This window comes from Cetorhinus maximus, chromosome 12, assembly GCF_964194155.1.
Source record: "Cetorhinus maximus chromosome 12, sCetMax3.hap1.1, whole genome shotgun sequence".
Lineage (NCBI taxonomy): Eukaryota > Metazoa > Chordata > Chondrichthyes > Lamniformes > Cetorhinidae > Cetorhinus > Cetorhinus maximus.
This window is the reverse complement of record NC_135890.1, coordinates 16,675,221-16,819,399: the sequence shown is the minus strand read 5'-3', so window position 1 is coordinate 16,819,399 and position 144,179 is coordinate 16,675,221. Positions and strand designations below refer to the sequence as shown.

At 44.5% G+C, this 144,179-nt stretch overlaps 1 protein-coding gene and 1 long non-coding RNA gene across 2 annotated transcripts; both read right to left on the bottom strand.

Moving 5' to 3' along the window:
• Positions 1–32,306: 32,306 nt before the first annotated feature.
• LOC144688027 (uncharacterized) lies at positions 32,307–104,933 on the bottom strand. The gene is made up of 18 exons (XM_078554679.1): positions 104,866–104,933; positions 98,113–98,148; positions 89,309–89,368; positions 88,282–88,326; positions 82,460–82,495; positions 80,355–80,390; positions 80,071–80,127; positions 79,030–79,101; positions 78,124–78,195; positions 76,335–76,370; positions 66,348–66,428; positions 62,463–62,516; positions 59,221–59,274; positions 57,584–57,646; positions 55,869–55,931; positions 42,921–43,037; positions 38,862–38,939; positions 32,307–32,601 (listed from the first exon to the last, which is right to left on the bottom strand). The coding sequence occupies exons 1-18, from the start codon at positions 104,884–104,886 to the stop codon at positions 32,443–32,445; spliced, it is 1,140 nt and encodes a 379-aa protein (XP_078410805.1). The 5' UTR covers positions 104,887–104,933; the 3' UTR covers positions 32,307–32,442.
• A 23,412-nt stretch (positions 104,934–128,345) lies between these two features.
• LOC144688026 (uncharacterized) lies at positions 128,346–130,767 on the bottom strand. The gene is made up of 3 exons (XR_013578254.1): positions 130,697–130,767; positions 129,451–129,510; positions 128,346–128,469 (listed from the first exon to the last, which is right to left on the bottom strand). It is a non-coding gene; the product is annotated as an uncharacterized LOC144688026 (long non-coding RNA).
• Between the last annotated feature and the right edge of the window lie 13,412 nt (positions 130,768–144,179).

Genomic DNA, 144,179 nt, shown 5'->3' with positions numbered 1-144,179 from the left:
TGCTTCTATCATCACTCTAGAAGATATAAAAAACATTCCAGAAATAGCCATAAATCAGGAGGTGGAAGGGGCAGAGGAACTTGGTGAAATTACAATCACTAGGGAAGCAGTACTGAGCAAACTGATGGAGCTGCGGGCTGACAAGTCTCTGGGCTCAGATGGTCTTCATCCTAGAGTCTTAAAAGAGGTGACTAATGAGGTCGTAGGTGCGTTGGTGTTAATTTTCCAAAATTGCTAGACTCTGGAAAGGCTCCATCAGACTGAAAGTAGCAAAAATAACCCCTCTATTCAAGAAGGGAGGAGGGGAGGAAGGCAGAAAACAGGAAACTATAGGCCAGTTAGCTTGACGTCTATTGTGGGGAAGAGGTTAGAATTAATTATTAAGGAGGTAGTAGCTGGGCACTTAGAGAAACTCAAGGTAATCGGGAAGAGTCAGTATGGTTTTGTGATAGGGAAATCATGTTTAACCAATTTATTGGAGTTCTTTGAAGGAGTAACATGCCCTGTAGATAAAGGGGAGCCTGTAGACATACGGCACTTGGATTTCCAGAAGGCGTTTGATAAAGTGCCACATCAAAGTTATTGTGGAAAATTAAAGCTCATGGTATAGGGGTAACATATTAGCATGGATAGATGATCGGCTGGCTTGCAGAAAACAGAGAGTATGCAAAAATGGGTCTTTCTCTAAAAGGCAGGATGTGATGAGAGAAGCCCCCAGGGGCCTGTGCTGGGGCCTCAAGTTTTTACAATTTATTTCAATGATCTAGATGAGGAGCGAAGGCATGGTAGCTAAATTTGCAGATGACACAAAGATAGGTAGGAAAGTAGGTTGTGAAGAAGACATAAGGAGGTTGCAGGTGGATATAGATAGGTTGAATGAGCGAGCAAAAATCTGGCAGATGGCGTGTAATGTGAGAAAATGTGAATTTGCTCACTTTGGCAGGAAGAATAAAAAAGCAGAGTATTACTTAAACGGAGAAAGACTTCAGAATTCTGAGGTGCAGAAGGATCTAGGTGTTCTAGTATATGAGTCACAAAAAGTTAGTATTCAAGTATAGCAAGTAATTAAGAAGACTAATGGAATGCTTTCCTTCATTATGTGAGGTGTTGAACATAAAAATAAGGATGTTATGCTTCAGTTATGCAGGGCATTGGTGAAATTACATCTCGAATACTGTGTGCAGTTTTGGTCTCCTTGTATAAGGAAGAATGTAAATGCATTGCAGGAAGTTCAGAGGAGGTTTACTAGATTGATACCTGGAATGAGTGGGTTGTCTTATGAGGAAAGGTTGGACAGGCAGGGCTTGTTTCCACTGGAGTTTAGAAGAGTGAGTGGTGACTTGACTGAAGTATACAAGATCCTGAACGGTTTCCACAAGGTGGATGTGGAAAGGATGTTCACTCTTGTGGATGAGTCCAGAACTAGGGGGCACTGTTTTAAAATTAAGGATTACCCTTTTAGGACAGGGATGAGGAGACATTTTTTCTCGCAGAGGGTTGTGCAACTTTGGAACTCTCGGACCAGAATTTTCCATCCCCATTGGCGTCAGGCATCATGGTGGACATGGGTGAACAGTATGGCGAGAAAGCCAAAAGTCGGTTTTCACCATTGTGAAACCAGGTTGCGATCGTCCACTCTGCCCATCAATGGCGGGCTGTATTTCCTGCCGCCAGAACATCACTTTAATACACTTACATCTAATTATAAGCCCTGCTCGCCAGAATCATCCCTTCACTCTGGATCATCCAGGCACCCGCCGACGTGTTTCACAACTGTACATAAGCGGTGTGCACCTGGCGAGCTGCACTTCGCTTGGGACTTCGAGGTCGGTTTGCCTATCTTTCTTCGGGCAGCACCCGTGGTCATTAACACCAGGCTTCTCAGGCAAATCAGGGGTCGGCCGCCAGCGAGATGGTGTGTTTCCTGTGGCTGCATAATTAATGAGGCGGGAACGGGACAATATAGCGCAAAAAGCTGCCATTGCAGCCGGCAAATATCTTTTTTCCCACCCGCTACTGCACTTAGTGCAAATCTGGGAGGATTCCGGTCTCTGCCTCAGAAGGCAGTGGAGGCGGGACCATTGAATATTTTTAAGATGGAGGTAGGTAGATTCTTATATAATAAAGGCAAAATCTTGTTAGGCAAGGGAATCAATGGTTATCGGGGGTAGATGGGAATGTGGGATTTGAAACACAAACAGATCAGCCACGATCTTATTGAATGGCGAAGCAGAGTCGAGGGGCCAAATGGCCTACTTCTGCTCCTATTTCATATGTTCATAACTAGGAGTAAAAGTTTTGGCTGACCTTTACTCTCCCTTAGGACAAGAATTGTTTGTCCATCTGAGATCTGCTACCTTAGCACAGATTGAACATCAAACCTGGGGTCTTCCTGCTGAATGACTCAGCACCATGTCACTCAGTATGGGCACCATTGAATCACTAAAAAATCTCATAGATATGAAAGAAATGAGTATGAAGATAATTCAATATAAAATCAGAATACTCTCTCTCCCATGTCAAAGTGGGCTTGATTAGATGTGCTGTTGTTTCATTACATTGCAGAGCAGCCGTTAAAGGCAAGTGGGATTAACAGAGGGATGAATGGTATATGGCTCATTCCCCACTAGAACATTGGTTCTTAAGCCTAGTAATTCACTTCTCCACTTGACATGTGAAAGCTCTTTTTGAAATGAGTTTCATCAGCGCCAACCTAATTCCTTTTGGGCACATGAAGATGCCGGATACTTTCTTTTTGTGTGAAAAGTGGACCAGCGAGTAGGGACACGTGATTGGCACTGGTCAGGTCATGCTTATGTCCCTTGCAACTCTGCCAAATCAAAGGGCTGTGAGTCAACCACGCAATATGGATGAGAACCATAATGTAGGAGTGAATGTAGGAGGGTAAGTTCACGGGTAACACGAAAATTGGTGGGGCGGTAAATAGTAAGGAGGATAGCCGTAGATTATAGGAGGATATAGATGGGCTGGTCAGATGGGCTGATCAGTGGCAAATGGAATTTAATCTGGATACGTGTGAGGTGATGCACTTGGGCAGGACAAACAAGGCACGGTAATATACAAAGAATGGTAGGATCCTGGGAAGTACCGAGGATCAGAGGGACCTTGGTGTGCATGTCCACCGGTCCCTTAAGGTAGTGGGACAGGTAGATAAGGTGGTTAAGAAGGCATATGGGATACTTGCCTTTATTAGCTGAGGCATAGAATATAAGAGCAGGGAGGTTATGCTGGAACTGTATAAAATGCTGGTTAGGCCACAGCTCGAGTATTGCGTGCAGTTCTGGAATCCGCACTATAGGAAGGATGTGATTACACTAGAAAGAATGCAGAGGAGATTTACCAGGATGTTGCCTGGGCTGGAGAGTTTTAGTTATGAGGAGAGATTGGATAGACTGGAGTTATTTTCCCTGGAGCAGAGGAGATTGAGGGAGGACATGATTGAGGAGTATAAAATTATGAGGGGCATAGATAGGGTAGACAGGAAGGAACTTTTCCCCTTGGTGGAGGGATCAATAACCAGGGGGCATAGATTTAAGGTAAGGGGAAGGAGGTTTAGAGGGGATGTGATGAAGAATTTTTTCACCCAGAGGGTGGTGGGAATCTGGACCTCACTGCCTGAAAGGATGGTAGAGGCAGAAACCCTCATAACATTTAAGAAATATTTGGATGTGCACTTGTGATGCCATGGCATACAAGGCTATGGGCTTAGTGCTGGAAAATAGGATTAGAATAGTTAGGTACTTGTTTGATTGGTGCAGACTCGATGGGCCGAGGGGCCTTTTTCTGTGCTGCAGACCTCTATGGCCCTATGAATATGACTCTAATCAAACAGCCTATGCCTAACATATTCCCTTCCCTCAAGAACATTACCGCACCGATTGAATCAATTTTTATGGCCAGCCAGCAGTTTTCATGGTCATTTTTACTGGTGCAATCCCACAATTTATCAATTTTATTGAAATAAATTTCACAGCATTCTATGCTGAGATGTAAACTCACAACCTCTGAGCTGCTAGTCCAGTATAACCACTATGCTATTGTAGCTACTATGGCCACGTTGGTAGCATTGGGAAGGCCAGTTTTGTACCATTCAGTAAAAAGCAAGAGGAAATGCGAGGAGGCTGTCAGAAGTTCCTTATATGTTTACAATGGACAGAGAGAAAAAGGAGATTTTTTAATCTCAAAAACAAAATACTGTGACTGCTGGAAATATGAAATAAGAAGAGATAATGCTGGAAACACTCGTTAGGTCAGGCAGCATTAGTAGAGAAAGAAACAGAGGTAGGGTTTCAGGCTGATGATCAGAACTGGAAGAAGTTAAAAAAAATAACAATCAATAAGCAAGGTAAGAGCTGGGGAAAAAGGCCAGGGGTGGGGTGCAGAACTAAAGGAAATGTCTGTGACAGGGTTGAAGGCAGGAGTGATCAAATAACAAAAGAGACTTCTATTCTTACAGCCAGTCTTGGGTGTGGGCACTAGGGATAAAAGGCAGTGTTCTGACTCACTGTGCTCCTTATCGGTTATCTAAGGTTACTTACTGAAAGTCCAGGATCTCCTTTCTCACCCTTCAGACCAACTGGGCCAACTTCTCCCTGCGCAAAAGGAAACAAAATGTTTCAGTAGTGAACAGTTCCATGTTTAATGCATGGATGTATCTCACTCTTCCTTGTTTTGTCTCACAGCAGAAAGATGAAAACTGAAGAAAACTCATTGTACTGTAAACATTACATAGAATTTACAGAACACAAAACAGGCCATTCCCCAAACCGGTCCATGCTCCACATAAGCCTCCTCCCACCCTATTTCATCTGATCCTTTTAGCACATCCTACTAGGCTTTTCGCTTCAACTGCTCCTTGTGGTTGTGAGTCCCACATTCTAACCATTCTCTGGATAAATGCTACATTATTTTTCATGATATAACAGCATTACAAATGGACTTGAAATTAGATACGAAACTGGGTACTGAAGCTCCCCATGGTCAGCAGGTAAAAACATAGTTGAATTTTTGTCATCCAGAAAATTCTAGGTTGTTTCCCAGTGTGTCCTGAATTGGCTGATTGAAATAAGCAATGGTGGGTGTGCTTAAATTAGCATCAATAGGTCTGAGCTAAAGAGAATGAAATGACACAGGTTCCCAACAAAACTTTACTTTTACTTTGGGATTTTTGCTCTGCTAAAGGCACAAAGTGAATGACAGTTGGGATCAGGCTTGAACACAAAAAGGAGAGGCAGGAACAGGACTAGGGGAAGTGACGGTGAGGAGAGCTGCAGCAGGACAAAAAGTGTTTAGGAAGAGAGTTCAGGAGTGTAATTGCACTATACATTTACCCAGTGAGCCATGCTGAATCCCCTGCCACCGATGGCAAAGCAGAGAGAGGGGTAATTGCACAGTGGAACAGCAATGAAGGTGCAAGGTTGTGGGCAAGCCCTAAGGCTGGACAGGTTTCCAAAGTTAGGGCATGATAGGATTTGGGAGGATTTGAAAGGTTGGCAAGGATTGGTAATAGGTGAACAGGCCTTTGAGTAAGTGCCCAGGCAAATGGATGGAATTGAGGACTATGGCACAGAGTTTCTATTAGGGGATGAATAGAAAGGTTCTGGGCATGTTGATATTGAGCTGCACATAATTCTGTCTCATCTGCAACTTGGTGTTATATATTGAATCTTGCAACGTGGTAACAGTCATGGAATTAAAGTCGGTGGTCAAGATGTAAAACTATCACTGACATGCACATGAATGTTGACTCGGTAATGTTTCCAAAGGATCAGCTATAGATGAGGGGTAGGAGAGGATTAAATTTGGGGCAGACTGGAGGTGAGCGTATTAAGGAGTAACCATTGTGATTTATCTGCTAGCAAAGTTGGAACAGATGGGAATGGAGCTGTGTGGAGGTTGTGCTAAGGAGGTGAACCAAGGTGGAGAGACTGATGGTGAAGGATGAGATGGTTGACCATGCCAAAGGTCATACAGGGATTGAATAGAATGAGGAGGATCATATACTATGATTGCAGTCACTTCTCCCTGATTAGTGGCCTATATTGAAACTTACATGTGTGTGGATTCCTGGTTAATAAAGCACAGAGGGGTAGATTTTGACTTTGTATTGTTGTGTAAAATGGGCTTAGCAAATCAGTATGTTATTTTATATCCTTGTGGATTTTTATTTCAATTGATTTCAATGGAAATAAAAATGGGAAGAGGTGTAAAACAGGCAGCTGGTTCGCTACCACCATTTTACATTGTTGAACAATGTCAAAATCTAGTCCAAAACTCTTTTCCCTTGCTCAATTTAATCTAGTACTTTTCTCTTGGTACTCTTCTTCCATGCCCTACTTTTGTTTGCATTTCTTCCCTTGCCCGTTCATCCTGTTATCTTCCTTCCCACACTCTCAGTTAATGCTCAATTACCTTCTTATTCCATTATAGCTTCTACCTTCTTCCCTCCCCAAAACACAGCTCCTAACCTCTGTACCTGTCCCTCTCCCATCATTCCCATCTGTTTACCTCTGCTTTATTGCCATCCATTTACCACTCCTTCATTGCCAGTTTCCGTCTTTCTTCTCCATTTCATTGCCATCCTGTTCCACCTTGAATTGCTATCCATTCCTCTCTCAATTTCCATTCTATTCCCCTTTTACTGTCTTCCATTTACCTATTTCCTCGTCAGTGCCATTGCTATCTGAGCCTGGCTATTAGTGCATGGGTCTCTCTTTTTCTTCTCAGCACTATTTTCAGTACAAATGATAGGAATTGTGGCCTCTTGATATTGTAGATGGAACTTTGACCTCTGAAGAATTATTTCCTACAATATACAGAGGCTAAATCCCTGCCAATAGTACTGGAAGTAATGCTGAGAGGAGAACGGGATACTATCCAATGCAGTAGCAGTCGGATTAAGGTGGGATTATGGGGCTAGAGGAACTTCCCTTGCACTGATTTCTTTATTAGAAAAGATTGAGAAACTGACCTGGCCCCCAAAACATTGATATCAATGTGAAACACTGACAGTTGACATGTATGCCTACAAACTCCAACAGGATATATAATTCCAATCCTCCACAGTTTTATGGGTTTTAGAACCCAAGTGTTACAGTAGTCAAGTCAAGTCTGCCTCTCCTCTTTTATTATCTTCATGTAGGTTTTACCAATGAAAATGAAATCACTTAAGAATCCTTGCTTAAAAGGGCCACTGCTTGAATGGGTCATGGCTCAAAATGGCCACATTATAATTAGTTTTTAGTATAGTGCACTGATATCAACAACACCGGGTATATGATGATATAATGCGACCTTTGGTTTCCTATTTTTAGCAAATGTAAAAATTTTTAAAACCGCACGCGATGAGGGCGAGTGGGTGGCAGAAGGTATATACTTAATTGCTCATGGAGCAGAATTAGAATGGACAGGAATAACAAAACCAACCACTATTCTCTCCTTTATGAAAGTTGAGGAGGGAAGGTGGTGGTGGAGGGGGAGGCGGGGAGGTCATCATTGAACTTTCAATTAAATATTTCAGCATCACAATCAAATGCCACAGAAGTTGAATGTGACACTAATTGGTTGCGTTCTGCTGCTTTGTGCAGTGATTCATTCTTTACTGTAAAATACTGAGACTGCCAGTCTTTGTGGCTTGTTCACTTGGAAATAAAATAACAAGCACTCGCTAGGGGATGGGGAGCAGGGGAACTGAATAACTGGATGAGTAAAAATCTTTTGAGTCCACTTCATTAACTTGTGTGATCATGTCCATTGCAAGGATGAGCAATGGGCTCAGATCTGATGTAACTGCCATCTGTTGTTTTTGAATTAGCTTAATGCAATTAATTACATTTTAAAATACCATCTTCAACCTGCTAAATAGAAGGTGGGAGACAGCAGGGCTAAAGTAAGTGAAAGATTTTTATAGTAGGATGAAAGCACTAGAATGGATAGAATTAAGTTCAGAGAAAATTAAAGTTAAAGTAAAATATAGGACCAAAGGAGAACTATTTCAAGTATCAATCTCCTGCATCACCTATCAGAATTCCTGTGGGACAATGGGTGGATATTTCTGTGCCTGTTGGCGGCGGGTGTGTTTGATGAGCAGACAATATGGCAAGAAGGTCAAAAATTGGTTTCATGACATCGTGAAATCAGTTTGCAATCGTCCGCTCTGCCTTTCAATGGTGGGCCGCGTTTCCCGCCTTCGGATGTCAGGAATTTCATTGCAATACATCTGCATATCATTATAAGCTCAGCTCGCCGGAATTATCCCCCCAGCCACGTGCACCTGGCGAACTGCACTTCATTCGGGACTTCGAGGTTTGTTTACCTATCTTGCTTCGGTCAACATTCACAGTCATCAGCACCAGGCTTTGTGGACAGCACCACATCACTTTTAGGGGGGCTCACGGGCAGGTCTCTACCTACCAGACCAGCCATGAGGCAGGGGTGGCTTTTCAATGGCTGCAGGGCTAGGGCTCACTTGGAGAATGGGGAGAAGTGGCCTAAGGCAAGGGAAAAGGTTGCGATGTGAGGGCTGTACTGCGGAAGGGAAGTATCCTAGGGTGTGTGTGGGGGCACATGTTTATGTGTGCAAGTGGCCTCAAGATGGTGAGGGCTGAGGATGCAGTCTCCAGAGGAAATGAGGCCAGATGGAGATGTGAGGGTGTGTGTGAGAGAGTGAGTGGTGATGTCCCTTGAGCTGGCAGTGAGTGAGATGCCAGTGAATATGTGATGGCCTTGTGAGTCTCTGAGTTTAGAATGATGAGATAATCACCTTACCCTGGCGGCACGGATGAGATCATTCATCCTCTTTCTGCATTGGATGGTCAACCTCTTCTGTGCAGCAATGGCACTGATCACCACCGCCATTGCCCAAGTTGGAGTGGTGAGATTGCTGGATCTCCTGTGGCCAGGGTGGGGGTAGAGGACATCGCCTCTACAGGCCTCCACGGTATCCAAAAGGCACTCAAGGGACGTGTCATTAAACTGGAGGGCTGCAGCCTTCTTGCCTTTCGAGGCCATGTCTTCTATGCAGCAATCCTGGGCTAGGAGCACTGAGAGATGTGTACATGGCTGCACTTTAAATATGGCACCTGGCATGATGAAGTGGTGAGTTGATGGCATGGTGAGCGATTGAGAGCCCACCCGGCATCGAAACGGCATGTTTCCTGGGAAGGAGGTGGGATTGGGATGATACGGCATGAAAAGCCACCATTGTGGCTGGCAGGTAAAACATCCTTTTTCCCATCCGCTCCTGCACTTAGTGCAAATCTGGGACGATTCCGCCCAATGAAGCAACATAATATTTCATTTGGTATTAACCTTATCATATAAAAAAGTACCAATGAAGAATACCATTTAGCGTATCTGTTGAGAAAAGAAATACCTTGTTCCCTGTTTGGTTCCGGATTTGTTTTCAACCCAACCTCCTTTCCATGACCACGATCATGTATTTCCACCTGCAATATCACCCTAAGCTCTCCCGAATACTGCTGAAGCTCTCATCCATATTCGTCGCTTCTAGGCAACTTCTTCAATTCTCTCCTCACTGGTTGTATCCTACATAAACTCCAACTCATCCAAAAGTCTGCTGCTCTCATGTTTCCCACATTAAGTTCCACTTTCCTATAACTCATGCCCCTGTTAACCTCATTGGTCACTATTCCTCTAACTATTACTCAAAGCATTGAATTTAAAATCCTTGGCCCAGATGTCTGGATCATCGTGACCTAAGATGCACGTTGGTACTCCACAGAAGTCCTAACACTCTGACCTCCAAGGGAATTACCTGGGAAGTTTGAACTTCCAATGGGCAATTCCTCTGCTCCCAGGTAACCTTGCACAAAAGTCTCTGACTCTGAGTTTGAGTTGGAGACTTCAGATAATTCCAACATAATTACCTGGATTGTTACCCAGAAAATGTTAGACAGAAAAATCCTAGTCTAACGCCTAGGATAACTATAGAACTGACCCCCAACTACCTTCCTTTGCCCACGACTACCCTCCGACCCACTGACTACCCCACCCCCCGACCCCGGACTACTGTTGACCCGACCTGATTACCCCCCCCGAATACCCCTTACCTCTCGACCAATATCCCTACCTGACCCGACTAGCCATCCTCGCCACGCTAACCCTGACTACCCATCCCGACCCGATCTAACTACCCCCCAACCAGATTGACTACTCCCGACTACATGACTAACCCCCTGACCTGACCTGACTAGCCCCTGACCCACCGAGCCCCACTCACCCACCTACCACCTCACCCACCTACCCATCCTACTCACATCACCCCCTCACCCATCTGTCACCCTAGCCACCTAGCATTCTACCCTCCTACCACCCTACCACTTGCCAACTTACCTCACCCACCCTACCCACTGTACCACCCTACCCATTCACTCATTCATCCACTCACCCATTCACTCATTCATCCATTCACCCATTCACTAACATTCACACTGGATATTTAACTTACCTTATTGCAGCTAGTGAGATAAAACGGGGACATATCCAGTCTTCCCCCTGATGCTACTCCGCTGTGATAGAGTACTCCGATGGATTGTATGCCACGCATTTCTGGAGAGGACGGGCTCAGGGGTCCCGGCCAGAAATGCTGAGCTGTGTCTGGGTGCAGAAAAGTACAGTCGGAGAGGCAATCAGATGGTGATTGCTGCTTTGTAGAAGATCTGGGCCCTTGTATTTATTTATGAACTGCACCATGGGCTCACCCCCCTTAGCCTCTGCAACATACTCCAACCCTATGCGTGGCATGTACCTTCTACTCTTCTAAATCTAACTACCTCTGCGACCTCTCCCCCTCCCTCTGCATCATAGGAAACATTGAGGTGGGGGTGGAACAAAATTCAATAGCTTCTGAAACAGGCACAGGGATTGTGATATGTCAATAACTGGTCCATATGCTTTCTGATGCAAACAGCACACAAACTTCATGCTACCTGCTAATTTAAATGATAGTAGCGTGCAGCCCAGTGCTAAACGCACTGTTGAGTGACTGCACCTCCCAGCCAGAGGTCCAAGTTTGTGCAAGGCTAGCACCATGTAAAGTTAGCCTGTTCTACGTAAAGCCAACCTACACCTCTTATAGGGGAAGAGCATTCTGGCTGCAGCAGATGCTGCAAGTGACTGGACAAGAGAATCTGACCTGCAAGATGGTTGATTAATGGTGCAACAGGGCAGAGAGCATGCTCCAACGTTCTCAGGTACAGCACTGGAGCTCTTAATGCAAGAGGTGCAGGGGACAGGGCTCACCATCACTGGAGTGGCCATGACTGAGGCTGTGTCCAGCTGTGGGGCTGAAACCATCAAAAATGACGTTATGCTCATACCTAATCCTCCTTCTCACATCCCACATCCTTCAATCTTTTCTGATTGCTTTCTCCAATCCTGTCACCATAATCTTACCCATGTGCTTTTCCCCAAAGGTGGGACAGCAAGAGATTGATGATCAGAGAGACGGTGACGAAGGGTGGAATTTAATGGCCCCGTCATGGCAGGGGAGAGGCCATAAACTACGGCAAGCCGTTCAAAAGCGCATTGACTTCTACGGGAACATAAAATCCCACTGGCGTAAAATTCACAGAATCACAGAATTGTTATGGTGTAGAAGGAGGCCATTTGGCCCATCATGTCTGCACCGGCTCTCTGAGTATTTTAACTTAGTGCCAATCTCCTGCCTTTTCCCCGTAACCCTGCACATTGTTTCTATTTAAATAATCATCTAGTCCCCTGCTGAATGCCTCAATTGAACCTGCCTCCACTACACTTCCAGGCAGTGCATTCCAAACCCTAACTACTCACTGTGAAAAAGTTTTTTCTCACCTCGCATTTGCTTCTTTTGCAAAACACTTTAAAACTGTGCCTTCTGGTTCTCAATCCATTTACGAGCGGGAACAGTTTCTCCCTATCTATTCTGTCCAGACCTCTCATGATTTTGAAAACTTCTATCAAGTCTCCTCTTTGCCTTTTTCTCTCCATGGAAAACAGTCCCAACTTCTCCAATCTTTCCTCATAACTGAAGTGTCTCATCCCTGGAACCATTCTCATAAACCTCTTTTGCACTTTCTCTAATGTGTTCACATCCTTCCTATAGTGTGGCGCCCAGAATTGTACACATTACTCCAGCTGAGGTCTAACCAGCGTCTTAAATAAGTTCATCATAACTTCCTTGCTCTTGTACTCTATGGCTATTTTAATGAAGCCTATAATATTGTATACTAGCTGTCTACCTGTCCTGCCACCTTTAATGACTTATGTACTCTCTGCTCCTGCACACCCTTTAGAATAGCACCCTTTATTTTATACTGTCTCTCCATGTTCTCTGTTCCAAAGTGTATCACCTTACACTTCTCCGCATTGAACTTCATCTGCCACCTATCTGCCCATTCCACCAATGTGTCAATGTCCTTTTGAAATGCTACACTGTCCTCCTCACAGTTTACAACTCTCTCAAGTTTTGTGTTGTCTGCAAACTCTGAAATTTTCCCCTGTACACCAAGGTCTAGATCATTTATATATATTAGGAAAAGCAAGGAACCCAATACCAACCCATGGGGCACTCCTCTACAAACCTTCTTCCAGCCCTGAAAATACCCATTAACCATTACTCTGTTTCCTATCCCTCAGCTAATTTTGTATCCACGTTGCTACTGTCTGTTTTATGCAATGACCTATAACTTTCCTCACAAGTCTGTTGTGTGGCACTGTATCGAACACCTTTCGAAAGTCCATATGCAGCACATCAATGACCTTTCCCTCATCAACCATTTCTGTTACCTCTTCAAAAAACTCCAGCAAGTTAGACACAATTTCCCTTTAACAAATCCATGCTGACTCTTCCGAACCAATCCACATTTTTCCATGTGACTATTAATTCTATCCCGAATGATTGTTTCTAGAAGTTTCCCCATCACTGAAGTTAAACTGACTGGTCTGTAATTGCACGGCAAATCTTTACAACCTTTATGAAAACAAGAGCATAATGTTTGCAATTCTCCAGTTCTCCGGCACCTCCCCGTAATCCAGGCAACATTGAAAGATTATTGTCAGTGCCTCTGCAATTTCCACTCTCACTTTGTTTCAATATGCATCTCATCTGGTCTCAGATCAACTTTAACTTAAGTATCGACACCTTATCCAATACCTCCCCCTTATCAATTTTAAACCCTTCTAATGACTGAGTTTCCTCCTTTGTCATCATGGCCTGGACAGCATCTGCCTCATAGGCCAAAAGAAACACTTGCTGTCACATTCAGTTACCAACTCAGATACTGACACAGCAAGTACTTTAGAGTATATAGAGGGATCTGCAAGTGATGAGATACCTGGCATGTGTGGTCTGCAGCCAGGGTAGGGGACAAGAGTAACACAAGTGCCAGCTTGTCAAAGGGCAAGATCCACACAAGTTCTGATGGAGAGGACAGATAAACACTTTGATGGGGCGGTGTACACTGAAATGCTTGGTGTATTGGTAAGCCTGCCCATAAGCATGTAGTTAACGTCAAAGTGCATGGAGGAGTGTGGCACCAATTCCACACAGGGTTTTGGACAGAGCTTGGAGCCCATTCTCCTCAGCGCGAAAGTGGTGGCCAACTCCGTGAAAATACTATGGACCCATCCATGATATAGCATCTGATGGTCAATGTCTCAGCTTGCACTGCAGCACAACTAGAAACCTTCTTACAATTGGGTAGTCAGATGGAGGCTCAGGCTTAAATCATGCAAGCTCAGCTCTTTGCCAGGGTGGCTCAGAGAGCTGCCATCAAAGCTGCGGATGGATACCAGTGTTCAAAGGGGTACAGTATCAGAGTATCATAGCTGTCAAGCAATTTGTTCTCCAATGCATTGCGAGGATTGCTGAGGCGTATCTCCAGGGGAGTGACAGTGGCATTTTGGAACACAAACCTGCTGTCCTTTCTCAGGATGACACCATTTGTCCCTCCATCACTGCCAGTCTGCCAGGGCCCTTGACTGTCTGTCAGCCAGTACAGACTGCGGCTGTCCAAGCCAAGTTGGTGCAATCCAAAGCCAGGCATTCTCAGGCCAAAACTGGTCACGGTCATCTTATAAAGCTCCCCCCCACCCCACTGAACATTAGCAACCTCCCTCCAGCCATGCTGTAGCCGCTGGGGTGGCACAGGGTAGGAGCAACTGAGATAGGCAATGGCACATAGAACCATAGAATCATAGAGCCATAGAAGAGTTACGGTGCAGAAAGAGGCCATGCAGCCCATAGTGTCTGTGCCGGCCAAAAAGAGAAAAAAGAAACTAGCCGCTCACTTTAATCCCACTTTCCAGCACCTGGTCTGTAGCCTTGTCATTAGACAGTCACTAAGGGAATGCACAAGGGTGATTAGATGACATTTATGTGGAATATTGCATGGTTTGATTTATAAATTTGGTTTGGAATGTTTGTTTTGTGACGGTTTTCATTTTGCCATTGTAGACAACTGTAATGATCAGTAACAGAGGGATGGTAAGGTGTGGGACTGTTGGTGAATGGGGAATTTGGGACTTGTTTGATAGCAGTGCAATTGTATGAACTAATCATGGACAGCCCAGCCAGAAAGGGAATGTATTGCATGTCAAGGCTGACAGCCCAGCGCAGTACCGAGGGAATTTTGTACTGTTGGAGATGACCTCTTTCGGATGTGATATTAAGCTGTCTTCCATCTCAGGTAGATGGAAATTATCCCATGGTGTTATTTGGAAGAAGAGCAGAGGCATTGTCCCTGGTGTCTTGGCCAATATTTATCTCTCAATCAGCATAACTAAAACAGATTATCTGGTCATTAACATGTTGCTGTTTGTGTAAACTTGCTGTGTACAAATTAGCTGCTGCAATCCTTACAACAATGACTATACTTTAAAAGTATGTTGTTGGCTATAAAGCACTTTGGGGCTTCCTGTGGTTGTGAAAGGTGCTAAATAAAGATAAATCTTTCTTTTTTCCTCCCTTTCTCTTCTTCTTCCTCCTCCTTCTCAGTTGTGCATTGTATACCTGATAGCAAGGCTTGTGCCCTCACGATGCTGAGATTGTTTAGCATGTAGCTAATCTTCAAATCTTCACATCCACGCTAATGAAGTACTGAAAGGCTCTCTCAGAGTGGCACAGATAGGGGAAGCATTGCTTCAGTATGTCATTATTCTGTTCAACATATTTAGTGTGGCAGAATGGCTTTCATTATATAGATTCTGCCCAGGTGTGTGTGAGCTGTGCACCAGAGCCATGAAGAAGGTAGTCAGCAGATAAACCCTTGTCACCGGTAGCCATCCTCTGGTTTGTCTGGTGGCTCGTTTACAGATGGTATAGTGGATTGCTGTAGAATGAAGGCATTGTGAGTGCTGTTAGGATATCAAGCATTGATCTTCATGATGTGCAAGGTATAGTCACACTCTAGCTGGACAGGAGGAAGTGATATCATTTCAGATTGTGGTGCATCCCAAAATTGAGGTACAGTGCCTGTAAAGTGATGTATGTGCAGTCAATGGCATCCTGGGGAACCCAGAAATTCTCGCAAAGCCTAGTGCTTGCTCCTCTTGCTTCTCTCGGGAAAAACAGAATGAAATATGTTATGAAACTCAAGCCTACCTTGATGTTGAGCTCAGAGATCAGGAACTTCGACTGTTGACGGGCTTTGGAACATTTGCTCATGCGCAGACCGGGAGCAGGCAGCACACGTGCAGATTGGCCCTTTTTACGTGCTTTGGGGCCCAGTGCACTTCTGCATAGAGAAAAAGGGCACAAAATCCCAGGGAAGGTGACTAGGAGAGGAGCACCATAGCAAGTAAGTGTCCCAGGCAGAAGACAGGAAGAGGGGACAGGGAAAGATCCCAAAAAGGGGAGAGGGGTTAGGGAGAGGTCCCAAAAGGACGTCCCAGGTAAAGGACATTGGCAGGGGACAGAAACGGGTCCAGGTTAAGTTACAGAATAAGAGAGGAGCAGGGAAATAGGCTCCAAACGGAAAAAAGGGCTGCGGAGAGCAGACTCTGAGTGAGAATGCAGCCAATGGTTGGGGACTCTGTGCTGTGGGCTGTTGGTCAAAGGTACCTCTTTGGAGCAGTAGCGTTCTGCTCAATGTGGCTGAAGACCTGGGGCAGAATTTTACATCCCGTGCGTGGGCAGCGCTCAGCCCAATCGGGCATAAAATAGCGAAGACGTCGGGTGAGCGTCCAACGTCATCGCGCGCTTGCATGACATTTCGGTCGGCGGGCGCGAGCGGGTGCCGCAGCTGCGCCCACCATTAATTAAGAGGCCACTTAAGGCCATTAAAAAGCCAATATCTGGCGATTTTTCGTTGCCCGTGCGATTTCGTGCTCGTCACATGGGTAAAACAGGCAGGCAGCCAGCCGACAATTTCAAAAACCTCATCCACGGGTGGGATAAAAGGTGTGGGCAGCATTGCCAGTGTCAGTAGTGGGGAGTTTGGTACATAAAAGCAAAAAGCTGCGGATGCTGGAAATCCAAAACAAAAATAAAAATACCTGGAAAAACTCAGCAGGTCTGGCAGCATCTGCGGAGAGGAATACAGTTAACGTTTCGAGTCTGTTGTCAGTTCTGTTGAAGAGTCATTCAGACTTGAAACGTTAACTGTGTTCCTCTCCGCAGATGCTGCCAGACCTGCTGAGTTTTTCCAGGCATTTTTATTTTTATTTGAGTTTGGTACATAGTTTGCTGCTGGTGACTTATTTGTACTTGGCAGCTTCATCTCTGTTCGGGGCTTCATTGTTAGCATTTCCAGGCTTCATTTCAGGTCATCTTGGTGTCTCTAAGGCCCCCGGAGGATCCAGGCCATGTGGACCCTTCCAGGTATCAGACAACCTTTTGTTACCCTGGTAATGGGAATTGTGCTCCCCACTGGTGGCACTACCTCTGAGGGGGAAGAGAGGGGTCGGGGGAAAGGAGGCCAGGTGTCCCAATGCAGCTTCCAGGGGAGGGACCTGTTGGAGGAGAGGCACAGGCACAAGGGGTGCAGGGCCAGCAGGAAGTCCAAGGTGGAAGGGGCCGTATAAGAGGCCACTATCCTGCTGCCAGGATTTACAGGTGGCGATGCAGCTACCTCAATATGTCTGAGGTGCAATGCCGAAGGAGGCTCCGTCGCTCAAGGGAGACAGTGATCTCCATTTGTCAGATGATTGGATTTGAGATCAGCCCTGACGATGGGTGGACACCCCATGCTGGTGGCTCTGAAGGTCACCGCAGCCCTCAACTTCTATGCACCCCCCCGGCTCTTTCCAGGGGTCAGTGGGAGATCTGTGTGGAGTCTCTCAATCAGCTGACCATAGTTGCGTCAAGCTGGTGACAGAAGCTCCGTTCAGGCGGGTACTGGCCTTTATTCTTTATTGTACGGGCGAGGCCAACCAGGCTGAGCGAGCCAGAAGCTTCGTGGCCATTGCTGGCTTCCCCCATATCCAGGGTGCAATCAACTATACACATGCGGCCATCAAGGCACCAGCGGGTGAGCCCGGTGCCTTCATCAACAGGAAGGGCTTCCACTCATGAACGTGCAGATAGCGAGTGATCACAGGATGCAGATTCTACAAATCTGTGCAAGGTACCCAGACAGCTCCCATGACGCTGATATCCTGAGACAGTTCCAGGTGCCGAGGCTCTTCAGTGCTCCAGCCTGACTGGATGGATGGCTGCTGGGTGACAAGGGCTATCGTTATAAAGGTGGCTCATAACACCTCTCCGCCGCCCATGAACACAGGCAGAGCAGCGTTACAATACGAGTCATGTCTATACAAGGGTGGTGATAGAGAGGACCATAGGTCTTCTGAAGATGCGCTTCCGATGCCTGGACCATTCAGGGGGCGCACTACAATACCCCCAGAGCGGTTGTTACTGATAGTGGTACTTGCTGTGCTCTCCACAATCTGGCACTGGTGAGGGGAGGACCCACTGAAGGGAGAGGACCTTGATGCATCTGCACAGGCCACAGATGATGAATCCAATAGTGAGTCAGAAGAAGAGCACAATGAGGAGAATGCTGAGGGCATGGAGCCAGACCTCAGTAACCTCCAGGGAGGGAGGGGCAGCAGGGACGCCTTGATCGAAAGCTCCTTCAGCTAGGCTACCAAGGATCAGCTTTAACTTCACACCAGGGCTGCTTCCTCCATCCCGGATGTCTGAAATGACCCTTTCATTTGCACCCAAAGTCTACTCAATGCCTGTGCAATAAAGTATCCAGCCACTCATGTCTAGCATTACATACTGGTATACCCTGCACCAGAAAGAAAAAATGTGAAGCATACTCAGGCCATCAGAACCAAAGCAAGTTTAATGTTATTGTCACATTGAAATCATTATAACATTACATTTACTGGTGTTGATGTCCACACCAGCAGACATATAAACCAAACATAAATGAACAGAAAATCACCCGTGAAATGTCCCTCTCATGCTCATGGTGCCTTAAACTTAAGTTTGCAAGTGGCACCGGCATTGGAGGCAGCCTGCTGACTCTGGTGTCTTGTTGGCCTTGATGACTTGGCGGTCGTCCTCTGGCCAGTGAAGCCTGTACTGGTCCTGCCTGGGAGGGAGCGACTAGTGCCATGGCTGGCATCTCCCTAGTTATTGCAGCCTCATCAGATGCAACGGTCACTGGCAGAGGGACGGAGGAGCTGCTGCCATAATCCAGAGCACCCTGAGAGGAGCCCGCAGAGACGTCAAGTGGCTCATGCGCCAACGTGAGGTCACTCTGGACCTCCCTGCTCACTATGGATGGACGGGCGCCTAGCTGAGATGCTGGGTGCCTCATCCATCTCCCACACTGGCACTGACCACCTGAGGTCATTGCCTGTGTGAGGGCGTGCAGGTCCAAGTGCAACTCCAGGGACCCCTGATTCTGTCCCTGGAGCTGCTTCTCTTTGAGAGTCACCACTCTCTCAATGGAGGAGGCAGTACGCTTGGCCACGAGGGTCAATGCAGTGCTCAAGCCCTGCATGGACTCCTCCACAATGGAGAGCATGGCATGCAGACCTTCATGGATCTCCGCCAGATCCTCCCGCACATCCCGCTGGACATCCAGCATCTACCGCCTAATGGATGACTCCAGAGGCTCATCACCTGCCTTCGATTGAGCATTGACCTGGGCCCCAGCAGTCCTCCAATTGCTGGCGCCCTGGGCACTGCCTCCGCCTGTACCTCAAGCGTGTGTGAAGTGCCCTCATCAATGTGCACCGACATTCTAGCCGCTGATCCAATGCCCACCGAGGTGCAGGTATCTGCACTGGTGTCTGCTTCAGAGAATGGGTGTGATGCAGGTGCAAGTGAAGCCCAGTGGTCCTCCTGCATCAGGGGTGGCCCTTTGGGTCCAGAGAACGTGTGCGTGCTGGCGAACCTAAAAGGGAGAAGAAGGACATTAGTTAAAGTCATCACACTGTCACTGTGCATGCCAGGCACCCTGGTGAGACAATGGAAATCTGCATCATGGTGCCATCGTCTTTCAATGATCAATGTGGACTCCAGGTTCGAGGCCCCCGTCGATGAAGAGACTGCACTAGTATGGTTGCACAATCTGAAACTCTCACCTCTGTGCTCTATGCTCTTACCTTCGTCTGGCACCCCCGCCTCCCCACGCCCGGTTTCATGGGGACCGTGCCGGCTCTCAAATTCTAGGGCATCCTGCTCGATCCTGCTGAGCAGCAGCAGTTTGGGCAGGCCTTCGCCTGTACGTGGCCTCTCTGCTTGGTTATGGCTCATCTTCTCCTGAAAGGATGGAGGAGCATTGATTAATCCACTCTCTACCTGCGGCGCCATTGCAGCCTGGCCAACTCCAGCTGAGGAGCACCTCACAGGGCACATCCGAGTCGTGGCCCTCGAGCTGCAAGGCACTCAGTCCAAGCAGTCAGGGCTTCCCCCCTTGGCCAGCTCCGACGTCATTGACAGTGGCACTCAGACTCTAGCACTCCTGACGTCCACACCTTAACACTTCTGCACACTGACCCATGCCAACACGGTACTTGCCCTTCCTGTGTGCCGCAGGTCATTGAACCGCTTCCGGCACTGCACCCAGGTGCGCCGCACCACGTCATGGCTGCTCACCAGTGCTGCCACCTCCTCCCATGCCCTCTTTGTGATGGTGCGGTGGCCTCCGCCTCCCATCTCTGGGGACAAGGGTGTCCCTCCTGGCAGCCACCTCCTCCAGGAGGACTGTGAAGCACTCGTCCAAAAGGCAGGGGTGACGAGTGCCCATTCGACCTGCCCTCCTGCCTGGCGTCTCCAGCCACACTAGACTCCATCAAGATAATGCAGAACAGACATCCTTCCATGGCAACCTTTCTGGAGCTGCCTGGACCATTTTTAAACCGGCCACCAGGTCGCCATTGGACCCGGCGGCTGACTGGTCTCCCTCCCTGCTCGGCCCTTCCTAACCAGTGATGAGATGCATTTCACGCTGGGTGGGCCTCAATTTTCCTGCCAGCGTGAAATCGCGGTTGGGGGCTGATTGCACCGTGGAGGGTTGTTTCCTGACCACTCCCAGTCCCGCTGACTGTGCCCACCCGCTGACCTCAAAACTCTGCCCCTGAAGTTGTGCTTTTTTTGAACTCTTTCACGGGATGTGGGCTTTGCTGGCTGGGCCATCATTTATTGCCCATCGCTAGATGCCCTTGAGAAGGTGGTGGTGAGCTGCCTTCTTGAACTGCTGCAGTCCATGTGGTGTAGGTACACCCACAATGCCGTTAGGAAGGGAGTTCCAGGATTTGACCCAGCGACAGTGAAGGAATGGTGATATATTTCCAAATTGGGATGGTAAGTGACTTGGAGGGGAACTTCCAGGTGGTGGTATTCCCATCTATCTGCTGCCCTTGTCCTTCTAGATGGTAGTAGGTGAGGGTTTGGAAGGTGCTGTCTAAGGAGCCTTGGTGAATTCCTGCAGTGCATCTTGTAGATGGTACACACTGCTGCTACTGTGCATTGGTAGTGGAGGGAGTGAATATTTGTGGATGTGGTGCCGTTCAAGTGGGCTGCTTTGTCCTAGACGGTGTCAAGCTTCTTGAGTGTTGTGAGACCTGCACTCATCCAGGCAGGTGGGGAGTATTCCAACACACACCTGACTTGTGCCTTGTAGATGTCGATAGGCTTTGGGGAGTACGCAGGTGAGTTACTCGCAGTAGGATTCTGAGCCACTGACCTGCTCTTGTAGCCACAGTATTTATATGGCTAGCCCAGTTCCATTCCAGTTTTGCTCCACTTGATTAAATGTTGCCTTGATGTCAAGGGAAATCACTCTCACCTCACCTCGAGGGTTCAGCTCTTTTGTCCATGTTTGAACCAAGGCTGTAATGGGGTCAGGAGCTGAGTGGCCCTGGCAGAACCCAAACTGGGCATCAGTGAGCAGGTTATTACCAAGCAAGTGCCGCTTGATAGCACTCTTGATGACCCCTTCTTTTATATTACTTTACTGATGATCGAGAATAGACTGATGGGGTGAAAATTAGCCAGATATGGTTTGTCCTGCTCTTTGAGTACAGGAGATAATCGGGCAATTTTCCACATTGGTGGTGTTGTAGCTGTACTGGAACGGCTTGGCTAGGGGCACAGCAAGTTCTGGAGCACAAGTCTTCAGTACTATTGCCAGAATATTGTCAGGGTCCATTGCCCTTGCAGTATCCAGTGCCTTCAGCCATTTCTTGTTATCATGTGGAATGAATCAAATTGGCTGAAGACTGGCATCTGTGATGCTGGGGACCTCTGGAGGAGGCCGAGATGGATCATCCACTCAGCACTTCTGGCTGAAGATTGTCGCAAATGCTTCAGCCTTATCTTTTTCACTGATGTGCTGGGCTCCCCCATCATTGAGGATGGGGATATTTGTGGAGCCTCCTCCTCCAGTGAGTTGTTTAATTGTCCACCACCATTCATGACTGGATATGGCAGGACTGCAGAGCTTAGATCTGATCCGTTGGTTGTAAATTGGTGTTTGAGTGAGTGAGACCTGTAATTTGGTCTTTGAGTGAGTACTCGGGAATTCAAGAGAACAGAATCTTGGGAGACAAGGTTGAAATCCTGTGAGGTGAGTTGTTGTTGATGCCGTCCAAGTCTGGTAATTGAAGAGAGCTCCAGAGAAGTCCTGAAGAACCAAGAAGGCGGCTGATGTTGGGGCAAAGGTACTGCTTTGGAGCAGTGGTGTTTTGCTCGGCACGTCCGAAAACCTGAAATTGTGCTTGTGAGTTGATGCTCAAGTGTAGAAATCCAAGGGAATGGAATCTTGGGAGGCGAGGCTGAAGCCTTGTGAGGTGGGCTGTTGTTGAAGCTATCCAAGTTGAATTAACCTTTGGAGAGAATGTCAAGGCGAGATCTTCGAAGGTGAAAATTGGGATCCCTCTTGAGAGAGACAGAGTTTCAGTGAGATTGGTTGACATGTGAGCGGGCTGTTGAGAAATCTGCAAAATCTGTTTTGGTCGCATCTGTCATTTATTGTGCTGTGTGGTGTGTTCAGCCACAGTCTGCCTGTTAATTTGTATGTACCTCATGTTAACCCTAAACATTAGAGTATAAGATAGATATTGTAAATTGTTTTACCTTTCTGACCTTGTACAGTAAAGTTTATTTTTGTTTGTTCCATACCAATGGAATCTTGTGACTTTCTTTGCTGAGCTAGTGTCTTGAATCTCAAACTTTGTCTACTTTAAACAAAATGTTATCAGCCCTTAACTAGACTTTACTAATGACTTGGGGGTCTGGCTAAGGATCATAACAAATGCCATTAGCCCTCTTTGTATTCAGAGCCTCAGTGACCTTCCTTATGGAACAGTGGGGGATGTTGCAACCACCATCTGCTCCAGCCTAAGATCATGATACATAAACGTTCATAGCCATGGTCACCCTCAGAGCCACTGGCCATGAAGTCCTTGATTTGCTTCAAGGCTGCAACCTACGGTAGATATCAGGCACCTCCTTAGTGAAGCATGGACATCTGACACACTGTTCCTCACTGAGGTGCAGGTACAAGAATTGTTCCCCTCCTCCTTCTCCCTCTTCCAGTAGCAGTTTGTCCTCCTCTGATTGTATTCCAGCTGGACAGGGAGGAAGTGATATCCCTTCAGATTGTGGTACATCTCAAATTGGCATACAGTGCCCATAAATTGATGTATGTGCAGTCATGGGAACCCAGCAATCCTCGTGAAGCCTCCTGCTTTTCCCGCTTGCCTCTGGCCTCTGTTGCCTGTCTGTCTGTTGCCTCTGCTCATTCTCCCTCTCATGTTGCAGGCCAAGGAGGATGCAAACTACTACACCCATGTCTGAGAACAAATATTTTGTTCAGAACCCTTGAAGTCAGTACAAAGACCTTCAACACCTGTCGCACTACCCACTGTAAACTTCAGTGACTTTAAGTAACAGTGCAAACCACCATTCTACAAACCCAGCAATAGCCTGTAGAAATCGATCAGCCACTAATCTATAAGTAGTTGATGATCCCTTTAAGTAGCGCTGGCGGTGAGCCCTTCCTGCTACTAAACACATGATCAGCTATACAGGTTAAGAGAAGACATTAGCTGGAGCATTGGGTGCCAAAAGGGCACTGGTGGCATCAAATCAGCGTTAACTGCTGATTGACGTCAGAATCTGCCTATGCTGCATACTTCCAGTGCACATTCTCTGCACCCATGCTAACGCCCTACCCAGCATGGTGTCTGGTGTAGTACACCAGAAGGGTGCGCACATGGCAGGGATGCCATTTTGGATTCCTTGTGTTGACAATCCTGAAAAAAAGGTTGAATTAAAAGGAAATGGGGATTAGAAATTGGAAGTTTGTTGGTGATGTAGTGAGAGATTATTTGCCTAATGCATTCAGGATTATTGGGAGCGATTTCCTGCTCCATTTATTACCCACTGCTAAAGCTCTGAAAATAGCGCATTTTAATAATTTGTCATATAGCTCATCTACTTTTAACTACATGGTTCATTGCCATTGTAAATATAAATCTATTGTGCAACAGTCAGTTTGGAGGGAAGTAGAACAAAGTACTTGTCCCTTTTGCCAGTATTTAGTGCTCAAACGCTTTGCAATGCTGATAATATTTGTAACTAAGTATTAGTTATGTGTCTATTAATAGTCACAATGCAAAAAGAGCAGTAAAAACATTTAGCCGTGTGAAAATGAACTTGGGACCACTGATAACTCTATCAGTAAGTACAGTGTAGCAGACTCAAGACACTGGGACAATGGGCAGAATTTTACACCAGTGGGGTTTTACAGTCTCATCAAAGTCAATGGACTCTTGAATGGCTCACCCCACCCCTGCTGCGAAGGGGCCATAAAATTCCACCCAAGGTTCCTGTTATAATCTTTAACCTGTGCTGAGTTAGCTGATCTTGACTTGGATAATGGCAGGGCGGGGGTTACATTTGGCATCAGTGCCTTGCGCTGAGGTAAAAATTCAGTCATGGTTCCTGCTTCTGATTGCAATCAAGTGACCCCTGCATGCATGCACTAGCCCATCATCCCTGTTTTTGCCAAACTCCACTGGCTTTTTATGCCCTCACATCATATCCTTCCACAACTCGCTCCCCCTGCCTCTGTGCTCTCCTCCAACCCTATGTTCCCACTGGCACCTTCCAGTCCTGCAGTACTGGTCTGCTTTTTGTCCCTTCTCCAACTACTCCATTGCCCCTTGTCCTCTGATACTTTGTCCTTCAGCACTTCTGCCTTGTCATATCATTCCTACCTTCAGTAATCTACATAACACCCTCTTCATGCTTTTGCCTTCTTCTGACACTCTTCCATTTCCCACTGCCTCCTGATTTCTCTATCTATCTGAGATGTGTCTTCTTTTTATGAATTAAGCACCATAAAATGTATGTTGCTGTATGGGCATCTTGTGTGAATACAGGATCGAGCTTAGCTGTGATGGTACCCAGGATAAAAAAGTTGAAAACTCATTGAGAGACTGGAAAGAACTCACAGGAGAAGAGGAGAGAAAAGTGAAGAGGGGCAAAGAGAATAACTAAGCCTGTACTGTTTAGTTTTGACCTTTACTGGGTGAAAATGATGCCTTGATGTGTTTGTAACACATCTGAGATAAACTTGGTTACATCTATGATGTGCCATGATAATAGCTGACTGTGGGTGTGGACTCCAGTATTAGATACTATACGGTACTCTGTACTATATATGGGGCCACCTGACTTGGGGGTTGAAGGTCAGATAGCACACATTGGAGCCTGTCTTGATAGAATTCAGCCACTGCTGAACTCTATCAAGACAGACAAGCAGTGAGGGGAAACTTCAGCCTGAGTGAGACAGACTGAGTGAGCATATTTGGGAATTTGGTTCAAAGTGGGAATTCAGTACATAGGGGGAAAGAGGAGCTTTAGGTAAGGTTTACTGCAAGAAGTGTGACTTAGAATAGAGTGCTGGGAGTTGGGTAATTAAGGGGCTTAGGGAAGGAAGGGAAAGTAGGGAAAATGTTAGAAGCTATTGTTGAAGAAGCTATAGCAGGGCACTTGGATAAGCTCAAGGTCATCAGGCAGAGTCAACACGGTTTTCTGAAAGGGAAATCGTGTTTAATGAACTTATTGGAGTTCTTTGAGGAAGGAACATGTGCTGTGGATAAAGGGGAACCAGTGGATGTGATGTAGTTAGATTTCCAGAAGGCATTTGATAAATTGCCACATCAAAGGTTACTGCAGAAAATAAAAGCTCATGGTATTATGGGGTAACATATTGGCATGGATAGAAGATTGGCTGGCTAACAGGAAGCAGAGAGTAGGCATAAATTGGCAAGTGGTGTGCCACAGGGATCAGTGCTGGGACCTCAACTATTTACAGTTTATATAAATGACTTGGATGAAGAGATTGAAAGGATGGTTGCCAAATTGGCTGATGATATAAAGATAGGTAGGAAAGTAAGTTGTGAGAAGGACATAGGGAGGCTACAAAAAGATATTGATTAAGCGAGTGGGCAAAGATCTGGCAAATGGAATATAATGTGGGAAAATGTGTAGTTCTCCATTTTGGCAGGCAGAATAAAAGAGTAACGTATTATCTAAATATGAGAGATTGCAGAGCTCTAAGGTGCGGAGGGATCTGCATGTCCCAGTGCATGAATCACAAAAGGCTAGTATGTAAGTACAGTAAGTAATTAGGAAAGCTAATAGAATGTTATCATTTATTGTGAGGGGAATTGAATACAAAAGTAGGGAGGCCATGCTTCAGTTGTACAGGGCACTAGTGAGACTACATTTGGAGTACTGTGTACAGTACTGGTCACCTTATTTAAGTAAGGATGTAAATGCATTGGAAGCAGTTCAGAGAAGGTTTACCAGTCACATAACTGGAATGGGTGGGTTGTCTTATGAGGAAAAGAGGCTTGTATCCGCTGGAGTTTAGAAGTGTAAGAGGTGACTTGATTGAAACATATCAGATTCTGAGAGGACTTGACAGGGTGGATGTGGAGAGGATCTAGATCTAGGGGTCACTGTTTAAAATTAAGGGGTCACCCATTTAAAACAGAGATGAGGTGAAATCTTTTCACTTGGAGGGTCATGAGTCTTTGGAACTCTCTTCCTGAAAATGTGATGGGAGCAGAGTCTTTGAATATTTTTAAGGCAGAGGTGGATAGATTCTTGGTGAACAACGGGGTGATAGGTTATCGAGAGTAGGTTTTTTAAAAATTCATTCATGGGACGTGGGCTTCGCTGGCTGAGCCAGCATTTATTGCCCATTCCTAGTTGCCCTTGAGGAGGTGGTCGTGAGCTGCCTTCTTGAACCTCTGCAGTCCATGTAGTGTAAGTACACCCATGGTGCTGTTAGGAAAGGAGCTCCAGGATTTTGATCCAGCGACATTGAATGAACGGCGATATAATTCCAAGTCAGGATGGTGAGTAACTTGGAGGAGAACTTCCAGGTGGTGGTGTTCCCATCTATCTGCTGCCCTTGTCCTTCTAGATGGTAGTGTTCGTGGGTTTGGAAGGTGCTGTCTAAGGAGCCTTGGTGAATTCCTGTAGTGCATCTTCTAGATGGTACACGCTGCTGCTACTGTGCGTTGGTGGAGGAGGGAGTGAATGTTTGTGGATGTGGTGCCAATCAAGCAGGCTGCTTTATCCTGGACGGTGTCAAGCTTCTTGAGTGTTTTGGGAACTGCACTCATCCAGGCAAGTGGGGAGTATTCCATCTCACTCCTGGCTTGTGGACAGGCTTTGGGGATTCAGGAGGTGAGTTACTCGTTGCAGGATTCCTGTGGGATGCAGATTCAGGTGACCATCAGATCAGCCATGATCTTATTAAATGGCAGAGCAGGCTCGAAGGCTGAATAGCCTACTCCTGCTACTTGTTTGTATGTTCATATGTATGTTGGTATGCAGATATGTGTTCATGTTAGGAAAATGTGTTATCAATAAAGTTAACTCAGCTATAATGTCGATGGCTTGTGTGCATCATTAAAAAAAGAAACAAGAAACAAGACATGGGGTCAGAAGTAAACTAAGTGCAACAATAGAGGTTCTGAAACCACTGACAGAGCTCAGTTATGGAGCGTAATCTCGCTGAAAACTGGAAGAGGTTCCGGTAATGATTTGAGCTGCACCTCACAGCGATGGGCAGTGATAAAAAAGACCCTCAGGTACAGTTTCCCATCTTTCTTCACGTAGCAGCGGAAGAATCCCTAGAAGTCTATAACATATTCACGTTTAAAGGTGATGAGAAACAAAATGATTTGAAAGAAATATTGGAAAAATTCAAAGCCTACTGCAGAAAAACATCATCTATGAAAGGTACTGATTTTTTTATATGCACGCAAGGCAGTGACAACATTAGTCAGTACGTAACTGTGCTGAGAAAACAAGCTAAATCGTGTGAATTTGGAGAGCTTGAAGAACCACTCATCCGAGATAGAATAATTTACGGGGTCGCAAATGACCCTCTGAGAGAACGGCTTTTGAGAGAAGTTGATCTCATGCTGGAGAAAGTAATGAATATCTGCAGAGTGACAGAGTCAAAGAAATGCCAGATTAAACAGATGACAGAAGATGATAAGCCACGCACGGTCAAGCAGCTAGATGCAATTAAACAAAACCAGCTCCGGAAAGACCAAATAGAAAGCCTGAAGGTAAAAAGAACAAAGCTGATACTAAAACATTTAAATGCAGCCAACATGGAACAGAACATTTACCACGTGGTTGTCCAGCCTATAGAAAGCAGTGTAAGAACTGTGATAAACTAAATCACTTCACTAAGATGTATAAATCGAAGAAAGTGTACACAATTGCAGATGATGGCACAGACACTGAAACTGAACTTTTTATTGGTGCAGTAACAACAAATGCCAAAGAAGACAAATGGAAGGTTGATTTAAAAATTGCCAACATGATGGTAAATTTCAAGCTTGACACAGGTGTACAAACAAATGTCATTCCCATAAGCCCGAATTGTAAGATAAGCAAAGAAAAACAGCTAACTAAAACAAAAGTGAAGCTGTCTCCTTATACAGGTGAAAAGTGCTGTAGAGGGCACATGCACACTTAAAGTGAACTACAAAAACAGCCTCAAGCACTTCCATTCATAGTGGTGAAAACTGATGCAAAACCTGTTCTTGGAATCAAAACTTATGAAAATCTGAAGCTAATCAAGAGAATAATGACTGTTACCACTGATGACATCCTGAGCGAGTATAAAGGTGTGTTCTGGGGATTGGCTGCCTGAAAGCAGAACTGATGAAACTGTGACACCTAAAATACATTCAGGAAAATACCAGTATAGCTGAGAGACCAACTGTAAGCAGAGTTGGACATAATGGAGAAACCTCACATATTCAAGAAAATTGAAGAACCAATAAAGTGGGTTAATCCAAATGTAATTGTCGAAAAATCAGTTGGGAATCTGCGAGTCTGTCTGGAACCCAGAGACCTAAAGCAGGCAGTACAAAGAGAGCATTATCAGCTACCTGCAGTAGAAGTAAAAGCTAGCTGATGCTAAATACTATTCAGCCTTGGATGCGAGTTCAGGCTTCTAGCATGTCAAGCTGGATGAATGCAGCTCCTACCTCTGTACCTTCAACATACCATACGGGTGATATAGGTTTTTACACTTATCTTTTGGTATTAGTTCAGATCCGGAGGTGCTCCACAGAACAGTGAAGCAGCTGTTTTGATGGGTTAGAGGCCGTAGAAACCTATATCGATGATGTACTGGTCTGGGGAGCCTCACGAGAAGAACATGACCTCAAACTGAGGCAAGTGCTGGCCAGAGCTAGAGAAAGGAACCTCAAGTTGAAGAACGAAAAGTGCAAAATAGGTCTTCATGAAATCAAGTACTTGGGACATGCGCTAACAAGTGAGGGAATGAAGCCAGACCAGAGTAAAATCGAAGCAGTTGTGAACATGCCACCCCCAGAATGTAAGAAAGACTTGGAGAGGTTTTTGGGAATAGTAACCTACTTGGGAAATTCATTCTGAACATGTCAGACCTGACAGCACCTCTCAGAGAACTTCTACAAAATGATGTGGAATGGCACTGAGAACAAAGTCACCAGAAAGTTTTGTTCAGTCTGAAGAGAACACTGACCCAGGCACCAGTGTTAAAGTATTATGATGTTAGTCAGCCGGTCAAGATCTCAGTGGACGCTTCAAAGACTGGCCTGGGAGCTGTCCTATTGAAAAAAGAGGTACCAGTGGCATACACTTCAAAGGCAATGATTAAAACACAGCAGCGGTATGCCTAAATAGAGAAAGAAATGCTAGCAATTGTGTTTGGCCTAGAACGTTTCCACCAGTTTGTCTATGGCAAAGGCGTGGAGGTAGAGTCTGATCATAAGCCTTTGGTAGCTACACTTAAAAAGTCCCTGAACTGTGTACCACCAAGAATCCAAAGATTACTAATGCCTCTGCAGAAGTACCAGGTCGGAGTTAAATACAAACCGGACAAGGAAATGTACATCGCAGAAGCCACCCTGAGAAAACTGCAGCAGATTGTGCAAATTGGCTGGCCCACACATCGGAGCAGAGCCCCTTCTGCTGTACAAGAGTACTGGAACTTCCGTGAGGAACTTCATGTGGCAGAAGGAATACTTTTTAAGGAAGAAAAAAATCATAATTCCTGCAACACTGAGGAAAGAAATGCTGCAGCGCACACATAAAAGTCACCTCGGCATAGAAACATGCAGGAGAAGTGCTCGAGATGTTATGTATTGGCCTGGAGTGGGAGCATAAATCGAGGAAATGGTGAGTGTGTGTGCAGTGTGCCAAAAGTACAGTAAATTGCAACAAAAACAACCACTTCAACCACACAGTGTTCCAGAGAGGCCCTGGCAGAAAATTTGAGTGGACGTTCACATTTGACAACAGTGAGTACCTACTAGCGGTAGTTTATTACTCAAAATTCTTTGAGTCTGTGCTGCTGAGAAATGATAGTAAGAGCATCACTGTAACAAATCATTTAAAATCAATTTTTGCTTTCCATGAAGTGCTCATCTCAGATAACGGTCCACAATTCTTAGGCACTGAGTTTCACAAATTTGCACAGGACTGGGAGTTTTGCTACACTACGTCAAGTCCTGAATATCCACAATCCAACGAATGGTGAATGTACCGTGTTGACCTTAAAACACTTTTGAAAAAGGCAAAGGTGGATGGAAGAGACCCCTACTTGGCTCTGCTGAATTTCAGGAATACTCCATTAGAGGGCATTTGATCATCTCCAGCACAATTTCTGATGGGGAGAAGACTAAGAACTAAACTTCCAACTGTGCCCCAGCTGTTACTTCCACAGCTACAGCTACAGCGTGCAGGACCTGCTCAAACTGAGACAGCAGAGGCAGAAACAGTATTTTGATTGAGGCACCTGACCTCTGCCTGACCTGACCATGGGAAGGACAGTGAGGATTCAGCATGAAAGGATCCAGAATCCTGCTGTTGTAATAGGAGGATCAAGGTCTTACATAGTGCCCAACTCCAAATGGACAACAGTACAGGAGAAACTGGCAATTCTTGCAAATGAAATGCAACCCGGCTCTGAACCAGAAAGTGTAACTGAAGGTCAAAAACCAGAATGCACCAGTGAAGCAATAGATAACCAGACAAAGCCTGAGAGTCCTGAAAACTATCCAAAGGGTGATAGAGACACAGAACTGGAGAAGGCTCCTTGTCCTTCAAAATCACCCCTGTCGCCATACAGAACATCCAGTGGAAGAATTGTGAAATAAACCACAAGAGATACAGAGATGAGTAAAAGACAAAACAGACTGATCAAATCAGAGTGAGAAAGAATAGGTAAGAGACTTTGCATACTTGAGTTGCATACAAGTTTTTTTTAAAAAAGGAAATGTCATGATAATAGCTGATTGTGGTTGTGGACTCCAGTATTAGATACAGTATTCTGTACTTTATATGGGTTCACCTGACCTGGGGATTGAAGGTCAGAAAGCACATGTTGGAGCTTGTCTTGATAGAGTTCAGACACTGCAGGTATGTGTTCATGTTAGGAAAATAAGCTATCAATAAAGTTAGCTCAGCTACAATGTCAACAGCCTGTGTGCATCATTAAAAAAAGAAACAAGACATGGGCCAGAATTTTATGTCCCACAGGCGGGTGCGCGCCTGATCTGAACAGATGTGAAAGAGCACGAGATGACGTCAAGCGAGTGTCCCGCCTTTATCGTACACTCGTGCGATATTGCGCTTGGCGGGCACGCTTCTGACTGCCACGTGCGCCCGCTGACAATTAAGTGGGCAATTAAGCTGATTAGCGATGCAGCGATTTTACGTGGCCCGTCCATATTTACGGTTGCCGGACAGTCCATTCTCCCAGGCGGCATTCACATTTTTGCTCAAACCTTGATCCAGGGTGGGATGAAATCTCTTTGGGGAAATAAAATAAAAAGAGATATCTGGGGACTGTTTTTTTATGAGGTATGCTTTCAGGTGCTTGATTGTGCTGCATGGATATATTTTTGTCATTTCCTTTATTCTGTGGAGGTCTGCAGCTCCCTGGGTAGCTGTCTGCCTTCAGGGAGCTCACTAAGAGTGCTCACCTGCACCCTCAGTTAGGTTGGCGCCCGCCCTCTTCCCACTCCCACCCTGCCAGCGCTGAGCATTTCAGTAGTAATTTCAGTTAATTGGCCAGCCAGCATGAAATCGCGGTTGGGGGCTGATTGCAACGGGAGGCCCATTTCCCATCCGCTTTCGGCCCGCCAATCGCACGCGCCCGATGACTGAAAAATTCAGTCCATGGTGTACTCGAGACAATTTTCAGACTTTGGTCTTTTTAATTTATTTTTCAGGATGGACAACATGAGCAAAGGTGTATTTACTCCACATGCCTAGTAGTCCTGAGAAGGTGACAGTTGGCCTTTGCCTCGAACTGCTGCAGTCTTTGTGGTGATGGTGCTCCAACAATGGGGTTAGGTTGGGAAATCCAGTATTCTGATCCAATAATAGGAACATAGGAACAAGAGTAGGCCATTAAGTCCCTAAAGGATTTTCAGCTGTTCAGCTAGATCATGGCCGATCAGTAATGATAGAATAATGGCGATATTTGTCCAAGGCAGAATGGTGTATATCTTGGAGGATGACTTGAAAGTAATAATGTCCCCGCTACTTTGTTGCTCCTGTCCTTCTTGTTCTGGAAGCTGCAAAGGAAGCAAGTGCTATCATAGTTATGGCGGGGCACCAATGACGTTAATTCCTTTAGCTGTCCTGGATTATGCAGTTTTTTTTGAAGTGTTGCTATAGCTGCACTCAGCCAGATGTCTGGTGAATATTCTATTATTTGAGCCTTTATGATGGTGGAAAGGCGGGGAGAGGGAAGGTGTGGTCTTAAGGTGAGCCATCATTGCAGAGTACCTAGTCCCTTCCATGTTTGTAGTGATCATTCTGATATGGAAGGTTCAGGTCAGCTTCTGATCAATAGCAATACTCAAGTTGTTACTGCTGGGGGATTCGGCAATGGTGGTGTCATTGAAGATCAAATAGAGATGGTCAGGTCTTCTCTTGTTCAATGTGGTTATTATTTGACACATATGTGACGTGGATGTTGCCTTTCACTTGTCGGTTAAGACAGGATATTGCTCAGATCCTATAGTATGTTGGCATGGGCTGCTTAATTTTCAGTAGCGTTGTAAATGGAGCTAAGCACTGTAGAGTTGTAAATGAACAGCCAGTTAGGAAATAGAGATAGTTTAAGTAAGTTATATTGATAATTGTGAGTTTTAAGAATGAGTTTTAGCTTTAATGTTTAAGTTTGATTTGTATTTCTGTATCTGTGTGTTAAGAAAGGCTAAATTGAGTTTTAGTTTCACTTTATAAAGGTGCCTGCATTTTTGATGAGGTTTTTTACGACTGTTGCAGCTAGGTTAAGCAAACAAGAATAGAAGAACTGGGTTGTTGCCTAGCAACAGTGCGCGAGAGAGGCATGTCCCTCCCACAGGCACACAGAAAAGCTAGAAACAGCAGTTTGTTTTGGAAGCTGTTCGAGTTCAGCTGGTTTGGAAAACAGCTGCCAAACAAGCCACCTAGAAGGGGCAGATAGCCAGCTCCAAGCTAAAGTTGGTTGAAAGTAGCTGCCAGAGAGAGAGACTAGAGCAAGAGGGACAGATAGCCAGTCCCAAGCTAAGGAAAAACCCCAAAACTCCATGGGAGTGTAAGAGGGGAAAGTCCAAAGCAGACCTTCTAGTCAAAGGAAGAACAGGAACCTGGAAAAGGTCCTGTTAAGTGAATACAAGAGTGAGGGCAGAGAAAGGCTCCAAGCTTCAAGTTTAAAGCTTCAAGCTTAAAGAGAACAGCTTGGAAGAGGCGAGAAAGTCCACAGAGATGGCTGAAGGTCTGGAACCCTATGCTATGGGCATGTGAAACAGCGGTGTACTGCTGACGACTGAGTTAGTGAGAAGACAGCTTGAATGCATGTGGCGACCCAGGGAAGAGGAACATCAGGAGGAGAGTTTGAAACCCTTGCAGAAGGCGTCTGTGAGAAAGTGCCAGTTTGGGAGAAGATTCCAAAGTGAGTTCTTAAAGAGTGGAGATTGGAAACCCTCGTGTGAAAGATGGAGTTCAGTGAGACTGGTTGCTTCATGGTGTGACAAGTATCTGGGAAGAGTTGAGGAGAGATCCATAGCATCTGGTTGAGGTGGCATCTGTCACTTGGTTTCAGAGTGTGATGTGTCTGACCATAGGGTGCCATTTGGTACATGGACTGTGCACTTACTGTGGACATTAGAGTATAAGATAGCTTTTGTAACTCATGTTATCCTTACAAATCTGTATACAGTTATATAGGTATAGTTGTGGGTAAAGGAGTATTGTAATATAGTTCATCTTTTCTTGTTGAATAAATGCTTGTTCTTTTGTTAAAAGTTCATTAGCTGACTCCTGTGACTCTGTTCAGTAGCTACTCTCCACGTGTCTAAACAAACAAATAAAAGTTAGGATCTATCAAGCTGGGTTCCTCTCTGGGATCAGGCTTGTCCAGGGGTAACTTCAGCTGGGATCATAAAACGGCCCCATTCCTGATCTTATTAGAAGTCAATTGCAGCAACAGTGATTCCCTGGGAAAATCCTACAATGATGTTCTGGGTTTTACTGATTGATCTCTGACAGCCATATATCTCTTCCTTTGTGTCGTATATGAATCCAGCCACTGGAGGCCTTTTCCATTGAGTCCAATTGAATCACATTAAGATATTAGGGCAAATGAGCAAAAACTTGGTCAAAGATGTAGGTTTTAACAAGTGTCTTAAAGGAGGAAAGTGAGGTAGAGGCGTAAAGATGGAATTCAGAGCTCAGGGCCTAGGCAACTGAAAGCATAGCTACCAATGGTGAAGTGATTAAATTAGGGATGCTCAACAGGCTGAATTTAGATCAGCACGGATATCTTAGAGGGTTGTAGAGTTGGAGGAGATTACAGGCAAAGGAGGAATTTGAAAACAAGGTTTGGAATTTTAAAATTGTGGCATTGTTTAACTGGGAGCCAACGTAGGTCAGCAGGTACAGGAATGATAGGTGAAGGACATTTAGTGATAGTTGGACACGGGCACCAGAGATTTGGATCACATCAAGTTTAAGGAGGGTAAAATGTGAGAAGATGCCATTGGAATAGTCAGGCCTAGAGGTAACTAAGGCATGGATGAGGGCTTCAGCAGCAGAAGAGCTGAGGCAGGAGTGGAGATGGGCAATGTTACAGAGTTGGAAATTAACTGTCTTAGTGATGGCATGGATGTATGCTTCAAAGCTCATCTTGGGGTCAGATATGATACTGATATTTATATTCATATTTATAATTTTTTCTGATGTTTCTGTTGAAGTAACATTGTATAAGTGGTAGAACTTACTAGGAAATTAATTCTCTAGATGTTACTTATGGCACTATTGATGATTCTGTCCCTCATTTAATGGATGGGAGGAAGCTAATTGGAAAGTAACTTACTGAGTTAGATTTATTTGCTTCTGGGTAGGACATACTGGGGCATTTGCCACATTATGTCAGAGAGATGTTAGAGTTGTACTGGAACAGTTTGGCTCGGGGAACAACTCAGTCTGGTGTTCAGGTCTTCAATACTGCAGTAAGGATGCTGTCATGGCCCATAGCTTTTGCTTGTCCTGTGCATTCAGCTATTTCTAATGTCAAGTGGAGTCAGCCAAATGTATGCTGTTTGTATCATGTCCTTCAACACTCTGTATTGAATTAAGACTGGTTTCGGCTTGGTGATGGTTAAGGAGTGAGGGCTATGCTGAGACATGAGGTTACAAATTATGTCGATATTCAGTTCTGCTGCTGCTGTTGACCCACTCAGTTTCAATGATGCCCACTTTTGGGATGTTAAATCTGCCTTTGTCCTTCTAACTTAGCATAGTGGCCATTCCACACTATACAATGGAGAACTTTGCAGGGTGAATAGATTTTTTCTTCGCAAGGACTATGCAATGGCTACTTCTGCCAATGCTATCATGGACTGACATGGCTGCAACAGGTTGGTGAGACAAAAGTCAGTTTTGTAGGTCAGTTCCTTGGGTTGATTCCCTCATCAGCCTCACTGGGTGGTATCACAGAGTCACTTGTTGGTGGATATTGTAGTCAAACCACCATCCCCTGGCCCACTCTGTGCCCTTTCTTCCCTCGGAACTTCCTCCAAGTGCTTCCACAATATGGAGGTGTATCGATTCATCAGCTGGAGGGAAAGTGTTGATCAGCAGATAGTTTCTTTGACATTGTTTAACATAAAACCATGAGACATCATGGGGTTTGGAGTTAATGTGGAGGACTCTCATTGGACGGTTTTGCAGAGATAAAATCTATTTCTATCCTGAGATCCTACTAACATTGCACCTTCATTCAGATTCTAATTATTTGGATTATTCAAAATTATTCTCCAACGCATTTCCTTGCTCTACCAGGCTGCCAGCCTTTGTGCTCTCAGGTTGGAAGAACAAGGCATGTTTGGGTTGGTTTTTGCAATACGTTCTTGAAGTGACAATGGAGTTGCCACCGATGGTAAATAACTGGTGAACTGGAGACATAGGGCTGGATTTTTATCCTAGGGGCGGGCAGCAGGAGTCAGGAAATTTCCTGGCTTGGCTCGCCCACCTAAGGAGAAGGTGCAAGGGGAGGTGATGGCATAGTGGTATTGTCACTGGATTGGTAATCCAAGGACCCCAGAGAATCTGGGCACACGGGTTCGAATCCCACCATGGGAGATGGTAGAATTTGAATTTAATAAAAATCTGGAATTAAAAGTCTGATGATGACCATGTAGCCATTGCCGATGGTTGTAAAAACTCATCTGGTTCACTAATGTCCTTTAGGGAAGGAAATCTGCTGTCCTTACCTGGTCTGGCCTACATGTGACTCCAGACCCACAGCAATGTGGTTGACTCTTAAAATGCTCTCTAAACAAAAGCAATTAGGGATGGGCAATAAATACTGGCCCAGCCAGCACCAGTGACACCCACATCCCATGAACAAATTAAAAAAAATACAGGATTTTCAATCCGGGATGGGGCGGGGGACGTGGATGGTAACATGGGCCCACCACCCCCAGAAACAGCTTGGAGGGTCTGCTGAGTGCTGAGGTGGACTGTTTAAAAGGTCCACCTTGGTGCTCTGAGACTTTGTCCCAGTTTTAATAATTACAGCAAAACAAAGATCAGCCCTCTATCCCTCACCATCCATACACTCCCCAGGCCCCACACATCCTCCTGTGACCACTCATACCCTCTGTGCCAAGCTATGGCACTTCCATGCCCATCAGACTATATCAGCAGTCTAATGGATGTATGGATTCTCAGCCAAGAATGTATAATGAGGCTTGGCTGAGAGTCCAGACATCCATTAGAGTGTTGAAACAGCTGTGCCCCATGGAAAACATTGCTTGATTGACAGCTCTTGCTCTTTGATCTATTCTGTCAATTGCACAATGTTTATTTACACAAGATAGAGGTTTCAAGTGCTTGCAGTTTCAGCTATTGATAGGTTAAAGGATAATTGACACTTTTATAAGGTTGCAGCAAAAGGAGGTTTTTTTTTAAGAAAGTAGAAATTTATGAATGATTGACTGTTTTTGAAAGCTTTTTCAACACCCTGTTGTTACTATAGGATTAATTTGCCCTGTACAGAGGAAGTGCTATGGGTTGGCAAGGTGGGTATGAGGGACATGGAGGGTGGGTGGAGGGGCGTGGTTGGCATGAATGGAATGAAAGGACATGGGGCTGTGTAGAGGGGCATAGCTTGGCATGGAGGGTATGGGGGACATGGGGGATGGGTGGGTAGAGCTTGGCATGTGGCTCATGGTAAGACCTTTTTAACTTACCTTTCAAAAGATTCCTTGATCCAGACTATGGTTCATGACACTTCTGAGGGACTGTAATCATAAGTCCTTTAAAAGATGGCCCGACGCCATGAAAATTGTGGGCAACTAGAAGATGTTTGTCCTTGCAATGGAGCTAGCCAGGTTGGGAGTGCAGGGTGTGGACTTGTGACCCGCACCAGGCCGCACCCTTAAGCAATACTGGTGAAAATTGGGGGTGCTTGGAATGGGATCAGGAATCCTGGGGCAGGATCTTTAAGTTGGTGAGCAGGGGGTGGGGCCCACTCGTTGATGTATAAAATGACGCGGGATGACATTGGGCGGAACTCCCGACGTCCCCCGCGTCATCTCCATTTTCAGGTCGGCGGGGGGGCAGCCGAATCAGCTGTGTGCCCGCCGACCTGTCAATGGCCTATTAAGGCCATTTAAAAAGTCATTAACCTAATTAATGGACCTGCCCGTCCAACATTAGGGTTGGCGGGCAGGCCTTGAGCCCTGGCAGGCTTCAGAAAAAGCATCAAACCTCATCCATGAGTGGGATGAGGTTTCATGAGGGTTTTAAAAAATTTAGTAAATGTTTGAGTTAAAGTGATGGACACGTCCCAACTGATGTGACATTGTCGCATGAGGGGACATGTCAGGGAAATTTTGTTTTTGTACCTTTAACATTTTTAAATTTGGAGCCGATCTCCCTGAGGCAGCACTTAGCCTCAGGGAGGTCAGTGCGCTCTTTTGCGCACATGCACGAAAGAGCACACTCTCAGCTGAGGGAATCCTCCCCCTGCCCGCACAGGGAGTGCATACTGCTTCCTGGTGAACGTATTGGCCCGCCCACGTAAAATGGCGGCATGCCCCCGATTGGGGGCGCCGATTGGAGGCGTGCCTACTCGCACCCGCTCCTGCACATCCCCCACCAACGGGGGAAAAATTCTTCCCTTGGAATCATGTCCCAGTGGCCATTTTCTTTACCTTCATGGAGTCTCTCCAACTCCATGAAAATCCAGCCCATACTCTTTATTGATTGTCTCTAACTGCCCATTGCATGCTGTGACAGCTACTGTCATTGGTAACTCATCTATAAAGTGTTTACTAACCTGATCTCCTTTTGCTCCAGAAATCCCTGGAGATCCTCTCTGACCCCGGCGAGTTCTCCCCCTCTTCCCTGCTTCACCCTATAAAGGAAAGGAAGACTTCAATCATTCATGATTAAAGATTTTGATAAGTTGTATCTGTTTCAGTCTTCTGAAGAGGCTGATATTTTCTAGGGTATGGTCCCATGAATGCCACCAGTTCTCAGATATTTCACTATAGTGGATATTCTTTAGCTGTAACCATAGATAGAGAGTATGAGCATGCTATTCAATTATGGACAGCACTAGAATTGAGAATGATCCTGAGCTCAACGAACATCCGCACATTAGCATTTTTCAATTGTCCAGTAGGAGGGGAGCTCATTGGATCGCAGGAGAGAATACCCAAAGTCATTTTTTTTCTTTCTCAGTCAAAGATGCTAATTCTATTGAGCAATGTTGTTGTCCAACTGAGGTCAGGTATCTTCCATGTATTAGACAAAGGAATAATCACAATCCCCTAGGAACCAGCAGAAAAATGGTTAACTGAGTTAGGAAATCTTGCTCAACATGTTTAAAAATCTTAAACATATTCAGAGCCTTATATTGTCCCAGAGTCCTTCCACGTCTCAGCTCAAATTACATACACTCAGTTATTTCAATTGGTATATTTGTGTTTAAAAATGAAATCTATTTGAATTGTAAAAACTGTAAGCTATGGAAACCTTCTTATACATCAATCACTCCTTACTGTCCTCCCACACAACTTTCTGTATTTTGATAGTGGCAACCTAACATTCCATCTTCCATTCCTTCTGAAATACTTGAAGATCAATGGGAGGCGTGGGAGGACCTTTCATCTATTTAAATAAGTGTGACTATTAGGCATTAATCGTCATTCACAAAAACACATTGGGGAGGGGTCCATCACATACCTTCAAACCTTTCCGTACTTTTGTAAATATTTTATTTTACTAAAGTTCTATTTATTTAGGAAATTTTATGTTTTCAAAATCATAGGATGGCTCTGCATTGGGAAAACTGCTGATCAGAATTCAGTATTTCAGCTTCGTTAAACTTGGCGTCCAGCACTCAAGCTACATTTTCCAATTTGGGTCAACTTTCTATTAGCTTGGGTTTATAAATTAAGGAATGTCAGACAACATTAGATAATTTGATTTTCTAAAAATTACTATCAATTGATTAAAGATTCTGAAACTAAGGCCAAAATATTTTCCTCGTCGGGCGGGCTCGGCAGGAGCGGGCGGGGATGGTCAGGAAGCCAACTGCTGCCTGCAATCGGCTCCACACCGCGATTTCACATGGGCGGGCCAATTAAGGCTCGCCATGCGTGGATCGCGAGTGGTAGCAATCAGCGCTACCTGTGTGGGCGGGTGGGGGGGGGGGGGGGTGGGGGGAAGAGAGAGCAGGCCTGGTGCGCAATTGGATGAGGTTTCCTAAAAATTGTAAAGGCCGCTTGGCTTTTTTGCCTGCCCGCCAACCGTAAGGTTGGACGGGCAGCATAAATTTGATTTTAATTAGCTTGTTAATGACCTTACTAGGCCTTTCAATTATTGGCTGGCGAAGGTCCACTGAACGAAATATCGCGCGAGTGCATGATGACGTCGGGATTGCATGTCATTTTACGTTCGGGCATGTCGGGTGCATGCTTGCATGCCAAGCGTGAAATTCTGCCCCTAGTAGTAGATTTTAAATAACACCCATGTCCAACTTCCAGTACTCCCATAGTGGACTCAATAGGGCAGAAATTGTGATGCTGACCTGCTGACACAAAGCCCCAGTAGACATGAGAACAGGATACAAGATTTGATACTAGTTCTGTCGAAGAGTCATACGGACTTGAAACGTTAACTGTGTTCCTCTCCGCAGATGCTGCCAGACCTGCTGAGTTTTTCCAGGTATTTTTATTTTTATTTTTATTTGATCTATAATGTTGCTTCAATCTTCTAGCCTTATGCTCACCCAGAAAAGCTAATGAATCAAAGAAAAAACAAAGTCCATGAATTGATGTCCTCCCACCCCAGAATGAGAGAGAGAGAGAGAGAGAGAGACTGGGGGCAAAAACAAAAATATGACAAATGAGGGAAGACTAAGTCAAAGGCCCTGTGGAAACTGATGAATGAGAGGTTATATAGGAAGGAGGGTGGGAAGAGGCAAAGTCACGTAGCTATAGGAGTGTGTGGGTGCACAATAGAAACCTGTGAAAAGTCCATCAGCAGAGAAATATAAAAGGCTTGGAAAATAATTAATTCAGCAACTTTTTTTCACCTTTGAGTCCTTGGTTCAGCTCATTCCTGGATTGATAGGTGAAAGCCTTAACTCTTTGTTGGATATAAGTACTCCTAGGTGAAATGGGTTTGGAAAGCCCTAGTGGATGCCCTTGCACAGAAGTACATCTACTGTAGCACTAATTGACACTGCATTGCAATTTCAAACTGTTTTGTAATTTGCATTTAAAATCCAAAGTAGGAAGGTGGCATCGCTTGACAATATCACATTCTTTCCTACAAGCAGCAAAGGTCTTTCACATGGACTTATGAATAAATACGCCCCAAAGCACTAATTAATTTGCATGGCGTGGCTTCAGTTTGTGAATTGATAGCTCTAGGTTTATATGCTGATGTATTCCGTCATAAATAAAACATTATCTTAACTATAAGATTGCAGAACGACAGTGGCTGTATCATTCTTGCCCACAATTTATTTTTAAAATAAAGTTCATCACGTTAGTTACAGAAAACCTTTGTGTAACAAATGTTCAGGTAACACACATCCCTAATGAAATGCATTCTAATGTATAAACTGCTTGCAAGTGTGATCCATTGGCAAACTCATTCAAGGTTAAAAACAAAAAGCTAAAAGCTACTGCGGATGCTGGAAATCCAAAACAAAAACAGAATTACCTGGAAAAACTCAGCAAGTCTGGCAGCATCGGCGGAGAAGAAATCAGTTAACGTTTCGAGCCCTCATGGCCCTTCGGCAGAACTGCAGCATAGTTTCAACAAGGGAGAAATATAAATTGGTTTAAGGTGGGTGGCGGGGGGGGAAGAGACACATTGAGGGTGTGGTGTGAGCAGATAATCAAAAGATGTCACAGACAAAAGGGTCAAAGAGGTGTTGAAGGTGGTGGTCTTTGTCTGAGAAAAGTGCTAATTAAGAATGGAAAACAGGATATTCAAAGTACAGCTCTAGTGGGGGTGGGGTGGAAAGACTAAAGGTTTTAGTTTTAGATTTAAAAATAATGGAAATAGGTGGGGAAAGAAGAATCTATATAAATTATTGAAAAAAAAAGCGGGTGGGGGGGGAAAAAAAACGGGGTGGGGATGGGGGGAGGGGGAGTTTAAGATCTAAAGTTGTTGAATTCAATATTCAGCCCAGAGGGCTGTAAAGTGCCTAGTCGGAAGATGAGGTGCAGTTCCTCCAGTTTGCGTTGGGCTTCACTGGAACAATGCAGCAAGCCAAGGACAGACATGTTGGCAAGAGAACAGGGTGGAGTGTTAAAATGGCAAGCGACAGGGAGGTTTGGGTCTTTCTTGCGGACAGACCGCAGGTGTTCCGCAAAACGGTCGCCCAGTTTGCGTTTGGTCTTTCCAATGTAGAGGAGACCGCATTGGGAGCAACGAATGCAGTAGACTAAGTTAGGGGAAATGCAAGTGAAATGCTGCTTCACTTGAAAGGAGTGTTTGGGCCCTTGGACGGTGAGGAGAGAGGAAGTGAAGGGGCAGGTGTTGCATCTTCTGCGTGGGCATGGGGAGGTGCCATTCAAGGTTGCTTCACTTTATTCAGTCTATGGAGATATCAGCTTGGAAATTCCTGGGACCATACGCCTTTAAAACTGACTACATGGATAGGATACAAGAGATTGGCTTGTGCCTGTGCAAAGCTATCAGTCATCAACCATTGCCTTCAGGAGAATAAGGACATGAAAAGTTAAAAAAAAAGTAACAGAGAAATACAATACAAAAGCAAAATACTGCAGATGCTGGAAATTTAAAGTATAAACAGTAACTCTTGGGAACAATCAGCAATGCAATAAGTTATTTTATCCATTACCCATTTTACCTTTGCTGCAGGTTCACCTTTGGGCCCTTGAGACCCTGGTGGTCCAGGGGAGCCGAGCTTTCCAGGTAAACCAGTAACCCCTTTGAAGCCAGTGAGTCCAGGTACACCCTTAGAACCCTGCACAATAAAATCAGAAAGAAAAAGGTGACTAATATGATGCAAGACAGTATAGTGGGCTGTTTATCCAAAACAAAAACAGAATTACCTGGAAAAACTCAGCAGGTCTGGCAGCATCGGTGGAGAAGAAAAGAGTCGACGTTTCGGGTCCACACAACCCTTCAACAGAACTTAATGGGCTGTTTATGTTTGTCTGCTTGGTCATTTAAAGATTAGCACTATTTCCAGAGCCAACAACATGGGGAAAATCCTGGGACTGAGAATATTCTTTACTGTGCGCTATGTATAGGGCATCGCATCACACCAAAAACATAAGTGTGGTTAAAATTAGCAAGCTCCATCTATTACATGCACCACAGGGCTGTTTGTAGCTGCGTTTCATGTCTGTTGCTGCTGATCCCGCCGTTCCAAAAAGAACCAAACCTTCATCTTTCAAAAAATGCCTTTCTGTGTTTGTCTTTCTCTATTCCCTCCTTTTTTCTGTACTTCTGCCTCTTCATGGCTCATCTGGCTGTGGGAGCAATGCTTCCCCAACTCCACAGAACTCACACTCACACTTACCTCCTCGCACAATTGCTGCCGCACAACAAAAAGTCCCTTCTCGGACTTACCTTTGGGCCAGTTCAGGAAGGTAGTTGGCCTGGCATTCACCTTCAGCAAAGGGACAATCTAACTGTGGAGGCTCAAAAGCAGACAAAACATAATGATAATAGTGAAGGCCATTTTTGGACCACCTTGGGACTCATAGTGGGGACCCACAGTGTAGCCACAACACAACTCAGCCAATGCAGCAACTTGTCAAGGCTGCTTGCTTGTGACCTCTACCACCTAGAAGGACAAGAAAAATCACCATCTGCAAGTTCCCCTCCAAACCACACACCATCCTGACTTGGAACTATATTGCCATTCCTTCACCGTCGCTGGGCCAAAATCCTGGATCTCTCTCCCTGCGTGTACCTACATAACATGGACTACAACAGTTCAAGAAGATGGCTCCCCAAACATTTCAAAGGCAATTTGGGATGTGCAACAAATGTTGGCTTTGGCAACACGCTCACATTCCACAAACAAAAAAACAAACAAAAATAGACCGTAATCAATTTCGAACCCTGTAATTCTGGGGCAACAGCAAAACCTTGTGAGGTAAAAAAACGGACACAAAGGACAGGCACAAACCCAAAAGTTTTAATTAAACCTGGTACTAAGGTGCAGTTTACCTGCCGAAATGGCATACCTCAATGAGTCAAGTTGTTTCCATAAACAACTTTTAGGTGTCATCAGATGACTTTTTGGTCTTAATTTAAGTTCCAGGAAAGGAGGAGGAAATGGCATGAACATTAGACCTGGTTTTCATCAAGACACATCGTGCGTGGCCCTTCTAGTTTCTGACGCGTGCTGTCAAATTGATTTGCACCTTGGAAAGGATGTATTTTTTTTTATTCTTTTATGGAATGTAAGCGTTGCTGGCAAGGCCAGCATTTGATGCCCATCCCTAATAGCCCTTGAGAAGGTGGTGGTGAGCTGCCTTCTTAAACTGCTGCTGTAGGCACATGCACACAGAGAGGGAGCTCCAGGTTTTTGACACAGCGACAGTAAAGAAATGGTGATATAGTTCTAGGTGGTAGAGGTTGCAGGTTTGGAAAGTGTTGTCAACAGAGGATTGATGAGTTGCTGCAGTGCATCTTGTGTATCATCTAGTTGGTACGTATAGCTGCCATTGTGAGCTGGTGGTGGAGGATGTGAGGTGGTGGGTGGGGTGCCAATCAAGCTAGCTGCTTTGTTTTGGATCATGTTGAGCTTCTTGTGTGTTGTTGGAGCTGCATTCATCCGGGAGAGTGGAGCGTATTCCATCATGCTCCTGACTTGTGCCTTGCAGGTGGTGACAGGTTTTGGGGAGACAGGGGATGAGTTACTTGCTACAGAATTCCCAGCCTCTGACCAACTCTTGTAGCCACAGTATTTATATGACTGGTATAGTTAAGTTTCTAGTCAATGGTAACCCCTAGGACGATGATACGTGTTGGAAGTTGATGTTTTTGACCTAATGAAGATTGTACTCCTGGTAGTGACTTTCCTTCGGTCTGAATCTTCTGGTCGGTGTGCGGGGGCAGGCCCCGCTTGCCGACACGTAAAATGACGCGTGCTGACATTGGGTGTGCATCCCGACGTCACTGCGCGTCATTCCGATCGTCAGTTCGGCGGACGCGCACCAGAGTCGGTTGCGTGCCCACTGAACTGTCAAAGGCTTGTTAAGGCCATTTAAAAACCAATTGTCACAATTAACAGGGCTGCCCTTCCAACCTTAAGGTTGGTGGGCAGACAAAGAGCCCAGGCAACCTTCGCATTTTTCATGGAACCTCACCCACGGGTGGCATGAGGTTTCATGAAGGGTGTATAAGTTGAATAAAACTTCTTATTACAATTCATTGACATGTCCCAGCTCATGTGACAGTGCCACATGAAGGGACATGTCTGAATAATTTTTTTTCTTTATTTCAATTTTTCAACATCAAAGTAATCTCCTTGAGGCAGCTCCATGCCTCAGGGAGATTTCTGCGCTCTTTTGCGCGCATGCACGAAAGAGCGCAGGCCCCAACTCTCCCTCCTCCCCCCGCCCGCACAGGGAGCACTCAGCACTTCTCAGTGCGCGTCATGCTGGGTGGGCCTTAATTGGCCTGCCCACATAAAATGGTGGCCGCCCGCGCCCACTCCCGCACAGCACGTCCGACGGGGAGATAATTCTCCCCCAAAGGTATAAATTCTATCTCTACGGCAGAAAGATGGAGAGAACAAGAAACAGTAGAATGGGAGGGGGGCGGAAATAGAAAGATTGTTAGGAACAGAGAAGAGATTTCTGAAATAATAGAACATTATATAGAAGCTGTAAAGAATTCTTGCTGCAAAAGAACTGCAGCGAGGCCAATTAGGAATGGACAATAAATGGTGGCCTTGCCACTGATACACATATCCCATGAATAGGGAATAAAAAAATGTGAAGAAGAAGAGAAACCAGTAAGAATGACAATTGTTAGAATTAAGAAGTGTCAACTTGATGAAAATACACTTGCAAACTGCACTCTGACAGTATTTAATAGCTCAAGACTTTGAGTGCAGCATTAGATGTAATTTGACAATTTAACAACAGAAAGAACATGCATGTTGTGATCGGTTAAACCAGGACAAGAAGATGACTGGAGAAAGATGAAATACAACTTACTGTGTTTTGCATAGGTTATGATGATCATGTATGAGGCAGGCAAAATCCAGTGGAATAGCAGAACAAGGTCACATGCTTGTCCTCAGGCACCAAAGATGATAGGGTGTACATTGAAAACTGCTAAGTTGACAGTGATACGATGAATATAAATATATGCCTGGGCATATTGGAACACCTAGCTACAGCGAATAGAGATAGGAAGGATGAGACATTTGTAATAGAACCTGACTGACTTTATATCTGTTTAAATTAGTGGTGGGAAAATCAGGTGGAAACCCTGATGGCCATGCAATCCTACACACCTAGATGGAGGAAGGGGAAAATCTTCCCCAGTAATATAAACTTTCTCAGTGTTTTGATAATCTTTTTACATCCATAATCGTGTGAATTCAGCTACTTCTGAGATTCTACAATACACAATTTATGCCTATAATGATGGCATGGACTTGATGGGCTGAATGGCCTTCTTTGCTGTAATGGCTGTATGGGCAGAATTTTCCCGTTGGTGTGCGGGGGCGGGCCCCGCATGCACACGCGTAAAATGATGCGCAGTGACGTCGGGCGAGCGTCCTGACGTCACCGCGTGCCATCGCGATATTTCATTGGGCGGGCACACGATGATTTCCAATGTGTGCCCGCCATTAATTAACGGGCCACTTAAGGCCCTTGAGGCGCCAATTGACCATGATTTTTCGGCGCCCGTGCAATCTTTGGGTCGGCGCACGGGCGCAACCGGCAGGTGGGCAGGACACATTTGCATAAACCTCATCCACAGCCGGGTTAAGAGGGCTCAGTGGGGTCACGATTGTGCTCTGTCAAATATTGATGTTTCAAAGTTACAGATACTTGCCTGTGAGATATGCAAACTTCAAAGTGCATACCAGCTGCTTGGTCTGGACTCACAACCTTCAGGTCAGCACTCTGCAGCGAGGAATCTTTTTTGGGCCTGCAGGTTTCAGGAAACCTTCCCTTATCCTGGGAATGGGAGTTGAACTCTCCAATGGAGGCACCTCCTCTGAGGAGGAAGGGAGGGCTAGAAGGGGGAGGAAGCCAGGAGTGCACATTCAGCCTCCAGGGGAGCCGCCCTTAGGAGGTCAGGGTTAGGCAGAAGGGGTGCAGGGCCAAGAGGTAGTCCAAGGCGGAAGGGGCCGCAGAAGACACCACTGTCCTACTGCCAGGGTATACAGGCGGCGAAGCAGCTATCTCAATATGTCTGAGGTGCAGTGCCGAAGGAGGGAGACTCTCACAGAATCACAGTGCAGAAGAAGCCCTTCGGCCCATTGAGTCTGCACCGACACGTGAGAAACACCTGACCTATCTAATCCCATTTACCAGCACTTGGCCCATAGCCTTCAAGGGAGACAGTCAACTATACCTGTCAGATGATTGGGCCTGAGATCTCCATGAACTGTGTGGGTGGACACCCCATGCCAGTGGCTCTAAAGGTCACAGCTACCCTCAACTTCTATGCCTCTGGCTCCTTCCAGGGATTCGTGGGTGATCTTTGTGGTGTCTCCCAATCAACTGTCCACACTTGTGTCAAGCAGGTTACAGACGCTCTGTTCAGGTGTGCATTGACCTTCATCCTTTACCACTGGGACCAGGCAAGCCAAAGTGAGCCAGAGGCTTCGTGGCCATTGCTTGCTTCCCCCGTGTCCAGGGTGCTATAGACTGCACACATGTGGCCATCAAGGCGCCAGCAGGTGAGCCCGGTGCCTTCGTCAACAGGAAGGGCTTCCACTCCATGAACGTGCAGATAGTGTGTGATCACAGGATGCAGATTCTGCAAGTCTGTGCAAGGTACCCAGACAGCTCCCATGACACCCACATCCTCAGACACTCCCAGGTGCCGAGGCTCTTCAGTGCTCCAACCCAGCTGGATGAATGGCTGCTGGGTCACAAGGGCTATCCCCTCAGAAGGTGGCTCATGATGCCTCTCCGCCATCCAAGAACAGAAGCTGAGCAGCGGTACAATAGGAGCCACGGCTCCACAAGGGCTGTGGTGGAGAGAACAAGATGTGCTTCCGATGCCTGGGCCGCTCAGGAGGGACACTCCAATACCCCCCAGATCGTGTGTCGGTGATAGTGGTTGCATGCTGCGCTCTCCACAATCTTGCGCTGGAAAGGGGGGGACGCTGTGGATGATGAAGACGTAGACGCATTGGCTGCAGCTGCACACGATGAGTCCAGCAGTGAGTCCGAGGATGAGCATGCACAGGGAAATGCTGAGGGGGTAGACGCTGACCTGGGCATACTCCAGGGAGGCAGGGACACCTGAGAGGCTGTAATCCAATGAACTTTCAGCTAGCACACCACAGATGGACCTCCAGGACAAGCCTGGGCTGTAGCTCCATATTCGAGACCTAAGTGCAAAATCTGCCTGGTTAGCAACATTAACTAAGGTCCTTGTTAATAAAGCTGAATGTCCCACAAAACACTCATTACATTATTGGAAACCATCCACCTGCAGAAGAAAAGAGGCACCCTCAGCCATGGTGACATGTCTGAATTTAATATTGCAACCAAAGAAACTTAATGAAACAAAATGAAAAAGGCGTTAAAAATCACACCAACTCATAAAAACCTCATTGCGGGCCAACACAAAAACACCAGTGATAAACCCATGGTGTGCCTAAGGTGCCTTATGTTTACGTTTTCTGGTGCTACATCTTAGTGCTGCCCCCTCGCTGGGAGTGGCATCTGAGCCAGCCTGCTGACTCTGCTGTCCTGTTGGCCTTGATGACCTTGGGCGGTCATCCTCTGGCTCATGGAGCCTGTGCTGGCCCCGCCAGGGAGGGAGCTGCCAGTTCCACAGTTGGCATCTCCCCAGTCGTTGCAGCCTCACTGGATGCAACGGTCACTGTCAGAGGGGCGGAGGAGCTGCTGCCCTCATCTGGAGCGCCCTGAGAGGAGCCCGCAGAGATGACAGGCAGCTGCTGCGCTGATGTGAGGTTGCTTCGGACCTCCCTGCTCACCGTGGATGGATGGGCACTGAGCTGGGAGACTTGGTGCCCAGGCCATCTCCCACACTGGCACTGACCAGCTGAGGTCAATGCTGATGTGAGGGCTTGCTGCTCCGAGCACATCCCCAGGAAGCCCTGGTGGGTCTCCTGGAGGAGCCTCTGCACAAGAGTTGCCACTCTCTCCGTGGAGGACGCATGGTGCTCGGACATGAGGCTCATTGCTTCAGCGATAGTCTGCATAGACTCCTCCACCACAGACACCAAGCCAAGCATAGCCTCACGTATCTCCCCCAGATGCTCCCGCACACCCGGCCGCACTTCCAGCACTTGCTGCGTTGCGAATGACTCCAGAGGCACATTATCAGGCACCAAATGTGGCTGGTCCCCTGCAGTCCTCCGACTGCTGGCACCATGGGCACTCTCTGTCTCTGCCAGCTCCTCCAACGACTGTGAAGTGCCCTCACTGCTGTGCCCCGGGACACTAGCCGATGCTCTAATTCCCACCAAGGTGCTAGTATCTGCGCTGGTTCCTGTCTGGCAGAAATGGTGTGACGCTGGTGAGTTCAGGGCCCTCAGGTGTGAGAGGGGGCCTCTGCTGCTCCTCCTGCTGGCCCTGCTCCGCTGATGCTGAAAGGAAGAACAACGACATTGGATCAGTTAACGTGGAGACAATGTCAATATGCATCCCTGTCCCCTGGATCATTATGCGCTCATCCTTCCATAAGCAATGGTCAAGCCATGTTGCAAACTTCAATCACTGAACATTCAGCACTGCCATGGCTGTTGGGAGAACAATGGTGACCTCACTGCTGGGCAAACATACCTACCCGTGGCACCCCAGCCTCACCAACACTGGTGGACCTGGGCGCGTGGTGCCTCTCCAAATCTAGGGCCTCCTGTTCGAAGTGGCTGAGACTCACTATCCGTGCTGGCCCGCCACCAGTCCTCACCCACTCGGCTGCATTATGTGCGTTCTTCTCCTGAGAAGGAGAGAAGAGCATTGATTAATGTTACTTATACCTGGTCTCTCTTCATGGACGGCCCACCCCAACCAGAGTGGGATATTGCAGGGCTCCAGTGTCTTCTCACCCTGCTGCTACCGAACACTCACACAAAGATGCTAGGCCTGTTCCCCCCACCCCCACCCCCATGGCCAAATGCTGCCTACATCACATGAAGCACCACACGGTCTAACCTTCCATAGCAAGAAGGAGCAAGCACGTGGAGGACAGCAGATCGATCGGTGTCACGCCACCTTGAAGCTCCCCTCCCAGCATCTCATCACCCTGACTTTGACATGTCCTGGAGTTCCAGCACTGCGCCTGGGTGCAGCTCCTCCAGGTTGCCCCCAAAACAGTAATGTGGGACTCAGTGTACCACATGCTGTGGGGGCAGAACCCATCTCTTCACCACCCTCTCAGGGTGACCTCGGCATGGGCAATATCTGCTGGCCCTCCCAGCGGTGGACACATGTCATCAATGATTCAATGCAGTCACTAAACTCAGACTTTGGGGGGGGGGGGGGGGGGGGGGGGGGGGAGGAGGAGGAGGAGGTGGGGGGGGGCAGGGGACAAAGCCCACCTGCTGGGTTAAGTGACCAATGCCCCAATGCCAACATGTTACTCACCCTTACTGAGTGCAACAGGTCATTGAAGTGCTTGCGACACTGGACCCAGGTGCGCCGCACCACGTCGCGGGAGCTCACCACCTCCGCCAACTCCTCCCTGGCACATTTGGTCATGTGGTGGAGGCATCCTCCTCCCGTCCTGGGGTACCAGGACCTCCCACCATGCTGCCAACTCCTCAAGGAGGGCAGCAAGACAATCATCGGGAAAACGAGGGGCACAATGTTCCCCTGCCCTACCCTCCTGCTTGGCCTGCTCACCAGCAGCAGCTCTGGGGAGCCCTTCCACTGGCCGTGATTCACAGCCTTTGAAAGGCTGCAACAGCTTTTTAAAACAGGCCGCCAGGTCGCCATTGGACCCGGCAGTCATTGCAGTCCTGCCGCCCACCCACTCCCGCTGTCCTCGGGAGCCATGATTCACGCTGGGCGGGCATTAATTGGTCCGCCTGTGTAAAAGGGCGGCACAGACCAGATTGTGGCCGGCGATCGGGTCTGCGCCCGCTCCTGCTCCCGCTCCGCACCCCCCGCCAGCCAGAAAATACTTCCCCAAGACTATGACGCTATGATTTAATAAACACTCAAGTGCCGATTGTAATTCTAAACACCTAACTTAGTGACGACATTGTGGCCTTAACTGATGTAGTATTAGTTAATGCATCTCGATATTTGACTTTATCTTCAATGACCTTTGCAAGAAGTTAATTTTTTTCCACTCAGGGTTATATTGTTATTCTGTGATGACTGATTCAATATACAACTATTAGAAAAAGCAAAATATTGTGGATGCTGGAAATCTGAAATAAAAGCGATTAAGTTGCTTTGGATTTGGTATCCAAGACTGTTGAAAGGCAAACTAAATTAGTTTTCTTACTATAATATTGACATGTATGGTAGAAATCCACTCCAGTTCAAAAGTATACCAGTTAGGAAATAGGACAAAGATGGGTCTGATCCACTGTCATGTACATTGACAAATATTAGTAATTTGGATAATATATTCCTTATGTGCTGGATGGAATTTAGCATCTACTATAATCTCACATCAATCTGAGGCTAGTGTGGACATCAGAAAATAGAAAATATAATACTGCAGATGTTCTAATGAACACAGGGTATGACAAGTTATTGGGATAGAGGCAAAGAAAATTTTACTTCATTTACCTAGTGCCATACCTGACTTAGAGATCGATACTTGATGTTAATGCAGGGTGCATGGGCTGGGTAAGAATTCCATTTTCTCATCTTGATGAGCAAAATAAATCAAGGTTGGAAAAGAATATTTTACCTATGATTGATGCTTTGAGAATAGCAGCAGAGGATAAGCAGTTGACTCAGAGGAACACGTCAATCAGAGTTCCAACAGCTGTCTTGTAAAACAATAATTACTGGAGCAATCAGAGATTTGGAAAATGGCTATGATATAGTGTGCATATTGCATAACTGCTTCCAAGCTGATCTCAACCGCAACAGCAAGTGTGAGGTGGGGGTATCCATTTCACATACACAGATGCCCTCCTGAGTCAAACAATCTGCAACTGTGTTCTTCAAGGTTGCACAGAGTACAACGTGAGCACAAGCATAATAGGTTTTGACATGATTCTCAAGGTGATAGCTTCTAAGATGAAACTAAAATGGGGCAAAATGAATCTTGTATGTTTAAGACTAGTTTTATGTAAATACGGTAATGTGGAGGTGAAATTCAGCTTTGGCGGTGTGCAAAATGAGTGGCATTAGATTGGATGCCCAGTATACACATGTCCCATTTATCCTTTCAAAAAAATCAATGGGTAGGAAAATGAAGCAGCCAATATGGGCCTGAATTTTTTGAATGGCGGGGTCTCACTTCCTGCTATCCAAAGAGATTCCCACCGATTCCAAGTGCCCCACAGCCATTTCACGCTCAAATGAGCATTAAGAGGCTGCAAGCGGGACTTCCGCCCCTCACTCAGGAGGAAGTCCCGCCTTACAGAATTGCCGGCCAATCTGAATGGCCGGCAGCTCTCCAGCTCCTTCAGTGACAGTGCTGCAGTGGACAGAAGAGGAACTTTAGGAGGACGGCAGAGCCTAAGTCCGGGGAGCAGAGGTCCAGGTAAGTTCAAAGGGTCCCAGGGTGGGGACGGTAGGGTAGGCTTGGGTGGCTGTAACCAGTGTCTTGGGGGAGAGGCCAGGCTGGGAGGAAAGCCCAGAGGCCACTAGACCTTAAGGGGGCTTCTGATGGAGGCGCCAATCCCCCACCCCTTCCCACCCGGGATCGAACTCTGTTTAATTTCGACTTTTCCCCACACCAGCTCAATCCTCCCGACAGCCACTTAAGGGCTTCAATTGGGGCAAGGGTGGGCTTCCCATCTGAGGCCTTGCCCAGCCCAGCATAAAATTGCTGCGTGGTCGTGATGGGCGGGAACCCGGAGGGAACCCCATCCTTCGATTTCACGTTCCCTCTGCCTGAAAATCTGTTGGTGAGGGAGTGTAAAATTCTGGTCATGCTATCACCCATTTTGCACCCCACCGAAGTTGACTTTCCCTTCCTATGTATTCATTCATAAACGGCATTTCTTGGCAACAAGCATGAATATGCTGCAGTTCCTTGTTCAAACTACATAGATCATTCCTTTCCTTACTCAACTTCAAGTCCAGATGAGCCTATTTATGTGAAACAGCTTTGTTCTGAAATAGGCTTGCCAGGTAAAATGCCTTGAAAGACACATTGTGGGTGGATATCCTTGAGGCTTCTGCTGCCTTAACTTTGGCAGAAAACCCCTTCACGTACAGGAATGAGTTGCTCACCATCGATACATTGAATACATTGGAGGAGCAGGAGAATCCCCAGCATGCCTAATTCCTGAAAATAATCAGGTCTGATGAAGGGTCCTGCCAAAATGAGAATGTCTTTCACTTTTGGATCCTGATTAGTCTGTTGCAATTTGTGCTATAGAGTTACTTTGATGTCTCTCCATGGTTGTTAACTTGTACTGTGCAGTTAAATAGATCAGTCTCTCTATCTCTCTCTTTCTCTGTCTCTGTAGTTGGTGTTTGTGTACTTACTTGGATCAGTCTCTCTCTGTGTCTCTATTGTGCTGTTTTAGTTCTGATGTTCGTCCACATTTCTTCTATTTCTATTGTTGCCAGTAGCTTAGCGGAGTTGAGCTTTAATTGTATTTCTTGTGATCCTGCCAGGGATCTCTGTTTTATGTGTTTCTGATGATACCACTGTTGTAGATTGCTATATTTAAAAGGCATTAGCCAATGACAGAAACATGTTTTCATAGAAATTACAGTGTGGATGTACAGGAACTGGCATTGAGCCACACACTACCCAGTTTGAATAAATGCCAGCTTCTATCCACAGCCCATATGTACCACCCCCCACCCCATCTCCTCCCTGTCTCTCTTTGTAAAAATATCTGCTGGCTATTTTTTGCTATCTGATGCCATCATTGATGAAATCACATGCTAATTACTCATAAGATGGCCTCTTCCAATGGCGAGGAAAAGCTTGGCTGAGATGGAAAAGGAATAGTTTTGTACTTGAAATCCCAAAGGGCATTTATTCTATGCTCAGGGCTGCAGAGCACCAGAAGTGCTCTTTGGGGACCGAGTTAACTGGATGTCCCCTTAAGATGTCACCTTTTCATCTAATTTTCATAACTGTACTTCCACTAATTTACATCTTTGCTGGGGGTGCAAAGCTACAGAAGCACATGAACTACTTTGTTGGTCCTATCCTCAGTCGCAGGGCTGGAATTTCTACCTATTGACAATGGGCTGGATTTCATACAGCCCAGCACAGTGGGAAACATGGCAGCCGGGCCACTTAATTACAAGTGAAGCTGCATCTCAGTCTCTTGGGGGCGGGAAAACCTACTGCGATTAAATTGGAGACTGAAAGGGACCAATGGGGGCAATTTGCCCACTTGCGGCAGGATGTCAATTAGACTTATTATTGAGCCAATTAACAAATTAACACCAATTATCCCTGACCAAAGTTTAGTAGTGACTCAGGGATTAAATGCGAGTGGCACGGCTTTCCCATACCTACTGAAGGCTGCCAGGCAGGTTTGCCTGCGACTTTTTAAGGGGGCCCTCTTACAAAGGCACTCTGTGCCTGATCAAGGGACTTGGCATTGGAAAAGGTCAGGAAGGGTGGGTTCGTGGTGGGGGGTTACACTGAAAGTTACCCACCTGCCCTTGCCTTCGATCCCTCCATGTCCTCTCTCCCACGACCAACTCCCCACCACCACCATCCCACCCTCAATCACCTGAGTCCGGGAATCCCACAATAGAACCATAGAAAAGTTACAGCACAGAAGGAGGCCATTCGGCCTATCTTGTCCATGCCAGCCTGAGGACACCCAGGTGCCCTTTGTAATCCCACCTTCCTACACCTGGCCCATAGCCCTGCAGCTTAGAGCACTTAAGGTGCAGATCTAGGTACTTTTTAAAAGAGTTTAGAGTTTCTGTCTCTACTACCAACTTGGGCAGCGAATTCCAGACACCCACTACCCTCTGCGTAAAAAAGTTCTTCCTCATGTCCCCCCTACACCTTCTGCCACTTATCTTGAATCTATGTCCCCTGGTTCTAGAATTCTCCACCAAGGGAAACAATTTTATCCTGTCCACTCTATCTATTCCCCTCAATTTTGTACACCTCAATCAAGTCATCTCTCAGCCTTCTTTGTTGTAAGGAAAATAATCCCAACCTATCCAATCTCTCCTCGTAGCTACAATTTTCTAACCCTGGCAACATTCTTGTAATGATCCCTGATGAAGCCCTTGGAGCACTACCAGCAGCAGCCACCCCTGCCAGTAATGAAGAGCTGATTAGCTGACAGCTCCTAAATCCCAGGGAAGACCCAACTCGGGCTATTTAAGCGCCTGATCTTCCCATCAGAAGCGACACAGGTTCTCCAACTAGTTGTCTGGACCCGTATTAGTTACCTTAAAATCCGCCCAATGAATCTAACTCGATGTGTGCCTTGACACTCATTTAATATTACCGCATGAAATAACAGCATGTTAGAAAGACTAACCTTTTGCCCTTTAACTCCTGGAACTCCTTTGGACCCTGGAAGGCCTGGAAATCCACGAGCCCCCTAGTTCACACAGAAACATTTAGTGGAATATACACCTTTTTACCTGCAATATTTTATTAAACAGAAGCGTGCTCTTCAGTCTGCTTAGCGTAAGCCTTTTTGAAGTCTGTGGAAGGCTTTTTCTTTTTTTTCATTCAGTCATGGGATGTGGGCTTCGCTGGTTGGGCCAGCATTTTTGCCCATCCCTAGTTGCCCTTGAGAAGGTGGTGGTGAGCTGCCTTCTTGAACCGCTGCAGTCCATGTGGTGTAGGTACATCCACAGTGCTGTTAGGAAGGGAGTTCCAGGATTTTGACCCAGCGACAGTGAGGGAACAGTGATATATTTCCAAGTCAGGATGGTGAGTGACTTGAAGGGGAACTTACAGGTGGTGGTGTTCCCATCTATCTGCAGCCCTTGTCCTTCTAGATGGTAGTGGTCGTGGGTTTGGAAGGTGCTGTCTAAGGAGCAACCTGGGGAAGTCCTGCTTTTCGGGTCTTAATCCTTCACCAAAGTTTCTCAAACAGAATCCTGCCAGTTATTTTTTGCTCAGATTAAATCTGTATATTTTTATGGCCAGGATTTTTACCTTGTCGGGTGGGTGTAGTGAATGGGCCCGGGAGTGATCATGAAGCCGACCACTGCCCACGATCAGGCCCCGACATTGATCCCACGCTGACTGGCCAATTAACGGCCAGCCGGCATGAAATTCACGCTGTAGCGCTCAGCGCTGCCGGGGTGGGGGCGGAAGGAGGGCAAGCATAGAAGTTCGCGCATGCGCGCACAATGAAAACTCCCTGAGGCACATGGAGCCGAAGATTTATAACATTAAAAATAAAAAAGTTAGCAATTTTAAAAACATGTCCCCTCATTTGACTCTGTCACAAGGACATGTTATGAATTAATTTAAAAAATTTTAATTTAATTTTTAATTTCTGTTGGAAACCTCATCCCGCCCGTGGATGAGATTTCCTAAAAAATCCAAAGGCCGCTTGGCCTTTTCGCCTGTCTGCCAACCGTAAGGTTGGATGGGCAGCAAAAAATGTCATTCAATTAGAACTTTAATGGCCTTAATAGGCCTGTTAATTGTTGGTGGGCACACTGCTGCCGACTGAAATATCGCGCAAGTGCGTGATGGCGTCAGGAGGCTCGCCCGACGTCATCGCGCGTCATTTTACGCTCCAGCGGGTTGGGCACGCATCTGCTCGCTCAGCAAAAATTTCTGCCCTATGATAATTTATTTGTACCTTATTCAAAAATTAATCCACCAAGCATTGCATAAAATTTTCAATATAGAAGCAGGCTGGGTCTGATCTACGCCAAGGTTTATGTTCCACACAAGCCTTCTTCCACCTTATTTCATTGTACCCTATCCTTCTATTGCTTTCCCTTTCATTTACTTATTTAGCTTCTCCTTAAATGCATCTATGTTATTCATCCCACCATTAGATGTTGTAGCGAGTTTCACATTCTTGCCACACACTTTTACAGTGAGACGCTCAGGGTTATCTTTCAGCGTAAATAATTATTTGGGCTTCTTCAGCATTTAGAATTATCATGAAACCATTGAATTTTACTGAAGTTTTAGTACTATTTGTACATGTATTGGTTTCCCACTACCAAGAACCTCACATATTAGGAACAAGCATTGTGAAATAGTAAGGCAGATACTAACCTTTAGTCCCAGAAGGCCGTCTAAACCCAGCTTTCCTGGTAACCCAGGTTCACCCTTTTCACCCTTTAGAAGACAGAACATGTTTAATGGCCAGACTGACAGGTACCTGATCCAAGTCTCAGCTGTTGTCCTTGCCTCAATGTACCCTCCTCTATTCAATTCCATATTTCTAGATTTTCCTCACCTTGTAATTTCTTTCCAATTTAAAAAAGACAGGATTGTATTAGGCCTTTATTAACGTAAGTTTACTAACTAGACAAAAGTTTGGTAAAGCCAGTAAGATGCAATTAGGTGGATTGGTAACCTCTTCTCTAAGCAATGCATTTGGTCACAAATTACAATTGTTCTTTTATAATGTGTGTTATACCTTACAAGTCACCCAGAACACTTCTACTGCCTACTGACTTTCAGTATTGAGAACAAACCTTCAAACTACACCACCTACATCACAACAACTACATTTCAAAAGTAGCTAATTGGTTGTAAAGTACTCTAGGACATCCTGAGGTCATGTAAGATGCTATGTAAATCCAAGTTCTTTCTATAACTGTCCTGGTCAAAGTCACCAGTGAAACCTTCTGTGTCAGCAAACACAGTGCACTATCTCTTCCTGCTGTCCATGATAATCTTGATCGTTGCCTCACTTTTATGTTTCAGCTCCAAGGCACTGACCTCACGTGGTTCCACTTGCACCAATGAAGTGAGCACATCTCCAACAAAGCATCTCCATCAACATCTGCATAGCCACTGGTGGAATTCTCCATCAATCCATCCTTAGCCCTCCCACCTCTTCCTTATCATCAGTGATATCACTTGTAGGCACAGGGTCAGCTGAAATTACACAGTTCTACATTTTGCCAATTCCTTCAGCCCCACCACTGCCTCTCTGTCATTAAATCACGTTTGACCAAAATTTCCTTCAACTAAACATTGAATAGGTTGAAGCCCAGCTGAAAACTTCAATCCTTTGCCGCTGGCTTAATTTTTGCTCCTCTGGTGGTTCACTCACACAGAACCAGACCACACAGCTTCAGTATCTTGTTTAATCCTGAGCAGAGCCTCATACCTCAACTGTTCATCTACTTGTCATCTACAGGATCATCTACTTCCAACTTTGCAATTCTGTCACTACTGTCATCAAAACCCTTGTCCAAAATCCTTTGTCACCTCCAGACTTGATTTCTCCAAAACACCTCATGACAAAGCATCAGTGTCCCGATACTGCACTGAAGTGCCAGCCTAGATTATGTATAAAACCAGAAACACTTAACAGCGAAGTAAGATGTGAACTATAACTGCCCTATTAGAAGGCATCACCAGGATGGTGGGAGAAGTGCTTCCCAAATGTACCACACACCTTGGCAAAAAACATTTTTTTTTCATTCTCTCAAGAAGAGGATAAATCTTGTTTTTATTCACCTCTACAAAGGCTCCTAACTCTGCTCGTAAGTGGTGGGTTTGCCAGTGAAGAGCAAGTGAGACACTAAAGAGCTGCATCATTCTTTATCTAAAGCCATATAAAAACTGAGTCTTGACTAGTTGACTAGTATGAATTACATAGCTAAGAGACTGTATCAGGGAAAAAATGAACTGAAATCCTTATCAATAGAGAATTTTAAAAAATTGACACCAATTACCCTTTCAGCCCCAATTCCTGGTTGTCCTCTTTGTCCTGGAAGACCCCTTGATCCCTGAATGGAAAGAAAATACTTGTTAATGCTAACCTGAGTTCACTTTCTTCACACTGCACACATACGAGGGGGCATGAGAATGACATTGCACTGTGATATTGGTAACTGACAGATTCCATGAAAGTGTAGAAAGACAAAATGAGTTTTGTTTATCTGAATTCATAATGTTCTGCATGAATTTAAAGCAAAGGATCAAGATGGCCACTGGCTCCAATAGATCTAAATTCCAGAAGGCAACTTTGGTTTGGCTTTTAAATAGCATTTATGTATTAATTAAGCCAGGAAAGCCTCATTGTTTAACCTGGAAATGGGGCTGGCAGAGGAAACAAGGAGCCTTTAGCATGCATTTCAGGTGGTTTAAAAGGCTAATATAGATCACTTTCACCCGTGATATGTGGACCAGAGAGAGAGATGGACTGAGCCACCAAAGCATAGAAACTACAGTGGAATGGATCGGAAAGAGGATGCTGGAACTATAGAGTTGTCCAAAGTGAATTGGGAGCAATTGAAACTGTTGGTAAAGGGACATTCATAATATTAATTGCTAGCAAAGTGATTTCAAAGGACACATTGGGTGGAATCTTACAGCCTTTGAAAATATTCCTCCAATAGGAGCAAATGCAGGTCCTGATCACGATGGTCTGGAGTTCCGCTAACTGTATGACCTTGCTGAAAGTGATCAATTATGAGGTGGCCTAAAGGAGACCCCTCCAAGGTGGTAGGTGGGTTCCTGAGACTTCAGGCCTACTCAGAAAATCTCCAGGTTTGGAAGGTCGCATCCTCAATGGGTGGGGTGGGCGCTGCTCAGGTAGCAAGGAGAGCGCAAAGGTGCTTCAAAATGAAGGCGACCTCAGAGCTGTGTATCAAATTTAATATTGATGAGGGCAGAAGCCAGTAGGTCCTTTGAAACGGACGGCATCCCTCTGGTGGAGTCATTTGGGCTGCGGGTGCAGCCTTTCCTATCTGTAGCCCCATCATTGGGTCATGGAGCCTCTAGTTTCAATGGGCACCAAGACTGCATCTGGGAGGCTGTTTCCACTGAGCTGTTGGGCTCAGCTGTCAGCGAAAGGTCACTCTGGCACCAGGAAGACACTGGTGGAGTCATCCCTTCCCCCAATTGACCACCTAGTTGCTACTTATTGGCTTCTTGCTCACCGGGTAGTCTTTGTTGGTATGACCCCACCTCATGCAAGATTGCCCGGAGGCAGGCACATGCCAAAGCGTAGATCAGGTATGGACCTTTCTGATTTCCTTCCCAATTCCGTCTCTAATCCCATCTCCACAGTTCTCATAAGATTCTGTCCGCTAATTTATTCATTACTAATTACACACAATTGTTCAGCTCCATGTAAATTCGGTTCACATGCTGGTTTTTACTAGCTCTCTAGGAGTGGGCTGAGAGGTGGGGAGGGGTGTTGTGCAATTGTAAGGGAAAGTGGACGGTTGGAGTGCCTGAAGGGTTCCTGACAGCACAGAATTCTATCAGTAGTGGGGAAGGTGGAGGACAGCCTTTTTAAAAATTCTTTCACAGGGTGTGGGCACTATCCCTAACTGCCCTTGAGAAGGTGGTGGTGAGCTGCCTTCTTGAACTGCTGCCTTCCTGCTCAGAGGCCAATTGAGGCCCAGCAGTGACCAATTAACGGTTACTTAAGGACCTCTTCCTGCTGCTGCTGGCATTTTACTATTTTGAAACTGCCCAGCAAAACCTCCCTATTGGCTTTTGTTTGGGGGGGGTGGGGGGGTTCAGGGCCTGGGGTGGGGTCAGGGCCCAGGGGGGCCCCTGATGATGAAGGCTGCCCCAGCTGAAACTTGATTGGCCCCGGCAACTCCCAACCCCACTTATGGAGAAGGCAGCATCCATTTTTGACAGCATCAGGCAGTCCATTAACAACAAAACAAAAACAGAATTACCTGGAAAAACTCAGCAGATCTGGCAGCATCGGCGGAGAAGAAAAGAGCTGATTCTGTTTTTGTTTTGGATTTCCAGCATCCGCAGTAGTTTTTTGTTTTTATCCAGGCAGTTCATTGCCTGGGCACTGAAAAATGCAGCCTGGGGTCCCCCAAATGGCCAAGCCAGGGTTGCGCTCACTTTTCCAACCCAGCATTGGGACCCCTGCGGCACAAAATTCAACCACATGTGCATTGCCCACACTCCTGCTACTCACTCCAAAGCATCCGAATGTTTTTCACTGAAATATCCTTGCTTCATGCTTTTATAGGAAAATGCCTATGACTTATTTGTAACAGCAACAACTCACCAGTAAGCTGCAGTTCACAACAGTGGCAATAGAATCTTATTCTCTATAACTACCTTTCCAGGGGTTTTCAATATTTGGATCTCAGGTAACTGTCTGCAATGCCAAGGTAAACCCCGAGGGATTTGCAAATTCTAGCTACCAGTAGGTTTGGCAAAAAGTGGGTAAGCTCATTTCAACAACAGCACCTTGCATTTATATAGTGTCCTTAACACAAACGCATTATCAAAAAAAAATTGACATTGATCCACATAATCGAGATTAGAACAGGTGACTAAAAGCTTGCCCAAAGAGGTAGGTTTGAAAGAACATCTTAAAGGAAAAGAGAGGGAAAGGTTTAACAAGGAAATTCCAGAGCTTACAGTCAAGGCATCCAAAAACATGCCCGCTAATGGTGGAGTGATTGAAATAGAGGATGCACAGGATGGCAGAATTGGAGGAGTGCACAGATCTCAAAGGGCTGTAGGGTTGGAAGAGGTTACGAAAGTAGGGAATGGTGAGACCATGGAGGGATTTGAAAACAAGGATAAGAATTTTAATATCAAGGTATTTCCAGACTAGGTGCTAATGTAGGTCAGTGAGCATTGGCTAGTCTATGGTGTTGACAGACAACCTTTCCATTGTCACATTCAGTAATGCCATTTGCTCGCCACATGGAAGCAATTTAGAAATACCTGCTGAAGACTTTCTATCTAACCTTAGCTTGGAGCTTTGCTTTAAGGAGGTACTAAGTCTTCTCTTGCCTCTCACTTACAGGAGTAGGCTGAGACCACAAATAGGGTAGATGAACCTTTATCCCTCCACTCCATGACTGTTTGGAGGTGCCTCAATCTGCTTTACCATGGTACAGGATTGCAATTCATCTGAGAAATTTTCTTCTGCAAACCTGTTCCAACAAACAGTCAACGTGCAACAGTATTAATGTCTCCTTACCTTCTCACCTCTGGGAGCACTGTTTCCTTTTAAGCCTTGGTCACCCTTATCCCCCTGAAGCAGAAAGGAAGACTTGTACATATGTAGCTTCTTACTATATCTCAATAATATCTCAAGGCACTCTATGCACAATTAATTAGTGACTTATCTAAACGCAGCCACTTATCACACAGCAATATGCCACAAACAGCAATGAGATAAATGTTCAGTTCATTTGTTTTTTGGTGGTGTTTGTTCAGGAAGACTGTTGACCAGGATAGCTACATAATTCCCTGCTCTTTTTTAAAATAACAGCATGGCCACCTTCAATGACCACCCCAGCCAGTAGAACAGGCAAACTCAATCTTATCCAAAAGATGATAATGCAACGCTGCCTCAGTAGTACATCCTAGATTATGTGCCCATATCCTTGTACAGCACAGGATCCATGTTATTTCTTCAAAGACTTAATTCAAAAAGGCTGATGTTCACACTACCTGTGGAAAGCTGTGGCCAATAGACTTGTATATCAGGACTTAAATCATGTGTTACCCACAATCTTCGTTTTGTGCATTTTAACAAGCGTTAGATTGTGAACAGCACATCTGATCACCCATTCAGAACATTTCCACTAATTCTCATTTGTGCACATTTGTGATAATATTCAGCTGGAGAATTGTTCCATAACTCTCTTAGTGCACAGTGAGGGAAAATCTGGAATTTGAAAGGAGAAATTGGATAATAGGGAAAGATCTCCCCCATGCACTAGGTGTTAAGAAATCTTCAAAACATATAGTTTAAGGTTTCACTACATCCCGCATAGAGCAACTTTTTGTCCATCTCTCCACTACATTTTGGGGAGAATTTTCTTCCTGTTGGGGGAGTTGTGCAGGGGCAGGCGAGGGTGGGCGCGCAGCCTAATGACGCCCCCGGTCAGCTGGGCACTGCCATTTTATGTGGGCGGGCCAATTAAGGCTCGCCCAGCGTGACGTGTGCCTGGAAGTGCTGTGCACTCCCTGTGTGGGCAGCGGGGAGGTTGCCTGAGTCGGGAGTCCGATCTTTCACGCATGTGCGCGAAAGAGCACAGAAACCTCCATGAGGCACAGAGGTGCCTCAGGGAGATTAGTTTTAAGTGTAAACAGTTTAATAAAGTGTTGAAAATTTTTTTATGACATGTCCCTTCATGTGAAACTGTCACATCAGCTGGGACATGTGCATTAATTTTAATAGAAATTTTTCTGAAAATTTTAAATCATTCATGAGAACCTCGTCCCGCCCGTGGATGAGGTTCCATGAAAAATGCGAAAGACACCTTAAGGTTGTACGGGCAGCTCAGCTGATTGCCTTAATTGCTTTTTAACAGGTCTTAACAGGCTTTTTAACAGGCTGCCCGCCGAATTGAAAATCTAAATGATGCGCAGTGACGTTGGGACACACACCCGACGTCACCCCACGTCATTTTACGCCTTGGTAAGCGGGCCCCGCCCCTGCTCGCCGAGCTGAAGATTCTGCCCCTTGAATAGAACAGCCTCTCTTGCATGATGAATTGGAAAATACAGCACAAGAAGGTACCTGGGCCGCCGACTTACATGATTTGTGATGAGGAAAGTCGAGATTTTATACGTCCAGTTCAAAACAACAAAAAAACATTTCAAAGTTTTTCAGGTGACATCCACTGATGTGTTGCATCATTTTGTGCTACAGCTAAGCCGTCACGTGTTAACTGAACCGCTGTCTGTGTGAGCTTGTGTGGGTGTGCATCTGTGAAGCAAGTACCTCATTAAACAATTTGACGAAGAAGTTCTCAGAGGCCTATATTCGGACTGCTGGTAATTTTCACGCCCACTTGCTGCCATGCGGGAAATGGCAGTCCAGGCGTCAATGATTTTCTCCAGCATTGCTGTCGGGTGCAATATGTGCAACAAACTCTTTGCATAAAATTAAACTGCTGCTTCATTCTCAATGGACATACTGCAAATGGATGAGAACTGTCATCTCAGCTTGTTTACATGCCCTTTCAAATAAACAGGTACACTCTCTCAAAATTGGCTGTCTAAAAACTGGACGTTACCGAAAACTGGACATTTTTAGAATGTGCCATGCATAATTTTTTCATTTTACCCAATTAAAATTAACTTACCTGGTCAATTTGGCGAGGTACTGCATGCAGCCGGACTTGTTATCCCCTTCGCTGCTTGCACGCCGGTCTATTCCCATGCTCCAACTGACCCTGGACCCCACCCTTCCACTGCCCAAAGCACCCGACCCGAAATCTGTTAGAACCCAAAATCCAGCACAGCCGAGGTCCTGAGGCTGCCAGTTTTGAGAGAACATACATGTGTTGCTTTTAGGATCAGAGGAATGCAAATGCAAACTTTAAAATGGAAATATGAAAATAAGGACAGATTCTATGAGTTATGTATTAAAATGATCAACATAAGCAGAGATTAGAACAGATGACTTAAAGCTTGACCAAAGAGGTAGGTTTGAAGGAACATTTTAAAGGAAGAGAGAGATATGGAGAGGTTTAATGAGGGAATTCCAAAGCTTACAGTCAAGACATTCTAAAGGCATGGCTGCCCTTGGTGGAGCTAATGGTGAGTGCTAAGTTACATCAGCTCTCTTCGATTATCCCCCAGCCTTTAACCGTGCTTGAAGGTTATAATTGGCCTTGACTGCCTATGCAAATAGCATTAAAAATTTATATCTGCATGCACTTCCTGTCAACTTTTGTGATTATAAACTTAGCCGTGTTAGACTTTGAGCTCATTTCTAAAGTTATATCAATGTAAATCGAGGAATTTTTAATGTAATTTAATGGAATTTTAAATTTGCCTAAACCATTTGGGCAGATTTTTTGGGCCCTGTCATGGTGGGGGCGAGGCCGGAAAATGTGGCAAACCTTTCAAACGTCCGTTCACTTTGGCAGGACTGGAAGATTCTGCCGGTGGGAGGGGCCAGAAAATTCCTGCCTTTATGTTAGTGTTTACTGTGATCTTTTACCCTGTTTCAAGGTTCAGGGAGCCTGGATCAAGCCCATTCGCAAGCTGGCCATTCCTCCAGGTCGACATTGAGTCCACCAACTTTACTGGTTTGTGAAGGATCTTCAAGTTGCACTCATTTTCACAGGCACATTTTAAAAGCTTTCTCATATCAACCAATATTTTTGCCAACTGTGCCCAAGATGGAAACTCTACCTGCCCATGCCTATGTTTATAATGGAAACTGCTTACATAAGCTTGTCACACCGTTGTGACCCTGTCATGGTGGGCTAGGGGCAACTCCCCAACTCCGCAAAAGAGCCTGGAAAGTCCAGTGTAAGTTTTTGGAACGTGTGGCTGAAGCGCCCATCCCCTGGTGCCTACCCCACGGTTCCCTTACAAAAGGACCATCTAAGTATTTATAAAACATTGCAAGGTGGTTTTTGGGGTGCAGGCCATAATCCTGGACTTCATATTCATTACGGTTTTGACCAGTGTGCTCATTTTTACCAGGCATGCCAGTGCCAAAAATGTACAGGGTTCCTTTAAAGACCGAGGGCAAGAGAATTCCTGATGTAGGAGGTCCTTGTGCTCCCTTACATTGATAGCCTTGTTTGGGCCAGACAAGGCACTCCAGAAACTGGAGCAAAAGGTCAAACCCCAGTGTTTCCAGGTCCTAGACTAGTTCCCAGCCATTCCGGTGGATTCCAACCACTGGTCTAGTGGGACTGCACTGGAACAGACATGAATTCTTGGGGCCCTTAATAGTTTCCAATGAAATCATTGGTTAGAAATTTCAAGATGTAAATCCTTACGGTGGAGATTGGTTAGGGATCAAGAGGCTGGTCTGATGATGCATTACTTTAGCTAAATAAATACATGAAATGAATTGAGGCATGAGCTTAACTGCATTGTTTTGCCTTACCAGTTCACCTTTCCGTCCTTGCAAGCCTCTGTCTCCTTTAATTCCTTTAGCTCCACTTTTACCGTCAAGTCCAGCTCTACCCTAAAGTAGACCATCAGGAGAAGATACATGGAAATTAGTTACTTTTTAATACTGCAGAACATATAGAGCATTGAACATTGAAAATAATTTTGATCATTTGTGACTTTTTTAAAGTGGGTGTTGTCTGTTCATGCCCATCATGATAGAGGTGGTGAATGGGCCATTTTTTCACAGTATATCGGTTGTAGAGTACACTAAGCCACCAAGCACTCTTTATACCAAGGTTAGAACCACATGTGCTGCCAAATAGAATTGCCTTTGTGTTACTTAATACTAATTTGTTTGTTATCAAGCTGGGTCCCACCAAAAAATTCTCATGCCTTTGGAACTAGGAGCTTCCACCTGAACTAGTTGTTGTCCAGAGTGAGGAATACTTACCTCTGTTTGCATGTGTGGGTGAGTTGGTACCAACTGGTGGGCACATCACATCTCTTGTGCAGCTTTTCCTGCTTAGTACCCCACAACTGGCCCTCCTCTTTACCAAACACATTAAATAATGTGAGCCCCCATGAGTGACAGTAATGGTGCTGAGGATATAAGGTGAAACACCGTCACCAGGATGGTTCATGAAAACTAAACAACCAGTAGGGAAATAAAACACTAAAAAGAAAATAAGAAAAATAGTCAAGAACTGGCTGAAATACACATTTTAATCTTACTATGTTCACCACATGATCTTCAAGACACCCACTGTTGTCTTGAAACCCTGAATGGCCCTGCCGTATGGGTATCATTAATGTTTGGCATCCTGCACAACAGAACATTGGAATTTGTGATGTACTAGGCTGTTTGAATTAGATGCTTCCATTGGTACTGGTCCTAGTCCCACCCCTGGAGCTACATTGGCTGCAAAGTTGGCTGAGCTTCAGTGGGCCAGAGTTTTCACCATTTTTCCTGGCTACAGGATTACCATCTCAAATTGGATAGGTTGTGGAAAATTTAGACTGAAGTGTCCAAGTAATCACAAGCACCTGAATTGACAAACTCATTTGTCTGCTAATTTAATACCAGAGAAGTTTCTGAGTCTGAAGGCCGGAATTTCCTCAGAACTACTCTTACTTTGCCAATGTAGCTTTGTCAGAAGTGTGATGAAAAGCTGTTGCATGTAAATGGGGTTCTGAATCAAAGTTGATGCGGTTACAGCAGTATTGGGAGCAGCTCCGAGGAAATTCTCATCCAAGCATTTGAATTCTGCAAACTTTGTATCAAAGGGCCTGAAACTGAAAATAATCATTCAATTGAAACTGAAAATTCCAGTGATAACTCTGTGACACATAATGATCATGACACCAGATTAAAGTGAATATTTCATTGCAATCCTGCTATTAGTTTTTGCATCTTTCTTTGTCCCACCTGGACAGACCGAGCACCCCGCTTATCTGCTCTGCTTGTCCAAATTGCTTTCAATCTCTTATATTGCCTTAGTGTAGGAGGGCACACAATCAAGTTTCAATTCATGACTGACACTCAACAAATCTGTATCATTAAACCATTGTAACGCCATCTATCAACACAATCACTTACTAATACACAAGGATGGGTTGTACGAAGGGCACATAACTGTCATCGGTAATAAATTCTGCAAAGTGTAGCAGCACTGGGCAGCTTTCTTATGCCAGGTCATGCTTCTGTTACTGATCTGTGCATGCGTTTCCTATTTAAGCCTGTGTGAGCATCATATTTTCTACAGATGAAATGTTCAAAGAAAAATGTTGCCACTGATATATTTTAAGTGCAAAGGGAAAAAAGATTCTTGATTAATTTATCTATCTGGATAAATTCTGCCAGCCTTTTTATCATAAGGGAGAAAAGGTGCTTGTCTGATTAATTGCAAGCTTCAAATAAGCAGACCTTTCAAAAAGTGATAAAAGGAACTATACAAGTACCTAACATTCTGAAGGAAATAGCTCCCAAAACCATAATCCCACAGATATAATGAAGGATTTATAGATAGGCTGAGAAATGTAAACATTACAGTTTTTCAATATAAACAGGAATCTATGAATAAGAATGAACATAGTTTTGAAGCAGATCAACCTAATCACAATTAACTGGTCAACAGGGACCAGTTTGCAGATAATTAAATGTGTATTAACCCAAGCTGAGAGATTTCATTTTGATGGCCAATTAACAGTAAAACTATCATCAAAAAACATTAGATGCTTGGAAATAATTGCTCATCACATTGTCTTTGAAAAATGACTTTGAAAGTTGAAGTACAATTGTATAACATAAAAGTATTATGTGGTAATTTAGCCAAAGGTATTGCACCGGAACAAAATGCAAATGACCTTTTGCCTTACTTTAACCAATGTTCTCCTCAGTGCTCTTTTGGCCGTTGACCCGCGGAAAGGTTTCATGACATTCGTGGCCATCTAGTAGCTCTTACTGTGATCTTTCAAATGCCTAAGCAGTGAGCCATAGGTGGGCTATTTACCTACAGGAGTGTTAAAAAGTCAAATACTTTCTGGTCTTCACATCTTGCACATTAACATTTTCCAGCAGAGATTACTGGATAATGATCAGAAGTGCAAATCCTGACTATTTCCCCCTTCCTGTCCCAGGTGTGCTAAAACCAATAGCAGCATGACTCCTTTTACCAAGATCACCTAATATCATACAGCAAGATTTTCTGGCCTGTTTGGGTCAGAACCATACTAGAGAGTGCATTTATCCACCGATGCAATAGGGGCATTCTTTGAAATTAACTGATATGGAAAGAAAATTGTTTAAAATTAACTCATTTGGTTCTAAATAGGGGAATTGGGGGTTCTTTAGCTTCTAAAGATGCATTCTTGGCCTTTCCCATTTGTTAAAGTCATTGCTCTGATTTTAGTGGCTGTGGCAATGACCCCATTCACTGGCCAGAAAGCTGATGGCAACTCTGCCACGGCCATTTGCAGGAACCATGATGGGACTAAACGCCAATCAGGCATTTAACTGTCTGCTAACAGGGTTTCCAGGCCTTTGAAGGTGAAGATCCCGCCTCCAGTGACACCATGTGGAATGGTGGCCGTTGCTGGGACTAAAGGAGGGCATTAGCAGGATCCAGCGATTGAGGCCCACAAAGAAGGTGAGTGGCGTGGGCTCGCCAGGGCCAATTAGGCAGGCCCTGGTGAAGGGAGGGGTGGAGTCATTGTGGAGGGCAGGGGTGCTCTTCCAACATGGGCTTCCCTTGCTGCAGGGTGTCCTTCTGTGGGGCACAGGGAGCTCGATCAGGAAGCTCCCACTCCAGAGCCCACAGAGAGGCTGCCAGGGTATACCTGGGAGTCGTACCTAGCACAAAGGAAGATGGTTGTGGTTGTTGGAGGTCAAACATCTCAGTTCCAGGACATCACTGCAGGAGTTCCTCAGGGTAGTGTCCTAAGCCCAACCATCTTGAGCTGCTTCATCAATGACCTTCCTTCCATCATAAGGTCAGAGAAGGGGATGTTCGCTGATGATTGCACAATGTTCAGCACTATTCGCGACTCCTCAGGTACTGAAGCAGTTCATGTCCAAATGCAGCAAGACCTGGACAATATCCAGGCTTGGGCTGACAAGTGGCAAGTAACATTCTCGCCACACAAGTGTCAGGCAATGACCATCTCCAACAAGAGAGAATCTATACCATCACCCCTTGACATTTAATCGCATTACCATCTCTGAATTCCCCACTATCAATATCCTGGGGTTACCATTGATCAGAAGCTGAACTGGACTAGCCATATAAATTCTGTGGCCACAAGAGCAGGTCAGAGGCTGAGAATCCTGCGGCGAGTAACTCACCTTCTTACTCCCCAAAGCCTGTCCACTATCTACAAGGCACAAGTCAGGATGTGATTCAGAAATCCTGCCCCCAGCTCTGTCTCCGGTTATTTTCAGCACTGTTGGAAAGGGGCTGGGTTGGGAACTGATGTCTCAGCAAACGGAGGCAGGCCTATTAACCTGGCTTTGGTATCAGCCCATCACAGGCCTGCTGCCCCATCCGATTCCAGGCCATCCCAGTGTCTGCTGGATGAAAATCCCACTGGCTGGCACTGCCAGGATGAAGGTTGGATCGCAACGCCGTGAAAATTCTCAATTCCTGCCTCCATGATGAAAGTCTGGTCTATCTTCTCTATGTCTACCCTATCAAGCCCCTTCATAATTTTAAAGTACCCTATTAGGTCACTCTTTTTATGGAGAAATGAATCCCAGCCTTATTGAATAATGAAAGGTTCTTGCTATAGCGCTGTTTCCTGAATACAGTTATTATTTTGAAGGGACAAAGGTGGAAGCAAAAAAATTCCATACTACTATTCGAAGAAGAGCAGGAAAGTCCTGGCCAACATTTATCCCTCAAACGGATTATCGTACAAATATGTCACTGCTGTTTGTGGAACCTTGCTCTGAAAATTACCTGCATTTCCTACATTACAATAGCGGCTACACTTCAAAAGTACTTCATTAGCTGTAAAGCACTTTGGGACACACCAAGGTTGTGTAAGGTTCCATATAAATGCAAGTTTTTGTTTTAAAAAAGAAGTAATGTCATTGATACTGCCTCTTAAGAGAGTCACGTCTTCGGGCTCCTTTTAATGAGGGAATCTTGTCATCCAAGCTATCTGTTAAAGAAAGATTATTGCCTGCTCCCTTGTAAACAATGAGTCACCTCTCAACCTGATCATGTCATCAACAATCATTTAAAAAATTGCAAAGTAGACATTTTTTTAAAAAAGCTTTTTTAAAGGCAAAGTTGGAACCTTTTGATTTTTTTAAAAGCCAGCCCTGGCGGTGTGAGAAGAGAGTCTTTAAGTAAGAACAGAAAATGCTGTAAGCACTCAATAATTCAGACAACATCTGTGGGGAGAACAGACAAGTTAATATTTTACAAGTTAATATTTTAGTTGTGGACACTTCTTAAGAAGTGATGGAGGTCTATAGCTGAAATAGTAACGTAATCATTGTCTCGCCAGATGCTGCCTGACCTGCTGCATGCTTCTAGCATTTACAGTTTTTGCTTCAGATTTCCATTTTCTGCAGTTATTTTGATTTTTAGCCTTTAAAGTAAGCTTTCCTTTCAAAACATTGGACAGGCCTGAAGAGCTTAGCAGAGATATTCTGTATAATTGCTCATTATTAAATATTCTAACATTGCAATAATGCTTTGTGACATTTCCTTCTGCAAACCGGAATTTCACCTATTAATCTATAGCCAAAGAATGTCAGCATAAGTGTATATATTTATGTACTTTATATACGGAAACAACTTCGCCCAAGGCCCAGTTATGACATGAGTCACTGTGCAGAAAAGTAGATTTGTTTTTTCGACATAATCAAATTTAATTAGAGAAAACAAGGTGCAGCAGAGGATGTTGGGAAGTCTGAGAAATGTTAATGCATTTTTGGTCGCTTGCTGCTGTGGGAAGATGTAATAAAATGGCTCCCTCTGGAGGAGGAAATTGCAATTTATACAGCAATGAAATTTGATTCAAAAACAGAATTACCTGGAAAAACTCAGCAGGTCTGGCAGCATCGGCGGAGAAGAAATCAGTTAACGTTTCGTTCTAAACGTTAACTGATTTCTTCTCCGCCGATGCTGCCAGACCTGCTGAGTTTTTCCAGGTAATTCTGTTTTTGTTTTGGATTTCCAGCATCCGCAGTAGCTTTTAGCTTTTTGTTTTTATCTTTATGAAATTTGATTCTCAGTTCCATTAGGAACCATTGAAACTTAGAATCTCACAACACAGAGGGAAGCCATTCAGCCTGTTGTACCTGTGTTGGTTCTTTGAGAAAGCTACCCAATTAACCTTACTCCATCCTCCCTATAGACCTTCACAATTTTGAAGCATTTATCCAATCCCTTTTGAATGTTACTATTGAAGATGCATCCACCTCCTTTTATATAGGCAGGTTCTCCCTGGAGCATAATGGTAAGAGAAAATGTCTAAAATAAAAGCTCACGGTATGTTAATGTTTTAAAGATACTGTGTGCACATGGTCAATTGGTGACTGCCTACAGCCCTTTCGGTGCTGAGGCAGCAGCCGAAACCTGATTGGGGAGATTCAAGCAGGGGTAAGAGAGGTTGAAGATTGGGCAGAGGACAGCGTGGTTGAGGGTTTGTTTTTAGAGAACGAGGGTATGGTGGTAGCACTTTTGAAATGGAGGAAGAAAGAGTACCAGAAGAGAGTGAACCATTTATAAAAATCCTCCCATGTGAGGATCAGGAAGAGAAGTTGTGTGTTCAGCAATTTAATGAAAATGGGTATGAGGGGAGTAGCAGGTAGGTCTTGTGAGCAAGATGAGCTTGGAGAACGCATGAAAGAATTAGAGATGACATGAGGAAAAACATTTTTACGTAACAAGTGCTTAGGATTTTGAATGCACTATTTGATAGGGTAGTGGATACAGATTCAATAGTAGCTTTCAAAATTGGATAAGTACTTGAAGAACCACCTAGAAGGACAAAGGCAACAGGTGCATGGGAACACCACCTGGGAGCTCTGCTCCAAGCTACACACAGTCTTCACTTGGAACTATTTTGCTGTTCCTTCACTGTCATCAAGTCAAAATCCTGGCAGCACCATGGGGAGAATTTTCTCCCCGTCGTGCGGGTTGGACAGGAGCAGGCGTGGGCGCAGCTGACTGCCGCTCGCGATCGGCTGCGTGCTGCCATTTTACGTGGGCGGGCCAATTAAGGCCCACCCAGCGTGACGCGCGCCTGGAAGCACTGAGCACTGCCTCTGCGGGTGGGGGGAGGAGGGAGAGTCGGGGCCTGCGCTCTTTCGCGCATGCGTGCAAAAGAGCGCGGAAATCTCCCTGAGGCACAGAGCTCAGGGACTTTAAGTTCATTGTGAAAACCTGAAAAAAAAGATTTGAAAAAATTAATCGGACATGTCCCCTCATGTGACAGTGTCTCATGAGCTGGGACATGTCTATGAATTTTATTAAAAACGTTTATTCAAGTTATAAAACTTTCATGAAACCTCATCCCGCCCATGGATGAGGTTCCATGAAAAATGCGAAGGCCGTCTGGGCTCTTCGCCTGCCCCCCCGCCAACCTTAAGGTTGGATGGGCAGCCCTGAGAATCAGTTTAATTAGTTAATTAATGGCCTTAATAGGCCTTTGACAGTTTGGCGGGCGCGCAGTGGACCCTGCTGCTTGCCCGCTGAACTGAGGATTGGAATGATGCGTGGTGGCATCGGGACGCATGCCCAACGTGACCGCGCATCATTTTATGCGTCGGCAAGCGGCGCCCGCCCCCGCATACCAACCAGAAGATTCAGGCCCATGGATGTGCCTACACAAGGATTGCAACAGCTATAGAATGTGGCTCGCCAACATTTTCTCAAGGGCGATTAGGGATAGCAATAAATGCAGGCCTTGCCAGTGATGTTCCATGAATGAATAAAAAAATGTTTCCTTCTGTACCTTACTATTCTATGATTCTATGAGGAAAGATAATATAACTACTAGAGAAAGGTGTATTTTCAGGGCTAGGGTTAGAAGCACCTGGGAAAGCCTAGGCTTGGTGGCAAGTGGCTGAAGTGACAAGATCAGCAGAATGGTGGTCTCGATCATGTGGAGGGTATACAACAACATGGACGGGTGGGCTGCATGGCCTCCCTCTGATTTTTAGCTTCTCTGTATGATATTAGTGACAAAAAAATCTTTTGAACTCATTGCAATTTGATGTTGAAGGTGAGGATGGTAGGGGCAGAAGGGTATAAGGTAACAGTGAATAGTGAGAAAAGATGAGGGGAGCACAGCAGAGTTGAGACCTGATAACGTTTGATGTGGTGCAGCCAGATCTGGTGATGGAAGATTAAACCAATTGGGTGCCAGATAAATTCTAATGTGCACCCCTGGGCTTGGGGGCAGCAACCAGGATGGGAACAAGTAACAATAAAAGTTAGAGCTGGGAATTCTAAGTACTGTCCTGCAGTGTGTCAACTTTGCTCTGTCAATAGTAGTCTAGCTTTGAGGTACATAACATAGGCTGTCACAGCAGTGCGGTACAGAGAGAGTGCTGCACTGTCAGAGGTATCATTCTTTGGATGAGATATTCATCCTGCCTCCTGTCGCCCAACCAGATGGAAGGTAAAGCTGTAAAGGGCTGGTGGAGGGATGACATGCAACAGCCACAGGACCCTTAATCATCTGTTACAGTTCAAAGGGTTTTTTAGTCACTAATATCATACAGAGAAGTTACAGGGGAGTCTGGACTTCTTAGCACTGACCCAGACAGGGAAGATAGGAGAGAACAACAGGTAAAGGAATAGAGTATTATCATGCTGAAAACTCATAACTGAAGCAGGAAATGGGTCAAATAGCCTGTAGGCAATTTCTCTTGAAAAAAGAAAAGAAAGTGAATAGGTTTTAAAGAAATATAAAGATGATTTTGAGCAGGCTGTGAAAAGGCATTGGAAAGCCAATAGCTGAGTAAAACAGCTCCAAAATAAAAAGGATTGAACATAGGATGAGATCTTTAATGTTTTGCTATGGTAAAGGTGCTCTATACATGCAAGTTGTTATTGTGTGACTCTGGACAGCAATCCCATGTCATACTTTACCTATTATGCTGTAGGTGGAGCCAAATAAGGTGCTTTAACATGAGCTGCTCCAACAGTCTTGGTCAACAAATCAGTACTTAATTAATGCTTTTAATCATGGCTTACGCTGTTTTTAAAGACAGGTTTTTTGTAATTAAACCATTTCTACTTCCAACTCCACTGACATTTATGCATCATAAAACAAGAGGAAGAAGAAACCTCTATAAAAGCATTATACAGCCTGTAGCATGTTTGTTTTGCTGCTGCTTAGTTACAGTGCAAATAGATTTATCCTTGAGGACTGCAGCAGTGTGCAAAGCAGCACAAATAGAAAAATGTCACTTTACTTCCATGGAAAACAAGTCATGTGAGGCACTGACATAAATATGAACACAGAAACAATGATGATTTGCAAATGATTATTTTTTTTTAAATTCAGAAAGCAGGGTGAAGGAACAAGAGTCATAATGCAGGACACCAGCAAGAGAGAGGTAGAAAAAGACCTTTGCATTTATTTAGCTGTTTATCATGTTCCCAGTACATCCCACAACACTTTACAATAAAGGAGTTTACTTTTTGAAATGCAGTTACTGTTCTTGTGTAGACAAAATCTGCAAGCAACTTGCTGACCATCAGCGAATTTAAAAAAAAATATTCTCAGGATGTTGGTGTCACTGGCAAGGCCAGCATTTTGCAGCATTTGTGGAGAAACAGAGTTTGGTTCTAAAGAAGAGTCATATTGGGCTTGAAACGTGAACTCTGTTTTTCTCTCCACAGCTACTGACCTGCTGAGGTTTTCCAGCACTTTCTGTTTTTATTTCAGATTTCCAGCATCCACAGCATTCTGCTTTTATTAAGACCAACATTTATTGTCCATCCTTATTTGACCTGAGAAAATTGTGGTGGGCCTTCTTCTGCAGTCAGTGTGGTGAAGGTGAACTGTGTGAGATGAGGAAGATGCGCCTCAGAACAAGGGAGTCGAAGGCTACAGAAGAGATCGGAGATCCACAGATTTATATCCAGAAGTACAAAAAAACCTTCCTAGATAGGACTGGTGGATACTACCGAATTAGAATTTACTCTGTTGGTTGCTAGAACATGGAGAGATGTGGAAAAATTGTACGGACTACAAATTGCTGTCAGTAATGTTATTGTACAAACATTTAATACATTGTAAACTCAATCCTTTTGTCTTTTGAACCCATTTGAACTGCCTGCTTCAGAACCTTCTTGAGTAACTTATTGTAAAATTCTATGATGCAGGAAAAAATTCTGCAAGTTTTCTATCCTCATACTTAGCTTCCTATTGTTTTAACTTGTGTTGGCTGATCATTGCGTAATAGTTTAATACAAAATAGGTTATTTTAGCCAAAACCTTCATCTAAACTTACTGCGATTCCATTGCCGCCATGTTCGCCAGCTTCACCCTGAAATAAAAACAATCATAACCTCAGCCTCGATCAGTAAGTAACACATTGGGATATTACAATGTTTTTACAGCACAGAAACAGGCTCTGTGGCCGAACAGTTTCATGCTGGTGTTTATGCTCCACACGAGCCTCCTATAATCCTGCGTGGTTTGATTCCTTAGTGGTCTATAGATATGGTTAGATTTCATTATAATATTCAGAGTTCCTCATGACTGACCAGTCTCCCCTTGTTAGGGTGTTGGAACTCGTTGTTGGATGGACTCTTTCCCTGCACTTTTACGTTAACTTTTGAAGGCATTTTCAATGATTTGATAAATTTCCACCTGGCCCTTCCCTTGTTCAAAGGCACAGTATCTGATCAAGGGATCTGGCATCGGGAAGGGCTGCCCTTTCTACCGACATACCACCTCCCCCCACTAGCCAGTGACTCCCTCCCCACTATCCCCACCCTGCAAACACTCACCTGTGGCCCATGTCTCTCATCGATCCTGTGCCACTGATTGATTGGCAACTCTTGGGGAGTGGAATTTCTGCCCCCGGGGGTCCTTGATCTTGGGGAAGGCCTGCTGTAGCTAGCTAAGTGAAAAGCACTTAATATGGCAGGCCTTCCCAACACAGGCAACACTGGGCTCTTGCTGGCTCTCCAACCAGCAGGCAAGCAGCCCATTGTCTGGATTAGATTCTACCCGTAGGAACAGGGGTAGAGCATTCAGTGTCAAGCCTGGTCTACTGCTATTCAATCTCATCCTGACTGATCTGTACCTAAATTCCATTTCCCCACCTTTATTCCATATCCTTCAATACCTTTCTCAACTAAAAATTATCTAACTCAGGACAGGATTTTATGGTCCCGGTATGCTCATTGACTTTCGGTGGGACAGGATGATACAACGACGAGCAGCACTGGAAAATCCTGCCCTCAGTCTTGAAAACTCTAATTTTCCTCTAGTATCCACAACCAATCCTTGAACATCAGTAATGAACTCCAAATTCCAACTCAAATTCACTGTACTATTGCCCTCCAAGGCTTTCAGGGTTAACATTATTTCCTTCCAATGACTTATAGCACCTTCCAAATCAGGGTTGGTACTGAAAGTCATTATTGCAGAAACAAGTAATTCCATTGAATGGGTTCAGGTCACATTATAAACCACAAGGAGATTATAGTTGGAGTCCCCACTGTTCAGGGGTTATGTCAGGAAGCACTTCCTCATGCAAGGCTTAATGAAAACCTGGAACTCTCTCCCCAGAAAAACTGTTCAGAGTCCGGGAGTCAATTGAAAATTTAAAAACTGAGATTGTTAGATTTTATTCAGGCAATAGTATTAGGGGCTACAGAGCCAAGGCGGGTAAATAGGGTTAAATTACAGATCAGCCCTGAAAAATTTGGATGGCTGAAAAGGCTTGAGAGGCTGAATGGCCTACTCCTGTTCCTATGTTCCCTGTGGCACATCAACTTTTATTGACTGCGAACAAATGTCACGGGGGATATCAAATGGCTCTTGTTCTTCACAGTAACATCTACTGTGGGGTATCAACCATCATGACCTATTTACTGTAAGTGATAACTGGATCACTTTACTGAAAAATCAACCATATATTCAGATACAACTGGAAGGGAGTTAGCAACTCCAATCTAAGGGCCTTAGATGGCACTTAACACAACTCAAGCTTCACTATCGCAGATTATATCATCATTTCAAACAAGCCAGTGTTCTCTACAGACCCGAGACTACACATAAGTACAAACCTTCTGTCCTGCAGGACCTCTGGCCCCAAATAACCCCATTGATCCTTTTGATCCTGGCTCTCCTTTGTGACCCTTGACAGGAAACACAAAAATAACCATAGATCATTAAACAACCACGTACCAATCCTGAAGCAGATCCTATCAAATAAGAGAGCGTGGGAGGAAAACAAGCCTTTCAGCCAATCAAGCCCAGACCTTCTACAAATCATGAACAATCAACCAACTCATCGACTCTATCTTAACCACCCACCACCCCATCTGGAAATGATCTGTATAAATACGGACAAATAAATAGGCCGATCTTCAAAAAAAATTAAGCAAAATTTCAGATTATTTATCCATATTCCCAGTCTGGAGGTACTGGAACATTGCAATAAGTTCTCTGATCCCACTTTCGCAGCAGAGAATTACACTTGAAGGGAGTGTAGGCCAGATCCTTTTCAGCGATATTACAGTCCTTTCTCTAATCCATGCTCCATGTAACTGAGTCTGCTTGGAGTGGAGGATTAGTGAATTTACCTGAATATATCCCATGCAACATTTGATCATCTCAGTCTATACCTGTCCCCAATAACATTAAATTCTGCATTGACTGCTCTTGTTGAGAATTTGTTCCATTTATATTCGCTCTTCTGAAGGAAACATCTTTCATCTAACATCTAACATCATCTGAGGTTTTGTGCCTTTGTATTTTTTTTAAAATTGCTGAACTTTTACAGGCTGGTTGAGTGACTCCTGATTGCTGTAGAATAACATTGTCTATTGTGTCAAAAATGATAAGCAGCTTACTATTTATAGGAAACAGCAGGTATTAGAAGCAGGAAGAGGCAATTTGGTTTGACAAACCCACCCTTTATTGACTGATTTCAACCCGGTAACAGTGAAGACAAGGAATGAAATCTTCACCTTAAGTCCTGGAGGTCCATCTTCACCTTTCTCTCCTTTATCACCATCGAACCCTGGTGGACCTCTATCACCCTACAAGAAAGGAAGCTGCATGGTTAAAAAAAAAGACATCCATAGATTCCATTAAGCTTGCTCATTCAACAGGGCATGCACAATGTGCTCTATCATGAACTCCATTAAATAAATTTGATCTCTTGAGATAAAGCTCTGTGAAGCTACTTAAGCAAAACATCAAACTCCTATCTAGCCTTCTATCCTACATTATAGATCCTTGACCAGTTTCCTTTCATGGCATGAGATTCCCCAGTCCCAGCTGCTAAGGAGCCAACATGTTTGTGCAGCTTTTTGTTATCTCTATGGGTACTGTATTAAAGTGTCAATGTAGGTTTTGTGGTCAAGTCTTTGACGTGAGGCTTGAAACCACAATCTTTTGGCTCAGTGATACCATTGAGTCAATGCTGACATCTGTTAACCTTAGAGGAAAAGATTGTTTCAATTTCAATTGTCATCTTTGGCTTATTAATTGTACATTTGTTATGAAAGATAGATAGATTTCTATCTGCTGAATATCTATGCTGAATTTCTCAGAATTGAATGTACCAAAACAGGCACTATGGAGAAGGAAATCTTAGAATCACAGAATGATACAGCACAGAAGTTGGCCATTTGGCCCATCATGCCCATGCTGGCTCTTTAAAAGAGCTATTGAATTATCTCCATTCCCCTGTCCTTTTCCCATGATGCTGTAAGTTGTTCCCCTTCAAGCCTTGTTTCACTTGAGAAATGTTTAACGTAACTGGAGCAGTAACTGGAAAGGTCTAGTAATCAGGATCATAGAGGGACATAGATAAGACAATATTACACAAATAGAACACGCTGCTCTGAAGAAGGATCATGCGGACTCAAAACGTTAACTTTCTTTCACTCTCCACAGATGCTGTCAGACCTGCTGAGTTTTTCCAGCATTTTCTGTTTTTGTTTCAGATTTCCAGCATCTGCAATATTTTGCTTTTATCTCAGAACAAGCCAATGTTTCCTTACTTGCTCTCCCTTGTCTCCTTTGTATCCCTGAGGTCCAGAAAAGCCTTGTGGGTCTCCCTAAAGGAAAGAAATATAAATCATTATTGTTATAACAGATTCCTTAAATCCTTTTCAAAGGCAATTAGATAGTTGTTTGAAGAAAGGGGAATATTAAAGCTTAACAGGATCAAGATTGGATTAGGAGTAAAACAGTGGCAAAGACTTGTTAGGCCAACTGGCCTGTTACTACACTGTAAATGTATTCTAAAAGATAGTTTAGAAACAATTCTACCACAAGTAGTTACCTTATCACCTTTGATTCCTGGTATCCCATTAGCTCCCTGAAATGCAAGCAAAAACACATCGGCACGAAGCATTTCTTGACTTATTCTGAACTGGAGAAGATGGAAATTATTTATATCACAGTTCATATGGAAAGAGAGTGATTAAAAAGGGTCATAAAAAGAGGAGAGGGAGGTTGAGAGATGGAGGGATTGTGCGAAGGAGCTCCAGTATGTGGGGTCTGAAGGCATGACCACCAATAGCGGGATCAAAGGAGGTAAGGATGGGCAAAAGTTACAGTAATAGGGAGGTTCAAGGCCATTAAGGGAATAAAAAAAATGAGGATGTGAATTTTAACTGGAAGCTAATGTAAGTCAATGACGACAGGGGTGATGGACAAGCAGGACTTTGTGCAGGACGAAATACAATTGGCAGAGGTTTGATGACCTGAAGTCAATGGAGGATGGGAGGTCCTTCAGGAGAACATTTGAATCGTTGAGTCTAGATGTGACAAAGACTTGAATGAAGGTTTCAGCAGTAGATGGGCTGGGGAAATTTAGAAGCCTTAAGAAAGAGTTATAGTTGGACATGGTGTAATGATGCTTGATGTCAATCCAGTAATGATTCAGAGGTGAGGAGGTGCATATAGCATGGCTGATTTAAAAGTTACAGGGAACAAGAGCAGGCAGTTCAGAGGAGCAATGACCATAGTAGAAGTGATAAAGAAATAGTGCAGTGCAAACAGGAGGAAAACGCAGCTAAATTACAAGAAATCCACTCAAAAACAGACAAGACAGTAGGGATCTTAACCCCAAGGTACAAAGTTGGGGAAGGATCCAAACTTCTCCTATGTCCCAGAAGTCTTCGGGAAGACTTATTAACATCCTGGGCCCCCCACACAGGTGGGATCCCTGAAGGGAGCCTTCTTAAATAAGGTTGTTACTCTGACTCCCGATACCAAGCAGGGTCAGACACAGTTTATGGGAGCAGACAGTAATTGCGTTACATTGAAGATGAGCCAGGATTTTCACCAAGTTGAAAATTCCTGCATTCAAGCATATTGCGAATGAGCACCAGGCTGATTAGCCAAAAGTTAACCTGTAGCAGTGAAACCAGTCATTAATAGGAATGGAGGAGGGGGAACTGGATGAAATTAAATTAAGTCACACCCCTCCCCCACATGTCCCCTCTATAAACTGAAACAGGTACATTGTTTCTAAGTAGAAGCACCCTAAGTTGGATCGTGTCTTCAGTGAAATACCACTCAGAACATGAACAAGAGTAAACGAGACTGCTTGCAATGAACTTAGCACAAACTGGTTACAATCTTCAAATGCTTAAACATTAACCTCGCCAGAACTCAAAGATGTTTTTGGTGTCAGTGAAGGATAAATTATTCAACTTTGCAGCAATATTTGATGCACTCTGCTAATTGGAGGCTAGAAAGGAAATTTAAATTGCAACAGGAATGCTCAAAGGATTTTCTTTCTGACTTTATGGACCAGAGTGGTTGTTGGGGTTAGGGACGGGGTCGGGGTAATGTTCCAGGGGTGTGTCAGTTCTGGGAATGACACTCTTTCCTTAGCATGAGAGCAACAGCGAAAATAGCAGAATCCAGCAGTGGAAGTCTCAATTAAACATTCACACTGCATGCAGGAAAATGTTCACAATTACCATCACTCTTTGAACCAATATACCAAAGGCATATAGAACCTGGCACCAATCTGTCTCCATCTAGCTGCACACACAGCCACTGGAGATTCACCTGGTTACCAGATCATCTCTAATCACCAGTGCTGCATTGCTTCTGTGTTTAGTAAAGTAATGATTAAACCATTATAAATTCCGCCTTTCTGAGGAGTCAATCAATTCAAACTGTTTCCACTGGTTAAGAGGGTCAGTAGCCAGAGAATAAGGATTGGTAACCAGAGGATACCGGTTGGCAGCCAGAGAACAAGAGAAACATTTTCAGGACAAATAGGAAAGGGCATGGGACTGGAACTAATTTGATTGCTCTTTCAAAGAACTGACACAGACACATTGGCCCGAATGGCCTCCTACAGTGCTATGTGATTCTATGAATTAATCACTAGGACCTTTACTTCACACATTCTGCTGAAGTTTGTACCTTTTCTCCTTTCTGACCAGGCAATCCTTTCAGACCCTGTCAAGAGGACATAAGAAGCATTTTTTTTTAATTAACTGGCCTCTGTTACTGATGAAAAGCAAATATGACAGAACAGTACGTCTGATTAGTGGAATCTGACTAATAAGCAAATAAGTAAAACTCAGAAAGGTACACTCAGAATCTATGCACAGAGCTCCTATGACACATAAGTTATATGTCTGTGCTCTTGCAAGTTATATTCCACACTTACAAAAGCACAGACCTTCCAAAGATTTAACATAATAGCATTAGTGGGTTTTTAGACTGTCTTGAAACTTTTCCCCACCTTAACTTTCTTCCTCCTCCCCTGAAGATATTGACTCATGCTGGGTAAACCTCACAGGCCAAGAGACAACTGGAAAGGGTGGCAAAAACAGAAAATGCTGGAAAAACTCAGCAGATCTAACAGCATCTGTGGAGAGAAAAACAGAGTTAACGTTTTGAGTCTGTACAACTTTTCTTCAGAGCTAAAGAGAAGTAAAAATGTGATGAAATTTATTCTGTTTAACTGAGGGGGTAGTGGAGCAGGTGAAGCTGGATAGAAGGCCAGCGACAGGTGGGGGCAAAGGAGAGATCGCCAAATATGTCATGAACAAAAGGAAAAAGGGGTGTTAATGGTAGTGGCACTGGCTAAAGGAGGTGCTGATGGTGGCATTAAGGTCAGAAAGCAGAATGTGATAATAGCATTCACCTGCTCCACAACCACCCCCCCCATAAACATTATAAATTTCATCGCATTTTTATTTCTCTTTAGCTCTGAAGAAGAGTCATACGGACTCGAAATGTTAACTCTGTTTTTCTATCCACAAATGCTGTCAGACCTGTTGAGTTTTTCCAGCATTTTCTGCTTCTGTTTCAGATTTCCAGCATCCGCAATATTTTGCTTTTATGGACAGGGTGGCAGCAGTAGATACAGTGTGTATTGGCAAAACATTCTTTCTAACACTAATGGCAAAGAAGTTTGACACCATCCAGGACAAAGCAGCCAGCTTGATTGGCATCCCATCCACAAACGTTCACTCCCACCACCACCGACACACAGTAGCAGCAGTGTGTACCATCTACAAGATGCACTGCAGGAATTCACCAAGGCTCCTTAGAGAGCACCTTCCAAGCCCAGGACCGCTACCATCCTGAAGGACAAAGGCAGCAATTAGATGGGAACACCACCACCTGGAAGTTGCCCTCCAAGCCACTCACCATCCTGACTTAGAAATATATCGTCCCTTCACTGTCGCTGGGTCAAAATCCTAGAACTCCCTTCCTAACAGCACTGTGGGTATACCTACACCACATGGACTGCAGCGGTTCAAGGCAGCAGCTCACCACCACCTTCTCAAGGGCAACTTGGAATGGGCAATAAATGCTGGCCTAGCCAGCGACACCCACATCCCATGAATGAATTAAAAAATGGAATATAGAGGCTTGGGACCACAAGTAAAGTTTAATTTCGTGTCTGCATTCATTTTTAAAGATCTCAAATTGCTTTTACTAGTAAGCAAGAAATATACATGGAACGAGGACTTAGTTACCTAGTCTTGTAACATCATATTGGTAGGACTCAGTGGCTGCATGTAGCCCGCAGGCCACAGGACCTCCCTGCCTTAAGGAACTCAAGCAGAATAGCAAATGAAGACGTACAAGGGTGCTTAACATGCTGAAATTACTATTTTGGAGGTTTTTTACTAGGAAGGACACTAACAATATAACATTCAACTTCAAGCATGTGTCATTTATGCTGTGGGGCTTTGAGGCTGGCGAAGCTCAGGTTTCAAGAAACTAAAGAAACAGAAATTCATTAAGCCCCCTCCACCCCCTGCCCTTAATATGGTTGAACTACACTTAAGACAATTCAGCAAACGAGGGAGCAGATGCTAGAATTATTCAGAGTTATTTTGACAGAGTCAATGAATGAGGAGGTTCCGAGAGACTTAAAATGGGCATATGTAGCTCCCATATTCAACAAGGGAGATAAAGTCATATCTTCCAGCTGCAGGTACATTAATCTGATCATTAATCAGAAAATTAATGGAATCCACAATGAGAAACAAAATGGAAGAACATGTGTATGGAAAAGTCCTGATAATGTTTTTCTATTCATTCTTGGGATGTGAGCGTTGCTGGCTGGGCCAGCATTTATTGCCCATCCCTGATTACCCTTGAGAAGGTGGTGGTGAGCTGTCTTCTTGAACCGCTGCAGTTCATGTGGTGTAGGTACACCCACAGTGCTGTTAGAGAGGGAGTTCCAGGATTTTGACCCAATGGCAGTAAAGGAACAGTGATATATTTCCAAGTCAGGATGGTGAGTGTCTTGGATGGGAACTTCCAGGTGGTGGTGTTCCCATGTATCTGCTGCCCTTGTTCTTCTAGGTGGTAGCAATCATAGGTTTGGAAGGTGCTGTCTAAGAGTCTTTGGTGAGTTCCTGTAGTGCACCTTGATGATGGTACACACTGCTGCTACTGTGCGTCGGTGGTGGAGGGAGTGAATGTTTGTGGATGGGGTGCCAATCAAGCAGGCTGCTTTGTCCTTGACAGTGTCAAGCTTCTTGAGTGTTGTGGGAACTGAACCCATCCAGGCAAGTGGAGAGTATTCCATCACAATCCTGACTTGTGCCTTGTTGGTGGTGGACAGGCTTTGGAGAGTCGGGAGGTGAGTTACTCGCTGCAGGATTCCGAGCCACTGATCTGCTCTTGTAGCCACAGTATTTAGATGGCTAGTCCAGCCCCATTTCTGGTCAATGGTAACCCCCCCAAGGATGCTGATAGTGGGGGATTCAGCAATGGTATTGCCATTGAACATCAAGGGGCGATAGTTAGATTCTCTCTTGTTGGAGATGGTCATTTCCTGGCACTTGTGTGGCACGAATGTTACTTGCCACTTGTCAGCCCAAGCCTGGATATTGTTCTGGTCTTGTTGCATTTGGATAGGGATTGCTTCAGTATCTGAGGAGTGGCGACTGGTGCTGAACATTGTGCAATTATCAACGAACACCCCCATTTCTAACCTTATGATGGAAGGAAGGTCATTGATGAAGCAGCTGAAGATAGTTGGGCCTAGGACACCACCCTGAGGAACTCCTGCAGTGATGTCCTGGAACTGAGATGATTGACCCCCAACAATCACAACCATCTTCCTTTATGCTAGGTATGACTCCAACCAGCAGAGAGTTTTCCCTTGATTTCCATTGACTCCAGTTTTGCTAGGGCTCCTTGATGCCACACTTGGTCAAATGCTGCCTTGATATCAAGGGCGGTCACTCTCACCTTACCTCTGGAGTTCAGCTCTTTTGTCTGTGTTTGAACCAAGGCTGTAATGAGGTCATGAACTGAGTGACCCTGGTGGAACTCAAACTGAGCATCAGTGAGCAGGTTATTGCTAAGCAAGTGCCGCTTGATAGCACTGTTGATGATCCCTTGCATCATTTTACTGAGCATCAAGGGATGAGGGAGTGGTAAATGGGCAGGTTGGATTTGTCCTGCCTTTTGTATACAGGTCATACCTGGGCAATTTTCCACATTGCTGGGTAGATGCCAATGTTGTAGCTATACTGGAACAGCTTGGCTAGGGGCATGGCAAGTTCTGGAGGACAGGTCTTCAGTACGATTGGTGGAATATTGTCAGGGCCCACAGCCTTTACAGTATCCAGTGCCTTCAGCCATTTCCTGATATCATGTGGAGTGATTCGAATTGGCTGAAGACTGGCATCTCTGCTGCTAGGGACCTCAGGAGGAGGCCGAGATGGATCATCCACTTGGCACTTCTGGCTGAAGATTGTTGCAAATGCTTTATCTTTTGACCTGATGTGCTGGGTTTCCCCAGCATTGAGGATGAGGATATTTATGGAGCCTCCTCTTTCACAATTGTTTAATTGTCTACCATCATTCACGACTGCATGTGGCTTAGATCTGATCCGTTGGTTGTGAAACCACTTGGCTCTGTTTATCGCTTGCTGCTTTTGCTGTTTGGCACGCAAGTAGTCCTGTATTGTAGCTTTACCAGGTTGACACCTCATTTTTAGGTATGCCTGGTGCTGCTCCTGGCATGCCCTCCTGCACTCTTCGTTGAACCAGGGTTGATCCCCTGGCTTGGTGGTAATGGTGGAGTGGGGATATGCCGGGCTATGAGGTTACAGATTGTGATTGAGTACAATTCTGCTGTTGCTGATGGCCCACAGCATCTCATGGTTACCCAGTCTTGAGTTGCTAAATCTGTTCGAAATCTATCCCATTTAGCACAGTGGTGGTAGTGCCACACAACATGATGGAGGGTATCCTCAATGTGAAGATGGGACTACGTCTCCACAAGGTCTGTGCAATGGTCACTCCGATACTGTTATGGATAGATGCACCCACGGCAGGTAGGTTGGTGAGGATGAGGTCAAGTATGTTTTTCTCTCTTGCTGGTTCCCTCACCACCTACTGCAGACCCAGTCTAGCAGCTATGTCCTTTACAACTCGGCCAGCTCGGTCTGTTGTGGTGCTATCGCGCCACTGTTGGTGATGGACATTACAGCCCCCCATCCAGAGTACACCCTGTGTCCTTGCCCCACTCAGTGCTTCCTCCAAGTGGTATTCAACATGGAGGAGTACTCATTCATCAGCTGGTGGTGGGGGGTTTGGGGTGGGGTGGGGGGGGGTGGGGGGGGGTTGTGGGGAGGGTGTTGGTAGGGGCAGTATGTGGTAATCAGTAGGAGGTTTCCTTGCCCCTGTTTAACCTGATGCTATGAGATGTCGTGAGATCCGAAGTCGATGTTGAGAACTCGCAGGGAATCGCCATCCCGACTATATACAACTGTGCCGCCACCTGTGCTGTCCGGTGGGAGAGGACATACCCAGGGATGGTGATGGTGGAGTTTAGGACATTACCTGTAAGGTATGATTATGTCAGGCTGTTGCTTGACTGGTCTGTAAGACAGCTCTCCCAATTTTGGCACAAGCCCCCAGATGTTAGGAGAATTTAAGGGCTGAGCTTGCTGTTGTCACTTGTTAGTGACTTGCTCGGCCATTTCAGAGGACACTTAAGAGTAAACCACATTGCTGTGGATCTGTGGTCACATGTAGGCCAGACCAAATAAACTTGGCAAATTTCCTTCCCTAAAGGGCATTAGTACCAGGTGAGAATCAACAATGGTTTCATGGTCATCATTAGACTGTTAACTCCAGATTTTTACTGAATCTGCCATCTTTCATGGTGGAATTCGAACTTGGATCCCCAGAGCATTACCCTGGGTTGCTAGATTACTTGTCCAGTGTCAATTCCACTACGCCACTGCCACCACCACCTCTCCCACAAAATGACTGTCAAAACAATTTTAGAATGGATGAATCTTGCCTAATCAACATGATAAACTTTATTAACAAGGTATAACCTGAAGGAAGTTAGTGAGAAAAGCAGACGCTCCGACGCACAATCTTTCAAACATCCTTGAATATGAAGGATATGCCAGGTGATTGGAAGGTGGACATCCTTACAGTCCTGTTAATCATCACTGGGTCAATATCCTTATGAAATTCCCTACCTAGTGCCACATTACATGTTAGAGTGGAAGCCTTCATAATATCTGCCATCTGATTACAGGGTAACCCCAACAGAGACAGAGACTGAGAGCACTGTATCCTTGTGACTGCAGAGTGCCGCTATTTCTGCAGGGCAAGGAAAGTAAAGAAAGGAGAAATTATTTTAAAAATATATATATATAATTTAGGATCCTGACTTCTGAAAAAACACTGCTTTGAAACATTTCTGCTCATATTGATTGGCCACTCACATCCCAGCAACTTACCATGAGTCCTGGGACACCAGTAGATCCAGGAGCACCATTAACTCCCTAGAAATTTATTTTAAAAGAACATAAGTTAGTAATGGACCTGTAATGCAATCTATAGTATGTGTGTTTAATATTCCTTTCTATGTTCATTCAGCATATTGAGTATGTAACATTCATTGACAGTGGGTTTCTGACATGACCAGTATGAGACATTCTGATTCAGACAGAGCACTGAAGAAGGAATTTTATGAGCTAGCTTGACTGCTGATATTGAAAACATTTTATCCTTTAATGAAATCATTCTTTTTCATTCAACCTAAGACTAGAAATATTGTAATACTTAAACAGGTTTAAAACAAGAAATTTACTTCTACAAGGGAATACTATTTCTATCAGTAGCAGGATTTCTACCATGCTCTTCAATGCAGCTGAAAATATTACATAATTTGGGCTGTAACCTAGCTTTGATGTATTATCCCTTGTTTACGATTACTTTGTACAGTTAAAATACACTATAGTTAGTGATACCCTCCCATATCTCAGAGAGAGGAAGGAAAATAGAGAGAGAGAGATGGATAGAGAAAGAGATTGATCGAGAGAGAGAGGCAGAGAAAAGCTGAAAGAAGGAGTGAAAGATAGTTAGGGAGAGAGATGGATAGAGAGGGGCCAAGGGATAGAAATGGATAGAGAGGGAGCGAGAAGAGAAAGAGAAATAGATAAAGAGAGAGGTGGATAGGGAGAGAAGAAGAGAAAAAGAGAGTGGTGGACAGAGAGAAATATATACAGGGAGAGGGAGAGGGACAGTTCTATAGACAGAAAGAAATGTATAGGGGAGAGAAAGAGAGAGAGAGATGGATAGAGGAGAAGAATGAGAGATCGCTAGAGAGAAGTTGAGGGATGGAGAGAGAGGGGGTGAAAGAGGGAGGGAAGAAGTGATGGATAGAAAGAGAAAGGGATGAAGGGAGAGAAGGAGAAAGATAGAAAGAGTGGTAGAGGTAAAGAAGAGAGGGCGAGAAAAAGGTTTTAAATGGAAGAATCTCACCTTACGACCAGGAATGCCTCGGGCTCCTCTTGGTCCTTGGGCCCCCACTCCGATGTCACCCTGTGATAAACAATAATAATTTATTTATTTATTATGATTAAACAATAATAATAAATTGAAAAGTACACCAGCAGATAAGGCCAGATTTTGCAAAAATAGTAAAAAGACAGAACTAAAGTCTCTGTATGCGAATGTTCATTGCATTCGTAACAAATCAGATGAATTGCCAGCACAAATAGAAATAAATATGTATGACCTGATAGCATTACAGAGATATAGCTGCAAGGTGAACAAGGCTGTGACCTGAATATTCGAGGGCACTTTACATTTCAGAAGAATAAAAAGCTAGGAAAAGGGATAGCCCTGTTAATTAAGGATGACATTAGTATAATAGTGAGAGATTATCTTAGTTTTAAAATTCAAGATGTAGAATCAGTTTGGGTAGAGATAAAAACTAGCAAAGGAACAATGTCACTGGTGGGATAGTTTATAGCCGCCCTAACAATAACTACACTATAGGACGGGGTATACAGGAAGAAATAATGGGATCTTGTAAAAAAGGTATCACAATAATTCTGGGTGATTTGAATCTACATGTAGATTGGATGAATGAGATTGGCAAATATAACCTGGAAGATGAGTTCATAGATTGTATTTTGGACAATTTCTTAGAGCAGCACATTCTACAGCCAACCAGAGAGCAGGCGATTCTAGACCTGGTAATGTGCAATGAGACAGAATTAATTAATGACCTCATAGTGAATGAACCTCTAGGTAGCAATGACCATAACATGATTGAATTTGAGGATGAGAAGTGTAGGTCTAATACTAGTGTTTTAGACTTATACAGACAATTACAAGAGTATGAAGACAGAGCAGGCTAAAGTGAACTGGGAAATTAGGTTAAAGGGTAGGACAGTAAAAATGCAGCGGCAGACATTTAAGGAGATATTTCATAACTCTCAGCAAAGAGACATTCCAATGAAAAAGAAAGATTATGAGAAGGATGCACCATCTATGGCTAACTAAGGAAGTTAAGGATAATATCAAATTGAACGAAAAAGTGTACAATTGTGTGAAGATTAGTGGTAAGTCAGAAGATTGGGCAGAATTTAAAAAACAGCAAAGAATGACTGAAAGGAATAAGGAAAGATAAATTAGAGTATGAGAGAAAGCTGGCTAGAAATATAAAAACCGATAGCCAAGAGTTTCTACAAGTATTTTAAAAGGGAAAGAGTAACTAAAGTGAGTGTTGGTATGCTAGAGAGTTAGACAGGGGAATTAAGAATGGGAAATAAGGAAATCGTGCAAGTGATGAACAGATATTTGTGACTGGCTTCACTGTAGAAGATACAAATACATCCTAGAAATACTTTTAAATAAAGAGGCGAAAGGGATGGGGGAGATTAAAACAAGGAAAGGGTACTGAGAAAATTATTAGAACTAAAGGCTGACAAGTCCCCAGGACCTGATGGCCTGCATCCTAGGATCTTAAAAGAAGTAGGTGCTGAGATAGTAGACACAGTGGTTGTAATTTTCCAAAATTCCCTTGATTCTGAACAAGTGCCACGAGGTTGGAAAATGAATGTAACTCCTCTATTTAAGAAAGGAGGGAGACAGAAAGCAGGAAACTATAGGCTAGTTAGCTTAACATCTGTCATAGGAAAAATGCTAGAATCTATTATTAAGGAGGTTATAGCAGGGCACGTGGAAAATCTTAATATGATCAGGCAGAATAAACATGGTTTTGTGAAAGAGAAATCACATTTGACTAATTTGTTAGAGTTCTTTGAGGAAGTAACAATGTTATGTTCCACTACAGGATCGCTTTGCTCGTGAACTGGTTGCACGCTTATTTGTCAGCAGGTGAGTCGATTACAAAGTACTGCAGATGCAGGGACCAATATGAAATGAAGCACATGCTATTTATTTACACAGACAACAAATCACTAACATGATGGGCAACATTTCCCCCCCATCGGGTGGATTGTGCGGGAGTGGGCGGATTCCCGATTGGTGTCCCCGGCTGGGGGCGTGCCACCATTTTACGTGGGCGGGCCAATTAAGGCCCGCCCAGTGTGACATGCGCCCGGAAGCGCAGTGCGCTCCCTGTGTGGGCGGGGGGGATTCCCTGAACCGAGACACTGTCACATGAGCTGCGACATGTCCATAACTTTTATTTGAAGAGTATGTTAAGATTTTAAAACCCTCATGAAACCTCATCCCGCCCGTGGATGAGGTTTCATGTTTTTTTCTGAAGGCCACCTGGGCTCTTCACCTGCCCACCAACCTTAAGATTGGACGGGCAGGTCCATTAAGTGTTTTAAGTACCTCACTAATGGCCTTAAGTGGCCGTTGACAGGTTGGCGGCTGTGCGCCTGCTGACCTGATAATCTAAATGACGCAGGTTGACGTCGGGACGCACGCCCGATGTCACCCCACCTCGTTTCACACGTCGGCGAGCGGGCCCCACCCCCACTTGCCGACCGGAAAATGCTGCCCAATGTGTACTTCCCCAACCAGACCCTACCCTAGACTAACATTGACATGGTAGCCTGCTCTACACAGCTATTGGGTCTTAGTCATATGGTCAACTGCTCACATTCTCTTAAAAGTGTATTACACCTCAAATTACCACATCCCTCCTCCTTTACTTGAAAGTATGTTTTACAATATATTAACTATTTACAAAAATGAACTATTTACAAATTCAGTCTCAGGAGGCTTTTTCAAACATGTCGACCATAGTAGTTCTACGACTTTGGATGATTTATGTGAGGCCTCCCTCACAGGAGTTACCTGTCCACTAGGCCCCCCACCCCAGTAGGGACCTGTAAGTTTGCCTCTTCGACTCTCTCAGGCTCAACGGGTCCTACAGATACTTCCAAAGCAAGAGGAGCTCCTTCTACCTGTGGTGTTGACTCCAAAAGGAATGTTTGGCACGCCTTTTCTCGTGGATCTGTTTTCCTTTTCCTGAGGTAGTCTACATGTCTCCTGATTATCCGACTTTCAACCGATATATGGTAGGACAGGGGTCCTGTCACTGTACTGACTTCACCTGATAGCCATTTGGGCCCAACTCCTAAGTTCTTTGCAAAAACTGCTTCTCCTACAGCGAAGTTTCTTTCATGACTACGGTAATCGTGTTCATTTTTCTGGGCCCCCTGACTTCTCTCTACCCTCCCCCTTAAATTTGGCCTTATGAGGCTCAATGGTGTCCTGATGCACCTCTTCATTAATAACTCTGCAGGGGCAATACTGGTGGTCATATGTGGCATTGTCCTACAGCTGAGCAGGAAACGTGATGACTTCATTGCTATAGAGTCCCCATCTCGTTTTTTCATTCTGGCCTTGAAGGTCTGCACTGCCTTCTAGGCCAACCCATTGGATGCAGGGTGGTATGGCAAGGTCTTGACATATGTTATGACACTGAGGCTTGTAAGTCTTTGGAATTCCTCGCTCGTGAATGCCGTTTCATTATCAGACACTATTATCTCTGATAATCAGTGTATCGCAAAACTCTGACTCAATCTGTCTATGGTGGTAGCAGATGTGGGTGATCTCACCTTGTATACATCCATCCATTTCGCGTGAGCATCGATAAGTAAGAGGAACATTTTGTCCAAAAAAGGCCCCATGTAGTCAACATGGATGCCTTTCTGGCCATTCCCAAGGATACGATGAAGCAGAAGGAGGCAATTTCTGCACCTGTTGGCACTGCATGCAGCACTTGACCATGTTTCCGATTTCAGTGTCCATCCCTGGCCACCATAAGTAGCTGTGTGCCAACATTTTCATTCTGAAAATGCCAGGGTGAGCACTATGCAATTCTATCAATAATGGTTGTCTTCCTGTGGGAGGCACAATGATTCTCGTTCCCCACAGTAAGATGTCATCCTGGCATGTGAGCTCGTATCTCCTGTTAAAATAGGGCCCATTTTGTCCGACTTTGGCTTATTAGACCATCCCTGCAAGACTTGTTCCTTGACATGAGACAAAACTGGATCACGGTCTGTCCATTCTCTGATCTGTTTGGCATTCATTGGTGATGAATCCAGAAAGTTTAATAACAAGACAAGTTCTTGAGGGATGGGGATGTTTACATTGCTGTCCTTTAGAGGCTCAGCGCATCGGCATTGGCAATCTGGCTTCCCGGCTGGTGGATAAAAGTACATTCGCTCAATCTTTCTTTACAATAACATGCCCATTGCGATGGCAGTAGAAACACTTAGTTCTTTTAAATTGTGGTTGATTTGTAGGCTGTCTGGCTCCAATTCTGCCATTATTAATGTGTTTTTTATCCGTTAAACCAATGTTTTTTGCTGGCCTATTAAATGGCAGCTTTTTCCCCGCCTTTCCGTGGAGCCCTGTGCTTCCGTGCAATTTCTAGCCGGTACCTCCCTTCCGACGCAAAGAACGATGCCATTTTGTGCTCCCTTGATTTCTTCTGAATCCCTGACTGTGCTTTCCATTGGGAGCTCCAACGCTAGCACCTTGCTGAAGTCTAAATTTATTTCTGATAACAACCTTTTTTGAATGCTGCCTTCATTAATCCCACATACTAATCGGTCTCTTAACATGTCATTAATCGACACCTGGAACTCACAGTGCTCTGTCAGTTGTTTTAAGGCTGCTACATAGTAAGCGACTGTCTCTCCAGGGGCGCGATACCTCGAATTGTTTAAAACACTGTGTTGTTATCGAGGGATTCAGCTGAAAGTGGCTTTTCACAAGATTCACCAACTCATCAAAGCTCTTGGCATCTGGGGCATTGGGTGACTACGAATTAGGCCGTATGTTTTATTGCCACATGTCGATAAGAGGATTGCCCATCTCCTCCCCCGATATGCCGTTGGCCAAAAAGAAAAACACAAGGCTTTCAGTATAATGTGACCAGCCATCAGTGATCTGATCAAACGGTTCAATGTGGCCAAATTGTGGCATACTGGAGGGAGATAACTTCGGCGACTGTGGTGAGGGCTGTACTTACAAGCGACCTCCAAGGCATGGCTGATTGACTTCAGTTGAGTTTTTGTGGCTTTCCTTGGTGTCATTGACTGGTTGTGTTTTGCTTTGTCACCAGATGTTATGTTCTACTACGGGGTCGCTTTGCTCACGAACCGGTTGCACGCTTATCTGTTGGCAGGTGAGCCAATTACAAAATACTGCAGATGCAGAGACCAATACGAAATTAAGCACATGTTATTTATTTACACGGACCACAGAGTACCAACATGTTGTGTGCTTCCCCAACCAGAACCTACTCTAGACTAACATTAACGCCACATAGCTATTGGGCCTTACAGTCACGTGGTCAATCTGCTCACATTCTCTTAAAGGTGTATTATACCTCACATTACCATAAACAAGCAATGTGGATAAATGGGAACCTGTAGATGTGGGAAATTTGGATTTCAGAAAGACATTTGATAAGGTGCCACATCAAAGGTTACTACACAAAATAAGAGCTTATGGTGTAGAGGGTAACTTATCAGCATGAATAGAGGATTGGTTAACCAATAGGAAGTAGAGAATAGATAAATGGGTCATTTTTGGGTTAGTAAGATGTAAAAGTGGAGTGTCACAGGGATCAGTGCTGGGGCCTCAAATATTTACAATCTACATCAACAACTTGGATGAAGGGACATAATATATGTTTCCTAAATTTGCTAATGACACAAAGATAGATAGGTGAGTAAGTTTTGAAGAAGACATGAGTCTGCAAAGGGATATAGACAGGTTAAGTGAATGGGCCAAAATTTGTCAGGTGGAGTGTAATGTGAGAAAATGTGAACTTGTCCACTTTGGCGGGAATAATAGAAAAGCAGTGTATTGTTTAAATGGAGAACTCTGCAGTACAGAGGGATTTGGGTGTCCTGATATATGAATCACAAAACGTTAGTATGCAGGAACAGCATGTGATCAGAAAGGCAAATGGAATTCTGTCATTTATTGCAAGGGGAATGGAATATAAAAGTAGGGAAGTTCTGCTAAAGTTGTAGAGGGCGTTGGTAAGACCACATCTGGAGTACTGTGTACAGTTTTGGTCTCCTTAAGAAAGGATATAATTGCATTAGAAGCAGTTCAGAAAAGGTTCACTCAACTGATTCTGGGGATGAAGGGGTTATCTTATGAGGAAAGGTTGGACGGGTTGGGTAAAACAAAATACTGCAGATGCTGGAAATCTAAAGTAAAAACAGAAAATGCTGGGAAAATCTCAGCAGGTCTGACAGCATCTGTGGAGAGAGAAACAGAGTTAATGTTTCGAGTCCATATTTCTCTTCTTCAGAGCTAAAGAGAAGTAGAAATGTGATTAAATTCATACTGTTTAAGGGGGGTGGAGCAGGCGAAGCTGGATAGAAGGTCAGCGATAGGTGGGGTCTAAGGAGAGATTGGCAAAGATGTAATGAACACAAGACAAAAGAAGTATTAATGGTAGTGGCAAGGGCTAAAGAAAGTACTGATAGTGGCCTAAAGATAAGAAAGCAGAATGTGCGAATAGCAGAACAAGAGTCAGTACTCTATGAAAGGACAACATGGAACAAGTAGCAGATGGCCCTTTTTTGGGGGGTGGGTGGAGGGAGGTGGTTGGGGAAGAAGGAAAGAAAAATGGATAAAAAAGGAGGTAAAAATGGGATAAAACAATGAATAAATGAATAAAAATAAGTAAATAAAAAATAAAAATAAATTTTTAAAAAGGGATTAAAAGAGGGGTGAAGATACAGGAGAGAGTTCATGGTCTGAAGTTGTTGAACTCAATGTTAAGTCCAGAAGGCTGTAAAGTGCCTAATCGGAAGATGAGGTGCTGTTCCTCCAGTTTGCATTGGGCATCACTGGAACATTGCAGCAGGCCAAGGACAGACATGTAGGCATGAGAGCAGGATGGTGTGTTGAAATGGTAAGCAACAGGAAGGTCTGGGTCATGCAGTCCGAATCCATTGGACCTGTATCCATTGGAGTTTAGAAGTGATCTTATTGAAAGATATAAGGTCCTCAGGGGACTTGACAAGATGGATGCTGAGAGGATGCTTCCCTTTATGGGACAGACTAGAACTAAGGGACACGTCTTAAAGATAAGAGGTTTCCCATTTAAGATGGAGATGAGGAGAACTTTTTTCTCTCAGAGGGTCATTAAGCCTGTAGAATTCTCTTCCCTAGAGAGCAGTGGAGGCAGGGTCATTGAATATTTTTAAGGCTGAGTTAGATAAATTATTCATTGACAAGGGAGTCATAGGGTAAAGGGGGCAGACAGGAAAGAAGAATTGAGGCCACAATCAGATCAGCCATGATCTTATCAAATGGTAGAGCAGGCTCAAATGGCCGACTCCTGCTCATAGTTTACATGTTCATATGTAAAACACCCAAACCTGAGACATGACAAATTTAATTAAGGAGCTGAAGACATTACAAAAACAGGTAAAACTGACAATCAATACTTCCATTCATCAGCTTTAAAATCTTGACACCAATGTTACTAATTCTTCATTGTGAACTTGGGTGTCCTATCCAGCTTGAACTTTGAGCCCAGAACTGAATAAACCAACCAGCTAATGATCGCAGTATGCATCCACATCCATGCAAGTATCTATAATATACGTATGTGTTTATCACTCTTCAATGGATCACTCTTGCATGCCACATTTTGTATAAATCTTGTACCTTAGTAGCTCAACTTTCATATTCATAAAACAGCAATGAATCAGAACTCAATAAGTAGGGGGGTACCATGAAGAAACAGCGAGCAGCAATGGAAATCGTGAAATGATGAATCAAATACAGGTAGCGAGCAACAGTTATGAATACAAGAAAAAGGCACAAGGTAGTCCAATCAAATCAATCTAAATAATTTAGGAATTTTGTTCTGCCTGCCACCTTAGATTTCCACTAAGCTGAACACTTACTGGGAGAAATAAGGGGTTTGGAAAAATATGTGTTCCTTCCCATCGTGACGTCACTAAATTCTTTCAAAGGAATTGTGAGTTCCTCGTCCACCCTCAGCACTCTCACTTTGTGTCTGTGACTACCCATCAGCCAATCTGTGGGAGATCTAATAATCACCCCACTAGCCATTCATTCTTCTTCAACCTGTTAACTCTTCTCATCCCCTATTCTGCCTGAAAGCAGAATAAGGAAGAGGCCCTCCTATCCCCAACCAAGATTGAAGAACAGAACTCCAGCCTCCTTTGAAGCTCCAATACCAACGCTGCCTCCTGAAATAGTTATCAGGAAAATTAATTTATGACACCAGCTTTCCTTCATGTACATCTGGTTGGACACATATTTAAATCACTTTCCTCATTTGATAAAAAATATTCTTGAGATGTAGGTATCACTGGCATGGCCAACATGTTATTGCCCATCCCAAGTTACCCTTGAAAAGGTGGTGGTGAACCTGCTTCTTGAATCACTGAAGTCTGTGCCGTATAAGTACTTGTAATGGTTTTATACAATTGAATGTCTTGCTAGGCTACTTCAGAGGGCAATCGCTTTGCCTGTGAGACTGGAGTAACATGAAGCAGCCTGGGTAAGGATGGTGGGTTTTCTTCTTTAGGAGCTGGCTTCTTTGAACAACAATCCAACTGTTTCATGGTCATTTTCACTGACACCAGCTTCCTTTTTTTAACCGGGATTCAAATTTTCAAACTGCCAGAGTGGGATTTGAACTCAAGATCTCTTGACTATTAGTTCATGCCTCTGGATTGCTAGTTCAGTAACATTACCTCTATAATACCATAACCCAGATTGAAATACAATAGAAGGTAATGAATGAAAAACAAAAAGAAAAATGGCTGAAATTCTCTTACTTTGTAACCTTTGATGCCAAGCTTCCCTGGAAGACCCTGAAAGATAAAAAGGAAAGCAAAGCCCTTTGAGTGTGAGAAACAGATGCTGTACTGGGGATGCAAAATAAATTTGCTTAGCACTGCTAGTGGCACTATGAAGACCTACCTGAGTGTCCTGAAAGTAGGCTGCGCTGCTGGCTGCTACATGCATGGCTCACACAACATTCATTCTCTGAGGATATGCTGCATATAGGTGCGTCCCCTTAATACACTGGAACAAATTGATTTGGCACTATCCTGACATCACACAGACTGGGTGATGTGATGTCAGGATCCCAAATTTGGACAAAGTAGGTCCAAGCAACACCTGCATAATCTATCCATTAAAAAAAAGAAGCATGAAGCAGCAACATGGTCCCTGCAGTCATTCTGTTTAAACAGCCAGGTACCACGATTGCAGGAAAGTTAGATTATTGGAACTTTTTCTATTGTAAAGTATCTGAAAATACTCGAGTGTTTTGAGGTGTTTTGGTGAGTTCCTGAATTTGCCAGAGAGTGTTGCTGCATCCTCACAGTGATGGAAGAAAACTAGGTAACCTGTGCACACAAAAGCTGCAAGAGGTATGGGGGCAGCAGTGGCAGCATTTCTGCATCTGCAGGATGATAGCAAGATGTGGCAGAGGGAGAGGGAAAACTCTGTGCCACCCCTCTGCCAAGTTGGATCCAGACTCCTTCACGCTCCTTATCAGTGACAGAGCAGACAATACACCCGGTGTCTCAGTGTGTATGTCCATTCAGCTTTCTCCTATATGCCGTGCCATTGAGGTCCTCATCTGAGTTCTCTGCAGCTTCCGTTAAGCTGGCAAATGAACCACCCTTTATCCCTGGCCTGATTACAGCCCACTAATGGCTGCTGACCAACCATGTGCTGATCCCAACTCTAAACAAGCTTCCAAGGTAAATTCAGTGCCAGTGTCTGAGCTGGTGGCTGCAAATGTCAAATCAAGTGATGGGGTCTCTTCATTAGTACTATTTGCTCTTATTCCTCCTCCTGGGGTTTCTGTCATTGGGCAGGCGACAGTTCTTGAGCATCTGAAAGCAGGAACTCAGAGGGGAATGTTGGTTTTGAAGGAAAACGGTTGAGCTGAAAAGCAGAAGGTCCATGGTCACACCATCTACAGCCTGCTCATCATACCAGACAGCAGATTGAGGGTATGCTGGGAGTTGAGAAGGGATATATGGCAGGAACATGCAGTCATCCTCAATGTTCTCAGCGATGTCTGATGCTACAGCCTTGAATGCATTGGATCATGTGTCTGTGCTCATGTGGCTGATCTCAGTCAGGTTAGCAATTGGATTGCTATAACTGCCCTCAGTACTCATGAAATAAGGTCAGGGAAAGAATTAGCAACAGAAGAATGAAGATGCTTCGTATACAAAGATGGATGACTATCATGAAATATTTGCCCTAGCTTTACCCGTAACCCATCAAACGCCTCTTTTTAACACCACCAACTTCAGCAGGGTCAGTGGTGAAGGCATCATGACATTTATACCAGGATGTGTCCTCCTATGGATTTCCTCAGCCTGTGGTAATCTCTTAGCGTAGATCCAAGCTATGAAATCAGTCACATAAAATTAGTAAGATTTCAAAATTTGCAGATGACACCAAATTGGGATTACAGAGGAGGACTGCAATAAAATACAGGAAGGCATTAATAGGCTTGTAGAAAAGGCATGCACTTGGCAAATGAACTTCAAGGTAGATAAGTGTGAGGTAGTACATTTTTTTATAAGAACAAGGAGGCCATATACTCCTTAGAAAATAAGTGTCTAAAAGGGGTAGAGGAACAGAGGGATGTGGGGTACATATACAAAATCACAAAAAAAGTAGCAATAATAGTTAGTAAAGCCATAAAAAGGCAAACAACACACTGGGTTTTATTTCTAGAGGGACAGAATTGAAAAGCAAAGAAGTTACTTTAGACTTGCATAAAACCTTGATTAAATTACATTTAAGAGTACTGTGAACATTTCTAGGCACAAAAAAAAATCATTGCAAATGATACCAGAACTGAAAGGTTATCCCGATCAGGAAAGATTGAACGTGCTGGAGTTCTTTTCTCTAGAAAGGATTGAGGAGTGACTGGATAGAGATCTTCAAGATTAGGAAAAGGTTTGATATGGCAGAGGTAGAGAAGATGTTTCCACTTGTGGGGAAATTAGAACTTGGGGCCATAAATATAACAGTCACTAATAAATCCAAAAGGGAAATCAGGAGAAACATCTTTACCCAGAGAGTGGTCAGAATGTGGAGCTCCCTAGCACAGGGAGTAGTGGAGGTGATTTTTTTTTATTCATGGATTGGATGTGAGCATCGATGGCAAGGCCAGCATTTATTGCTCATCCCTAATTGCCTTGAGAAAGTGGTGGCAAACAGTCTTCTTGGACCACAGTCCAAGTGGTGTAGATACACCAATAGTGCTGTTGGGGGTGAGGGAGTGTGGGGTGGAATTCCTGGATTTTTGACGCAGTGACTGTGAAGTGATATTGGATGGTGTATAACTTGTGGGGGGTCTTGCAGGTGGTGGTATTCCCTTATCTTTATAGGTGGTAATGGTCGCAGGTTTGGAAGGTGCTGTTGAAGGAGATTTGGTGAGTTGCTGCAACTTGTCAACATGGTACACACTGCTGCCTCTGTGCAGTGATGAAGGGAGTAAATGTTTAAAGAGAGGAGGTCTTGTGGCGCAGTGAGTAGCTTCCCTACCTCTGAGCCAGAAGCCCTGTGCTTGAGTCTCACCCCAGAACTTGTTAGCTACGGAAGGTGCTTTTGTGGTGTGGCCAAGCAGGCTGATTGTCAACCTGTAAATCCTTCTGATACACTTACAGCAGGAGGTAAGTGCGGGAAAGTTTCCTGGTCAGCCAGAACTGTGTGGTAGCTGCAGTGCAACAGCTTTCCCATGTTAAAAGACCCCACACGCAAGCTTTGCCTCGAGCTCTATGGCAAGCGTCCTCCTCACTTTGAGGGACTGCAAAAGAGAGAGAATGTTTAACGTGGTGGATGGTGTGCCCAGGATGATGCTGAGTTTCTTGAGTGTTGCAGAACTCCACTCACCCAGGCAAATGCAAAGTATTCTATCACAGTCTGATTTGTGCCTTGTAGATGGTGGACAGACTTTGGGGAGTCAGGAGGTGAGTTACCCTCTGCAGAGCCTAACCTATCTTGCAGCTGCAATATTTATATGGTTGGTCCAGTTTAGTTTCTGGTCAATGGTAACCACCCCCCTCCCCCACACAGGATCTTGATGGTGGGAGATTCAGCAATGTTAATGCCGTTGTATGTCATAGGGATATGGTTATATTCTGTCTTGCTGGAGATGGTCATTGCCTGGCATTTGTATGTTACTTGCCACTTTTCAGCCCAAGTCTGAGTGTTGCCCAGATCTTGCTTCAGACTGCTTCAGTTTCTGAAAAGTTGCAAATGGTACTGAACATTGTTCAAGCCTCAATGAGCATTCCTACTTCTGACCTTATGTTGGAGGGAAGGTCATTGATGAAGCAGATAAGGGCTGCAAAGCTGAAGATGTTGGGGCCTAGGATGCTATACTGAGGAAACCCTGCTGTGATGTCCTGGGGCTGAGGTGATTGGCATCTAACAACCACAACCATCTATTTTTGAACTCTGTATGACTCCAACTAGTGAATGTTTTCCCCTGATTCCCATACTTTTTTGCTAGATACCATCCTTGATCAAATCCCATCTTGATGTCAGGGGCACTCTCTCGGACTCCACCTCTGGAATTCAGCTCTTTTGTCCATGCTTGGACCAAGGTTTTAATGGGGCCTGGAGCCAAGTGGCCTTGGTTCGAGCACTGATGAATAGGTTATTGCTGAGTGAGTGCCGCTCGATAGCAGTGTCGACGACAGCTTCCATTAGTTGTTAAGATGCATTTAACGGAGAATTAACTAAACACATGAGAGAGAAAAGAATAGAAGGATATGTTGATGGGATTAGATGAAGAAGGGTGAGAGCAGAATTGTGTGGAGTTCAAACCGCAGCACGGACCTTTTGGGCTTAATATATTGTAAATAATTTATCATAACATGTAATTTGGAGTCAAATGCAGAAACCTCAGTGAAGAGCCTTAGTCTATAGTGCAGAACATCACTTCAAAATTGAGAAAAGTGGAGAGAAGATAGAATAAATCCAAAAAGTAAACTAATACTATATTTGGGTTTAAGAATCCTGTAGATTACAGGAGCCGCAGGGAGTCTGGTGATGCAGTGGATAGCATCCCTATCTCTGAACCAGAAGGTTTGGGTTTGAGTCCTACCTCAGAACTTAATAGCCATGGAAGGTGCGTTCATCATGTGGCCAAACAGGTTGATTATCAGCCTGTAAATCCTTCTGATACACCCATGGCAGGCAGTAAGAGCAGGAGAGTTTCCTAGTCAGCTAGAGCCATGTGGTAGCTGCAGTGCAACAGCCTTCCAACATTAAAAGGCTCTGTGGCAAGCATTTTCCTCATTTCAAGGGATTGCAGGAGAAAGAGAAGACTGAATGAGAGGGAATCATGACTTGAGATTCTGGGAAAAGGTAAGTTAGAACAGGTAACGGCGCAACAAGATTTGATTTGAAAATGGTGAGAAGGCAGAAGAAAAGGACAATGTAGGAGGTGGATAAAAACGCCTTTGGAGAGAGAATTTGCAGCATTATTTCTAAGCAACCGTTGATTTAAGATGATTGTGGTTGGGTGTCAATCACTTTTAATCAACATCAATTTAACCAGAATGGTAATTAAAGAAACAAAGGTGTGGATACGTTGTAATTGTTCATAACTTAATTGCTTTAAGCAGTCTTCATTATCAATGTGTAGAATAATTCAGTCTCAGTTTAATGAAACTTGACAAACCCAATGTAAACAAACACAAGCACTGGTGTATAAATCATTCAATTTGCATTAATTTCAGCACATTTAAAAGTTTGAAAGGTGAGAAAGCAGGAAGATCTTTGGGATAGAAAATGAGATTCTGCAGCAAGGTACAGGGACATATAAGCACCCCAGAGTGCAGCTCCATAAAAGAGAAAGAATGCTTATGGGAGATAATTACAAAGATACTTCGAATAATCCAGTAGGGGCGACTCCCATTGCAATGTGGCCAATCAGAGATGAGGTTGCAATGTGTGTGCATGTTTGAATGTGTGTTTGTGTGTGTGTTGGATTTTACCAGTCCTCTGGAGGCAGGTTGAGAGACAGGAGGCATTGTGAAATGGTGGCGGGAGGCATCGGGAGGGAAGCCCAAAGTCTTCCTGCCACCACAGCATACTCTCAGGGGTGGGAGCCTTTTGCATGACTGCCCACCAACTGGAGGTGGGTGGACAATTAAACCAATTAAGAGGCTAATTAAGGGCCATTTCCTGCCCGTGCTGGCATTTTACCAGTGACAGGGAGGGGCTGCTGCCCGCTGCTGTGTGGGGAGACCGCCAAGTAAACACTGGCAGTTTCCCATTGGGTTCTCTACAGATGGGGGTGGGAGGAGGAGGAGCCATCATTTATGGTCACTCTATGGTCCATAAAGGGGCCCCCTTGTGACAATGGCTGTCCCCATGGTTATGGCCCCAACATGATAAATAAAAAAACTTACCTGGCTTTCGAGGTCACCTCCACTGCATAATAACCTTGTTTTAGAAGTCAAAACAAGCAAAAAAGAGGTTACGGCGAGACATAAGAAGCTATTGAGAAGATCCCTGAAGGCTCAGTGAATAGGTAAGCGAAATGGACCAGAAAAGTTTCAGCTTTCTCCCCCTCCTCAATAGTTAAGCAGTTACACTCAATGGCCTTAGCAACTGCCAGTGTGGGAAGTAGAAACGCTCCTATTGGCCCAGTGAGGTTGAAGCACATTGTCCTGTGACGTTGAAGCACGTTGTGGGACAATGCATTTTATGGCCGGAATTTTACATGGAGGCAGTGGTCCCACTCCTCCTGTTGGGTGTGAGCCCACCACCATTTGGCTGTCAGGCTGTTAATTGGCTCAGGGCAAGACTTTCGCCCTCATTTGGGAATAAGTCCTGCCTCTGCCAGCTGCTGGCCAATCAGATAGCCACCATTGCTCTCGTCCAAGCAGCATCATTGGATATGGTGACCACTGCTGGGACTGTGGGCAGTTCCCAATGATGATCATCAATGGAGCTGCATTAGAAGGTAAGCTGGGCTCTTCTGCTGGGGCCAGTCTGGCAGTTTCTAGCAAGGTGGGTGGAGGACTAGGTTCAGAAGGCCGGGAATGTTTGAACATGCTGGGGATGTTGGGGGTGGGAGGCATTGGGCAAAGGGCGATTGAATAAGAGGGGCTACCCTCAGCCCACAAAAAGATCACCAGGTTTCATCCAGCAGCCTCGTCACATAGAGTGGGCAGCCCTCACTGCTGGCAAAATACCAGAGGCAGCAGAAGGAGGGCCTTAAGTGGCCATTAATTGACCACTTAAGGGCCTCAATTGGCCCAAGACTGGGTGGGCTGCCCATGCCTCCCCTACCATTGGTACAATATCAGTGGACACAGGTAAGTGATGTGCACAGCGCCGCTGCCGTGTATCCAACTTTAAGGTCTCCCGCCTGCCGGCTCACTCCTGGAGGTGCCCTAACATTCCAACCTATGTCTGATGTGGAAATGCCTGATGCATGGGAGGCCAAAGTGGAAAGCAGTGTTTCTCTTCACAATATGAGATATCCCTGACCTTTAGTCTGGCAACATTCATGCTGCTGATTAAACACATACCTGCTTGCCAGGTGACCCCATAATTCCAGGTGGTCCAGGCGAACCATTCTTGCCTCTTTTACCTCGGGCACCCTATTCAAAAAAAAAGCACCATTAATTTGTATCATTAGCCCATTGCCAATAATATTTATACATCATAATAAATGAGCAGTGATAATGAATAAATACATTCTGTTACATTGTCATGACTCAGAGATCAGGAAGGTCCTTGGTTTGATCATTTCTCCGCTCAGTTAGTATTCTGTGTCAGGGGAGGCAGTAGGAGGGGCCATAATTGTCTGCACCATCCTCGCCACTTGGAAGCATTATCAACGGCCAGGTTTTGATTTCTGATTGCTATCCTATCATTCGTGCTAAAAGATGTGTATATATGAATGTTAGGACGAGATCAGGATTAGCAGTGCCACTTTCTCATGTATCATCTGTCAAAGTTTATTTCTGGGCCCTAAGTTAAAGGATCCAGTTGTTACTGTTTTTGGGGCATAGCCCAGAGTGAATCAATATCTTAGGAAAATAGGGGATAAAGTATAACATTACTGCTAAGTGCACACTTTAGGGAGTCGTAGAATATCTCCAATTCACTTCTTGTCCAAAACATGCAACCCCAGTGAATTATAGGAGTGAAGGGAAATCAGGCAGAACTTTAGGAAATTGTATTAGATTTGGTAAATAAGTTATTAGGAAGGCCATTGATGGACAGTATAAATGTGTTCAAGAGCCACCTAATGCATTTCATGTATGAGGGATATTATGGAAAGGTCAGAATTCTGGCAATTAGGATTGATCGATGAAGGACAGACTTGTTAAGATTAATGGCATTTTCCCACTCTCAAAGATTCTAATTCAGACTTCTTAATGAAAAAGTATAGCTTTAAGAGCAGCAACTGAGACAGTTTGGGGAACTGAGAATAACATATTAGTCCCAATTCACATGGTAGAATAAATGACATGCAAATATTAGACATTTGAAGATAAAAAAAATTTATTCAACAATTTATACCTTTTACACATGAATGCTAATGATTCAGTCCTAGACCTGTGGAAAGAACCTTTCCCAAAACGATGTTCATGCACTAGATGAACAGTTTTAAAGTTTAACTTTGTCATAAACTACTTCAACAACAAGATGAATCTGCTTTAACATAAGAACATAAGAAATAGGAGCAGGAATAGGCCATTCGGCCCCTTGAGCCTGCTCTGCCATTCAATAAGATCATGGCTGATCTGATCATGGCCTCACCTCCACTTTCCTGTCTCCCATAACATGGCAGATGGAATATAATGTGGAAAAATGTGAAGTTCTCCACTTTGGTAGGTAAAACAGAAATGCAGACTATTTCTGAAACAGAGAGAGACTGGGAAGTTGATGTCCAAAGGGACCTGGGTTCCTTGTTCACAAGTAACTGAAAGCTAACATGCAGGTGCAACAAGCAATTAGAAAGGCAAGTGGCATGTTGGCCTTTATTATAAGAGGATTTGAACACAAAAATGGAGAAGTGTTGCTGCAGTTGTATAGAGCCTTGGTGAGACCACACCTGGAGTATTATGTACAGTTTTGATCTCCGTACCTTAGGAACGATATGCTTACTATGGAGGGAATGCAATGAAGGTTCACCAGACTGATTCCTGGGATGACGGGATTGTCCTATGAGGAGACATTGAGGAGCCTGGGCCTCTTTTCTCTTGAGCTTAGAAAAATGAGAGATGACCTCATTGAGACATATAAAATTCTTTTGGAGCTTGACAGGGTAGATGTAGGAAGGATGTTTCCACTGGCTGGGATGTCTATAACCAGGGGACACAGTCTCAGATTAAGAATTAGGCCATTTAGAACCGAGATGAGGAGGAATTTCTTCGCTCAGAGGGTTGTGAATCTTTGGAATTCTCTATCCCAGAGGGCAGTGCAGAATGGCTTATTTCTGCTCCTATTTCCTATGTTCCTATAACCATTGACTCCCTTATAAATCAAAAATATGCCTAAGTCAGCCCTGAATAAATGTAATAACTCAGCCTCCACTGCACTCCAGGGTAGAGAATTCCAAAGATTATCGACCCTCTAAAAGAAAAAAATCCTCCTCATCATCATCTTAAATGGGAGGCTCCTTATTCTAAAACTGTGTTACTTGGTTCTAGATCCTCTCAGCATCTATCATGACAAGCCCCCTCACAATCTTGTGTTTTTACAGGATCACCTCTCATTCTTTTTTTTTATTATTCATTTTGTGGGATGTGGGTGTCACTGGCTAGGTCAGCATTTATTGCCCATCCCTAATTGCCCTTGCTCAGAGGGCATTTTCTTTTAAGAGCCAACCACATTGCTATGGGTCTGGAGTCACATGTAGGCCAGACCAGGTGAGGACAGCAGATTTCCTTCCCTAAAGGATATTAGTGAACCAGTTGGGTTTTTACGACGATGGTTTCATGGTCATCATTAGACTTTTAATTCCAGTTATTTATTGAATTCAAATTCCACCATCTTCCGTGTTGGGATTCAAACCCAGGGTTGCATTACCCTGGGTCTCTGGATTACCAGCCTAGTGACAATACCACTATGCCACCGCCTCCCCATGAAACTCCAATTAGTATAGGCCCAACCTGCTCAATCTTTCCTCAGAAGATAACTCTTACATCCCAGGAATCAAACTCGTGAAATTTCTTTGAACTTGTGCAAGTATACTCCTTCTTAAGTAAGGAGACATAAAACTATACATAGTACTCTAGGTGCGGTCTCACCAATGCCCTGCCCTGTTGTAGCAAAACTTCCCTACTTTTAACTCCATCCCCCTTGCAATAAAAGCCAATATTCCATTCACTGTACTAATTGCTTGCTGCATCTGTATACTAACTTTCTGTAATTCACTTACAAAGACAACGAGATCCCTTTGTACCCCAGCATTCTGCAGTCTCTGTCCATTTAAATTATATTCTGCTTTTCTATTCTTCCTATCAAAGTGGCTAACCTCACATTTTTCACATTGTATTCCATCTACCAAATTTTTGCCTACTCACTTAACCTATCCCTTTGCAGACTCTTTGTGACTTCACAACTTGCTTTCCTACCTATCTTTGTATCATCAGCTTAATTTGGCTACAATGCACTCTGTCCTTCAATCAAGTCATTAATATAGATTGTAATTAATATAGATTTACAATAGATGAGGTTCCAGCACTGATCCTTTGGCACCCAGCTAGTTACAGTTTGCCAATCTGAAAGTGATCCAATTATTCTGACTCTCCTGTTAGTTAGCCAATCCTCTATCCATGCTAATATATTACCCTCAGTATCATGAGCTCTTATCTTGTGTCTTAATATTGCACCTTATCCAATGCTTTTTAGAAATCCAAACAAATTACATCTACTGGGGCAATGCTGGTGTACAAAGTATCTTGTTGTCCTTGTAAGTGAAGACAGATACAAATACTTGTTAAAAGCAAAATACTGCGGATGCTGGAAATCTAGAACAAAAACAAAAATACCTGGAAAAACTCAGCAGGTCTGACAGCATGAACAGTAAATACTTGTTCATTTCCTTGGTTCCCTTATTGATTCCCCAGTCTCATTCTCTGAGATTTGGAGAAGTTAGAACAGTTTTCCTTGGAGAGGAGAAGACAGAGGAGATTTGATAGAGGTATCCAGAATCATGAAGGGTCTGAACAGAATAGATAGGAAAAAATTGTTTCCACTCATGAAAGGATCAAAAACAAGAGGGCACAGATTTAAATTATGGCAAAAGAAGCAAAAGCAATATGAGAGAACATAAATTCACAAAGTGAGTGGTTAAGTTCTGGAAATGCACTGCCTGACAGGGTGATGGAGGCAGGTTCAATTGAGGCATTTAAAAGGGAATTGGACTGTTATTTAAAAAGGAAAAATGTGCAGGATTACATGGAGAAGGCAGGAAAGTGGCATTAAGTGAAATGCTCATTCGGAGAGCCAGTGCAGACATGACAGGCCGAATGGCCTCCTTCTGTGCTGTAACAATTCAGTAATTCTGAACATTTATTTTAGTTACTCTCTTCCTTTTTATATTCTTGCAGAAGCTCTTACAGTCTGTTTAAATATTCCTTGCTACTTACTCTCATATTTTACTCTCTTCCTCTTTTTTTTAATTCATCCTTTGCTGGTTTCTATCTGTCCCCTTTGCTCCAGTCTCTCCTGGCAGCTACTTTCAAAACCAGCTGAACAAACAGCCTCACAATCAATCTGCTGTTTTTTTGTTTTTTCAGCATGTGTCTGTGGGAGGGACCTGCCTCTCTGGACATCTATTGCTAGGCAACAGCCCAGTTTCTCTACTCTTGTTTGTTTAATTTAGCTGCAACAGTCGTAAAGCTCTCATTAGAAATGCAGGCACTTTTAAAGTGAAAGTAAAACTCAATTTGACCTTCTCTTAACACAGAGATACAAAAATACAAATCAAACTTAAACATTGAAGCTAAAACTCATTCCTAACACCCAGAAATACAAATATAACTTACTTAAACTATCTCTATTTCCTAACAGTACCGTTTCTTACAATCCCCCATTATTTTTCAATTTATACTCTGCCTTACAGTCTAGCTACTGTTAAAGAGCCAATAAGCTATTCCCACTAGTGACTTCTTTCCCTTGCTATTTCTTACCTCCACCCCAACTGATTCCACATATTAATCTTCTGAGCCAAGATAATTTCTCATGACTGTATTGACCTCATCATTTATGAACAGAGCCCCACACCCTTTTCCTGCCTTCCAATCCTTCCAAAGTGCCAAATACCCTTGAATAATCAGTTTCCAATCTTGGTCACTTTACAACCATGACTCTATAATGGCTATCACAGCCATTAATTTCTATATTTGCTGTCAATTCATCCATCTTGTTATGACTGCTGCATACATTCAGTAAAGAGCCTTTAATTTTGTATTTTTACCATTTTTCCCTACTCTGTGCTGGTGCACTCTTATATTTGCATATTCTGTTCTTTCCTGTCACGCTCTAATAGCATTACCCATGCCTGTCACACTCTAATTATCATTACCTGTGTTGCCACATTGCACTATTGCCTTGTCCTTTCTCATTAACTTTCTAAACCTCCCCTCATGTGAACTCTTCCCCAACTCCCAACTATTTAGTTTAAAGCTTTCTCTACAGCCCTAGTTTTTCGATTCACCAGGACACTGGTCCCTGCCTGGTTCAAGTGAAGCCTGATCCAACAAAACAGCTCCCTCTTTCTGGTGCCAGCGTTCCCATGGAATGAAACCCGTATCTCCCATTCAAATCTTTGAACCACACTTTCAACTCTGATCTTATTTACCCTATGTCAATTTACTAGTGGCTCATGTAGTAATCCAAAGATTATTACCTTTGAGGTTCTGCTTTTAACTTAGCCCCTAGCTGCTCATACTCCTTTCTCAGAACCTCTTTCTTAATCCTATCTATGTCATTGGTACCCACGTGGATCATGACAACCCTTATCTTTCCCCTCCCACTCCAAGCTCTTCACCAGCCCTGAGAAGATGTCCTTAACCCTGGCACCAGGCAGGCAATGCTGTCTTTGGGAATCGCGCTTTCAGTTGCAGAGAAGAGTGTGTATCCCCCTAACTATACTGTTCCCTACTGCCAGTGATACAGTGGGAAATTTTGAGGTGCAGGAGTTCTAAGAAAATGTGTTGGCCATATCATTTCTAAATCTGCTAATATGTTGTTTTCCTATGTATTAATCATTTGAGCCCCCAAACGTCAGTAAAACTATGCCTTTTGAGTGAAAAATATTGGTGCCGATAGGCATTTTATTTTGAACCATGTGGTATTTTGAATCATAGGGAAGAATTTTCCCCCCATTGGGGGGGAAGTGCAGGAGCGGGCGCGGGCAGGTGCACCTCCGATCGGCGCCCCTGCTTGGGGGTGCACTGCCATTTTAAACCGTCGGGCCAATTAAAGCCCGCCCAGCGTGACATCTGCCAGGAAATGCTGTGCGCTCCCTGTGCGGGTGGGGTGGAGGTGGTGGGGAGGATTCCCTCAGCCAGGACTGTGCTCTTTTGCGCATGCTTGTGAAAGAGCACATTGATCTCCCTGAGGCTAAGTGCAGCCTCAGGGAATTTGGCTCAGAGTTAAAACTTTCAAGGTAAATGTTGCAAAAATTTCCCTGACATGTCCCCGGATGTGACACTGTCACATGAGTTGGGACATGTCCATCACTTTAACTCAAACATTTATTAAATTTTAAAAAACCCTCATGAAACCTCACCCTGCCCGTGGACGAGGTTTCATGCTTTTTCTGAAGCCCGCCAAGGTTCCCGGCCTGCCTGCCAACCCTAAGGTTGGTCGGACAGGTCCATTAATTATGCTAATGACTTTTAAAATGGCCTCACTAGGCCGTTGACAGGTTGGTGGGCCCACAGCTGATTCGGCTGCGCCCCCGCCGACCTGAAAATGGTGATGACGCGGGGGGACATTGGGAGTTCCACCCAATGTCATCCCGCATCATTTTACGTGTCGGCGAGCGGGCCCCGTCCCCTGCTCACCAACCTAAAGATCCTGCCCTTAGTCTTTAGCGTAGCTAGAATTTGATTATGCGACAGTTTAATTATTTAATTCAAACCTATTAAAAAGATGAATTACAGAAAGCTTTACTTACAGGATATGGAACAAAATTGGGTAAATAGAGTTATGATGCAGATCAGTTATAATTTAATTGAATGGCAGAACAAGCTCATGGGATTGAATGGTGTAGTAGTTCCTAAGTTCCTATCTAGATGTCAATGAATGGAGCTTGACAAATGTGTGCAAGCATTCATGCAAGAAACTCTTTCTCCAGTCAATTTGAACTAGTCTAAACTGGACGGACCACCTGGCATTGACCTAGGCACCGGAAACGACAACGGCAAACTCAGCCCTGTCGACCCTGCAAAGTCTTCCTTACTAACATCTATGGGCTTGTACCAAAATTGGGAGAACTAGTCAAGCAACAGCTTTCTCCCTCTCCCACTGCCACACACTCACTCACTCCCTCTCCCACTCACACACACTCATGCCTTCTCCATCTCCCATTCCCCCCCCACCCACACACACACTTTCACACACACACTCCGTCTCTCTCACACCCCTCCTACCCCAAGCCTAAACCTAGGGCTCCACTCTGCAACATCTCATTCCTGGACCTTGCAGCCAGCCTCTCCTCCCCAGGGACCGGGGCCTCTACTTCCCTGCACTCTGCTCCCAGGCCATGGTTGGAGGTACTGGAGTACCGATCTGGTGCAGTCCAGCAGCACTATGTCGCTGCCTACTGCTACTACATTCCTTTTACCTCCCACAACTTCAATGCCTCCTGTACCACAGTGCTGTGGTCAGTTTGCTCATCCTCCCTCCAGTCCCTGCTTTCATCCAGACAAGCTAAAGAACATTGAACCTATTAGACCTGATAGGGGGAGGTGGTGGAGTAGTGGTATTGTCACTGGACTGGCAATCCAGAGACCCAGGATAATACTCTGGAGAAGGGCCATAAGGACTCGAAACGCTAACTTTGTTTCTCTCTCCACAGATGCAGTTAGACCTGATGAGTTTTTCCAGCATTTTCTGTTTTTGTTTCAGATTTCCAGCATCCGCAGTATTTTGCTTTTAACCAGGGGATCAGCCCTGGTTCAATGAAGATTGCAAGAGGGCATGCCCGGGTGCAGCACCAGGCGTGCCTGAAAATGAGGTGTCAACCTGGAGAAGCTACAACACAGGGCTACTTGCATGCCAAACAGCATAAGCAGCAAGTGATAGACAGAGCTAAGTGACTCCACAACCAACGGGTCTGATCCAAGCTCTGCAGTCCTGCCACATCCAGTCGTGAATGATGGTGGACAATTAAACAACTCACTGGAGGAGGTGGGTCCACAAATATTCCCATCCACAATGATGGAAGAGCCCAGCACATCAGTGCAAAAGATAAGGCTGAAGCATTTCAAAAGTCTTCAGCCAGAAGTGCCACATGGATGATCCATCTTGGCCTTCGCCAGACGTCCCACAAATCACAAATGCCAGTTTTCAGCCAATTTAATTCACTCCGCATGATATCAAGAAACAGCTGAAGACACTGGATACTGCAAAGGCTATGGGCCCTGACAATATTCCAGCAATAGTACTGAAGACTTGCCGCGTCCCTAGCCAAGCTGTTCCAGTACAGCTACAACGCTGCCATCAACCTGGCCAGGTGGAAAATTGCCCAGGTGTGTCCTGTACACAAAAAGCAGGACAAACCCAATCTGGCCAATTACCGCCCCATCAGTCTACTCTTGATTGTCAGTAAATTGATAGAAGGGGCCATGAACAGTGCTATCAAGCGCACTTGCTTAACAATAACTTGCTCACTGACATTCAGTTTGGTTTCCGCCAGGGCCACCCAGCTCTTGACCTCGTTATAGCCTTGGTTCAAACATGGACAAAAGAGCTGAACTCCAGAGGTGAGGTGAGAGTGACTGCCCTTGACATCAAGGCAGTATTTGACAGAGTGTGGCATCAAGGAGCCTTAGCAAAATTGGAGTCAATGGGAATCAGGGAGAAAACCTCCATTGGCTGGAGTCATACCTAGCACAAAGAAAGATGGCGGTGGTTGTTGGAGGTCAATCATCTCAGTTCCAGGACATCACTGCAGGAGTTCCTCAGGGTAGTGTCCTGGGCTCCACCATCTTTAGCTGCTTCGTCAATGACCTTCCTTCCATCATATGGTCAGAAGTGGGGATGTTCGTTGTTGTTTGCTCAATATTCAGCACCATTTGTGACTTCTCAGATACCGAAGGAGTCCATGTACAAATGCAGCAAGACCTGGACAATATCCAGGCTTGGGCTGACAAGTGGCAAGTAACATTCGCACCATACAAATGCTAGGCAATGACCATCCCCAACAAGAGAGAATCTAACCATCACCCCTTGACATTCAATGGCATTCCCATCACTGAATTCCTCCGCTATCAACATCCTAGGGGTTACCATTGACCAGAAACTGAACTGGATTAGCCATATAAATATTGTGGCTACTACAGCAGGTCAGAGGTTAGGAATCCTATGGCAAATAACTTACCTCCTGACTCCCCAAAGCCTGTCCACCATCTACAAGGCACAAGGCAGGAGTGTGATGGAATACTATCCACTTGCCTGGATGAGTGCAGCTCCAATGACACTCAAGAAGCTTGACACCATCCAGGACGAAGCAGCCCGCTTGATTAGCACCCCATCCAAAAACATTCACTCCCTGCACCAATGATGCATGGTGGCAGAATGTGTACCATCTACAAGATGCACTATAGGAGCTCACCAAGCCTTCTTAGACAGTACCTTCCAAACCCACGACCACTACCATCTAGAAGGACAAGCACGCAGCTGGGAACACCACCACTTGGAAGTTTCCCTCCACGCCACTCAGCATCCTGACTTGGAAATATATTGCTGTTCCTTCACTGTCACTGGGTCAAAATTCTAGAACTCCCTAATAGCACTGTGGTTATACCTACACCACATGGGCTGCATTGGTTCTAGAAAGCAGCTCACCATCATCTTCTTGAGGGCAATTAGGTATGGGCAATAAATGCCGGCCCTGTCATCGATGCCAGATCCCCATACCTGTCTTGCTTATAGTCACACCCTCCTGTCCCTGAGCATGACCCAAATCTGAAGTACTTAATATAAACGTTGTGACTGCCTCCTGGAACAAAATAACTCTGCCCATCTCTGGTCTATCACAGTGTCTGTAGCTCAGACTCCAGCTCATCAACTCGAAGCCGAAGCTCCTTGAGCTGCAGATGTGGTTGCTGTAGATCACGTTGGTGTCCACCAGCTACTACATGCTACAGCTGCAACACATCACCTGCCCTGCCACTTTATTTCATTTTGTTTAACTAATTAGGGTCTCAATTTTAGATTATTTGCAGTTATATTAAGCAGTTTAACTAGTTAAGCTATACATTTAATACAGTACTTACATTTCCTTGGTCCTAGTTTAAACTGTTGACGTTTAGAGAAAGAAAAATGTAAAACTCACCAACCAATCAACTCCCTGCTCACCCAATTAATGCCTCTCATCTAATTAATGCCTTTGGCGATATGAGCTTCAGTGGACCGCCAAATCTTCACCCAATTGTCCTTTGAACTGAAGTCAGTGTTGCTACCCCTTTCCTGCCTGGTGGCGACAGTTAGAATGGATCCCATTGATTTAATACAACTGCTTCAGTGTCATCTGTTCAGCCTTGACTGGCCGATAAAATTGAACTCTGTATCAGAAATATGATTTAATTATTCCCAGATCTGGAATGAACAGTGAGGAACAGAGAAAATACAAGGTAAGTTTACTATTCAATCAAAAGAAAGTACAGAATTTCATCAGAATAGTTTAAAGATAAAAAGCACGGAATAATTGAAGATGGGGAAAAATAGCCCAACTGTTTAATGGTTGTTTTCAGATGTGCTTGTATTAAATTATTGTGGGATAAAGTATATTTTGGCAAACTATATATTGTGGTAAAATGAATATACAAAACCTTTTGAAATCAGTAACATGCAGGTAGTTGATAAGCTAAATGAACTGAAAATTAGCAAATTCATTGGGGTGGATGGCATCCTTTCCAGGAAGCTGCAAGAGATTAAGGGGCAACTTTTTACAGCATCAAATAAACTACTGAAAGCTTCACTGGGGCTAGAAAGGTTCGATCAGAAAATTCCCTGAACCTTTCCAATGGCAGAGCAGAGAGACCTGGGTACAGAAGTCATTGAAGGTGGTCGGGTAGGTTGAGAGCATGGTTAATAAAGCATATAGTATCCTAGGCTTTATTAATAGGGGCATAGGGTACAAGAGCAAGAAGGTTATGTTGAACTAGTATAAGGCACTAGTTTTGGCCTCAGCGAGAGTACTGCGTCCAGTTCTGGATACCATGCTTTAGTAAAAATGTGAAGGCATTAGAAAAAACGCAGAAAAGATTCACAAGAATAGTTCCAGGTGAAGAATTTTTGGGTCAGCAAGCGGGGCCCGTTTGCCGACGTATAAAATGACACGTGGTGACATCAGGCGGGCATCCCGATGTCACCGTGTGTCATTTAGATTTCCAGTTCGGCGGGCGTGCAGCCGATTCGGCTGCGCACCTGCCAAACTGTCAAAGGCCTATTAAGGCCATTTAAATAGTCATTAAAACAATTAACAGGGCTGCCTGTCCAACATTAAGGTTGGCGGGCAGGCGAAGAGCCCCAGCGGCCTTCGCATTTTTCATGAAACCTCATCCACGGGCAGGATGAGGTTTCATGAAGGTTCCACTAATTAACTAAAATTTTTTCTCAAAATTCATGAATATGTGACAGTGTGACATGAGCTGGAACATGAGGGGACATGTCTTAAACTATTTCCTTTTCTTTATTTAAATTTTTAAACCTTAAACTAATCTCCCTGAGGCACAGGGAAAGAGCATGAAAGAGCGCAGACCTGACTCAGGGAATCCTCCCTTGCCCGCCCAGGGAGCGCTCAGTGCTTTATTGGCCCGCCCACGTAAAATGGCGGTGCGGACCCGATCGAGGGCGCCGGTCAGGTTCGGGCCTGCCCCTGCACAACCCACCCGATAGGGGGAAATTTCTGCCCCAGGTGTGAGGGTTTTTAAAATTTTCTTTATTCATTCCTGGGATGTGGGTATTGCTGGCTAGGCCAGCATTTATTGCCCATCCTAATTGCCAATGAGCCACCTTCTTGAACCACTGCAGTCCATGTGGTGTAGGTACACCCACAGTGCTGCTAGGAAGGAAGTTCCAGGATTTTGACCCAGTCACAGTGAAGGAATGGCAATATATTTTCAAGTCAGGATGGTGTGTGACTTGGAGGGGAACTTGCAGGTGATGGTGTTCGCATGCATCTACTGCCCTTGTCCTTCAAGGTGGCAGAGGTCGCAGGTTTGGAGGGTGCTGTTCAGTTGCTACAGTGCATCTTGTAGATGGTACACATTGCTGCCACAGTGCATCAGTGGTGGAGGGAGTGAATGTTTATTGTGGTGGATGGGGTGTCAATGAAATAGGCTGCTTTGTCCTTCATGGTCTCAAGCCAAGTGCAGACAGTTTCATCACACTCCTGACTTGTGCCTTGTGGATGGTGGACAGGCTTTGGAGAGTCAGGAGATGAGTTACTCACCACAGAATTCCCAGCCTCTGACCTACTCTTCTAGCCACAGTATTTATATAGCTGGTCCAGTTCAGTTTCTGGTCAATGTCAACCCCCAGGATGATGATAGTGGAGGATTCAGCAATGTATTGCCATCGTTATCAATTTCAGTTATAAAGATAGATTGGGACTGTTTTCCTTGGAGAGGAAAAGGCCGAGAGGAGATTTGATAGAGGTATTCAAAATCATGAGGGTCTTGGGGCAGAGTAGATAGGGAGAGACTGTTCCCATTCATGAAAGCATTGCAAACAAGAGAGACCAGATTTAAAGCAATTGGTAAAAGAAGCAAAAGTGATGAGGAAAATTTTTTTCACACAGCGAGCAGTGAAGGTCTGGATTGCACTGCCTGAGAGTGTGTTGGAGGCAGGTTCAATTGAGGCATTCTAAAGGGAATTGGACTACTATCTGAAAAGGAAGAATGTGCAGTAGGTGAAGTGCTCATTCCGAGAGCAAGTGCAGAGACACGGGACCGAATGGCCTCCTGTACTGTAACAATTCTGTAATCTTTGTGAAGAAAATATATTTTTCTCTGCCTGAGAGATTTGGATGCAAGTCACTTTTTTAAATTAACTGTCCTTGTAGATAACAGAAAGTGACTGATGACTCAAGAATCAGAATGAAGAATCTTGAGAGTCACCATTGAGATGTGTGTATTAAGTAGTCAATAGGTTAAATGGTTTTTATTTCTCAAACATACTGGCTGATGAGAGTATCACCACGCAATAATTAACTTGAGTCGCCCTGACAATTACATCAAGGCAGTCTGATTAAAAGCATTGTGACTCTTCTACTCTGAGCAGAAATCTTTCCCTAACCTAATCACTACACCCTGTACTGGATACCTGAACAATCATTAAAATTTCCACAGTTAATTTCCAGAAACATGTTGCTTGTGAATGACTTTTAATTATAATCCAGGGACAAAAATGAAAATGTTTCACAGTGTGAGATCTCCTGGTTATTACATTGTCAGTAAGTAAAGTGAGGATTCTCAGTAAATACTCCAGGTGGTTGAACAGTTGAGTGAAGAACTGTCACTGTAACCTAGTGTTTTGTATAAAGAAATTAAAGGGGCAAAGTCTTCAATAAAAAGTGTTTGTCATACATCTGTAACACTGTCCAGTTCTGATAAGATAACAGTCACAGATAAGGTAATATTACTTTGAAAGGCACAGAGGTGAAGGATAATCAGGATGATTCTTAGTAGCAGAGGAAGGAAGAGGAACAGTTTATTTTTTGAAAGGAAGGGACTTTGAGGCCATGAAGCATTCTACCAAATGACTTTGACAGTCTGCTCAGGGAATCATCCAGCTGCAACCCCCATCTCCTTTTCCTCCATGATCTGATGGACTTGTGGTCCAAGATGCTTTTCTACAGAAACTTTTCCATGAGGGACTGGTGCTGCGGCACAGTCTAACTGAATGGAATGTTCCACAGCAACGTGGCCAGATCCAAGACATAGCTTGGATGGTGGTGAAAAGGGCCCTCCCCATCAGATCATTGCTGCTCATCCAGATTCTCATTCCCTCCACATGTTGCCCTCAAGGTGGCAGCAGTGGGGAAGAGACGGGTGTCCATCTGATTCTGGAATGTGCCTTTGCAAAGCAGGTCTGGAAAAGGATGGAGGATGAAGTGGTTTTTGCCGAAATTCACCCCAAACAACTCCGTGACGTAGGACTTTGTGCTCTGCTGGCTCATTCCCAGTGACACATGCAGAGATAAACATCAACTGCAGCTGCAGAACCAACTTGGTGAATGATGCTCTTTGGTCTGCCCAAAACTTGTTGATCTCCTAATACAAAGGGTTGTCCATGACTGAGTGTTGCAGACTGGTGCATTCCAAGGTCCAGGGCCACATGCTGGGAGATGCTTAGGGAAGCTGCTGCAACGACGCAATTGTAAAAGGTAATTGTCGAAGGCCCTTCAGCCATTTTACACAGCGGGGCTTGAAACTGTGGAAAACTCCTCTGGCGGTATTTTTATTTTATTTCATTTGTTTATGGGATGTGGGCATCGCTGGCCTTGAGGAGGTGGTGGTGAGCTGCCTTCTTCAACCCCTGCAGTCCTTGTGGTGTAGGTACACCCACAGTGCTGTTAGGGAGGTGTTTCAAGATTTTGATCCAGCAACAGTGAAGCAACGGCGACATATTTCCAAGTCAGGATGGTGAGTGGCTTGGATGGGAACTTCCAGGTGGTGGTGTTCCCATCTGTCTGCTGCCCATGTCCTTCTAAATGGTAGTGGTTGTGGATTTGGAAGGTGCTGTCTAAGGAGGCTTAGTGAGTTCCTGCAGTGCATCTTGTAGATGGTACACAATGGTGTTACTGTGCGTTGGTGGTGGAGGGAGTGAATGCTTGTGGATGTGGTGCCAATCAAGCGGGGCTGCTTTGTCCTTGATGGTGTCAAGCTTCTTGAGTGCTGTTGGAGCTGCACTCATCCAGGCAAGTGGGGAGTATTCCATCACATTCCTGACCTGTGCCTTGTAGATCGTGGACAGGCTTTGGGGAGTCAGGAGGTGAGTTAGTTGACACAGGATTCCTAGCCTCTGACCTTTTGTAGCCACAGTATTTATGTGGCTATTGCAGTTCAGTTTCCGTTCAATGGTAGCCCCCAGGATGTTGATAGTGGGGGATTCAGTGATGAAAATGCCATTGAATGTCAGAGTGATGGTTAGATTCTCTCTTGTTGGAGATGGTCATTGCCTGACACTTGTGTGGCGCGAATGTTACTTGCCACTTGTCAAGACATGGACTGCTTCAGTATCTGAGGAGTCACAAATGGTGCTGAACATTGTGCAATCATCAGTGAACATCCCCACTTCTGACCTTATGATGGAAGGAAGATCATTGATGAAGCAGCTGAAGATGGTTGGGCCTAGGATGCTACCCTGAGGAACTCTTACAGTGATGTCCTGAAACTGAGACGATTGACCTCCAACAACCACCACCATCTTCCTTTGTGTTAGGTATGACTCCAACTGGAGGAGAGTTTTACCCCTGGGGTAGGATTTTTACATCGGCCTGCGGGCGCGATCAGTGGGCCTGGGAGCGGTCAGGGAACAGGCCAACGCCCGCAATCGGCCCCTGACCACAATTTAACACTGGTTAGCCAATTAATTGGCTAGCCAGCGTGAAGCACACACTGAAATGCTCAGTGCTGCTGTGGTGGGGGCGGGAGAAGGGCAGGTGCTGAATGAAAGCTCCCTGAAGGCAGAGAGCTGCCTCAGGGAGCTGAAGACTTTAAAACAATTAAATAAAGATTTTAAAATCACAAAAAAAATGTCCAAGCATCACAATTAGTAACCTGAACATATACATGTTAAAAATTCTGTCCATAGATTTTTCTTTTTCTTTCAATTAATGACGGAAACCTCATCCCGCCTTTGGATGAGGTTTCATCAAAAATACAAAGTCCGCCTTGCAGATTCACCCGTCCGCCAAGCGTAAGTTTGGACAGAACACGTAAAATCGAGGACAGTTGGAACTTTAACAACTTTAATTGTCTTCTTAATTGTCGGCGGGTGTGCTTCCAACACTCGTGCGTGCCCACTGATCAAAATATCGCGCGAGCACGGGATGACGTCGAGACGCCTGCCCGATGTCATCTCACGCGATTTTGCGTCTGATCGGGTCGGGCACGCACCGCACGCCCACCTAAAAATTCTGCCCCTGATTCCCATTGACCCCAGTTTCACTCGGGCTCCTTGCTGCCACACTCTGTCAAATGCTGCCTTGATGTCAAGGACAGTCACTCTCACCTCACCTCAGGAGTTCAGCTCTTTTGGCAATGTTTGAACCAAGGCTGTAATGAAGTCAGGAGCTGAATGGCCCTGGCGGAAACTAAACTGGGCATCAGTGAACAGGTTATTGCTAAGCAAGTGCTGCTTGATAGCATTGTTTATGACCCTTTCCATCACTTTACTGATGATCAAGAGTAGACTGATGGGGTGGTAATGGGTTGGATTTCTCCTGCTTTTTGTGTAAAGGACATACCTAGGCAATTTTCCACATTGCCGGGTAGATGTCAGTGTTGTAACTGTACTGGAACAGCTTGGCTAGGGGCGTGACAAGTTCTGAAGCACAAGTCTTCAGTACTATTGCTGGAATATTGACAGGACCCATAGCCTTTGCAGTATCCAGTGCCTTCAGCCATTTCTTGATATCACGTGGCGAGAATCGAATTGGCTGAAGACTGGCATTTGTGATGTTGGGGACGTCTGGAGGAGGCCGAGATGGATCATCCACTTGCAACAATCTTCAGCCAGAAGTGCCAAATGCTTCAGCCTTATCTTTTGCACTGATGTGCTGGGCTCCCTCATCATTAAGGATGGGGATATTTGTGGAGTCTCCTCCTCCAGTGAGTTCTTTGATTGTCCACCACCATTCACGACTGAATGTGATAGGATTGCAGAGCTTGGATCTGATCCATTGGTTGTGGAGTCACTTAGCTCTGTCTATCACTTGTTGCTTATGCTGTTTGGCATGCAAGTAGTCCAGTGTTGTAGCTTCACCAGGTTGACACCTCATTTTCAGGTATGCCTGGTGCTGCTCCTGGCATGCCCTCCTGCACTCTTCATTGAAACAGGGTTTATCCCCTGGCTTGGTGGTAATGGTAGAGTGGGGATATGCTGGGCCATGAGGTTACAGATTGTGGTTGCGTACAATTCTGCTGCTGCTGATGGCCCACAGCACCTCATGGCTGCCCAGTCTTGAGTTGCTAGATCTATTCAAAATCTGTCCCATTTAGCAAGGTGATAGTGCCACGCAATATGATGCAGGGAATTTTCAGTGTTGTGAAGACAGGTCTACATCTCCACAAGGACTGTGCTGTGGTCACTCCTACTGATATTGTCTTGGACAGATGCATCTGCGGCAGGCAGGTTGAAGAAGGTAAGTATGTTTTTCCCTCTTGTTGGTTCCCTTACCACCTGCCACAGGCCCAGTCTAACAGCTATGTCCTTTAGGACTCGGCCAGCTTGGTCTGTAGTAGTGCTACTGAGACACTCTTGGTGATGGACATTGAAGTCCCCCATCCAGAGTACATTCTGCGCCCTTGCCACCCTCAGTGCTTCCTCAAAGTGGTGTTCAACATGAGGGAGGGACGGTACGTGATAACCCGCAGGAGGTTTCCTTGCCCTTGTTTGACCTGGTCCCATGAAAATTCATGAGGTCTTGAGTCAATGTTGAGGAGTCTCAGAAGAACTCCTTCCTGACTATATACCACTGTGCCATCACCTTTGCTGGGACTGTCCTGACGGTTGCAAAGGACACACCCAGGGATGGTGATGGTGGTTTCTGGAACATTGTAAGGTATGATTCCATGAGTATGACTATGTCAGGCTGTTGCTTGACTAATCTGTGAGACAGCTCTCCCAACTTTGGCACAAGCCCCCAGGTGTTGTTGAGGAAAACTTTGCAAGGTCAACATGGATGAGTTTGCCATTGTCGTTTCCCAAGTCAATGCGTCGATTGTCTGGTTCCATTCCTTTTAGACTTTTCAACGATTTGAAACTACTGGGTGGCTTCCTATGACATTTCAGAGGGCATTTACATGTCAAACAGATATAGGCCAGACCAGATAAGGATGGCAGATTTCCTTCCCGAGAGGGCATTAGTGAACCAGATGGGTTTTTACAACAATTGTTTCATGATCATCATTCAAGCTTTAATGAATTTGAATTTAACCAACTGTCATGGTGGGTCTCCAAAGCATTATGCTGGTTCTCTAGATTACTAGTCTAGTGACAATAGCACTGCGCCACCGCCTCCCACCATTTGACATGTTCGATGTAGCAGAGGCTATGGGCCCTGACAATATTCCGGCAATAGTACTGAAGACTTGGGCTCCAGATCTAGCCGCGCCCCTAATAAAACTGTTCCAGTACAGCTACTCAGCAATGTGGAAAATTGCCCAAGTACGTACTGTCCACAAAATGTAGGACAATCCAATCCAGCCAATTACCACCACATCAATCTACTCTCGAATATCATAAAGTGATGGAAGGGGTAGTTAACAGTCTCAAATGGCACTTCCTCAGCAATAACCTGTTCACTGATGCTCAGTTTTAGTTCCTCCAGGGCCACGCAGCTCCTGACCTCATTACAGCCTTGGTTCAAACATGGATAAAAGAGCTGATCTCAAGAGGTGAGGTGAGAGTGACCGCCCTTGACATCAAGGAAGCATTTGACAAGGAGTGTAGCATCAAGGAACCCTAGCAAAACTGGAGTCAGTGGGAATCAGGGGTTAAACTCATCATTGATTGGTGTTATGCTTAGCACAAAAGAAGATGCTTGTGGTTGTTGGAAGTCAATCATCTCAGTCCCGGGACATCGCTGCAGGGTTTCCTCAAGCTAGTGTCCTAGGCCCAACCCTCTTCAGCTGCTTCATTAATGACCTTCTTTCCATCATAAGGTTAGAAATGGGGATGTTGATTGGTGATTGCGCAATGTTCAGCACCATTCACAACTCCTCAGATACTAAAGCAGTCTGTATCCATATGCAGCAAGACCTTGACAGCATTCGGGCTTGGGCAAGTAACATTTACGCCACACAAGTTCCAGGTGTCATGAAGAGATATTAATGTATATAATGTTATTGGAAATTATTTTAAATTTGACTTGTAGTAGGGTCTGATTGTGTCTGTGGCTGTGAGTGTGTGTGTGTTTTAATTGGATTAATGCCAGCTAGTCTGGGTGCTTTTATGTATAGTAGTTTTGAGATGTAAACAGTAAGATAGAGAGTACATTTGCATTTTGCTGAATAAGCCATTCAATGACTGGGGGTGAAATCTTTCACCTTGCTAGGAGACACCAAGCGATATGTTTATATTACTAACAAAATTGGTCCTATGAAAGGGGTTTATTGTTAGGAGAGGTGGAGTTCACCTGGTGATAGAATGAGAATTTACATTCAAAGGGAAGGCTAGGTATATACAAAACAGTTTTGTGGTGGAAATCAGGGGCTTGTAAGATCTAAGCCTGTTGACCTACCACTGTGTCTGCGAAGGAACAAATTGAAAGGGACCTCATTTTGAATTGGTAAGATAAAATGTGCTTTGCCTGGTGTCTGTTTAAGTCTATGGGTTATTGTTGCCTTGGGGAAGATTACCTGGGAGTGATTGATTTGGGGATTTGTTTAAGAATTATTATGGTAGTAATTTGTAGATGTGTATGTGTTTAATACCTCGTAAAATTAATAAATGTTTAATTTAATTTATATAAACAACCTCTGGAGGCTGAATTCAGAGTTGCATCTCAAACATACCAATTAAAAATATAGGTTATGACGGTTGTTTAAAGTTTCCCTCTGGGATTTTAAATAATTCAGCCTTTACCAACTGCTGTGTCATAACACAGCCAATGACTATCCACAACAAGAAAGAATTGAACCATCTTTCCTTGACATTCAATAGCATTACCATTGCCGAGCCTCCCTCTATCAACTTCCTGGGGGTTACCATTGACCAGAGACTGAAGGGGAGCTGCCACATAAATACTGTGCCTATAAGAGCAGGTCAGAGGCTGGGAATTCTGCAGAAGATAACTCATCTCCTGAGTCCCCAGAGCCTGTCCACTATCTACAAGGCACAAGTCAGAGCATGATAGAATACTCTCTACTTGCCTGGGTAAGGGCAGCTCCAACAACACTCAAGAAACTCAACACCATCCAGGAAAAACAGGCCGCTTGATTGGCACTTCACCTACCATCTTAAACATTCACTCCCTCTACCACTGACACACAATGGCAGCAGTGTGCACCTTCTACAAAATGCACTGCGGCAACTCACCAAGGTTCCTTCAACAACACCTTCCAAACCTGCAACCTCTACCACCTTGAAGGACAAGGGCAGCAGATGCATGGGAACACCAGCACCTGCAGGTTCCCCTCCATTCCACAAACCATCCTGACTTGGAACTATATCACCATTCTTCACGTCAGCTGGGTCCAAATCCTTGAACTCCCTTCCTAATAACACTATGGGTGCTACACCCTGTAGCCTGCCATGGTTCAAGGCGGCTCACCACCACCTTCTAAAGGGCAACTAGGAACGAGCAATAAATGTTGGCCTAGTCAGCGATGCCCATACCCCATGAAAGAATATATTTAAAAAATGTAATGAACATTGTAAATATTGACTGTAATTGTAAATTTAGCGGGTATTTAGAGTATTGGAAGAAACTGATTTGTTTTACTCTTTATGTAATGTCTACTTTGAACAGTGATGTAATGTACTTTTATAAATTTTGTGAATGAAGTATATTTTTGGAGGAAAATTGTAGAGACTTTGAGGTGATCGTGACATGGATTGAGCAGTATTCAAATATTGGAGGGACAAGTTAAAAATGAGAAAGGTCGGATTTTGATTAAGTCAAGCAAAATTTTTTTACTCAAAAAGTAATAACATTGTGGATTAAGTTGTCAGTAATGCTACTCAAGTGGACAATATAAAGCAGAGGAATTTCGGTTGTGGGGGGGGCTTCCCAATTTCCCACTGTAACCTTGGTGAAGAGTGACAGAAATCCTGGAGAAGTAGCTGTTTATATGATGCAAGTACTGCAATTCAACAATGCCATCTCTAGGAGGAGGCTGCTCCCATGTGTGTGCACCCTTAACTTTCAAGCTCCCTAGCATCGGAGTGGGGTGAGGTACCCCAAAGATACACTGGGGAATCCCCTTCAGAAGTTCCCAGGTAAGATTTGCACAGCAATTGTCCCGAAGTACAAACTTCTTCTGGGCAATTGCCCTGCACTGGGGACCATCCAAAAATGTTTTAATGTTTTAAATCGCAAACTTCAGATGGTTCCGACTGTCTTACACCAATAGTTACTCAGGAATTAAAACAACTTCTAACTTCTGGGTAACTATTGTACAGACCCAGACTGACCGCCCCCCAGGGGATTGCATTTGCACCCTCCCCCCCGACTAAATCCCCCCATGGGATTCCCTCATGCCCCTGAACTCCCCAGGGGCCTCCCCATGGGACTACCCTGCCTCCCAGGGGTCTCCACCCCTGGCTACACTGCCAACAGGGTTCCCGCACTAACATAGGACCCCTGACAGCCCCACCTAGCAGGCCCGACTCTCACCTACACTGCCTCACCTCACCCCCCCCGGCACCCCAGGCCCGACCAGACCTGACCAAGGCCCAACACCCCCACCTCTGAGGCCCAACAGCCTCCGCCCCTTTGAGGCCCGTTCCCCCCCAAATAATTACCCCCCCCCTCCGTGAGGCCCGATCCTCCCAACCCCCTGCCCGCGGTGAGGCCCAATCCCCCCCCCGAGCTCCGATCCCCCCCACCTCCCAAATCCTATCCACTTATCTTAGACACTTACCTTCTCACTGGCCTGTCAAGGACCTTTAAATTTCAATGGACCTTTAAACTTACCTGGTTTATAGCAGCTAGTGCCATTAAACGGGATGTGGCCTCCTTCACTTTGACGCTTGGCCCCAGGGATGCGCTGCACTGCCTGGATCTCATCCAGCCTGAGTTGGAAGTTCAGGTGAGACAGGCTGGGAAAAAAGACCAGGTAAGAAACTAGGCATCCAGTGGCAATCCGATGCTGATTGCCACTCTGAGGTGGTTCAGACCTATTGTTACCTGATCCTTCCAAGCTATTACTCCTGAAAATAGTTGTTCGTAGATGCATTGGACAAGTGACTAAAGCCTTAAGTGAAAGGGAAACACATCAACTACTCTCCTCCATGGAAGGAGATACTAACTTGACAGTGGTCAAAATGTTTCCTGGGTGCTAGAGGTTCCAAGATTTCAGAGTACAATCAATGGCACCTATTCACTGTGTAGAGCATTAAGCCATTTCACTACCTTCTGAATGGAAAGTGCACTGCCCTCAAGTTCCAACTAGGTTAACTCTCCCCAAACTAAAGCCACCACATGCAGCAATATAGCTGTTTTACCAGCCATCGACAGAAGGCCAGGTACCACGCTGGCACTTATCCGTAGTTTCAGGTTTTGTTTTGTTTCCTACATTGTAACAGTGACTACATTTCAAAAGTATTTCACTGGGTGAAGAGCTTTGGAGTACCCTGAAAGGCACTATATAAATTTCTTCCTTTACTTTCTTTCTTTCTTCTCTACATTAGATTTACTCTCAATCTATTTTTACCTGACACTTATTCCCTTCCGGCACAGCCTTGGCAAAAGCTGACTAATATTTAAAAATTCGTACTTGGGACTTTATAAAGACTTAAGCAGCAACAACCCCACTGCTCCCCACCCATATTTTGTTTATATTCATTCATGGGATGTGGGCCAGCATTTATTACTCATCCCTCATTCAGGGGGCATTTAAGAGTCAGCCACATTGCTGTGGGTCTGGAGTGACATATAGGCCAGAGCAGGTAAGGATGGCAGATTTCCAGATGGGTTTTTACAACAATCAGCAATGGTTTCATAGTCATCATTAGACTTTTGATTCCAGATTTTTTTTATTGAATTCAAATTCCACCATCTGCCGTGGTGGGTTTCGAACCTGGGTCCCCAGAGCATCACCCTGGGTCTCTGGATTACTAGTCCAGTGTCAATACCACTATACCATCACTGATTGCTTTGAACTTGAGCTGCCAGCAAGATTTGACGCATTCTTCATTACTCTTGTTGCCAACCCAAAATCAAAGCCTTACTTTGAGTTTATGCAAATTGTTCAGGTGAGCAGATGCTACAAAATTAACTCAATAGGTTAATGTTTAGTTGGAGACAGTCAGCCATCCATTCAGGGTGCAGATTTCGCCATTCCTGCACAATGGGTCCTTGTAAAGTCATGTTTGCCACTTTGACAGTGTGAGCAGGACTTTGTGAGACTGAGAGGAGAACTACATAAGCCAGCAATGCTAAAGACACATTGCTGGCCTGAGTAGGAGAACTGAGAGGTTACAATCTAAATGCCGCTACCAGGATCCAAATGCAGGAAAACCTTGTCCCACAGAGAGTCACCCCAACAAGCTCTTCTCATTGGACTCAAACACATAAATAAACTGGATACTAAATGTGTCCCTGAAGAGAAAAGTTGATTGAGAGATATGCTGAGAAGGATGGTTGATGGGATTACTCCATCAAAAGAAATAATATTTGATTGTCTCAATGCATTTTACCAGTTGCTAAACATTTTAAAATTTTTAAATGGTGTGATTATAATTCACTTAAGCTTCATTCTTATCAGTTATAATGCTATCTATGGGATTGCAGTCACTTCCAGGTATCCATAGTTACTCAAACGTCCATAGGTATGTTCACACATGCATAGTGAGAAAGACTGGAGATTATAAAAGAGAGGTTCAAACAAAAAAAACTCATAATTTGTTTCAATAATTGCCTTTGCTCCTGGGAATCCTGGCACTCCTGGTGGACCTCTTGTACCCTGCGATCCTGGGATACCTGTATTACCTGGGATGCCTTGAATGCCCTGAGCCCCTGGAGGACCTTGTAACCCTGGTTCACCCTATTTTCAAAAAAGTCACTGTTAGTATTGGTGTAACATTTGAAGTTTTTTTGTCTCAATTTGACCTCATAGGGATTTTGGTTTTAATTCATTTTGGCTCAGGATTTCCTGAAAACTAGTAAGTAGGCTTTGTTTTCTAGTGACTTCCCCTCTGAATACACCATAGAGCCCTGTTGGATTTAGCTATTGTTTCATATAAAGGTTCATGATAAATTTACAAGGTGAAACAACAAAACACACCGATCTCTTGCTTCAGCACTAGCTTTAATTCTATTCTCCATAAGGTGTATGTGTGTTTAGTATGGAACAGGCAAACAAATAGCCCCTGATGGTCGCTTTCTCAAAATCACTCCAAGGCCAGGGTTTTACTGCTCCTCCTGCCTGGCGGGATATTACGGTCCTGCCGACCTGAATGGAGGTTTAAATGGCTCACCGCATCCACCAGGGGGAGACACGTCATGGCAGGGCCACAAAATCCTGGCCTAAGAGATTCACTGGGTGAGCTGCTTGTTGTAATGCAGTGACTGACATTCAAGTGTGCAGGTCATTATGTGCTGGCAACATCCCACAAACGGAAATGAAATGAATGGCCGGTAATTTGTTGTTAGCAGTTTGCTGAGGATTTGGAAGTTGTGTTGTCGCCTCATGAATCAAGTTTTAAGCAGCTAACCCCCATTATCTCCAATGAGCTAACTTTTCCATCAGCTGCCATTCATAATAAGTCCCTTTAGAAAGGGGGTGCCAATGGGCACTGACTAAAAGCTGCACATACATAGGTGGGCACAATTCTTCGGGAATCACGTGCCAAAATACATGATCTGAAAGCAGTATCCTTTGAACCACTGGCCTTTAAACTCGAGGGAAAATTTTGTGTGATGTAACAACAAGAATAGCCTTGTGAGACCTACACAAATGGTGCTTTCTGTTTTTGACATGTCATGCACTGAACAAACTCATTCTGTGATGAATCAAGCTTCATACCTTTTGTCCAGGAGATCCAGGTTGCCCAACTGGGCCTCTGAAACCAATGCCAGGCTCTCCCTGGAAAACAAGGTGGAGCCATTATAATGTGCAGTCTTTGAACAACCATTTACTGTAATAATGGTGGGAAACATTTTTTTCCAATTCATTGTGCACATAGCCTAATTTCAGTTAACACTCGGACTGCAGCCATGCAAGGAGGCAGCTCACTACCACCTTCTGAAGGAAAATTAGGGATGAACAATAAATGCCTGTCTTGTCAGCGATGCCCATATCCTGTGAATGAATGAAAATAAAACTCCTAAACTGGTTCTGGTGAAAGGTGCCACTGGAAATATTAACCTGTCTTTTAATTTTCAGGTGCTGACTGACTTGCGAATTACCAGCATATTCTGTTTTATTTCGGATTTTCATCAGGTCCTTGGGAGACATTGGAGGTGACCATGCAGAACTAGAGGAGGAGCTATTTCTGGAGTTACTCTGTCTACAAGAGGAATAATACTTGATTGGCTCAATGCATTTTACCAGTTGCTAAACATTTTAAAATTTATAAATGGTGTAATTATAATTCACTTAAGCTTCATTCTTATCAGTTTTGAGGCTATCTATGGAATTGCAGTCACTTCCAGGTATCCATAGTTACTCAAACGTTCATTGATTGATAGATCAGAGTAGAATCACGTGAGGTCAGTCCCACTAGGCTGAACAATGGAGGTATTACTAGAGGAAGAGCTAGTGAACTGAGTCAAAGACTGCAGTGAGGTCTAGGAGGGTGATGAAGAGGGATAAACCAGCTATAATGTGTAGCCTTACTACGTCCAAATCCCTGGCACTGGCACCATCATAAACAAATCCCCATCACCCACACAACAAAGCCCCCATATGCACCACATGTTCCTCATCCACACAGGTTTCAGGCAGGAACTTCTTACTTTGACATCTGTTTTAGGAAATTTTGAATTGTTTCCTTTCCATAACACTCCAAGAATTGGTGGGAACAGGACATTATAGACAGGAAAACCAGCCCAATTGCTGTGACAAGTAGATGGCACTTTATTCTGGATTTGTCTACGGTGGGCTTGACCTGTAATTGATGCTGAGCCAACAGCATTAAACATAAATTCTGTTAAATGTAGGAGGCTGGTTCATGTTTCAACAGTGACAATGCCCACTTTGATCAGCACAAAAAGCAACCAAGAAAAGTAGACAGCAAACCAATAACTATTAATGTAATTTCTAATCTTACCTTTTGACCTTTTTCACCAACTTCCCCTTTGGCACCCTGAAATAAAAAGAAATGATTATTGTAGACTCATGTCACAAAGAATGAATTATGTAAAGATTGATTTACTTTATTATCAACATGGTTTTTGATTGGTTGTTTATGTAATTTATTTATTTCCTTGCTCCAAACAGGTTGGTACAGTATCCATAATGATTCATATTGACATGATGAGCTAACGTTAATAACTTGAGGCAAAAATGACATAATGCTAATTCCTGTTGGGTGTAAAATGGATATGGTAATGACAATTCATACCTGATTTCCTGTTGTTCCAGTTTCTCCCTGCAAATAAGGAAAAACAGGATGTGCGTTTGACAAGCTTTGTGTGGGACATCAGTACAATGGAAAAAAAATTCAAATATTGCTTAATTATCATAAAATAATCAATTGAAGTCAATTCAGATTAAATATTCAGCTTGACTTTCCTGAATTAAGTGAGAAGTGCATAAAATGGGGTTGAAACTATTATTCAAATATACTCAGAGCTCTTAAGTTGTCAAATACTCAAGGCCAGACCATGCTGAACTCAATAGTTGAAGAAGTGGTGAAGGATAGAAAGTGAAAATAGTTTATTTGAGTGTTTAGTCTTTGAAACATTCGTGAGCACTTCATCTTTTTTGGCAGTAGCAATGGGGAACGTAGCAATGGGTTATAACTTGTGATTTGGGAAATTATTGAATAGTAATGTTGAAACACTGCCTCTGTTGGGACATTGGTGACGAGCTGGGGAGGTGCTGCATTGTCAGTGGTACTCTGTATAAGATGAGTGGCAGGATTTTCAGGCATCATGAGGGCAAGATGGGAAAATTTTGAGAGCAGCCAAAGGTCAATTGACTTTTGGCTGCTCTCGAATTTTCCTGTCCCACCAGTGATGAAATCCTGCCCGAGATGTTGAATTGATGCTCTGTCTGCTCATACATGTGGACAGGTGGAAAAGGCAGGAAAGTGCAGTTGAGGATTATCAGAGCAGCCATGATCTCATTGAATTGCGGAGTGGACTCGATGGGCCGAATGGCCTACTTCTGCTCCTATGTCTTATGGTCTTATGGTCCAGGTACTGCTATTATGAGAAGCCTGAACCAACTCTTGTCTTAATACATTTACTGAGGCAGGGTAAAGCAAGACTTTGCCAAGGTGGACGTAAAAGATCCCACGCAATATTCAAAGAAGGGTAAGAAGCTCTTCTGACTAACAGTATCCTTAAACTAGTACCACTTGTTGTGAATATCTAGTTCATATGTTTTAGAATATAACTTTTCAAATAATTCATATGTTTTAGAATATAACTTTTAGTTTTAGGAATTAAGGTTTTAACTGTAAAAAATTAGGGCATCTGATTGAGAACCGATAAGCAATCCTGAAGTAAATGTATTTCAGCCAAGCTTGCAGTTAGTGACAATTAAAAGCTAACCTATAAAAACAAAAAACTACTGCGGATGCTGGAAATCCAAAACAAAAACAGAATTACCTGGAAAAACTCAGCAGGTCTATCAGAACAGATGCGACGGAGGTGAAGGAACTGAGATAATGGGATGGAGTCCTTACAGGAAGCGGGGTGTGAGGAGCTGTAGTCCAGGTAGCTGTGGGAGTCGGTGGGCTTGTAATGGATATTAGTGGACAGTCTATCATCAGAAATTGAGACAGAGAGGTCAAGGAAGGGAAGGGAAGTGTCAGAGATGGACCATGTGAAAACGATGGAGGGGTGGAGATTGGAAGCAAAATTAATAAATTTTTCCAGGTCCCGACGAGAGCATGAAGCCGCACCGAAGTAATCATTGATGTACCGGAGAAAGAGCTAACCTATGTTTATCTTACAAGATCAGAATTGATAGTAAAAAAAACTTGAAAATGAATGATCCATCTCAAAGATTGCAATGGAGCCAAGGAGTCTGGAGAAAGGGTTGCAAAATGCCTTACCAATATAAATTATCCATATGGGTTTCAGAATTAAAGAGTTGTGTTGAAGGTAAAATAATGTGCTTGCATTTCTGTTTGAATAATCCCACGTTGTCATATAGATAGTGATTCAGGATGGAGCCTTGGTTATAAGTTATTTGTTTAATGTATCTGTGTGAGTTTGCTGACAGAAGCAAATAGTTCAGTTTGGGAACAGACTGAGCAGTTGCGCAGACTGGGAAAAAGCAACCTATTTCCAAAGCCAAGACTAGGTGCTGAAGGGTTCACAGTCTTAGGATCTTTAAAGGGAATTGGAGGATCACTTATCCAAAGCTAATGGAAGGATCCCCAAGTAATTGGTACTCAAGGACTAGATGTAATACTAAGGAGAATTAAAGTTAATTCTGAAAGGCTGTGGCATATTTTCTAGGTTGGCCTCAGGGAAAGTGAATGAAGCTTCAAGATTTCATAAAATAAAGGAACTCTGGGGGGTGTGGGGGGTGGTGCGGTGGTGTTGGGCAGAGGGAAGTAAAAAGTAGAACTGAATTTATAGCATAAGTTTTTATAAGCTATAGTATTAAGTTAGTTTGCTTTATTTAATTTCTCTACAATAAAGTTTGTTTTGGTTAAAAAACATGAAACCTTGTGACATAAATTCTGTTGGTTAATTGCTGAGTGTTTGGAATTCGTCTTTAAACGTTAACAATCTCTAACATGACTAAAAGCAGATCAATTGGTCATTCATCTCATTTGCTATTTGTGAGCAAATTGGTGGCCATGATCTCTACAACAGAAACTGCATTTTGAAAATAAATAATTGTGAAGCGCTTTGGGTCATCCTGAAGCCAAGAAAGGGGCTGTATAAATTCAAGTTTTCAGAAACTGTATCGTATGACATCAAATTTAATAAAAGTCCACTTTGTTTTGGTAAAATGAGGCCATGTCTTACCAAGTTATAACAGCAATTTGCATTTATGCCATGCTCCTCTTGTACAGGAAGACATTTCAGAGCATGTTCCGACAAGGAAGAAAGTGACAGCAGACATGGGGAACAAGGGGAGAAATAGAGAGGCTAGGATAGGAAACCAAAGTGATGGTAAAAGCAAGAAGGAAGGTGACCAGGCATTAGAAATAGGACAGGTAGGTGAACAATGGTGGTTAAGTGGGGTGTGAAGTCCAGTTTTAGGTTGTAGAGTGCAAAGGGTGTAAGGCAGAAGAGTGGGCAATCCCATGGACACTTTTGAAGATAAGGATGCAATTTTTAAACTCAACATGTTTAAGCATAGCAGTGAAGACAGGTTGGGGTGGTGTGGGTGGGGGCAGGAGTGGCAATGGCCAGCTGAGCTTGGAGAGCAAGAGCAACAAGAGCCGAGCATATTTGAGACATGGGGGCACGTAAAACAGGACAGGTGGCTATCCCACCACTTTCTTGCCCACCTCTGAACTGTTCCCATAATACATTGGACGGGTAAGACATCTGCCAGCTCACGTGCCCTTAGGCGTATTGAGGCCCTTAACTGGCCAGTTAAGGGCCGGTCAAGGGCCTAATTTTGCCTTCTCTGCCATAATATGGTGGGCAGCAGGAGGAAGCGGAGAGGGGGAAGACCACTTTTTTACCAGGGGAAGGAAAGAGTGTACCTCCTTTGGGGGTGGAAGTCCCTCTGCGCATTGGGGACACCTCCCCCCCACCCCCACCACTTTGCACCTCCCCCCACCACTATCTCCAAAGCTCAAACCCCAAATCGCATCCCAAGGGTCCCCAGTCCCTCCCCACCCAAAAATCCCGGACTCGCTTGAGTCAGCATCCATGGTGTCTTCTTCCTGGGGACTGAGCATAGTCCCAACAGCACCCACTGATGGGACTATTCAGCTGCTGGATGATCAGAATGCCCGGCAGCTCTCGAGGGTGGGACTTCCTGTGCCTGAGGAGCGGAAGTCCCACTTTTATCATGCTAAGTCTGCCCCCAGTGTATTATCACTGCAGGCCAACCCTTTTTAAAGTCGCTGGACTTACAAGCAAGATTTTTAATGGGGAGGGGAGCGTGAGAAGTACACTCCACCCCCACTCCCCCCAACACCCCAACAAAATTCAGCCCATAATGTGGGTCAGGGCCTAGGTTGTAACCTTTTGGATGAGTTGAAACTTGTGAAGGGTATTGGGGATCCAGCTAGCAGAATGTTAGAGAAGTCAAATTTTGAAGTAATGAAGGCAGCTGAAGGGAAGAGATAGCAACAAATTATAGGAAATGTTGAAAAAGTGGAAGTAAACAATCCCAGAAATCGAGCAGATGTGGGGAGGAAGCTGAGTCCACAATTAATAAGGACACTAAGGTTCTACACCTCTAAACTCAGCTTGTGATGGCAGCAGGGGGAGGTTGATGGAATTGGACCCAGAAGCTCAATGCTGCTGACAGAAGCTGAAGGGAATGGTCTCAGTTTTCCCAACTTTCAACTGAAAGAAATTTTGAGAGTGTGGCAACAAACATGCCAATGGGAGAGGCAGTTTTTGTGAGGTTTCTGCAATGGCCATGGATAAGGACATCTAACTGGCATTATTTATTTAGGCTTTCCAAAGTATGGTTCCAGATGAGTGACGTGCAGAACATATCTGAAAGAATTTAAGAGGATTTTATCCAGCAGTGGTTAGTCATAAATGGCCATTCCTCACGCTGGGGATCAATGACTAGTGGAATGCTTTAGGAGCTGGTCATTCAGAATCTCCTTTTTGTGATCCTGAACAATGACATGCATCTAATTATCCTGAGCTGCCTCTGTAAGTTTGTGGATGTCACTGTGTCAAACTACGCAGTGTCTTGGGCAGAGCACAAAACAAGAATGTCCATTTTCTTTCACTTGCAAGTGAGAACCCCTAAATTCCAGGTTAGAGCGTAGCTTCACGTCATCTACATTGCTAACATTGATAGGATTAGCAGAAGTAAGGTGGGAGGAGGTTCAAATGGAGCATAAACATTGACATGGACCAGCTGAGCTGAATGGTCTGTTTCTGTGCTGCACAGTCTATGCAATTACATCCAAAACCAATCTTCAAAACATCTGCATTTTTTTCTGTTGTGAAGTATATTTCCCAACATTTTTGATTTCCACACATACCTTATGTCCTACTTCGCCAAATTGACCCCTTTCACCCTGGGAAGAAACACCAGCACCGTGTTAGGCAGCAGTACAATATGTTCCAACGTATCAATCACATTAGCACATCACTGTAGTCCTAGTTGATATTTTTTTACATTAGAGCAGCAAACACCCTTCAGGAAAGTACTTCATTGACTATAAAGCACTTTGGCACATCCTAAGGCGCTATAGAAATCCAAGTCTTTCTTTCATTTCCCTTGTTTCATTTGAAGATTCGCAGAACATTTAAGGGGCAGATCCAGGGGATCCTGAGTACATTGGATCCCCTGGCACAGAGCATAGTGGAAAAATAGGGGCCAGAATATTTTGGATGGCAGGGCTTCCCACCCGCCACCAAACGAGCCAGCGGGGAACACATACCCCCGACTCTGACTGCCCACGCAGTTATTTCACGCTCAAATGAGCATCAATTGACTGCAGGCGGGCCCTCCGCCCCCTCACTCAGGAGGAAGTCCCTCCCTAGAGAGCTGTTGGCCAATCTGATTGGCTGCCAGCTCTCTAGTCCCTGCAGCGACAGAAGCTACAGTGGATAGAAGAGGAACTGCCTGAAGATGTCGGAGCCTACGTCCTGGGACTGAGTGGAAAGCTAAGTTTTCGGGGTCTCAGGACAGGGAGGTTAGTGAAGACCTGGGGGGGTGGATGGTGGGAGGAGAGGCCGGGGTGGGGGAGAGGGAGGTCCGTCAGCCACTGGACCTTAAATTGGGGTGGGGCACCTGAAGTTAGAAGGCGGCTTCTGATGGAAGCGACCACCACCCCCTTCCCGTCTAAGACCTAAGCCTGAGCATTTTTGGATTTCTGCACATCCAGAAAATCCTCCCGCAAGCCTAAAAATTGAGGCTTGGTGGGGAACAGCCCTTAAGTGGCCAATAATTGGCCACCACTTAATAGCCTCAATTGGGGCAAGGGCGTGTGACTCATCTGAGGCCTTTCCCATCCCAGTGTAAAATCGCTGAGAGGTTGGGGAGGGCGGGAGCCCAGTGGGATGCCCATTTGTTCTATTTCAGGCTCTCCCCAAACCCCCCCACCTCAAAACAGCCATTGGGGGAGCATGAAATTCAGGCCAGGGTGGTGAACATTGCAGGCCTGATTTTCTATCCATTCATTTAAATGAAGGAAAAATTGGGTATGATCATTGTTAGAGTGCAATCCTCTCTACTTGTTTTTCCTCTGCTCACTTTGCCAAGACAGTCCAATACACTCACATACAACAACAAACATTTGGACCATTTTGTTTTGTAAAATGTTTGCAATTTTCTGTATGTGTATCTAAAATATTGGAACGTGGTAATGAATAGAGAGTTTAGTGGGTCTCCTCTATTGTTCATTGGGCTATGCTAACTATACGACACCAGAGATCAAACAGATCCTGAATTAGTTCATACAAATGGGCCAATTCCCACAAGAATTTGCAAGGGAACTAGTCAATGTCTCGCTACTTTACGGCAAATTAAGTAATGGTATTTCAAATTCTGTGTTATAAAAGAGTGCAGCGCATTCCTGAGGCCTTGTGTCGAGGGCTAGAGACTCAGAGGTAAGGAAGCCACGCCCCTTTTTTAGGGCACTAGCTGCCATAAAGCAGGTATGTTTAAAGGTCTAGCCGCTTTCAGAAGCCAGCAAGAAGTTTGTAAGGTAAGTGGGTAGGATTGGGCATGGGGGAGGTTGGTCAATCAGGGGTGGGGTCAGTTGGTTGGGGGGCTGGGTCAGTTGGTCCGGAGTGGGGTCAGGTGGTCAGTTAGGGGAGTGGTCAGTGGTGTGTGTGGCAGTCGGGTGGTTTGGGGTGTCGGGTGCTCAGGGGGTTCCAATGGAGTCTGAGGGATGCTTAGGGGGGATGGGGGCTGGGTGGTCAACGGCGGTGGTGGGGATTGGGTAGTCAGTGGGGAGGTGGTCAGTGGGGGGGTAGGGGTCGGTTGGTTGGGGGGTTCGAGTGTTTGGGGGGTTGGTTGGTCAGTGAGGAGGTGGTCAGTGGTTAGTGGTCAGTGGGGGAAAGGTCGGGGGATCAGGTGGTCAATGGGGGTTCAGCTGGTCAGGGGGATCGGGTATTTGGGTGGTCAGTGGGGGAGGAATCAGGTGATCACTGGGGGTGGGTGTCAGGCAGTCAGTGGGGGCATGGGGATTGGGTGGTCAGTGGGGGCAGAGGAGTTGGGTTGTCAGTGGGGTCAGGTGGACAGTTTGGAGGTGGGGTTGCCTGGTCAGTGGGGGGCGGTCGGGTGGTCAGTCGGAGGTTGGGTGGTTGGAGGATTGGTAAGTGTGTGGGTGGTAAGTGGGGGTGGGGTCAGGTGGTCAGTGGGTGTCCATAGGTGGATCGGGGTAGGGGGGATGGAGTAGTCCCGTGGTGAGTTGGGAGCGGGGGCAGTACTTAGTTACCTAGGAGTTAGAAGTGGTTTTAATTGTTCTAACTTTTCCTGGGTAACTATTCTGGTAAGGCAGTCGGAACTGTCCAAAGTTTGTGATTTATACTGTACTTTCGGATGGCTCCGATTGCAAAGCAATTGCCCAGTGGTAGTTTGAACTTCCCGGCCAATTGCCGTGCAGTCCTTACCTGGGGGCCTCTGGCAGGGGGGTGTGGGGGTGTTGTTCTCCAGTGCATCTTTGGGGTACCCCCAGTTACAATGCCCCGGAGATCGGAAGTTACGGGCCATGAACTATAAATGTTTGGGTGAATTGGTAACCAACTGTTGACTGTTCGCTTTGGAAGAATTGGGGTAAGATGGGGTGGTGGGGTTGCTGTGGGAGTAGGGGGGGTGGTGTGTGGTAAGATGAATGACTTAGAGTCAATTAGGCACCAAGATAAAATGCCTAACAATGGGAAAATTGAGTCAACCACTGTGACAGACTCAGTAGTCTGATATTTGAGCCAAGCAGATCTGCCATAAAGCAGCATAACGTTATTGATTGTCCAGCCAGCCTAACCCATTGAAAGCTGGTGAGTAGACTTATCACTCAGGATCAGGATTCTTTCCACTTTGTTCCAGGTAACCTTGAATGTCTAATAGGTAAGTTGATCCTGGTTGAACCAGGTGTAGGAATATTGAATTTTTAAAACTTTACCTTTTGACCTTTCTGCGATGATAATGCCAGTGCAGGAGCAGCAACCTTCATTGCCTTATTCTGCTAAATGAAACAAGGATCCACAATTCAGGCAAACAAAAACATCTGATATGATTGAAGTACACTCTTTTCATGGAAGCAATTTACCTTCTCTCTTTTCAACTTTCTGGTATTGAGATAAGACTCCTGAGGAAAGAATTAACCAAAAAAAATCTATTTTATGATATTCAAAAGTACTCTCATTTATAGTTACCTCAGAATATGATGTAATTTTATTTACATTGCTATAAATTATCCATTCACAAATATTGAGAATAAAGAGCAAATATTCATCTTCATTAGACTATTCAGCCTTGTTCCTCCCTACCTCTGTAAACTCTTCAAGTCGTGCAAACCTCTGGGATCTCTCTGCTGTTCCACTTGTGGCCTTTTGCACATTCCTGATTTTAACCCTGAGCCTTGGCACCCATACCTTCAGCTCTCTAGGTACCAAAGTCTGGAATTCCCTCTCTAAACCTCACTACCTCTCTAGCTCTCTCTCCTCCTTTGAGATGCTTCTTAAAACCTCTCTCTTTGACTGAACTTTTGGTCATCTACCCTATTGTTACATATGTGGCTCGGTGTCAAATGTTATTCGATTATGCTCCTGTGGAGCAACTTGGGCCTTTTACTACATTAAAGGTGCCACATAAATACAAGTTGTTGTTGTTGCACATTCTCATTTCCATTAGCAAACAGGTAGGACAGATTGCAAATGTGTAGTGGACAGTCCCACTTGCTGTGCCTACTAAGACACCACACTATTTTATCCAGCTCAGAATGATGAACAACTGAATGAACCCTGGCTGGATTCAGGCTGAAAACAGATTGGTCTTGCTATGTCATTCAGCCAACTGAGCTAGTCAACTTCCAAGTTATATAAAAAAAAACTGAGCCTCACTCATGGTTGCTACAAAGGTCACTTTATGCAGCTTGGCTTTGAAATTCAAGAACGTGATTTTGTTAATGGCTGGTTAATTATGGATGAATTACATGCACCACCTCCCTTGTAATAAAAGACTGCCATTTCTTACCCCAAGTCTCTTCTTTACTTCTCTCATTCCTGCAGCACCAGGTAGACGTATCTGCTAAACAAAATTGTTAACCCGTAAATATTACGAACTGCAGATGAAGGTTAACTGAACTGAGCCTGAGAGGGGTTGGGGGGTGGTTATTGAGGGAAGGTGTGGGGGTGGGGGGGGGTGTGGGGAGGAGTTGGGGATTGTTCAGCAAGTTTGCATTAAATACATTTTATATAAGAAAAAATCCTTCCTGGTACAGTTTCTGCTGTACATCACTTCCAATCACTCTCTAGGCCTGCAATTAAAAGTTTTATGCATTCTGGTGTATATTTCTGGGCAAATTCAGGGCATCTCATGGGGGAGATAGCGGTGTAGTGGTAATGTCACTGGACGAGTAGCCTAGAGGCCCAGCCTAACGCTTTGGGGATATGGGCTCAAATCCCAGCGATGGCAGCAGGTGGAATTTAAACTGAATTAATAAAATCTGGAAATGAAAGCTAGCCTGTGTAACTATCTTTGTAAAAACCCATCTGGCTCACAATTAAACTTTGAGAAAGGAAATCTGCCATCCTTACCAGTCTGGCCTACATGTGACTCCAGACCCACAGCAATGTGGTTGACTCTTAACTACCCGCTGAAAATGCCTAGCAAATAACTTAGTTCAAAGGGAAATTAGGGGCAGGATTTTGCCCTTGGCATGTGGGATTGGGAGGGGCAGTCGGGAAGCCGCCTGCGATCGGCGCCGCACCACGATTTCACACTGGCGGGCCAATTAAGATCAGATCATTTCTTAATAAACAATTTCGGATGGTTCTGTTGCATGATATTAGTTACATAGGAACATGAATAAGCCACTCAGCCCCTGGACCTGTTAAGTGGGAATGTGGCTGATCTTTGTTCTAACTTCATCTATCTGCCTTGGCTCAATACCCTTTTATAACGTGGTATAGGAAAATCTATCAATCTCAGATTTAAAATTATTGCAGGAATTAGTGTTGTCATTTTTTATAACAGTATAGAAGTAAAAATTTAAATTCTGCACTCCAGTTGTGCAACATATCACCAATTTGCAAATTACCAGAGATGATTTTCCATTTGTTAATTTTACTCACTCTACAGTCATGGTTTCTGGGGGGATGGGGCACACAATTTCATGCAGGAGCAGAATTTATAGCCTGCAGTAATTTTTATGATTTCTTGTATAAAGGATGTCTCAATTCTGCTATTCAAACCATGATAAGAGCCAATAGATGGAGTTGGAAATCAAAAATGATGGGAATACAAATTGATTTACCTGGTCTTCCTTCCATGAATCCATTCTTCGTATCCTCACTAGAATCTTTCCTGAACTCTCTGATGGATTTTGTTCCACCTATTTGAAAAGACGAGATATTGTGGAATAACAGCACAAGGTAATTGTCATGCAGTCTATTGGTGTTTTTAATGGGTGCTTTAAAGAATGTCCTGCAATCATTGTATTTTGCCTTGCTAACTCTTTGGCTATTTACCTACTTCTGACACATATTACAACCTTCAGTGACGCACGTTGGAACATTTTACTACGTTAAAGATGCTATGTTAATGCAAGTTGTTGTATTTTTGTTGTTGTAATCAACATACTTTGTTTAATTAGCGAGTGGGATAAAACCAGTGAATGCATGGAATGGAATGCAAAATGCAAATACAACATGCTGCCTATGTATAAGTTCTGAATTAAATATCTGAGTGTGGCACAATCAAGAGTTTAGCGGATAGAAATTTTCCATATTTATTGATTGTTAAAAATGAGCCTCAACAGGGTCTATCAGCCCCAGTTACAGAAGAGCAACACCATTTCTCAAGGTGAACATAAGAGTGAAATATGAAACGATACAAGGGCAGTTTGATGGCACAGCTTATTAGAGCTCCAATGTTCTGCTGTGTGGACTGGTGAGATGTGGGTTTGGTCCACTGACTACATCCTCCTCCACTGTAGGAATGTACTGAGCTCCTCATCCTCCAGGTATTTTACACAACAAGGGAGAAAAGAATTAGAGAGGTAGGCAGGCTTGCCTCCTTGTGGGCATCTGTACCATGTTCTCACCCTGGGAATCTATGAGCTACAGAGAGGCTACAGGGTGGCATATGGGGCACGACAGGTGGGAGAACGTACAGAACAAAAAAAAAACTATTTAATCTATTGACCTCTGATGGATCACTTACAATCAAGCAAGTGGGAAGGCAAATCCTAGTCTTTATGGCAGAAGGACTAAGAATAAATGTGGGGAAGAGGCAAAGTAGTTTAAGGATTGGAAACTCAAGGCATGGTGCTGTAAAGACATGTAAGAGCAAAGGATATTGAGGAGCATAAAAGGCCAATGGTTGAGGTTTTAATATATAATTATGCAGCAGTTGAAAGTCAGGAAACCAGGGACCCTACTTAGAATGGAAGGACACTTAGCTTCAGCTCGGGACAGACTGGCAGTTAACTATTCCAGACTAAAATATTCTCATAAATTGAGAAGTAAAAATGGGAAAAATAGTATCCTTAATAATCAACATATGAACATACGAATTAGGAGCATGAGTAGGCCACTCGGCCTCTCGAGCCTGCTCTGCCATTCAATAAGATCATGGCTGATCCAAATGTAACCTCAACCCCACATTCCTGCCTACCCCTGATAACCTTTCACCCCCTTATTAATCAAGAATTTATCTAGCTCTGCCTTAAAAATATTCAAATCAAGGATCCAATACAGCCTTTGGAAGGAAACTTAAGTCTGCCTGCGTTAAGGTAAGAAAAATAATGAATCTGATACTATATTGGGAGGACATTTTAGACCACTAAATAGCGAGAATGAAATTAGGATGATATTTATTGGAAATTTAGAGAGGGTTGTGGTGGTAAGCTGACGCAATAATGAGTAAATACTAAGGTAGAATGGGAAAGGCACTTGGGAAATAGTGAACCTTTGAAGTAACCTCATTAGGTTCAGAGTGAAAATAAAGGAAGAAAAATGAGAGTCCAGGATGAAGACTGGAAATGATCTAATTTGAATTGGATGAAGGGATAGCTCAAAAATAATTGGTTGGAGCATGACAGATCAAACAGTGGATCAGGAGTAGGAGATGTTTAAACACAAGTTGGGTAAGGTAAAGGTTGAATAAAGTGGGACAAAATTACAAGATGGAAGGGCCCAGTATTTGACTGGATCCTGGCTATGCTGAGTTCTGGCCGACAGAGAGAATTCTGCCACTCTTTAAGATGGTGGACACTTCCTAAATTGGGAATTCCTGTGCCTGGATCTTAACCAGGGCCTGACATGCAATTGGTGTGAATATGCACATCTCAACAGCTCTAACTTGCTAACCTAGTGAAATTGGGGCCCACTCTGGGGTTCAATCTATGGTGGATACCTGGACCTCAAAGCTGAAGAACGCAAAAGGTTTTGGGGGATTGGTTAAAATTACTTCCTTTGAGTAACTTGAGGTATATTCTAAAATTGTACAAGAAATTGTTAGGACACAATTAGAGTTTTGCATGCAGTTTTGGGATCTTATTATCGGAAGGATATTGGATTCATGCAATGCGTATGGAGAGGGTACCAATAGGAAAGATACCAATAGGAAAGGGAGGCTATAGTTATAAAGATAGCTCAGTTTTTGTTTTAATCCTTACTAGACAAGAGTAAGTTAAGGGATCTAACAAAGACTTTGAGATAAAAGATTGTTTTCATTGCCTGGTGAAGAGTTAACAAGGAGGCATAGACTCAGGATTATCATTCAAAGAAAAAAGCAGAATGTTACAAGAATTTTTTTCATACAAAATTGTTAGAACATAGATTGCTTAACCACAGTAAGTAATTATTGTGACAGAAACTAAAACACCTTTTGAAAGAATTTGGACAGCTATTTGAAAATGTGGGATATAAAAAAACTACTGGAACAGGGCAAGGAAATGCAATTAGAGTAGACAGCTGCAGCAGAAGAACTATTATCAGCACAAATACAATAGGCCAAATGGCTCCTTGTGTTTTAATAATTATGAATTTTATTGTTTCTTCACCTCATTTGCTTTCTGTTCTGAAGGCAATGGCTCATGTTGTGGCATTGCTCCAAGGTCATTGTTCACCCTGCCTGGTATCTCAACAAAGTTGCATTTTTCATCTACAGCTAAGATTTTACCAGGTTGTTTGACTCTTTGGGGGGGGGTGGGGGGGGGGACCCATGAGGGTTTCCAACCCTCCAGGATTTCCTTGGACCTTCAGGAGTGAAAGAATAACCTCCAGGACATGGTAACGAGCAAC

Coding starts and splice junctions, on each gene's coding strand:
- LOC144688027 (XM_078554679.1), bottom strand. CDS start 104,886: ATGGGGTCACCTGGCAAGCAG. Junction 55,932..57,583: donor ACGGCCTTCTGGGACTAAAG/GTTAGTATCTGC, acceptor TGTGTGAACTAG/GGGGCTCGTGGATTTCCAGG. Junction 32,602..38,861: donor CTGGAGCAAAAGGAGATCAG/GTTAGTAAACAC, acceptor CTTCCTTTGCAG/CTTCCAGAACAAGAAGGACA.